Here is a 144,179-nt window from a genome sequence, read left to right as displayed (position 1 = left end):
CGGTCAACCTCTGCAGCAGGATGGTGTTCCATCTCATACATTCATCTCTACAACAAAGTTCCTCCTGGCAAAGAAGATCAAGGTGCTCAAGGACTGGCCAGCCCAGTCACCAGACATGAACATCATTGAACATGTTTGGGGTAGCATGAAAGAGGAAGCTTGGAAGTCAAAACCAAAGAATCTAGATGAACTCTGGGAGGCATGTAAGACTGCATTCTTTGCTATTCCTGATAACTTCATCAATAAATTGTATGAATCATTGTTGAACCGCATGGATGCAGTCCTTCAAGCTCATGGAAGTCACACAAAATATTAAATATGGCTCTAATAGCACCACAACTTCATTCACCAATGTTATGCAACATATCTTTGTATTAGAAGTTAATTATTTATTTGAATTTCACATTACTTTCTGTGGGCGACAAAACTTTTGTCTTGCCAAAATTTGACCTTTCTGTGTTCATTAAATGATCAATATTTCAGCTTTGCAGCAACTTTACTTTCATAACTTAAACCAAATTTGGGAGGGTTTCAGCTTTCAAAAGAGTAATTTATAAAACCAATGGATGAATATAAAGTCAGGTTATGAGCTTTTATATACATAACATGGATAAGCAACAGAATATTTGTCAGGGACTGTAGTATATGTGGAACTGTTACTGCGCTGCTGAAGATATGACATAAATTCATGAAAACTGAATTAAGGTGGCTTTATTCAATGCATTTCGAAGTGTCACCCCACTTCTTTATCAGGAAATCCACCAATATAACAAGTAACAACAAAAATGCGGTCTATAAATAGCAGCAAGTATTTTCAAAAAAGAGCGCCAAAGCAAACACATGACAGTGAGTCAGAGTTCAGAGGGTTAAAGGAAACGTTTAAGATGTTCATTGCCTGATATAAATAGACTTTTCTATTTTATTAGGTAAAAGAAGGCAAACTGAGAAGGACAATAAAAAAACAGGCTCAAATTAAACAAGAAAGCAGAAAAAAAGAAAAATGAAAAAAATGAACAAAAAAGGAAAAAAATAAAAATAGTCTGGAATTACTTAAGTGGACTAGAACCCACTAATAGTTGTAATATACGTTCAGGAAAGGCAATGACTTAGGCTACGTTCGCACACTGCGTCTTTTTGACGCTGCGTTTTTGTGCGTTTTTGGCCGCTAAAAACGCACAAAAACGCACCTGCGTCGAAAAAACGCATCGCGATTTGGTGCAATTTTGGCTGCGTTTTGCTGCGTTTTTGATCTCTGTGTTTTGCTGCGTTTTTCCAATGCATTGCATGGGGGGAAAACACAGAAAAACGCAGGAAAGAACTGACATGTCCATTTTTTTTTTTAACTCAAAAATGCAGGTAAAAAAAACAGATGTGTGCGGACAGCAAAAATGAAAACTCATAGACTTTGCTGGGGAAGCAAAGTCCTGCAGTTTTGAGGCCAAAAAAGCACCCGAAAAACGTGCAAAAACGCCGCGAAAAACGCACTGTGCGCACATAGCCTTACAATGTGTATCATACAGGAGACTTGAAAAAAGCTATGATGAATAAATCAACTAACGGTGTTGAAATCATATATTAAAACAAAAAAATAATAATAAGTTGTTATGAAAAAAGGTGTTAAAGTGACATTTTATTAAGAATCATTTAAGTTTGTGTTATTAAATATATATGAAAAAAATATAAGCGAAAAACAATATTTGTGTCATTGAATACACAGAAATTCATGTAAACCAAAGGGTTAGAATTTTTTTATATAAAAATATATACAGTACAGACCAAAAGTTTGGACACACCTTCTCATTCAAAGAGTTCTCTTTATTTTCATGACTCTGAAAATTGTAGATTCACATTAAAGGCATCAAAACTATGAATTAACACATGTGGAATAAAATATGTAACAAAAAAGTGTGAAACAACTGAAAATATGTCTTATATTCGAGGTTCTTCAAAGTAGCCATCTTTTGCTTTGATTACTGCTTTGCACACTCTTGGCATTCTCTTGATGAGCTTCAAGAGGTAGTCACCAGAAATGGTTTTCACTTCACAGGTGTGCCCTGTCAGGTTTAATAAGTGGGATTTCTTGCCTTATAAATGGGGTTGCGACCATCAGTTGTGTTGTGCAAAAGTCTGGTGGATACACAGCTGATAGTCCTACTGAATAGACTGTTAGAATTTGTATTATGGCAAGAAAAAAGCAGCTAAGTAAAGAAAAACGAGTGGGCATCATTATTGTAAGAAATGAAGGCCAGTCAGTCCGAAAAATTGGGAAAACTTTGAAAGTGTCCCCAAGTGCAGTGGCAAAAACCATCAAACGCTACAAAGAAACTGGCTCACATGAGGACCGCCCCAGGAAAGGAAGACCAAGAGTCACCTCTGCTGCGGAGGATAAGTTTATCCGAGTCACCAGTCTCAGAAATTGCAGGTTAACAGCAGCTCAGATTAGAAACCAGGTCAATGCCACACAGAGTTCTAGCAGCAGACACATCTCTAGAACAACTGTTAAGAGGAGACTTTGTGCAGCAGGCCTTCATGGTAAAATAGCTGCTAGGAAACCACTGCTAAGGACAGGCAACAAGCAGAAGACACTTGTTTAGGCTAAAGAACACAAGAAATGGACATTAGACCAGTGGAAATATGTGCTTTGATCTGATGAGTCCAAATTTGAGATCTTTGGATCCAACCACTGTGTCTTTGTGTGACGTAGAAAAGGTGAACGGATGGACTCTACATGCCTGGTTCCCACCGTGAAGCATGGAGGAGGAGGTGTGATGGTTTGGGGGTGCTTTGCTGGTGACACTCTTGGGGATTTATGCAAAATTGAAGGCATACTGAACCAGCATGGCTACCACAGCATCTTGTAGCGGCATGCTATTCCATCCGGTTTGCGTTTAGTTGGACCATCATTTATTTTTCAACAGGACAATGACCCCAAACACACCTCCAGGCTGTGTAAGGGCTATTTGACTAAGAAGGAGAGTGATGGGGTGCTACACCAGATGACCTGGCCTCCAAGTCACCAGACCTGAACCCAATCAAGATGGTTTGGGGTGAGCTGGACCGCAGAGTGAAGGCAAAAGGGCCAACAAGTGTTAAGCATCTCTGGGGCCTCCTTCAAGACTGTTGGAAGACCATTTCCGGTGACTACCTGTTGAAGCTTATCAAGAGAATGCCAAGAGTGTGCAAAGCAGTAATCAAAGCAAAAAGTGGCTACTTTGAAGAACCTAGAATATAAGACATCTTTTCAGTTGTTTCACACTTTTTTGTTACGTATTTAATTCCACATGTGTTAATTCATAGTTTTGATGCCTTCAATGGGAATCTACAATTTTCAGAGTCATGAAAATAAAGAAAACTCTTTAAATGAGAAGGTGTGTCCAAACGTTTGGTCTGTACTGTATATAAAATATATAAGAAAATATATAATAAAGTATCTATATTTGACAACAGAAAAAAAGAAAAAATTCTCTGCATGAGTGAAGTTGTGGGCGCGAATACAAAAAGTGGTAAAACAATGTGTTATTTATTGGATACTTATTTGGAGCCATATGAGGTACTCGATGATGCACACTTTGGGGGTGACCAGTTCCACTTCCCTTACCAGAGAAAGCGGACAATGGACTCAAATCCTGCACAGAAGCTTGAAGGGGATTAAACACTGAAAAAAGTGATGCGTGAACACATCAGCAACATACCACCAATGAAAATAAACTATAAATTTTGGTCTATGCATAAATCTAACCTGGTGTGTGGACAGGATAAATGTGGACAATTATGGCCTCAAAGTACAGGTTGTTATAATTAAGTAAAAAAAGTGTGAATGAAAAGAACTGACACATAAGTCAAAGCATTGGATAAAATTATAATGTTTTATTATGACAATTGGAGGGATAAAATGGAATCCATATACAAACAGAAAAACAAACAATTTAAAAATAAGTACGCCAATGCTATGAGGGACAGGTATAATGAATAATGCTGAGATATGGTGCACTCGTATGTACACACAGATCAATACAATTTGCATGCAGATTTCTGAGAACTGTAATTACAGTGGTCATAATTGTTTGTAATTAAACTATTATCAATAAAGTGCAAGCGCCAAAAGACAATTTGGGTATATTGTGCCACAAAAAAAGATGTTAAAGTAAAATGATATCAATATCAGCTTATGTGCATACCTTAGATATGTGTTCCTGGTAGCACAAGTGTATCAGTATATAGGGATGCTAATACTCATTTATAAAACTAGGTGGTCATACGGTAGGTATGGACTTCAAAAGAATGTAACATGTGTCCTATGGAATGGTGCAAAATGTTGGGTTCAATGTGTCAAATAGTGGAAGGGCTGTAAAATTAAGCCAGCACAGCAGCCTAAGTATATCATAGGATGTATGGTAAATACGATGATAGAAAAACATTTACATCATTCCAAGTGTGAATAAGAAGCTAGTCATTATATTCATTGTTAACTTACTGGTGTAATTGTCCACAGTATAGGATGGTGTCCACCCCGATGTGCGTGTCAGCTTGGCGCCTTCGTCAGGTGCTAAAAGGCTGAGAACCCCATTGTGGCTTGTGGTACCTCTCAGTAAACAAACAGCAGGTGTTTGTTTATCACTTCCAGTCTTGCTGATGTGTCTCCACCACCATTTTAAGTATCTGCTTAAGGGTACCATTGAATCGATCATATAAACCATCAGTCTGTGGGTGATATGAACTTGATACCACGTGATACACATTCATTTTCTTACAGAGGGCCTGCATTAAAAGAGACATGAACTGAGTCCCATGGTCAGCAAGCATCTCCCTGTGGAATCCCCCTACAGAAAATCCCTCCAAAACAACAACTTCCACCTTATCAGCCCTAATTGAGGACACAGCCTCTGCCTCTGGATACCAGGTAGAATAGTATACAACATTAGCGATTACATTTTTTCCAGAGTTGCTGGGGATGTCCAGTGGACCAATGATGTCCACAGCAATCCTCTGGAATGGCTCCTCTATCACTGGCAAAATTTTCAGGGGAGTTTGGATTCAGGTCCTGACTTCCCCATTCTTTGACATGTGATACAAGTGCGAGAGTAGTTGGCAAAGTCAGTCCCCATTTTTGGACAATAGAAGTTGTGGGACTGCTTCGTCTTGGTTTTTTTGACCCCGAAGTGTCCAGCCATAGGATATTATGAGCAATCTACAGCAACTCCTCCATAAACTGATAAAGCAAGACCAGCTGTCAATCTGTGAGAATGTTCGTGGGCGATCCCTCCTGTAGTTAACGCCCTGGCTATCCCCACAGAGCAAGAGGGTTCATCTCTAAGGTGGTCCAGGCTGGGTGTGTGTTCACGAAGGTATGTTGAAATGCGCATAGGGTTTTCTGGAACCTGGTGCCAGCACAGCAGCTTTCCAAACATGACCACAGGTAATCGTCATGTAGACATTTGTGCTCTTGTTGTCATATAAATATGTTAATGATTGCCTCAGGTCTCATCTCACCAGTAACAATCAATTACCTGTTTCGGGAATGTATTATTCAATTGCTGCTAATTAGACGGCTACATTCTTTAAGATAGGGTAATAGGCTACAAACTGTTTGCACTTTGCACTTTTGTAGTCTTTGCACACCTGCATTTTGAGTGCATTGTTTACATTCTAGCAATCTTTTTGTAGCTGCTTCTTGTACATAGTGGACTTTGGGTGTTTTATTTACATTTTATTAATATTATTTACAGCTGCTATTTGCATATTGTGCTTTATATACTTCCAATATATATATATATATATATATATATATATATATATATATATATCTCTGTATATATATACAGTTAGGTCCAGAAATATTTGGACAGTGACACAAGTTTTGTTATTTTAGCTGTTTACAAAAACATGTTCAGAAATACAATTATATATATAATATGGGCTGAAAGTGCACACTCCCAGCTGCAATATGAGAGTTTTCACATCCAAATCGGAGAAAGGGTTTAGAAATCATAGCTCTGTAATGCATAGCCTCCTCTTTTTCAAGGGACCAAAAGTAATTGGACAAGGGACTCTAAGGGCTGCAATTAACTCTGAAGGCATCTCCCTCGTTAACCTGTAATCAATGAAGTAGTTAAAAGGTCTGGGGTTGATTACAGGTGTGTGGTTTTGCATTTGGAAGCTGTTGCTGTGACCAGACAACATGCGGTCTAAGGAACTCTCAATTGAGGTGAAGCAGAACATCCTGAGGCTGAAAAAAAAGAAAAAATCCATCAGAGAGATAGCAGACATGCTTGGAGTAGCAAAATCAACAGTCGGGTACATTCTGAGAAAAAAGGAATTGACTGGTGAGCTTGGGAAATCAAAAAGGCCTGGGCGTCCACGGATGACAACAGTGGTGGATGATCGCCGCATACTTTCTTTGGTGAAGAAGAACCCGTTCACAACATCAACTGAAGTCCAGAACACTCTCAGTGAAGTAGGTGTATCTGTCTCTAAGTCAACAGTAAAGAGAAGACTCCATGAAAGTAAATACAAAGGGTTCACATCTAGATGCAAACCATTCATCAATTCCAAAAATAGACAGGCCAGAGTTAAATTTGCTGAAAAACACCTCATGAAGCCAGCTCAGTTCTGGAAAAGTATTCTATGGACAGATGAGACAAAGATCAACCTGTACCAGAATGATGGGAAGAAAAAAGTTTGGAGAAGAAAGGGAACGGCACATGATCCAAGGCACACCACATCCTCTGTAAAACATGGTGGAGGCAACGTGATGGCATGGGCATGCATGGCTTTCAATGGCACTGGGTCACTTGTGTTTATTGATGACATAACAGCAGACAAGAGTAGCCGGATGAATTCTGAAGTGTACCGGGATATACTTTCAGCCCAGATTCAGCCAAATGCCGCAAAGTTGATCGGACGGCGCTTCATAGTACAGATGGACAATGACCCCAAGCATACAGCCAAAACTACCCAGGAGTTCATGAGTGCAAAAAAGTGGAACATTCTGCAATGGCCAAGTCAATCACCAGATCTTAACCCAATTGAGCATGCATTTCACTTGCTCAAATCGAGACTTAAGACGGAAAGACCCACAAACAAGCAAGACCTGAAGGCTGCGGCTGTAAAGGCCTGGCAAAGCATTAAGAAGGAGGAAACCCAGCGTTTGGTGATGTCCATGGGTTCCAGACTTAAGGCAGTGATTGCCTCCAAAGGATTTGCAACAAAATATTGAAAATAAAAATATTTTGTTTGGGTTTGGTTTATTTGTCCAATTACTTTTGACCTCCTAAAATGTGGAGTGTTTGTAAAGAAATGTGTACAATTCCTACAATTTCTATCAGATATTTTTGTTCAAACCTTCAAATTAAACGTTACAATCTGCACTTGAATTCTGTTGTAGAGGTTTCATTTCAAATCCAATGTGGTGGCATGCAGAGCCCAACTCGCGAAAATTGTGTCACTGTCCAAATATTTCTGGACCTAACTGTATATGTGTATATATATACATATATTGCTTGTTCAGCGATTACATGCTGTCTGCACTGTGCACTTTGTCTTTTTCTATACAATAACCCCTAAGATGTTTTATTGACATCATTATAAATTATTCAATATTTATTATAGTGCTGGTCTACTATTCATATGTTAATTTATGTACATTCTCTTCTTGCTGTCCCAGTGGCCCTGCTAATGTGACGCCCTGGACCCCTGGGGTCACAGGTCATTACACACACACACACACCCTTCCCTGGACAGGGCACACCAGTGAAACTCAAAATCCTTGTTGCCACCCTCCAGAGCTGATGTTCACACCAGGTGGGGCGGAGCCAGGCGGTTGGCCCCGCCCACCAAGGAGTTCACAGCCTGGAGGCGGGAAAAACACAGCAGTCGAGTCCAGTTGTGGTCTGTAGTGAGTGAGAAGTTAAACTGTTGGTGTCTGGGTCAGAACCCAGGCACATTCAGCAAGGTCGGCAGACGGTGGTGGCCGTCTGCAGGAGTTGGCGAAGGTCAGCGGAACCGTAGGACCGGGGTCGGGCGGTGGCCTGCCGGTACCGAACCGGGGAGCCGATTGGAGCCAAGCACCAGGCAGGGTAATCAGACCCCGACTAGGCTTAAAGCCAACCTCTAGTCAAATTCTCTGATTGCGGTCTGGACCTCAGGGGTTCATTCCCAACCAAGTCCCGATTGAAGGCAACAGCCCAACCAGTACGGATAAGCGCCACCGCCAAGGGCCAGAGATCCATAGGGCCAGCGTCTGCGGGCAAAGGGGCTCCTCCGGCACATACACGTCGGGGAGCGGACTACCGGTGCCCAGGCATTGGAGTCAACATTCAAACACAGGTGCAGGGAAACGACAGCCACCATCAACCCATCCAGGGAAACACTGCAGCCGGCAGTGGGCCCCGTCCATCCAGCCGTTTGGTTTACCAGAGACTCTGTCCATCTGTATCTGAGTGAGAACACCAGTGCCATCCGGCACCGCGCTGCGCTGCACCGCGACCCTGCACCCTGCGAGCCCCATCCTACTGGAAAATAATTGGCCACCGGGCCCCGGGACCAACAGCCCCTACCCACATAGGGGTCAACATCTAGCTGCTCCCCGCCATCGCTCCCGGGAACCCCGTCACCAGCAGCGGTGGTGCCCACGATCAACACAGCCCACCATCACCACAACCCGTGGGTGGCGTCACGAACACTCTATCCATCCCAACAATCCTGCTCCCCTCCCTTTTCACTCGTGGGCGAGGAGCGCTGCTCGAGCCCCAGGTCCGGCCCGCTCGAGACACCGAGGAGAAGGCACCGGATCCGGGCGCGACCTCCCCAAGCAGCCCCCGCAACGGGGAAGCCGGCCCCCGCCCTCGACACTAACATGCTAATGAATGCGCAACATCAGAGGTATGATCGATCTCACCCCTCTCTGCTGCCATCGCGCCAGACGCTGGATTTTGGCTCAGTGCGCATGATCAGAAGTCTCGGACTTCCAGTCATGCGCACTATAAAGCCGGGTGTATGCGTCCTGACTTTAAACTATTGTAGTGCGCATGACCGGAGACGTTCTGATCATGCACACTGAGCCGAAAACCAGGGGTAGCAGCACAAGTGAGTGCAACCATGCTCTGACGCGGTGCATTCATTAGCATGTTAGCACGCCCACAGTGGCGTGCTTACATGCTAAGGAGGTTAACTTGCCGGAACTAAAGCCCTTGAGACTAGTCCCTACGCTCATTAGCATATTATAAAGAATCTTTAGAAATACTTTTTCAAAAGTTCTCTTTTCCTATACCACTAGATACAGGGACAGTTAGGCAGGGATTAGCAATATGCACCCAGAACTGCTCGTGGTTCTGGGTGCATATTACACCTGACAGGTTCCCTTTAATTTCAGTTGCATTGATATCTTGTGGATTGCTGATATAATTGAAAATGGCACTCGCCTAGTGATCTGGGACGGCAGATGGGCACAATCAAATTGCTCCTGTAAGATTTGATGTGGTATTAACATAGTTAAGTCTGTGTTATATGATATGGGTTCGTTCTAACTGTTCAGTGAATTTTAATCTCTCAGTTGTGCTTGTGGAGTAGAGGAATACACCTTGATGATAAAAAGGAAATAATTATATTCAGTATACATGAAAATGATGGGAGAGACAGCATATACAGAAGTGCAAAGTATACCGCTGAGCTGCCAAGGGTTTCACAGTGATTGGTTGCCATAGAAAACTGATAGAAACGAGTCTTTCACTTCCTTTTTCTGAAAATCCATGAGTGGCATAAGAGCAATAGCAAGAACATTTTTTACTTAGAAAACATGCCTGATGGAATGGGGATAACAGCCAGTACTGTGTATTGCCTTCACAGGTCACAATGCGAAGAATGCATAATAGTAACTAAGCAATGTAGTTTCTCCATGATTGTGTTCTCCCATACAAGGACACACACAATATCTGGGTATGGATTCATAAGGCTTTCTGGTAAAATAAAATTGTTCTGTTGTCTCAACTCTCATTTTGCACATGTGCAATTTTATATTATGAATATATTGTAATGACAACTGTTTAGTGGACACACATTTATATGATGATAGTAGATAAACATAAGATCGATTTTCCATTCCTTCCTCTTATGTTACAATCTAGTGTTTCATTTTCTACAAAGAATATAGCTCTCATACTATTTAACATCAATCATACTTTCATGGACTTCAAGGCGCAAGTGTATTGGTAATTAAATCTGGTTTCTATTAATCCTCTATGTAGAGACAACATTATACAGTGACTTAAGGCTGCTTTACACGCAGCGACATCGCTAGCGATGTCGCTGGTGACAGCATCCGCCCCCGTCGGTTGTGTGTAATGGGCAAATCGATGCCCCTGGCGCACAACATCGCTAGGACCCGTCACACGTACTTACTTGCCTAGCGACGTTGCTGTGGCCGGCAAACCGCCTCCTTTCTAAGGGGGTGGTTAGTTCGGCGTCACAGCGGTGTCACTAAGCGGCCGCCCAATAGAAGCGGAGGGGCGGAGATGAGCGGGCCGAACATCCCGCCCACCTCCTTCCTTCCTCGTTGTGGGCGGCCGCAGGTACGGTGATGTTCTTCGTTCCTGCGGTGTCATACATAGCGATGTGTGCTGCCGCAGGAACGACGAACAACCTGCGTCCTGCAACAACAATGATAATTGGGATTAGAATGACGTGTCAACGATCAACCATTAGGTGCGTCACAAATTCCGTAACCCCAACGACATCTCGTTAGCGATGTCGTTGCGTGTAAAGCCCGCTTTAACTAGAGGGCAGAACATACAAGAAATACATTTCTTGAAGAGATAAGTATAACTTTTGAAATTGAAATTCGTCAAATTTCCCAAAATGTTTGACTTGTGGCAAATAAATTTGCATGAATTGCATAAATAAAAAGCCTCCATTTGCCTAGAAATTATGGGTAGAATGTGACACCCTGGACTAGTCAGGTCATCCCAGGTAGTCCCATGCACACACACACCCCCTCCCTAGAAAGGTGACAGCAGCCAACCAAGAAACCCTTGTCACCACCCTCCAGGTTTGATGTCCACACCAGGGGGGCAGAGCCAGTTGGTTGGCTCCACCCATCGAGGAGTTCACAGGCCTGGAGGCGGGAAAAACACAAGTTCTAGTGCAGAGTAGAGAGTAGTCTTGATAGTGAAGGAGAGAGGTTGAGTTCAAGGGCAGACCTGTAACCAGGCCTGCCAATAGTCTACTCGTGTGGCTGGGTCAGAGCCCAGTCACCTCTGGCAAGGAGGCAGATGGTGGTTGCCGCCTGCAGGAGCTGGGATTACAGCCGGTGGAACCGTAGGGACCGGGGTCAGGCGGTGGCCCGCCGGTAACGAACCGGGGAACCGATTGGAAACCGGAGCACCAGGAGGGGTACTCAGACCCAGTGCGAAGCCCTGAACTGACAGGGCCGAGTAAAATCAACTGATTGAGGACTGGACTTAAGGGCCTATCCCACACAAGACCCGTTGGAAGACAACAGCCCAACCATACAGGGTAAAGCCACCACCAAGGCATAGAGACCCAAAGAGCCAGCGTCTGCGGGCAAACAAGGCTCTTCCGACAACTAGCAAGCCGGGGAGCGGACTAACATTGCTTAGGCATAGGAGTCAAACATTCATACAAAGAGGTGCAGGAGAAAGGTGGAAACCACCAATCTGTTCAGGGAGAAGCTGCAGCCGGCTGCGGGCCCCGTTCATCATCCCGTTTGGTTTACCAGAGACTCCCATGTATTGTGTCATAGTAAGTACACCAGTGCCTTCGGGCCGCGCACTGTGCTGCACCGCGCCAGCTTCAAGTACGCACCCGCTCCCACGCCTCAGCACCTTCCTCAGGCCCCCGAGGGACCACATGGGATGGGATCTGTATGGGGAAGGTCATCCGTTACAATTTAGCAATAATTTTTAGTAATAATTTTTAAAAACTAGAAAAACCATTTTATACAATATGACTGACAGTGACGGGAACAACTGGTGCTGGACAGGAGAGTGAAGGTATAGCAGGGTAAGAAGGAGAAAGAGATTATACTTTAAATTACTTGTATTTTTGGTTGAGGAAAGTGCGTGAAAATGGGTGTGGCTAACAAAGTGGGTGTGGTTACAGAATGGGTGTGGTTTTCAAATGGGCGGGATTTACAGAGAACCTGTTAATAAAAATTTGAATCTCTCCCCTGCTTGTATATAAGGCAAAATTAAAAAGAGTGAAAAAAACTACCTCTCCACAGCTTCATAGCCAAGCCATCTCTCACCATATTTCCCCATCGCCTATGACTACACTAGATGACATAGTAGTAAGAGAGATAAACTACACCCACCGGTAGTCACTGGTAAATGTATGTTTAACAGTTTACCTAATCTGGGCATGTGGTGTGTGTGACCTGGTCAGACACATCCTTATAAATTCATGAAGGAGGGACTCACAAAGCCTATGAGCACAATGCAAGACAATACCAGAAATTAGAAGGAAAAAGACTCTGATATGCTCTGGATTAGACATAAAGGAGGGCCTCATACACATTTTGTTAAAATTGTTAGGTAGTGGGATTCCTAGACTCATAACGCATGGGCTGCTATAAATTGAGGAAAGACAGCAATATACCCAGAAAGACACGAAGAGGATGGCTTCACCAAACATTTTTTTCCTATTCTTAAGGAGTGAGACTCCTAATTCTACACTACAGTTCAAAGGTTTGGGGTCACCCAGGCAATTTTGTCTTTTCCATGAAAAATCATACTTTTGTTTATCAAATGAGTTGCATAATGAATAGAAAATATGGTCCAGACATTAACGAGGTTAAAAATATTGATTTTTACTTGAAATAATAATTTTCTCCTTCAAACTTTGCTTTTGTCAAAGAATGCTCCCTTTGCACCAATTCCAGCTTTGCAGACCTTTGGCATTCTAGCTGTTTTTTTGCTGAGGTAATCTGGAGATATTTCACTCCATGCTTTCAGAAGTCCCTCCCACAAGTAGGATTGGCTTGATGGGCACATTTTGCATACCATACGGTCAAGCTGCTCCCACAACAGCTCAATAGGGTTGAGATCTGGTGACTGGGCTGGCCACTCCATTACAGATAGAATACCAGCTGCCTGCTTCTTCTAAATAGTCCAAGCATAATTTGGAGTTGTGCTTTGGGTCATTGTCCTGTTGTAGGATGAAATTGGCTCCAATCAAGTGCTGTCCACAGGGTATGGCATGGCATTGCAAAATGGAGTTATAGCCTTCCTTATTAAAAATCCCTTTTACCTTGTACACATCTCCCACTTTACCAACACCAAAGCAACCCCAGACCATCACATTACCTCCACCATGCTTGACAGATGGCATCAGGCACTCTTCCAGCATCTTTTCAGTTGTTCTATGTCTCACAAATGTTCTTCTGTGTGATCCAAACATCTCAGACTTTGATTTGTCTGTCTTTAACACTTTTTTCCAATCTTCCTCTGTCAAATGTATGCGTTCTTTTGCCCATATTAATCTTTTCCTTTTATTAGCCAGTCTCAGATATGGCTTTTTCTTTGCCACTCTGCCCTAAAGGCCAGAATCCTGGAGTCGCCTCTTCACTGTAGACGTTGACACTGGCATTTTGCAGGCACTATTAAATGAAACTGCCAGTTGAGGACCTGTGAGGCGTCGATTTCTCAAACTAGAGACTCTAATGTACATGTCTAGTTTCTCAGTTGTGCAGCGGGGCCTCCCACTTCTCTTTATACTCTGATAAGATCCTGTTTGTGCTGTCCTCTGAAGGGAGTAGTACACACCGTTGTAGGAAATCTTCAGTTTCTTGGCAATTTCTCAAATGGAATATCCTTCATTTCTAAGAACAAGAATAGACTGTCGAGTTTCACATGAAATTTGTCTTTTTCTGTCCATTTTGAGAGTTTAATGGAACCAACAAATGTAATGCTCCAGATTCTCAACTAGCTCAAAGGAAGGTAGTTTTATAGCTTCTCTAATCAGCAAAACTATTTTCAGCTGTGCTAACATACTTGTGCAAGGGTTTTCAAGGGATTTATAAACATCCATTAGCCTTCTAACACAGCTAGCAAACACAATGTACCATTATAACACTGGAGTGGTGGTTGTTGAAAAATAGAGATCACAAAGGACTTTGCGTGCTGAAAATAAGTTATAGTATCAAAATGACCCAAACCATTATTCTAATGTGAAAAACATACTTTATTAATACAAAATATATGTATAAGAGTCTAGGTCATCATAAATATACAAAACATGATATCAGGGTAAAAGAGGACATAGAAAACATGGCACAGTATCCCTAATTAATTGTCATATAAATAAAGGACCTATTACCAGATAGACCACATGGATGAGTAACAATATTGTTATATCCCTGGCTGCCTAACAAATGGTGGTCACTGGGACTAGATAGAGCAGTACCCAGTAAATATTTTCTACCAGTGTCAGTTTCACAGCCACTAAAATCCAGCCTAATATCAATAGAACTCACCCATGACTAGGAGGTTGGTCACAATAAATCTGTGTGGAAGTACCCCTACACGTCTCGCTGATGTTTCATAAGGGGGGAGGGTAATGTGTGCTGTCCGGAACCCGTATCAGTCTATTTTTCCTATATTTGAGGATGTGCTGTTATGACCAGCAGAGAGTCAGTTTAGTGATTCGCTATTTATGGTATTATTTGTTGGTAGGATTCATGCACATACTGAAAAAATTATAAGGAGGCCATCATACATGCCCTGGAGAAATTAGGATTGAGGGTAACCTGATGACCCTCAAAAGATTTTGAGCGATGGCTGCCTGATGACTTTCAAGAGACTTTGAGTGAGACCTGACTGATGACTCTCAAAAGGTATGGAGCGACGGCTGCCTGATGACTGTCAAGAGATTTGGAGCGAGGGACTGCCTGATGACCTTCAAAATATTTTGAGCAAGGGCCACCTGATGACCTTCAAAAAATCTTGAAGGAGAGTTGCTTAATGACCCATTTTGAGTGAGAGCTGCCTGAGGATCCTCAAAAGATTTTGAGTGAGGGCCGCCTGATGACCCTCTAAAAATTATGACCGAGGGCTACCTGATGACCCATTAAATATTTTGAGCAAAGGGGAAGAGGAGGAGGAGAAGGAGGAGTAAAAGAAAAAAAAAACATAAACCTTATACTGTTTTTTGAGTGAGAAGGGGTGCATTAATGTATAACAGAAAAAAAGGAACTTTAAATTGGCCTTAGATTTTGCTGTTGTGGGGTTGAAAAGTCTGGGCCAATCTAGGCCTTGTTCATTTTGATAAGTTAGCCTTTCAGCATTTTTAGCTGACAGGCGAATGATCCTATCAGTTATTTTTCCCCCGCTCAGACATGCTAGTGGCAAGCCAGGCCAGCACCAACAAGGCATAGAGGAACAGTCCATTTCACATGCCCAGAATGGATACCCTATAGTTGTATGGCACAGAGGAATCACAGAGGATGCTACTATGGTCGACTAGATAGTCCTTCACCATCATCAAAATTTGTTTCCATCTTGTCAGACTACCCTGTGCATCAGGGCCTGGGTGCTGGGAGGGTATAATGAAACTGTCCCAGACCTTTGATACTGTTCCTCTGCCTCTGTTCGAGCTGGTGAGTGTCTTCCTAATTTCTCCTGCTTGGTTGTTCAATTAACTATGATCTCTGACGCCAGAGTTGTCAGATGGGAATTTTTGTACTAATTGTTGCCCAAATGGCCTTCTAGTAATGCACCATTTTATTTACCCTCTCCACCGCAGCAAGAAGATATTGAAAATTAACTTTATAGCGTGGGTCGAGAGGGATGAGTAATCAGTGTTGGCCAAAATGCATAAAACATGAGGGCGATGGGAAAAGCTGCTGGACAAAAAGAGGTTTGATTCATACATCCTTCACAAAGTTTAATCTGCCCAACTTCTAAAGTAAGGTAATCTTCTCTGATGAGTCTAATTTTCAGCTTTTCCCAACACCTGGTCATCTAATGGCTAGATGGAGACCTGGAGAGGTGTACAAGCCACAGTGTCTTGCACCAACTGTGAAATTTGGTGGAGGATCGGGATGATCTGGGGATGCTTCAGCAAGGCTGGAATTGGGCAGCTTAAACTTTGCGAAGGACGTATGAATCAACCCGCATACAAGGATATCCTGGAAAAACAGTTGCTTCCTTCTGCTCAGGCAATGATCCCCAACTCTGAGGACTGGTTTTTCCAGTAGGACAATGTACCATGCAACACAGCTAGGTCAATCAATGTGTGGATTAAGGACTAACATATCAAAACCCTGTCATGGCCAGCCCAATCTCCAGGCCTGAACTCCATTGAAAACCTCTGGAATGTAATGAAGAGGAAGATGGATAGTCACAAGTCATCAAACAAAGAAGAACTGCTTCAATTTTTGCACCAGGAGTGGCATAATGCCACCCAAAAGCAGTGAGAAAGATTAGTGGAAACCATGCCAAGACGCATGAAAGCTGTGTTTAAAAATCATGCTTATTTCACAAAATACTGATTTCTGAACTCTTCCTGAGTTAAAACATTATTAGTATTGTTGTTTCTAAATGATTATGAACTTGTTTTCTTTGCATTATTTGAGGTCGATTTACAAGTGAACAACACAAATCCCTCTAAAAATCGTTTTTATTAATATTATTAAAATCCCCCAGGTGAATTAACCCGTAAACTCAAAAATTAATCAAATGAATAAATAAATAATAGGGAGATCATATAGACTAGGGGTAGCCAAACAAATGATATTTATAGACAGAGGTCATTATAGTGTGCTAGCAATTAATCAAAAAGTAAATACCTACACTACAGTGACCCTGATATGTCACTGTATCTGACCCCTGCCTATCAACGGAGGGTATGACACCCTAACAAAGCTGGGTGCCCCCATTCCTCATCGGCTATCCCTCACTGTTCCTGCAAATACCCTACCAATCAATAATTGATAATGTACCTAATAGTGTTACAACAATCAAAGTATTATTCATGGACAATGATAATCTACTGAAAAATCAGTATTAAAGACAAATGTCTTAAACAGTATTAATCAAACTGCCCTCCAAATTGATAATAGCCCATACATATTAGGTACACACTAATCAATTGCTATTGCCACAATGGGCCCATAGCATGTTAATGTAAATAATCTATATATATATATAATTGCCTTATTCTGTCTGTCTGTCTGTCTTGCTCCAAAATGACGTCATTACAGTGACAACCGTCGCATTGGCTGCTCGACTCGGCCATGCCCCCGGATGCATCGCCCGCTCGGCCACGCTCTTTCCCCCGAACCCAAACAGAGCCCTGACTCCCAGGTGACTGCTGCACTCCCAGTAGCCAACACCGGCAACTCTGTCGAGACATACCCTTGCGATGCTGGGATCATGACGGAGCTGGCGTACACTGGTAACCATGATACACATCGGGTAACTATGGGAAGCGCTTCCCATAGTTACCCAATGTGTATCATGGTTACTAGCTTACCCCGACTCCACAAATGTGCAGGGAGCCGGCGTACGCTGGTAACCATGGTACACAATCGGGTAACCATGGTTACCAGCGTACACACGCTCGGCCACGCTCCCCGCACACTGTGCCCGCTCGGCCACGCCCCCCACACATTGTGGCTGCTCGACCATGCCCCCCGCACACTTTGCCCGCTCGGCCACACCCCCCGCACACATTGGGCATCTATACACCTCCCCCCAGGACTACTCCATCTATTAGACACCTCCCCCCAGGACTACTCCACCTATTAGACATCTCCCCCCAGGACTACTCCTCCTATTAGACTCCTCCCCCCAGGACTACTCCTACTATTAGACTCCTCCCCCTCCATGACTACTCCTTTTAGACTCCTCCCCCAGGACTACTACTCCTATTAGACTCCTCCCCTCAGGACTCCTCCTCCTATTAGACTCCTCCTCCAGGACTCCTCCTCCTATTAGACTCCTCCTCTCCCAGGACTACTCCTACTATTATACTCCTCCCCCTCCAGGACTACTCCTATTATACTCCCCCCAGGACTACTCCCCCGATTAGACTCCTCTCCCCCCAGGACTACTCCTCCTTTTAGACTCCTACCCCCTAGGACTACTCCTCCTATTATCCTCCTCTCCCCCAGGACTACTCCTACTATTAGACTCCTCCCCCTCCAGGACTACTCCTATTATACTCCCCCCCAGGACTACTCCTATTAGACTCCTCTCCTCCCAGGACTACTCCTCCTATTAGGCTACTCCCCCCAGGACTACTCCTGCTATTAGACTCCTCCCTCCCCAGGACTACTCCTACTATTAGACTCCTCTCTCCCCAGGACTACTCCTCCTATTAGACTCCTCCCTCCCCAGGACTACTCCTCCTATTATCCTCCTCTCCCCCCAGGACTACTCCTCCTATTATACTCCTCCCCCTCAGGACTAGTCCTCCTATTAGAATCCTCCCCCCAGGACTACTCCTCCTATTAGACTCCTCCTCTCCCAGGACTACTCCTACTATTAGACTCCTCCCCCTCCAGGACTACTTCTATTATACTCCCCCCAGGACTACTCCCCCTATTAGACTCCTCTCCCCCCAGGACTACTCCTCCTATTATCCTCCTCTCCCCCAGGACTACTCCTACTATTAGACTCCTCTCCCCCCAGGACTACTCCTCCTATTATACTCCTCCCTCCCCAGGACTACTCCTCCTATTATCCTCCTCTCCCCCCAGGACTACTGCTCCTATTAGACTCCTCTCCCCCCAGGACTACTACTCCTATTATACTCCTCTCCCCCAGGACTACTCCCCCTATTATCCACCTCTCCCCACAGGACTACTCCTCCTATTATCCTCCTCTCCCCCAGGACTACTCCTCCTATTATCCTCCTCTCTCCCCAGGACTACTCCTCCTATTATCCTCCTCTCTCCCCAGGACTCTTCCTCCTATTATACTCCCCTCCCCCCAGGACTACTCCTTCTATTATACTCCTCTCCCCACAGGACTACTCCTTCTATTATACTCCTCTCTCCCCAGGACTACTCCTCCTATTATATTCCTCACCTCCAGGACTACTCCTCGAACACACACACACTGCACAAAACATACCTCCCCCCAAAACACACACCCACACAAACCGCGCAACACCTACAGCACCACACACACACAATGCTGCAGACACACAGCGCTCCACAAACAATGCAACACACAAACATTACCGGTCTCACACCCCCCCACACCCAGACAACACCCAGAACATTTACAGTACCCTACACAAACACTTGGCAATTACACAAAACAACCTCTATATATACTGAATAACAAAAATCATACATTAACTACACAAGAAATTCTAGAATACCCGATGCCTTAGAATCGGGCCACCTTCTAGTCAAATATAAGTTCTTCTCTCAAGCTGATGTGGTGCGCATGGCCTCGTCGCGTTTCCCCGACTGTTGTCGGATCATCAGGAGGCCCAGGGGACAAAGGAAGAAAGGAAGGTTCACTACCATCTATGTTTTTGGAGCCTTCCTTCCTTCCTTTGTCCCCTGGGCCTCCTGATGATCTGACAACAGGTGGGGAAACGTGTCGAGGCCATGCGCCCCACATCAGCTTGAGGGAAGTACTTATATTTGATTATTTACATTAACATGCTGTGGACCCATTGTGGCAATAGCAATGGATTAATGTGTACCTAATATGTATGGGCTATTATCAAATTTGGAGGGCAGTTTGATTACTACTGTTTAAGACATTTGTCTTTAATACTGATTTTTCAGTAGATTATCATTGTCCATGAATAATACTTTGATTGTTGTAATTCTATTAGGTACATTATCAATTATTGATTGGTAGGGTATTTGCAGAGAGAGTGAGGGATAGCCGACGAGGAATGGGGGCGCCCAGCTACATAAGGGTGTCATACTCTCCGTTGATAGGCAGGGCCTGCTTATTCTGAAAATTACACCAAGCATATGGGTTAAGACGTGGTACTGCAGAGTTTCCACAGAGATGTGGTACCCTGCAGTATCTATATGTGCAAATTAAGCATACACACTGTGAATTACACTCACCATACAGAACAAGAGACTTCGTACTTTGCAATGTGTTTAATTGCCTTAGCTCCCTACTAATATGCAGTAGTCTACAGTGGATTTCTCATGCTACATAAGCAAACTCCTGTCATCATCACTCTAGCAAAGGTTTGAAAGGGAAGCTACCCCTCCGCTTCTATTGGCCGCCTGCCGTGTGATGATGGTCGTTATTGATTTCTCATACCTTGAAGAACAACATGATGTTTAGGGGCCTCTGTATAAAAACAATCCCCAACTACAGTGTTTGCTAAAACATTTGTGCATGAATGGAATACTCTGTGTGGATTATCCCATGCAACTCTTTTAACTCATTGTTAAAGAGGATCTTTCACCAAATTTTTCATGTTGAACTGGATACGGATGTAATATTGGCTGTAGAACGGTATACATTTTTTTTATTTTTTGCCTCTCTATTGTGGATATATTAACAATCAATATAGCTCTGTCACATTACAAACGTTGTCATATAAGTCGTATGAGTTAATAAAAGATTCATTGCACTGGATGTGCTGCCTCACTATCCATATCTGTTGACTGTTGTCTCAAGTCCTTAGAGGTGTTATTCCTCTCTTTCAAATTTCCTTTTATTAATATTATATATTATTTTTTTTATATATATATATATATATATATAGTGAGGCAGTGACAGGGGTAATATTTGAAGACCGCTATGTGTCCCCCAGAATGTGTCTGGAAACCCTCTGAGTTTGCTATAGCTATTACGGGGAGTATAGCACAAAGGGTAACAGGGAGACAGATCCCTCCTCCCAGTCCAGGTTTTGTAGCAACCCTCATGTCCAGCATTTTAGTTTAAATCTGGCAGAGCACATCAGGGTGTGTCTCAGTTGAGAGCCAGGCTTGTGGAAGCTACACATGCTGTGTGAGCGGAGCTGGCTCTGTGTGGAGTGAACACAGGCCAAGAGTGTGAGCCTAGGAGAACCCTAAGGTAACAAGACTTTTTATACAAAGGATTTGTCTATATGCACCGGCTGTGATCCGGAAGAGACTTTGACTGTTGGAAATTGGATCTATTTATGCTGCAACAAAAAATAGACTGTTGGTGTGAATACGCTGCTGCCTCACGTTTTTCCCCAAGCAACGCTGCTACCTCACATTATGGTGGAGAATGTGGGCATGGCAGCCTGGTTGCTAAGGGCAATGGCCTAGGAGGTACTTCCCCAGAGAAGAAGAAAAAAATATATTTTTTTTTTTACTGACAGTTTGCGGTGGATCGGCGGGTCCACGAAGCTTGCAGGCATTGCAGCCTGGTTGCCAGGGGCAACAACCCAGTTTTCACATGCTTATGATCAAGCCTGCAAAGTTACAGTTTAACTCAGCAGCCACCATGGAGGATCTTGTAAAGCAGCTGGCCCAGTCTAGTGCTCGACTACAGCAGGCTTTTGCACAAACCAGTGCACACCAGCAACAGGCTAATGCTCACCAGCAACAGGCTAATGCTCACCAGCAACAGGCTAATGTTCAGCAGCAACAAGCTAATGCTCAGCAGCAGCAAACAAATGCCCAGCTGCAGCGGGCGTTAGTTCAGCAACAGGAGACAAACAGCTTGCTGACTCAGTAGCTTGCGGCTCTGCGAGATGCACTCCCAGCGGTAACTCCAGGTCATCCAGTCCCTCCTGCAGCTCAGGACAGAGTAAGGGCGGCAATTACGAAGATGAGTGGAGAGGACGACCCAGAAGCTTTTCTCTCCGTGTTTGAGAGGACCGCTGAGCGAGAGAAATTAACTATCGACCGTTGGACTGATGTCGTGGCCCCATTCTTGGTAGGTGAACCCCAAAAAGCCTACCTGGATCTCAGTACGGAGGATGCCAAGGACTACTGTGATGCCCTGGGCAAGCCAGGGGTCACAGGTCACAACACCACACGCACCCCACATTCCCTGCAGGTACATCAAGCTAACCCAAAAATCCTTGTTGCCTTCCTTCAGGGGCTGATGTCCACACCAGGGGGTGGGCCAGGCGGTTGGCTCCGCCCACCGAGGAGTTCACAGCCCTGGAGGTGGGAGAACCAGGCAGTTGAAGTCTAGCTGAGGGCGAGAGTAGAGTCCGGCTAGGGAAGTGAAAGTAGAAGGAAGTGGTAGAGGAGCTTAGGAGAGAAGCTGAAGTAAAGTGAAAAGAAACAGTTTTGTAAAGCCTGAAGTTGGTCCGGGTGTGTGCCCCGGACAGTGACAGCAAGGTCAGCAGACGGCGGTGATAGTCTGCAGGGGGACTGCTCGGAGGTTGCTGGAAGGACCGCGGACGGGTGGTGACCCGGCGGTACCGGAGCAGAATACGAAGAACAGTCAGCACCAGGGCAGGGGCCTTTCGGATCCCAGCAAGGCTAGGAGTCGCCATAACTTGCCAAATCCGTCAGTGAAGGGGACGTCTGTCTCCTAACAACCAAGTCCCGATTGAAGGCAACAGCCCGACCGTGAAGGGGAGACACCGCCACTGCCAGGGCACCAGTTTCCCAGGGCCAGCGTCTGCGGGCAAGAGTAGAGCTCCTTCGGCCCAGCTTGAAGCCGAGGAGTGGGTAACCGGTGGGAACCCATCGCTACCAAAAGGACTTTACATAGGTGCAGGGAAGAGACCGTCACCGCTAACTGCAGGGAACATCAGCATCGTGAACCGTCCGAGGGACCCGTCCAACCAGCCATTTGTTTACCGAGAACTGTGTCGTGTTTACTGGCTTTTTGAGTACCTCCGTGCCGTGCGGCACAGCGCTGTCCCTGCGCCCCTGCACCTCCACAGGCCCCAGACCCACCTGTCCACCATCCCAACCCCATCACCGGGCCCCGGGAGCACCACAACCCCTACCCACGGAGGGCACATCAACAACTGGCTGCTCCATACCATCACTGCCGGGCTCCCCATACAGAGCAGCGGTGGTGTTAACAAATCACCACAACCGTGGGTGGCGTCACAGACAATAAACTATCCCAAAACACCAATTCCCCTTTTCACTCACGTGTGAGGAGCGCCGCTCGAGTCCCCGGGATCCGGCCCATCGCTCGAGCCACCGAGCAGCGGCAGGCCGCAGCAGCCGCGGCAGCCGGACCCGAGCAGTGGGAGAGCGCGGCGTCCCCTCCTCCGCCCGCGACAACTTGGCGTCACGAACAGGATCTTACCGCTCTGCCGTTGGGTAGAGGTGCGCCTTGTGACCGCCGGAGGTATCCGGCCGAAAAATTTCAGAAGTCGCCATCTTTGGCGCGAAAAGTTCCCGCTCGAGCGTCTTCTCGAGTAGTAGAGGCGCGAAGGCCAAAACCCCGCCCCAATAGAGAAGGGGCCGGAAAGAGGCTAAGGGGGACGCGATGGCGGCTGGCCGCATGTAGCCGCGGCTATAGAAGCAGGGACGCCAGGACCCTGCGGCCATTGACTGGTTCCTGGAAGAGGCCGCTGCTAAAGATGCTGAGTCCGACCAGCAACACCGTGGTCCCCGCGCCTGGCATTGCAGCGCGGGTGGAAGTCCGGACCGTCCAGCTAAGCAGCCGTCTGTAGGTCCGCATGCAGCTCCTCCTGGAGGAGTGGGAGGCCGACATGGCGGAAGTGGCGGCGGCCATATGGAGACGCGAGGTGGAGGGAGTCTTGGAAGGGAGGGTAAGTGACTCACGCCCCTGTACCCCTAGTGGGTCGGTCATCACGGCTGAGGGACCCGGTCCATACCTGCTCGCCCTGCTACCTCCCCCGCTACCCGTGTTGGCTGCTGCTGCCCCGCCACTAGGACCGCTACCACCACCACCGGTAGCGGTACCCTGCCAATCTGCCCCGGCGGACCGACCTGCAGCCGAAGCCCGTGACCACCCTGATCCGCTTCCATGGAAGAAGCCGAAGGCTGAGCCCGTCAGCAAAGATGCACCGGAGGCACGGCGGGGATGCAGCTGCCAGGAGGCAGAGCAGGCCATGTCACAGCGGGGCCCCTCATTACTGAAGGTGCCGGTCGTAGCCGACACGGAGGGACTCTGGCTGGGTCCGTCCCCCGCACACGCTGAACCGGAGCAAACAGAAAGTGCTCCCGGCTGGGAGCGGCGGCAACAGCAGCTGCGCAGAGAGATCGATGCCCGAGAGGGGTGTAGAGCGGATGTGCATGCCCGCATGTATATGGAAGAAGATCGCCTGCAGCGAGCTACCAGTGGGGTCCAGAGTGGTGCACCATGTGAAGGTTGATCCATATAGAAGAAGAAATAGACCGCACCAATGCTGATATCTTTTTCCGGATCTTTATTCCATAACCAAGGTTAAAAGGTGCAAATAGAACAGCGGGTGGAGGAGACCTGGATGCGGCCCCTCACTATGGACGACGGCCGTTTCGCCTATAATTAGGCTTCCACGGGTCCACATGTGGGGTAAGATCAGCCCTCCCTAAATAGGATCATGCATCCAGGTGACCTTCCCACACATAAAACAAGTGAATGAAGTGTATAATACAATAAAAGGTACTATGTATACATATTTCACGTACCAAAAAATAAAAACACACATTGTGAGCAATACAAAATCGGACACTATTACAGAGGAATGAATTATTGTCATATTCACAAAAGACAAAAACATACATGGTTTTTCCATCTGCAATAAAAATTACAACTCGTTTTTTCTTTATCAGGGATATTTTGTTAACAATCCCCCCAATTCTCAATTATTTTACCATGCTCAGTTTTTGTGAACAAAAATCCATTACAAAAAGACTGAAAGATCATTGCGGTCATTCATTCCCAAAGCGCCTTGTGCCCCATATTTTATAATTAGTTTTGCCTCCGTTTGTAACAGCAATTTATGGTGATCCCCTCCTTGTGATGGGAGCGACACTCTTTCTAAACCGGCAAAACTCAGGACATCAGGGCAGCTATTATGTGATTCACGTACATGTGCTATCAATCTTGGGGATCCTTTTCCTGTCAGGACTGAATTATAGTGTTCTTTGAATCGGACATATAGGCATCTGATCGTTTTTCCTATATAAAATCTCCCACAGGAACATACTATTGCATAGACAACGAATTTTGTCTTGCATGATATAAATTGATTGACATAATGTGTATGTGCACCAATTTTTACGGACTTGCCAGTCAAGCGCAGATTGCAATATTTGCATTGGCCACATTTAAAGTTGCCATTTGGAGACTGTTTCTCCAACCATGTATTTTTACTGGTTAATCTATTTTTGACAAGCAAGTCCCTCAAATTGTGGCATCTCCTGTAGGAAACCAATGGCTTAGAGACTGTCATGTTTTTTAACTCCGGATCCCTTTCTAGGATGTGCCAGTTCTCATTAAGCGTTTTTCTTATGGTATCAAACATGGGTCCGAATTTGAAACTGAAGGTGAACCTATTGCTGGTGTTCTTTTCTTTCCTCTTTTTTATCTTTTTTACCCCTCCTAAATCGGCTGCTGGACAGAGACGGCCCTCATCATATGCAGTATTTTCAGTTTTTTTGGTTTTTTTATATGCTGCATCAATGACAGCATCAGGATAACCCCGTTGTGATAATCTGTTTTTTAATTCCAAAGCCTGTTCCTCAAAGGTCACACTGGTGCTGTTCGTTCTTTTTACCCTCAAAAACTGTGAGTATGGTAAGGCAGTTTTTGTGTGCTGCGGGTGGGCACTTTCATAATGTAAAACTGAATTAGAGGCTGTGGGCTTTCTATAAATTTTTGTTACGATTATTCCATCATTAATTCCAACCTCCACATCCAAGGAAGGTTGCACTAGGGCCCCACGAGTGAGAATGGACTGTTGAGCCGCAAAAGGCAGCGGAGTGCCGCTACACAGTCCCCGTTGGGACCGAAGAAAACAGGTGTGTTTCCAGTGTGTTTGTTTAAAAGTTTGAAAAATGAGAAATTGATTACCGAAGTTCACCTGATTTACATGTGATTTGGAAACCGGCCGTGGCCGGCACCGTTGTCCCCGTGGGGACCGTTTGAAAAGTTTGCATGAGGAACTGCTCATGGACAAGCCCGTGAACTTGCAGGGCAACCACAAACGTTAAGTGGCTTGTAAATATAAAATATGTTGTGCAGCTACCGTAACCGCCTCCGGAGAGGCAGGTTGGAGGGAGGGCCCGCAGTGAAGCAGGCTGGGGCCCAGCCACCACAGGGACCGGTGGCTACCCTCTGGAGGGGAAGGACAGATCCCGCTCGGGTAACTTGTGCTGGACTGGGGTCAAGGGGTGCTGCCTGGGTTTTAGGGGCAGCATCAGGGCCAGGTTACTTGGGTGGGAGAGAGCGGCAGCCGCAACCGTTTAATGTTACCGTTTGCAACATTAAAGAACTGAACCTCCCGATGTGGGATGATGCCATAAATTGTAAATATGTTACCGTTTTTCTATTTTCACAGAAAACAAAAAGGAAAATAAAACCGGTGTTGTTGGACGGGCAGCCCGAGGACGGCCTGCGTTTTGCTAAGGGGGAATGTGACGCCCTGGGCAAGCCAGGGGTCACAGGTCACAACACCACACGCACTCCACATTCCCTGCAGGTACATGAAGCTAACCCAAAAATCCTTGTTGCCTTCCTCCAGGGGCTGATGTCCACACCAGGGGGTGGGCCAGGCATTTGGCTCCGCCCACCGAGGAGTTCACAGCCCTGGAGGTGGGAGAACCAGGCAGTTGAAGTCTAGCTGAGGGCGAGAGTAGAGTCCGGCTAGGGAAGTGAAAGTAGAAGGAAGTGGTAGAGGAGCTTAGGAGAGAAGCTGAAGTAAAGTGAAAAGAAACAGTTTTGTAAAGCCTGAAGTTGGTCCGGGTGTGTGCCCTGGACAGTGACAGCAAGGTCAGCAGACGGCGGTGATAGTCTGCAGGGGGACTGCTCGGAGGTTGCTGGAAGGACCGCGGACGGGTGGTGACCCGGCGGTACCGGAGCAGTATACGAAGAACAGTCAGCACCAGGGCAGGGGCCTTTCGGATCCCGGCAAGGCTAGGAGTCGCCATAATTTGCCAAATCCGTCAGTGAAGGGGACGTCTGTCTCCTAACAACCAAGTCCCGATTGAAGGCAACAGCCCGACCGTGAAGGGGAGACACCGCCACCGCCAGGGCACCAGTTTCCCAGGGCCAGCGCCCGCGGGCAAGAGTAGAGCTCCTTCGGCCCAGCTTGAAGCCGAGGAGTGGGTAACCGGTGGGAACCCATCGCTACCAAAAGGACTTTACATACTGTAGGTGCAGGGAAGAGACCGTCACCGCTAACTGCAGGGAACATCAGCACCGTGAACGTCCGAGGGACCCGTCCAACCAGCCGTTTGTTTACCGAGAACTGTGTCGTGTTTACTGGCTGAGTGAGTACCTCCGTGCCGTGCGGCACAGCGCTATCCCTGCGCCCCTGCACCTCCACGGGCCCCAGACTCGCCTGTCCACCATCCCAATCCCATCACCGGGCCCCGGGAGCACCACAACCCCTACCCACGGAGGGCACATCAACAACTGGCTGCTCCATACCATCACTCCCGGGCTCCCCATACAGAGCAGCGGTGGTGTTAACAAATCACCACAACCGTGGGTGGCGTCACGGACAATAAACTATCCCAAAACACCAATTCCCCTTTTCACTCACGGGTGAGGAGCGCCGCTCGAGTCCCCGGGATCCGGCCCATCGCTCGAGCCACCGAGCAGCGGCAGGCCGCAGCAGCCGCGGCAGCCGGACCCGAGCAGTGGGAGAGCGCGGTGTCCCCTCCTCCGCCCGCAACACTACGGCACACTGAACGGTGAGATCCTTGCACGAATGGGGGTTAACACTTATCTATGGGCCCAGCGAGTGAATCAGTGGTCCTTTGTAGAGGGAAAACCTGCACGCTCACAGGCCCATGTCTTACTGGACCTTGTGAAAAAATGGCTCCAGCCGGAGACCTTGAACCTAGGACAGATGATTGAGCGGGTGGTGATTGAACAATTTGTGCGGACTTTGCCAGCCCCCATTCAATGGTGGGTGGGCCAGGGGGATCCCAGTACCCTAGACCAACTAGTGAATTTGGTGGAACGCCACACAGCTACCCAGGAGTTGGTCCGGGACTCTGCTTCACAGAGGGCACTCCGTAGGGATACGCCCCCTTCACAGTTGGTGAAAGATTCCCGTCCCTCCTCGGGTGCTGCCCCGTCTTTAGCCCTGGCAGAGAGTAAACCCCACACTAAGGTCAGCTGGAGTCCCGGTTCCCCAAAGTTGGACACCCGAAACAGGGACACCTCTGCTGTTATGTGCTGGCGGTGCCATCAGCTGGGGCATATGATGGCACAGTGCCCACTCACATCAGAACCCATGGACTGCCGGTACGCTCGCCAGGAATCAATGTATGCCCATACTGTTTGTGCCGTAAGCACTGTTACTATGGGGGAGGAGCCCCATCTCTGCAAAGTACGTGTTAATGGCTATACAGCAGAGGCTTTGTTGGACTCAGGAAGTGTAGTGACTCTTGTACATGCCTCCTTGGTCTCTGGGGAAAACCCCACGGGACATAAAGTAGGGTTACTTTGTATTCATGGAGACCTGCGTGAATACCCTATGGAAAGGGTCACCATTGCTACCTCATGTGGAGAGGTTCAACATGATGTGGGGGTGATGAAAAGACTTCCATATGATGTTATTTTGGGAAGAGACTTGCCCCTGTTCTGGACATTATGTGGGAGCCCTCCGAGGTGTATGATGGAACCAGGACCTGAGCCGGACGATCCCAACTCAGGGATACCTGCCGTAGGGGTCACCAGTGTAGGGACAGAGTGTAACCCTGCCAGGTTCCCCCTAGAGGTAATGGCAGGAGAGGTTGTGCCACCCGAGGCAATCCCGCAGTTGAACGTGTCTCCAGATAATTTTGGAACAGCTCAGCTCCGGGACCCCACATTGGCTCCTGGATGTGGAAATGTACAGGTAATTGATGGGGTACCCCAGCGGCCTGGTGCCAAGCTGGAAACTCCCTACATGGCTCTAATGCGAGAGTTGCTCTATTGGGTTGATAAAATCTGGGGGGAAATAGTGGAACAGTTGGTGGTCCCTCAACTGTACCGCCGTCAGGCCTTGGAATTGGCTCATAACCACCTAATGAGTGGGCACCTAGGTGAAGAGAAAACGCGGGAACGCATGTTTCAGCGGTTTTACTGGCCAGGGGTCGGCGCAGAAATTAAGAGGTTCTGTGAGTCCTGCCCCGTTTGTCAGTTGACCGCACCCACGCCCCGTTTCCGTAGTCCTCTGATACCTTTACCCATTATAGAGGTGCCTTTTGAGCGGATTGCTATGGATCTGATCGGACCCATTGTAAAATCAGCCCGTGGTCACCAGCACATCCTGGTAGTGATGGATTACGTGACGCGTTATCCGGAGGCCGTTCCACTGCGTCACACCTCGGCGAAGCTTATTGCTCGGGAGTTGTTTGCTATGTTGTGTCGCGTGGGGTTACCCAAAGAAATCCTGACCTATCAGGGCACTCCCTTTATGTCTAAAATTACGAAGGAACTGTGCAAACTCCTCCAGATCAAGCAGCTGCGCATGTCAGTGTACCATCCCCAGACCGATGGTCTAGTGGAACGTTTTAATAAAACTCTGAAGGCTATGTTGAAAAAGGTGGTCTCCAAAGAGGGGAAAGATTGGGACATGTTATTGCCCTATTTAATGTTCGCTATCCGCGAGGTCCCACAATCTTCCACCGGGTTTTCGCCATTTGAGTTACTGTATGGCAGGCATCCGCGGGGACTGATGGATATTGTTAAAGAAACTTGGGAACAGGAGCCCACCCCTTACAAAAGCACGGTGGAATACGTTATGGGTATGCAGGATCGTATCACGGCAGTAATGCCCATTGTTAAAGAGCATTTGCTGGATGCTCAGGCAGCCCAAAGTACTCAGTATAATAGAAAGGCCTCCGTCAGGTCTTTTAAACTGGGGGATCGTGTCTTAGTTCTAATACCTACCGCAGAAAGTAAGTTCTTAGCCAAATGGCAAGGTCCCTATGAGATCCGGGAGAAAGTAGGGGAAGTAAACTATAAGGTGTATCAACCAGGGAGAAGAAAACCAGAGCAAATATACCATGTAAACCTGCTAAAGGCGTGGAAAGACAGAGAATGTATGGTGACTGATGTAACGTTGGACCTAACCTCTTCAGGTGCCTTGACAACAACCAAGGAGGAGTCCCATGATGATGAATCGGGAGTAAGGATAGGGAATTCTCTCTCAAAACAGCAGAGACGGGAGTCTCGGAGGTTAGTGCAGCGGAATACGGATGTGTTCTCAAGCCTACCCGGCCGAACAACCGTAATCCACCATTATATTGTCACCGAGCCTCAAGTAAGGGTACGCCTGAGGCCATACCGGGTACCAGAGGCTCGTAGGCAAGCCATTGCGGAGGAGGTAAAAAAGATGCTCCAACTGTGGGTTTTTGAAAAATCCACGAGCGAATGGGCCAGTCCCATTGTGCTGATCCCGAAACCAGACGGTTCTTTAAGATTCTGTAATGACTTCCGAAAGTTAAATGAGGTTTCGAAATTTGATATGTATCCCATGCCCAGGGTCGATGAGCTGATAGAGAGACTGGGACGGGCCCAGTACTTCACGACTTTCGATCTCACTAAAGGTTACTGGCAGGTGCCGCTGACAGAGGCGGCAAAAGAAAAGACCGCTTTTGTCACGCCAGGGGGGCTCTATCACTATGTCGTCTTGCCATTTGGTTTACATGGGGCTCCGGCCACGTTTCAGAGGTTAATGGACATAGTGTTAGAACCCCATCAACTGTATGCCTCCGCATATTTGGATGACATCATCATCTATAGCAGTGACTGGAGCACCCACTTATCTCAGGTACAAGCGGTAGTGGATTCGCTCAGAGCTGCTGGTCTGACGGCGAATCCAAACAAATGTGCTATGGGTCTCAAAGAAGCCCATTACTTGGGGTATGTGATAGGCCAAGGGGTTATCAAGCCACAAGTAAACAAAATTGAAGCCATTCAAAACTGGCCTCGTCCCCTTACCACAAGACAGGTAAGAGCCTTTCTGGGTATAATGGGGTATTACCGACGATTCATACCCAATTTTTCTGGAAGGTCGGCGCCTTTGACCGCTCTCTTAAAAGGGAAGAAGTCGGTCATGGTCCACTGGAATACACAAGCAGAGGAAGCCTTTCAGGCGCTAAAGGTTGTCCTATGTGGTCAGCCTGTCCTTGTCAACCCTGACTTTCAAAAGGAGTTTATAGTACAGGCAGATGCCTCTGAGATGGGTCTGGGTGCAGTTCTGTCCCAGGAGGTAGATGGAGAAGAGCACCCGATCACCTATTTGAGTAGAAAACTCACCCCGGCAGAGAAGAACTATAGCATAGTGGAGAAGGAGTGCCTGGCCATCAAATGGGCTCTGGAATCCCTACGCTACTACCTGCTGGGGCGACACTTTCGCCTGGTGATAGACCACTCCCCTTTGGTCTGGATGAGGAATGCTAAGGAGAGAAATGCTAGAGTCACCAGGTGGTTTCTCTCCTTGCAGAACTTTCACTTTTCTGTGGAACACCGGGCTGGTAGGTTGCAGGGCAATGCCGATGCCCTGTCCAGAGGTCCCTGTATGTTGGCAAAAGTTCAACCCCGCCCATTTGAACTGAGTGGGGGGATATGTGAGGCAGTGACAGGGGTAATATTTGAAGACCGCTATGTGTCCCCCAGAATGTGTCTGGAAACCCTCTGAGTTTGCTATAGCTATTACGGGGAGTATAGCACAAAGGGTAACAGGGAGACAGATCCCTCCTCCCATTCCAGGTTTTCTAGCAATCCTCATGTCCAGCATTTTCGTTTAAAATCTAGCAGAGCACATCAGGGTGTGTCTCAGTTGAGAGCCAGGCTTGTGGAAGCTAACACATGCTGTGTGAGCAGAGCTGGCTCTGTGTGGAGTGAACACAGGCCAAGAGTGTGAGCCTAGGAGAACCCTAAGGTAACAAGACTTTTTATACAAAGGATTTGTCTATATGCACCGGCTGTGATCCGGAAGAGACTCTGACTGTGGGAAATTGGATCTATTTATGCTGCAACAATAAATAGACAATTGGTGTGAACACACTGCTGCCTCACTGCCTCACGTTTTTCCCCAAGCAACGCTGCTACCTCACTATATATATATATATATATATATATATATATATATATTGCCTTATTCTGTCTGTCTGTCTGTCTGTCTTGCTCCAAAATTGTGTCCTTACGGTGACACAAAGCTGATTGGCCGCTGGGCTCGCCATGGCCCCGCCCCCCCGCACGGATTGGCCGCTCACCCAGGCAACTTTCCCACGCCCCGCCCCCCTCACGCAATGCACGCTCGCTCTGGCCCCGCCCCCAGCACGCATTCCCCGAACCGACCGACACGAACCCACGACTCCCAGGTGAGTACTGTACCCCCGGGAGCCCACATCAGCGTACGCCGCCAACCCAGCCGACACATACCCTCGCATTGCTGGGGTTGCCGCTGTATGCTGGTGTGGGCTCCCGTGTGAGCGGGGGATGGGATACGCTGGTAACCATGGTAGCATAGTTACCAGTGCATCAAGGTCCTGCAGCGGCGGAACATACACACACGCACGCACACACACACACACACACACACATCAGATCACACTCACTCTCACACACACCTCCCACACACATCACATCGCATCCACACACTCACAACATCCTGGGATATCGCTTGCTTCTCGGCGGCGATACTGTGCAGTGAACTTTCAGGACCTGCCGGAGTATCACATGGCCAGAAGCATGTGGTATCTCCGGATGTTGTGAGTGTGAGCGCGTATGTGCAATATCGTTAATGTGTGTGTGCGTGAGTGTATGCGATCGGGTGTGTGTGAGTGTATGCGATCGGGTGTGTGTGAGTGTATGAGATCGGGTGTGTGTGAGTGTTTGCGATCGTGTGTGTGTGTGTGTGTGTGTGTGTGTATGTGATCGGATCTGTGTCAGCAGAGGAGCACGGCGTGCTGGAGGAGGCTGGGAGGAGAGAAGCTGATCCTAGGGAAGGCTGGGAGGGGGAGGCTGAGAGAAGAGAGGCTGATGCTGGGGGAGGCTGAGGCTGGGGTAGGCTGGGAGGAGAGAGGCTGATGCTGGGGACAGAAAAGGCTGACGCTGGGAGGAGAGAGGCTGATGCTGGGAGGAGAGAGGCTGATGCTGGGAGGAGAGAGGCTGATGCTGCGGGCAGAGAGGCTGATGCTGCGGGCAGAGAGGCTGATGCTGCGGGCAGAGAGGCTGATGCTGGTGCAGCATGGGGGATGGAGCACGATGGGGGGTGCGCAGCATGGGGGATGGACCACGTTTGGGAGTGAACAGCATGGGGGATGGAGCACGATGGGGAGTGCGCAGCATGGCGGATGGATCACGTTTGGGAGTGCGCAGCATGGCGGATGAGCACGTTTGGGAGTGCGTAGCATGGCGGATGGAGCACGTTTGGGAGTGCGCAGCATGGCGGATGGAGCACGTTTGGGAGTGCTCAGCATGGCGGATGGAGCACGTTTGGGAGTGCGCAGCATGGGGGATGCAGCACGATGGGGAGTGCGCAGCATGGCGGATGGAGCACGTTTGGGAGTGCGCAGCATGGCGGATGGAGCACGTTTGGGAGTGCGCAGCATGGCGGATGGAGCACGTTTGGGAGTGCGCAGTATGGCGGATGGAGCACGTTTGGGAGTGCGCAGCATGGCGGATGGAGCACGTTTGGGAGTGCGCAGCATGGCGGATGGAGCACGTTTGGGAGTGCGCAGCATGGGGGATGGAGCACGATGGGGAGTGCGCAGCATGGCGGATGGAGCACGTTTGGGAGTGCGCAGCATGGCGGATGGAGCACGTTTGGGAGTGCGCAGCATGGCGGATGGAGCACGTTTGGGAGTGCGCAGCATGGCGGATGGAGCACGTTTGGGAGTGCGCAGCATGGCAGATGGACCACGTTTGGGAGTGCGCAGCATGGCGGATGGAGCACGTTTGGCAGTGCGCAGCATGGCGGATGGAGCACGATGGGTAGTGCGCAGCATGGGGGATGGAGCACGATGGGGTGTGCGCAGCATGGGGGATGGAGCACGATGGGAGGTGCACACCTCCCCCCAACACATACACACACACACACACACACACACGCGCACTGCACAACACACATACACACTGGGAACCACAAACACCGCCCTACACAGACACCCACACACACAGACAACGCTGCACACACACAACACCCAACACACAAACACCGTGGCATACATCAATATACGCACATACCGCACAACACACACATTGCACAAAACATACCTCCCCCCAAAACACACCACACCCACACAAACCGCGCAACACACACACACACACACAACGCTACAGACACACAGCGCTCCACAAACAACGCAACACACGCAACACACATACAACACCGCTGTCACCCCCTGCCACACCCAGACAACACCCAGAACATGTACAGCGCCCTACACAAACACTTGGTATGTACACACAACAACATCTATATATATATAAAAACAAAAAAGTGAGCCGGAGTATGAGATGGTATACATGGAACTTGTGAGACCATGTTCACACTGGCCATGAGACAAAGAGAAACCAAGGAAAAAATTGTGAAAACATACCCTGCTGTAACTAAATAAAAGCATAGTGCATATAAACATAGGGTACTTAGTAAACACTGTTTTTGATCAAAAAAAGCATAAAGCTATCCCACCAAACGTCAAGGTGTACCCAGTTGGGATAGTACCTACACTCTCTAATATTAAAACCTTACCATGGGTCTAAAATAGGCCTCAATGTGGCTAAGGGCTGAGAGCGACCGGGTCCCAACAGGACACACACAGTCAGGGGGATTCACAGAATGAAATGTCCAGCTCGCTGTGAAGGGGGCCACTCCCTGTTTGTACTGAATACAAAAAAACTACATAAAAACAAAAAAGTGAGCCGGAGTATGAGATGGTATACATGGAACTTGTGAGACCATGTTCACACTGGCCATGAGACAAAGAGAAACCAAGGAAAAAATTGTGAAAACATACCCTGCTGTAACTAAATAAAAGCATAGTGCATATAAACATAGGGTACTTAGTAAACACTGTTTTTGATCAAAAAAAGCATAAAGCTATCCCACCAAACGTCAAGGTGTACCCAGTTGGGATAGTACCTACACTCTCTAATATTAAAACCTTACCATGGGTCTAAAATAGGCCTCAATGTGGCTAAGGGCTGAGAGCGACCGGGTCCCAACAGGACACACACAGTCAGGGGGATTCACAGAATGAAATGTCCAGCTCGCTGTGAAGGGGGCCACTCCCTGTTTGTACTGAATACAAAAAAACTACATAAAAACAAAAAAGTGAGCCGGAGTATGAGATGGTATACATGGAACTTGTGAGACCATGTTCACACTGGCCATGAGACAAAGAGAAACCAAGGAAAAAATTGTGAAAACATACCCTGCTGTAACTAAATAAAAGCATAGTGCATATAAACATAGGGTACTTAGTAAACACTGTTTTTGATCAAAAAAAGCATAAAGCTATCCCACCAAACGTCAAGGTGTACCCAGTTGGGATAGTACCTACACTCTCTAATATTAAAACCTTACCATGGGTCTAAAATAGGCCTCAATGTGGCTAAGGGCTGAGAGCGACCGGGTCCCAACAGGACACACACAGTCAGGGGGATTCACAGAATGAAATGTCCAGCTCGTTGTGAAGGGGGCCACTCCCTGTTTGTACTGAATACAAAAAAACTACATAAAAACAAAAAAGTGAGCCGGAGTATGAGATGGTATACATGGAACTTGTGAGACCATGTTCACACTGGCCATGAGACAAAGAGAAACCAAGGAAAAAATTGTGAAAACATACCCTGCTGTAACTAAATAAAAGCATAGTGCATATAAACATAGGGTACTTAGTAAACACTGTTTTTGATCAAAAAAAGCATAAAGCTATCCCACCAAACGTCAAGGTGTACCCAGTTGGGATAGTACCTACACTCTCTAATATTAAAACCTTACCATGGGTCTAAAATAGGCCTCAATGTGGCTAAGGGCTGAGAGCGACCGGGTCCCAACAGGACACACACAGTCAGGGGGATTCACAGAATGAAATGTCCAGCTCGCTGTGAAGGGGGCCACTCCCTGTTTGTACTGAATACAAAAAAACTACATAAAAACAAAAAAGTGAGCCGGAGTATGAGATGGTATACATGGAACTTGTGAGACCATGTTCACACTGGCCATGAGACAAAGAGAAACCAAGGAAAAAATTGTGAAAACATACCCTGCTGTAACTAAATAAAAGCATAGTGCATATAAACATAGGGTACTTAGTAAACACTGTTTTTGATCAAAAAAAGCATAAAGCTATCCCACCAAACGTCAAGGTGTACCCAGTTGGGATAGTACCTACACTCTCTAATATTAAAACCTTACCATGGGTCTAAAATAGGCCTCAATGTGGCTAAGGGCTGAGAGCGACCGGGTCCCAACAGGACACACACAGTCAGGGGGATTCACAGAATGAAATGTCCAGCTCGCTGTGAAGGGGGCCACTCCCTGTTTGTACTGAATACAAAAAAACTACATAAAAACAAAAAAGTGAGCCGGAGTATGAGATGGTATACATGGAACTTGTGAGACCATGTTCACACTGGCCATGAGACAAAGAGAAACCAAGGTAAAAATTGTGAAAACATACCCTGCTGTAACTAAATAAAAGCATAGTGCATATAAACATAGGGTACTTAGTAAACACTGTTTTTGATCAAAAAATGCATAAAGCTATCCCACCAAACGTCAAGGTGTACCCAGTTGGGATAGTACCTACACTCTCTAATATTAAAACCTTACCATGGGTCTAAAATAGGCCTCAATGTGGCTAAGGGCTGAGAGCGACCGGGTCCCAACAGGACACACACAGTCAGGGGGATTCACAGAATGAAATGTCCAGCTCGCTGTGAAGGGGGCCACTCCCTGTTTGTACTGAATGCAAAAAAACTACATAAAAACAAAAAAGTGAGCCGGAGAATGAGATGGTATACATGGAACTTGTGAGACCATGTTCACACTGGCCATGAGACAAAGAGAAACCAAGGAAAAAATTGTGAAAACATACCCTGCTGTAACTAAATAAAAGCATAGTGCATATAAACATAGGGTACTGTGAATCCCCCTGACTGTGTGTGTCCTGTTGGGACCCGGTCGCTCTCAGCCCTTAGCTACATTGAGGCCTATTTTAGACCCATGGTAAGGTTTTAATATTAGAGAGTGTAGGTACTATCCCAACTGGGTACACCTTGACGTTTGGTGGGATAGCTTTATGCTTTTTTTGATCAAAAACAGTGTTTACTAAGTACCCTATGTTTATATGCACTATGCTTTTATTTAGTTACAGCAGGGTATGTTTTCACAATTTTTTCCTTGGTTTCTCTTTGTTTCATGGCCAGTGTGAACATGGTCTCACAAGTTCCATGTATACCATCTCATACTCCGGCTCACTTTTTTGTTTTTATGTAGTTTTTTTGTATTCAGTACAAACAGGGAGTGGCCCCCTTCACAGCGAGCTGGACATTTCATTCTGTGAATCCCCCTGACTGTGTGTGTCCTGTTGGGACCCGGTCGCTCTCAGCCCTTAGCCACATTGAGGCCTATTTTAGACCCATGGTAAGGTTTTAATATTAGAGAGTGTAGGTACTATCCCAACTGGGTACACCTTGACGTTTGGTGGGATAGCTTTATGCTTTTTTTGATCAAAAACAGTGTTTACTAAGTACCCTATGTTTATATGCACTATGCTTTTATTTAGTTACAGCAGGGTATGTTTTCACAATTTTTTCCTTGGTTTCTCTTTGTCTCATGGCCAGTGTGAACATGGTCTCACAAGTTCCATGTATACCATCTCATACTCCGGCTCACTTTTTTGTTTTTATGTAGTTTTTTTGTATTCAGTACAAACAGGGAGTGGCCCCCTTCACAGCGAGCTGGACATTTCATTCTGTGAATCCCCCTGACTGTGTGTGTCCTGTTGGGACCCGGTCGCTCTCAGCCCTTAGCCACATTGAGGCCTATTTTAGACCCATGGTAAGGTTTTAATATTAGAGAGTGTAGGTACTATCCCAACTGGGTACACCTTGACGTTTGGTGGGATAGCTTTATGCTTTTTTTGATCAAAAACAGTGTTTACTAAGTACCCTATGTTTATATGCACTATGCTTTTATTTAGTTACAGCAGGTTATGTTTTCACAATTTTTTCCTTGGTTTCTCTTTGTCTCATGGCCAGTGTGAACATGGTCTCACAAGTTCCATGTATACCATCTCATACTCCGGCTCACTTTTTTGTTTTTATGTAGTTTTTTTGTATTCAGTACAAACAGGGAGTGGCCCCCTTCACAGCGAGCTGGACATTTCATTCTGTGAATCCCCCTGACTGTGTGTGTCCTGTTGGGACCCGGTCGCTCTCAGCCCTTAGCCACATTGAGGCCTATTTTAGACCCATGGTAAGGTTTTAATATTAGAGAGTGTAGGTACTATCCCAACTGGGTACACCTTGACGTTTGGTGGGATAGCTTTATGCTTTTTTTGATCAAAAACAGTGTTTACTAAGTACCCTATGTTTATATGCACTATGCTTTTATTTAGTTACAGCAGGGTATGTTTTCACAATTTTTTCCTTGGTTTCTCTTTGTCTCATGGCCAGTGTGAACATGGTCTCACAAGTTCCATGTATACCATCTCATACTCCGGCTCACTTTTTTGTTTTTATGTAGTTTTTTTGTATTCAGTACAAACAGGGAGTGGCCCCCTTCACAGCGAGCTGGACATTTCATTCTGTGAATCCCCCTGACTGTGTGTGTCCTGTTGGGACCTGGTCGCTCTCAGCCCTTAGCCACATTGAGGCCTATTTTAGACCCATGGTAAGGTTTTAATATTAGAGAGTGTAGGTACTATCCCAACTGGGTACACCTTGACGTTTGGTGGGATAGCTTTATGCTTTTTTTGATCAAAAACAGTGTTTACTAAGTACCCTATGTTTATATGCACTATGCTTTTATTTAGTTACAGCAGGGTATGTTTTCACAATTTTTTCCTTGGTTTCTCTTTGTCTCATGGCCAGTGTAAACATGGTCTCACAAGTTCCATGTACACCATCTCATACTCCGGCTCACTTTTTTGTTTTTATGTAGTTTTTTTGTATTCAGTACAAACAGGGAGTGGCCCCCTTCACAGCGAGCTGGACATTTCATTCTGTGAATCCCCCTGACTGTGTGTGTCCTGTTGGGACCCGGTCGCTCTCAGCCCTTAGCCACATTGAGGCCTATTTTAGACCCATGGTAAGGTTTTAATATTAGAGAGTGTAGGTACTATCCCAACTGGGTACACCTTGACGTTTGGTGGGATAGCTTTATGCTTTTTTTGATCAAAAACAGTGTTTAATAAGTACCCTATGTTTATATGCACTATGCTTTTATTTAGTTACAGCAGGGTATGTTTTCACAATTTTTTCCTTGGTTTCTCTTTGTCTCATGGCCAGTGTGAACATGGTCTCACAAGTTCCATGTATACCATCTCATACTCCGGCTCACTTTTTTGTTTTTATGTAGTTTTTTTGTATTCAGTACAAACAGGGAGTGGCCCCCTTCACAGCGAGCTGGACATTTCATTCTGTGAATCCCTCTGACTGTGTGTGTCCTGTTGGGACCCGGTCGCTCTCAGCCCTTAGCCACATTGAGGCCTATTTTAGACCCATGGTAAGGTTTTAATATTAGAGAGTGTAGGTACTATCCCAACTGGGTACACCTTGACGTTTGGTGGGATAGCTTTATGCTTTTTTTGATCAAAAACAGTGTTTACTAAGTACCCTATGTTTATATGCACTATGCTTTTATTTAGTTACAGCAGGGTATGTTTTCACAATTTTTTCCTTGGTTTATCTATATCTATATATATATATATATATATATATATATATATATACATATATATATATATATATATATATATAACAAAAATCATACATGAACTACACAATACGTAAATTCTAGAATACCCGATGCGTAGAATCGGGCCACCTTCTAGTGTGTATATGTATATATAAATATATATAAATATATATATATATATATATATATACACACCAAACCGGTGATAATGAACATACACCATTTCAAGACAGGACAGCAATATATTTGCAAGGTATCTTCCTGGCATATATTTTGAAGCAAACAGTAGTTTTAAGATTTGCTGTTCAAGCTCTTTTGATAAAGTGTAAAGAAATGGGCAACGATGAGGACCATAGATGCAGTGGATGGCTAAGGAAACTTAGTGAAGCAGATGAAAGAGACATCAAGCTTATGTCTCTTCAAAATTGGAAGACTGCTTGAAATTGCACACGTTGTCTTTGTCTCTATAGTGGTGTAAAAATAAATAAATAACGTTTTTGCAAAGTGTCCCCCATATTATGATACTCAACACAGATAAAGCATGTGGCTACAGGCTGTATCCCCCAGTCGTGTGCTAATAAGAGGAACCCTATGCGGCTTTTTTTTATAAATTATTTAAATATTAAACTAGAGTGTGGTCTCCCCCAATTTTCATACCCAGCCATGATAAAGACGACAGCTGTCAGTTAGCCCTATGAGATCCTCTCATTACTAATAGGTAAGGGAAAAAAAATAAACTCAAACACAAAAAAAATCCTTTATTTGAAATAAAATACACATACAACACCCTCTTTCACTGCATTTTTTTTGGCAAGGGATACAGATTTCTGTGCAGGAATATGTTGTATAAATGTCAGCACCAAATCTGCATCTCTTGGGAAAAAATGCTGTTTTCTGCCAGAAAATGCAGGTCTGGGAACTCAGTGACCTTACCTGAGGTGAGGTCACCGAGTTTAATGAGGTCACCTGAGGTCAGTTTATCTGCGGTCACAGGTGGGGTACTGTGGGAACCTCCAGCTATGTCTACAGATAAACTGAGTGATATTATCCCTCTTTGCTGCGGCTAAGTCAGTCTCTGCCTGAAGCTCACAGCATGCGGACATGTTCTGTGCCCATGCGCTGTAACTTCAGTATCTATGTAGCAAAGCTGTGATCGTTGTTGGACCTCATTTGGATTACATTGGCACTGGGTGTTTAGGGTAATAAATGGGTGAAAGAGGGTGTTTATTTATTTTATTTCAAATAAAGGATTTTTTCGGTGCCTGTATTTATTTCTTTTTACTTACAGGTTAGTAATGGGGGAATCTCATAGATACCTCCCACCACTAATCTAGGGCTTAGTGGCAGCTGTGAGCTGTAATTAACCCCTTATTATCACGATTGCCATCGCACCAGGGCAATCGGGATGAGCCGGGTAAAGTGCTGTGACTGTCTCATGTTATGGATGTGACAATTCTGGACGGCTACAGGCTGCTATTTCTAAGCTGGAGGCGCCTAGTAACCGTGGGCTTCCCAAGCCTGAAAATACCAGCACCCAGCTGTCGGCTTTATCATTGCTGGGTACCCCATTTGGGGGGTACCGCACCCTGTTTTTTAAAATTGATTATTTAAATAGTTAAAAAATCTGCATGGGGTTTCTCTTATTTTTATACACAACCAAAATAAACACACAGCTGGGGGCTGCAGCCTGTAGCCATATACTTTATCTGTGCTAGTTATCATAATATGGGGAGACTCTATGCCAATTATTTTACTTTTTTTATTTTTACATCACTATACATATGCACACAGCATCTGTGATTCTAAGCAGTCAGACATGCTGTTACACAGGGAGGGGTCACTGTCTGACTGCAACCAATCACAGACGCCAGAACTTCCCATGGGTGCATATGCAATGTAATGTAATGCAATGCAATGCAATGTAATGAGCAGCCCCGGAAGTAGTGTTATAGCTGTACGGGAGACTTGGTAAGTATAACGCGTCTGCTTTATTCCTATTTTCTTTCTTTTTCCTTTATTTTTTTTAATTACCTGGATGGCCAGATCCGGATAGTTACCTGGAGTTCCCTGAGAACTCCAGGCCTGTGATCGGTGCTCGGATACTTGGTATCCTGTATGGATCCGGACTTTTACAGTCTGGGTTCGCCCATCACTAGACATAATGATTTTTTCAAAGATACATCCACAGAAGGTCTTTAGTTAGTAATTGATGTAATGTGGATGTAAGTTTGGTTTGGTTAACCCATTAATTGCTGTGGCTTCTGATATGTTCTGTCTCTTTTGTTCATTTGCAGCTTGTTGTCTAGGTCTTTGCTGTTTCACATGCCTTCCAGCTTGTTGTGCTAATGCACAGGGTCTGAATGTCCAGCTTCACATGCAGATTCATGAATCAATTGAGCCTAACAAAGTTGTATACATTGCTTTTGAAATTATGAGAACAATTCAGAATTTTCCATATTACTGCATAAATTTGATGTAAAGAAAAAAATCACATCTGCAAGTGGCAAAAGTACAGTACATCACTCTTTTCTTTCAGTATCTGCTGTATTTGCTTTAGGATTAGCAAGTAATTTGAACGTGAAACTAAGGGGCACTTTGCACACTACAACATCGCAAGCTGATGCTTGCGATGCCGAGTGCGATAGTCCCCGCCCCCGTCGCAGCTGCGATATCTTGTGATTGCTGTCATAGCAAACATTATCGCTACAGCAGCTTCACATGCACTCACCTGCCCTGCGACGTCGCTCTGGCCGGCGACCAGCCTCCTTATTAAGGGGGCGGGTCGTGCGGCATCATAGCGACGTCACACCTTCAGGTGGCCAATAGAAGCGGAGGGGCGGAGATGAGCGGGACGTAAACATCCCGCCCACTTCCTTACTTCCGCATAGCTGGTGTGAGCCGCAGGACGCAGGTAGGAGATGTTCCTTGCTCCTACGGCTTCACACACAGCGATGTGTGATGTCGCTGGAATGAGGAACAACATCGTAACATCGGTCATTTCCAAATTATGGAAATGACCAACGCTACACCGATGATACAATTACGACTATTTTGCGCTCGTTAATCATATCAAAAAACCTTTACACACTACGATATCGCCTGTGACGCCGGATGTGCGTCACTTTCAATTTGACTCCACCGACATCGCAGCTGCGATGTCGTAGTGTGCAAAGTGCCCCTAAAATTTGGAGTTTTCAATCAATGGGATAAAGATCAGGTGTGAGCGGGTGACCTGCTTTATTTACATCATGTTTGTGGAAGTGAAGAAGAAGAGTTGTTCATTATCATCAGGCTGGGAAAGATTATAAAACCATCTCTAACAGTTTGGACTTCACCAAGCCACAGTCAGACAGATATGTACAAATTGAGGAAATTGAAGACCTATATTACTTTACAATCTACAAGAGTTGATGACCAACAAAGACCACTTCAAAAGCAAGGTGCATATGTGCCGCCCCCGCTGCTCGGATGCAGATCCGCGGTGGCTCGAGGGGTCTCCGGACCCGGGGTCGGGGTCGCGCGGCCACTCGGAATAAAGTGGGGATATTTACAGGGGATTGTATGGACAGTTCGTGACGCCACCCGTGGTGCGTGGTAAGATGGAGTGCCACCGCTGCAATAGGGAGTACCCGGTGGCGATGGTGTTGGCAGCCAGATATTTAACCCCCTCCACGGGTATGGGGGATGCCCCGACACTAGGTGTAGGTGACAGGGAGGGGCCGTTGGGACGGTCAGGGATCACTTAAGTACTCACTCAGTCCAATAACGCTGACACCGACAACCGTGGTAAACCAAAGTTCTTGGTATCGCTGCAGCAGGGAGGGAGCACGCCTGGATCCCGTGCCCGTTGGTGTTGCTTGTTAGCCTGTGGCCTTTTCCGTGGCTGGAAATGTAGAAAAAAAGTTCAGCTCACCTGTCACCTGAACCGCCGAGTCTCCAGGGTGCCTGGGATCCGCTGGTAAGTCCCGGCCAGCGTATAATGGACAATAGCAAAGAGAAAAAGGATCCAGCACGAATTCCTTCTTAAAAATAAAATCCGTTCTTTTATTGATGCACTTTAAAAATGTGTGAAGACCAAGGATAGAAACATACATCAAATCATAGGATCGCTTGACGCGTTTCGGACTTCTACTTAAAAACAACTGAGTCCTTACTCATAAGTGTCCTATGCTAGACATTAGGCTACTAATATAGACAAACTGACGACCTGAGAAAAAAAAATAGCCGGAAGTGTGCTAATTACCTGTGGAGCGGGTGTGATCCTCTATGCAAGTTAATTAGAAGCAGGGGAGGATGAAGGGAACGGCTGAAACCAGAGGAAAACAGCTCTAAAATCATATAGGACTACAGGGAATATGCTTCTGTGGAATAATCAGTAGACAAGTATGTTCCAACTTAATGCGTTATATCGGGAATAGAAAATAGAGTAAATTGAAAAAATGAAAAATAAAAAATAAATGAAATAAATAAAATTTATGGGAGCCAATGGTACTCAACCAAGTTTTTTTTGGGAGTATTGGTCATATACATGCTGGGTGCTACCCAATTCCCTATGGTCCTGGCTCTTTTGGCCACTATATTGACCCCCTGTGTTAGAATGGAATTAAGTATAGTGTCTTGTTGGAGGACGGGGATAAATCGAAGAACAGTCTCTTTTATGCGGAAACAATCTGTACTATAAGGGGTGGAGAATATAATATGTATATGAATTTTTCACATGCATTCCATCAGTTCTATGGAATTCCCTGTTAAATTTAGGGGACATTCAATACATCCATTTATTTCATTTTATTTATTTATTCATTTATTTTTTATTTTTTCTTTGCATATAATTTATAATAATTTTTACATAATTTCTACATAATTCATAGTGGACATTTTCATGATAATTGTTGTCATTATTATTTCTTCTTTTCTTTTCTTTTTTTATTTTTTTATTTATTTCATTTATTTTTTATTTTTTATTTTTCATTTTTTCAATTTACTCTATTTTCTATTCCCAATATAACGCATTAAGTTGGAACATACTTGTCTACTGATTATTCCACAGAGGCATATTCCCTGTAGTCCTATATGATTTTAGAGCTGTTTTCCTCTGGTTTCAGCCGTTACCTTCATCCTCCCCTGCTTCTAATTAACTTGCATAGAGGATCACACCCGCTCCATAGGTAATTAGCACACTTCCGGCTATTTTTTTTTTTTTTTCTCAGGTCGTCAGTTTGTCTATATTAGTAGCCTAATGTCTAGCATAGGACACTTATGAGTAAAGACTCAGTTGTTTTTAAGTATAAGTCCGAAACGCGTCAAGCGATCCTATGATTTGATGTATGTTTCTATCCTTGGTCTTCACACGTTTTTAAAGTGCATCAGTAAAAGGACGGATTTTATTTTTAAGAAGTAATTCGTGCTGGATCCTTTTTCTCTTTGCTATTGTCCATTTTCCGTGGCACCTTACTTCTAACTGGTCTCTTTAGCATAGAATTATCGGGTCCTGCTCACCAGTGTGGCTAACTGGATGAGCTTGCTCTCAGGGTTCACGCTTGGGATTTTCTGGACTATGTATTGGGAAAGTCCTATCCCCCTTGTTGCGCTAGTACCCCGATTTTGGAGCGGGTGGAGAACGGAGCTTGAAGGCTCCGTCCTCGTCGGGTAAATTGCCAGGACGCCTGAAGCTCCTTCCTGACCTAGGGTCCACGTACCCCGTCATGCCCTGGCCCCTGCCCTGTGATGGCACAAGGCCGCCAGCTGTCCTCCCCGACAGTCCGTGCCCCTTGTCACGATCCCCTGTGACCGGGGTCCAGCTCCTACCAGGCCCAGACCAACGTCTGCCACCTACTAGCTTCAAGGAGCCCAGGTCCTGAAATCCGCTCACTTTCACCTCCAACACCACACTGTTCTGCTCCTAACATTCCTGACCTCCCCTTAACCAACCCCCCAAGTGGGCGACCCTATTCCCTTCAGGTCAGCCACTGGTGTGTCTGATGGGTGTGGTCCAGAGTGTTCCTAGGATTTTGATTAGCTGTTCTTGGCAACACCAAAGGTCAGGGATCCGTAACCAAGGATGAGGTGGATATTGTACAGAAGGGCAGATTGCACAATACCCTGTGACGACCTGATAGGCCAGGGCGTCACACATAGATCTACAAGGTTACAAAGGAACACAAAGTCACACTACCTAATTTAAAAGTTCATAAGTCTACCATCAGGAGGACATTGAACTACAACAATGAGAATGGTACTTGCAAAAAGAAATCCACTGGTTTCCAAAAAGAATATTGCTGCTCATCTGCAGTTTACTAAAGATCAATTGGACAAGCCAAAAGGCTATTGGAACAATGTTTTGTGGAAGTATGAGAGCTTTTTGGTTTAGATGATATGAGGTATGTTTGTACAAAGAAAACACAATACATTATAGAGTAAAAACCGCATACCATCTGTGAGCATGCTTATGGTAGTATCATAGTTTGGCTCTGTTTTGCTGCATCTGGCATAGGACAGCTTGACACCATTAATGGAGCAATGATTTCTGATTTAGTTTAGCAAATTCTAAAGGAAAATGTCATGACATCTGTCCATGAGCTGAATCTGAAGAAAATATTGGCCATGCAGCAAGACAATGACCTAAAGCACACAAGTCATTCTACAAAAGAATGGTTAAACAAATACAGTTAAAGCTTTGGAGTGCAAAACTCAAAGTTTTGATCGTAATCCTAAAAAAGGTTGTCAAAGGACCTGAAGTGAACAGAGCTTGGGAGAAAACCATCAACATGAGTTGAAGCTGTTTTATATGGAGAACTGGGCTAAAATTCCTCCAAATCAATGTGCAGAGCTATTCAATAATCAATGGAAATGTATACATGCAGTTATTGATGCACAAGAGGTCATATGAAATACAGAAAGCATAGATTGACATACATTTGCCACTCATAGACATGTGATAGTACATCATTTAGCTCATTTAAAAATGACAATGTCTAATATTTTAGAACGTGTGTGAAACATTGATGCAGTTTTATGTTAAATTTATACAAAAATATAAAGCATTATTTATGCAATTTTTGTTTTTGCCGACATATGCACAGCTCCATAGATTGTAATTGATACATTTTCTACTTGTGAAAACCACTAATTACATACGTGAAAACTGAAAGTCCAAATGAGACCATAGAGTATCCATTATAGATTTAGGAAGGTAGTGTTCTCCTGGCATTGATTCATTGATCAGACTTCCATGAAGTATAATTTAACACCCGTGAAAACCACCACTGAAAAATGCAGAGCCTTTCACCAATACTTGGCACTGTGCATGGTGATCTTAGGCTTGTTTAATGCCACCCAATTGATACTCCTTTCAAAAACCCTATTATGCATAGTTAAGATTAGAGATTTTGTATAACACACAGTTCAGCACTCAAAGCTCCTTTCTGTCACTCTGCATTATCCACTACTTTATGCTTAAGCTTCTATTTCATTATAAAACCACCTAAAATTCACAGTGTTGAACTAGCAAGTCATGTGTCGCGGGCGGAGGAGGGGACGCCACGCTCTCCCACTGCTCGGGTCCGGCTGCCGCGGCTGCTGCGGCCTGCTGCTGCTCGGTGGCTCAAGCGATGGGCCGGATCCCGGGAACTCGAGCGGCGCTCCTCGCCCGTGAGTGAAAGGGGATTGGTTTTTGGAATAGTTTATTGTCCGCTGGCCCTGAGAAACTGGTGCCCTGGCGGTGGCGGTGTCTCTCTCTAACGGTTGGACTGTTGCCTTCAATCGGGACTTGGTTGTTGGGAGACCCAGAGGTCCCCTTCACTGACGGATTTGGCAAATTCACGGCGACTCCTAGCCTTGCCGGGATCCGAAAGGCCCCTGCCAATGGTGCTGACTGCTCTTCGTATACCGCTCCGGTACCGCCGGGCCACCACCCGTCCGCGGTCCTTCCGGCAACCTCCAAGCAGCCTCTCCTGCAGACAGTCACCGCCGTCTGCTGACCTTGCTGTTCTCAGTCCGGGGCACACACGCGGACCAACTTCAGGCTGTCTTAACTGTCACCTTTTCTGTCACTAATCTCACTTGCTCCTTCCACTTCCTCCTCCAAACTCTATCTCTATCTGTTCTCACTAAACTCTAACTTCATCTCACTTTGAACTCCTAAACTCATCTGCCTGGTTTTCCCGCCTCCAGGGCTGTGAACTCCTCGGTGGGCGGAGCCAACCACCTGGCCCACCCCCTGGTGTGGACATCAGCCCCTGGAGGAAGGCAACAAGGATTTTTGGTTAGCCTTGGTGTACCTAACTGGGGTGTAGGGTGTGGTGGTGTTATGACCTGTGACCCCTGGCTTGCCCAGGGCGTCACACATGCACTTCACAAATTTGACTTGGGATGTTTTTCCAGTGCTTGGGAGAGGAAAAGCTTCAGAATAACAATCCTTAAATGACTATTCATCACTTCTGTTGTGGAAGAAAATAGTAGCACGTGACAGAAATCTAGGTAAATTTAGCAGATAAATGGCTTGCTACGGCAATGCATCAGTCTGCATAAAGTCCACTAAATGTTATATCTATTGATAAAAACAGAAATTAAACCTGAAATCCACCTCTTATTTTTGAAGTACAGTTCATCTGACTGTACCATGGTGGTCACCATATCATTGACTTGGCATCCAGTTTGCACCTCCAGTTGGAACACATGAGACCCCTCTGTGGAACAGTAAGCTGCAGAAATAATAAATATAAGTAATTATGAGTTAACATGGAGCAGGAAAAAATGACACATAAGTAGCACAAAATGATGTTTAGAATGATGTTTAGTTTGAAAAAGAGAAGGCTGAGAGGAGACTTAATAGTGGTCTACAAATATTTGAAAGGTAGTCATAGTGCAGAGGGAACCACCCTATTCTCATTAGCACAAGGAAGTTCAAGAAGCAATGGGATGAAACCTAAAGGAAGGAGATTCAGATTAGACATTAGGAAAAACATTCTGACAGTGAGGGCAGTCAGAGAGTGGAAAAGGAGGTAGTGAGCTCTCCACCAATGGAAATCTTCAAGCGGAAACTGGATAAACATAAAGCTGGGGTTATTTAGGAAAGCCTGTACTTGCAGGGGGTTGGACCCGAAGGCCCTTGAGGTTCCATCCAACTCTACCATTCTATGATTCTATATTTAGGTAATTACTGATATAATGCATATTGGGAAATGATTGAGGATAGTGTAAAGAGGTATTTAAAGGAGCTGACAGCTTCTCTCTACCCACTATGCAGGAAGGGGCTCAAGAGTTATAGGGGCCAACTAACACTTCCAAACTAGCTTTCATCATAGCTAAGTTGTTTTAAAAAGGGTCCAAATACTTTTTTACTCAGGGGCAATATATTTGACTTGACATGTGATGTCAAAAGTGTGCGCTCCCATTGTGTACCTCTGATGTTTTGGTCTGATATCACGTGAGCAGGAACTAAATATGAAATATAAGTATGTGGGGTGGTGTGGGGTTTATGTTATTACTAGTGTTTAGCCCTAGTCTGGCCATAGTTGACTTGATATTGCTAATTCCCATCTATATATATAATTGTCTAATTCTGTCTGTAACGGAAATCCTGTGTCGCTGATTGGTCGTGCCTCCTCGGCATGTCCCGCCCACCTCTCTGCTCAGCTGCCTCCGGATTCGATGTGGGTGTTGCTGAGGGAGTGGTGCGGGCAGGCCTCTTAGATACCCAACTGCGGCCTTGGCAACGTGACACAGAAACTACATACATATTCTAGAATACCCGATGCGCTAGAATCGGGCCACCATCTAGTACTCTATATAACAAGGTACTGTTTGTTGGATTGTGACCGCTCTTGGTCCCCAGAGGCTGCCTGTTATTAGATGCAGGGTTGTTGCTTATCAGTTTTCCTATTACAGTGTACCAACTCTTTTCTTAACTCCAACATTTAATAGCCTTTTTTTGCCAGAAGAGCATTTAATTCATTCCTTATCATAGATTTCACCTTCTGATTGAGCCTGTAACTGTACCGCCTCTCTGAGCTCAGCTACCTGCAGTGTCAATGCCTGCATTTGTTTGGCGAGACCGGTAACAGGATCCATAGAGAAAAAATATGTGCTTGGCCAGATATAATGTCACAGGGGTGTACAGATGCAACATGGGCTCCTAGGCTGACCCTTACAATGGGGCCCCTGTGCTGTCCTTTATCTCGAAGGCAAACTTGATGGTAGCCAGGTTAGAGCCCTATCTCCTGTCCAAGCCCTGATACTACTTCCCAGCACCCAAGCAGTGGGCCGGAAACCCAGTTACCAAAACTCTACAAATAATTACAGACAAGGGTAAGCGAAAACTCGTGCACACTGCACTAAAACACAAAGGAGGGACAATATGTGAACTGGAGAGTAACACAAAAAGGGTAGGAAATAAATACACAGCTGGAAGACACACACAATGCTGAACCAAAACTTGAAAATCACAATACAAGAGGAACCAGGAAGCAAAGATCTATATCCAGCAAAACAGCCTCAGAATCCAGAACCTTATAAAGGCTGGAAATGGTGATCAGCAGCCTTAGTTTCCAGCAGCTGAACACAGGCCAGTTTAAATTAACGCGTGCTGTACTGGAGAGCATTGAAGCCAGAACCAGCCAACGCTCATGAAAGGCTGTCCAACTAAAGAATCCCAGGCAGTTTGTTGGACTCTGCAGTGTGAACAGATTCCAATTCCGCCATGACACCCAGTGAGTGCAACGCAGAACACAGCACAACACAAAGTTACTCTATCAGGCAGTTCCCATCTGCAATTTTTTTCTCAGCCCTAATTGGGCTGAGAAAACAATCGCAGCAATCTGCGAGTGTCAGCGAGTTTTGGATCACTTGCACCCAGGAGAAGGAGGAGATGAATCCCTCCCTCTCCTCCACAGCTGTGATCTGATTGCAAGATCGGATCACAGTTGCATGACAATTGCCTCATGCTTGCAGCAGAGTGGGAGACGAGGATGCTCTCGGATCAGATGCCATATGCTCAAGTGGCCTTAGCCTTACAGTATGTACATGTAATAGGGTGTCCAGTGCCCTACTGCACCCACTTTGATCTGGCGACTTGTGGTATTGCAATGTATATGTGTGTGTGTGTGTGTGTGTTTTCTTTTACTGCATTGTACTGTATTGTATGACATCACCTCCTGTGTAATACGGCCAGCTGCCACCAGATGTCACTGGTTCCAGGGTCCCTTAATGAAACGGAATGAATAGGGTGTGACAGGGCAGCAGTGGTTAAGTGAGGGGGTGGTTCACCAGCACAGGAAGAGATATAGGGAAAGGCAGCTTCCTGTTTCAGGCTGTTAGGGAAATGTGAGCAGAGAATGATGAAGTAGATGTACCAGAGTGGAACAGTGTAGTGTGGAGGAGAACAGGCAGAAGACTGTGCAGGAGGATAAAACCAGGTGACCAGAAATACAGCTGGCAGCAGGGAGGCTACAGTGAGGTAAGGAGAGGATTCAGACAGCCCCTCCTCCTCAAGTGGTCTATTTTGAATGGTGCGGACAGTCGGCGGAGTCGGTGGTGACTAACAGGACCACTAACACTGCAGGATAGAAGACTCTACGAGTTATTCTGGGAAAGTAGAGTAGCTATCAGAGGGAACAGCACAGCGCTTAACAGCAGCGCCAGCCCCTCATCCTCCATGATAGCCAGTGGGACTCTGTTAGCAGCCGTAACGGGAGACTGGAAATGTGTATATGAGAAATTGCCTGTTAAAGAATGTGGTATCAAGCCTGTAGATGATGCTGATGACAGATCTGCTGTAAAGAAACAGAGAATGACGGTGAAATATATTGATGTTAAATCTGCCTTTAAAGAATGGAAAGCAACTGTGAAACATGTACTCACTAAAGTTGTTAAAGTTGTATCCAGTGGTGGACTCGTTAAAGGGGCTAAACATGATGCCACTGAAAGTGAACGGGTCCTGAGAAGCCGGATGAAGTGCAGCTGCAGGCAGGTATCATCTCCACACTAATCCCTCCATGCACCACTTTGCCCCCTGTGTCTGTACTGTGCTGGGGTGGGTTGAGGACTGCAACCCTTGCCCACGACCAGTGGCGTACTGTCCATAGAGGCAGGCCACCCAGCTGCTACAGGGCCTGTGACCTGATAGGGCCCGCAGCGGCTGCCGCGGTGTGTGTAAACTTTCACTTTCCTCATCGCAGCACGGGCGGGCTTCCCCGGGACGGTCACCAAGCAGCTGGGAGCCCGCACTGTTTGAATATCTCCAGGCGGCCGCAGCACGGAGATGCAGACACTGCACACAGCGCAGCCTCTGCTGTAGAGGGGGGAGTGGCCGGCAGCGTCTTCTTCCAGTCAGAAAGCTGAGAGAGCTGCCAGGAGGAGAACAGCCAATCAGGAGAGGGAGCAGAGCTTGTTCAGTACAGCGCGGGAGATTGAAGATATGGAAAGCTAAACAGTGCAGAAGCAGCAGAGCAAGAAGAGAGGTAAGCAAACAAGAAGAATCAGAGAAGAAGCACCAGGCAGAAAAAGCGGAGGAACGGAACACAGCCAGGAGGAGCCACAGTAAGTGGAGGCAGAAGCCACTAACATCTCTCACTGCACAGGAGCAGGTGAGCATAATGTGCAGATGTCTGCCTGTAACACTACAGAAACTGCCCTGTGACATCCCTGTGTGTAATATCTCTATACTAAAAGGGAAACCATCAGTAAGCCATAAGTAAATGCAAGGTGCAGCGCTTTGTAACAGAGCATGAAGCAGAGCCAATATACGAGATGTGGCACTGCAGAGGGGTATCTATTCTGTCTCTTCCTGGTAGCCATGAATCCAACCGCTCTAATTATCAGTCCCTTAGATAACTGTATGATTTTACTCACTCTACTGGCTTCCACAGATAGTGTTAACTCAGCCCAACGATGACTTGTAGGAAGACAAGGAGAAACGCTGTAGTTTTCTTCTAGAATCTTGTATTAAGTACAAAGTAAAGGCAGGTGAAAAGGAATAATCTGTACAGAGTTGCAGACATGTCTCTTCAGTAATGATTCCTCTAGACTAAACTGAAGGAGAAGGGAGGAACTTTCTATACAGAAGCCAACTAAGGGAGGTACATAGGGACAAACTTCATACAGTCTAATCTACCTAGTAACAATAAGGAAGTTCCTGATAGGAGGAAAAATATGCAATGCAAGAATTATATACAACAGGTTGTTCCCATTCATGGGACACAACACTCCCCGTCTGAAATCATATGATTTCACAAGTCCTTCTACGACGTAAGGAGTCGATCCTGTCCCTCGATGTCATGAAACCTGTAACGAGAAAAGAGACAAACACAAAAAATGCAACCGTAATGCACTGAATTAAAGTCCATGCTTGGTTGATGACGCATTGTCCTTGCATAAAAATGTAAAAGTAGAAAAATGTAAAAAATGAATCCAAGTTCAACAAACCCATCTTCAGATTGGGGAAGCTGCAAACATGCCAACTCTTCCTCCAACCCAATAATCCAACAGTAAAGTTTTAATCCAAAGGAAAAGTTCAAGGTTCAATTGGACACGGACAGTTGTGTCTCCGTACAGCAGGGGTAAGGAAAGGTATGCTCCCCGCCGTGGCAGTGTACAATGACAAAGTTAGTTCATGTAACGTCCTCCTTTGGTAAAAGTAGCACGAGTTCGGTGACTGGACGAATCACACACATGTGCCAGCCGTGGCACGTTGAAAACTTGTAGTCGGTGAAACAGTGAGCAATGTGAATAAGACAAGCTACGGCTCGTACCTCAGATGACCAACTTGAGAAGCGCTCGAAGCGATGAGGTCTCAACTTCTGTTTTGATGTCACTGAAGTGTAGCGAGCGGAGACGACCGGTCTAATTTCCTTGTCGGATTCTGGTTCCACCAGCTCGTACATGTTGCCGACGTAGTTATCGCAGGTCTCCTCGTATAAGATACTTGGAGGTGTCAGCCACATGTCGCCGAGTTTGTACACTGCAGTGAGTCTCATTCCTCGGTCAGCTGGGTTTTGTTCGGTGGGAATGTGGTGCCGCTGTTCAGCATGATCTCCGTCGAGGATATTTTGCGTAATCTCGACAAAGCGTTTCTCCATCTCTGGTTGTCTTTTCAAGGTGCGTTTTAGAGAGGAGAACCTTGCGGTTGCTTGCTGGGAGTTGTTTGGCAACCTTCACCTTGGAGACCGAAAGGGTAATGGGGCTACCAAACTGTTAGTCATTTTTAGAGAACTCTTTATCCATAATCTTTATGAATTCTTTGTCTTCTCTCATCGCAGCCAACTTGTTGTCTTCGTTTGTAGACTCGAACGCTGTTGACCCGAAGTCGTCATCCCAGAGATGGTATGCGTCCGCGCAGTTGGGAGGCTGCTGTCGCCACCTGGTGTCGCTCAGCCTCTCTTTCACCCCATAGTGATGCGGACATGGTTGAAAGTGAGTGCCGCGACCATTTGGGAGGATGTGCGTCTTGTAGGAGGAGATCGCGTCGGGACTCTTCATTTTGCCTACGCAGATGTTTCCTATGATCACCCAGCCTAAGTCGTAGCCCTGAGCGAATGGCGCATCGTGTGGCCCGTTGATGTGTTGTGTAGTCGGAGGATGTCCCTTCCAATCAGAATCAGGATTTTTGCACTATGATCAAGAGGTGGGATCTTGCTAGCGATAGTTCTCAGGTGAGGGTGGTGAAGAGCTGCCTCTGGTGTTGGAATCTCTTCCCGGTTAGCCGGTATTTGGTTGCACTTGACGAGTATCGGTAGAGGTATCTCTACGGTATTTTCAAGAGATGTTACCACGAGACCACTGGCTCTTCTTCTGCAAAGCTTCTGAGATGCCGCTGAAAGTACCTAGTGTATAAGGGTAGGCATTTCCTTTTAAGCCGAACAAGTCGAAGAGTTCAGACCTGGCAAGTGACCTGTTACTCTGGTCGTCCAGGATGCTGTACACCTTCACGGCCCTTTCTGGGTGACCTTTGGGATATACCCTTACTAGGCATATTTTCGCACAAGACTTGTCCCAGAGATCTTCTCCGCAGACTGCGGTGCACGAGGAGGATACTATGAGGTGGTTTGCAGCTTGGCCTGTACTCTCCCCGCCATGACTTGTGGTAGGAGAAGGTGTAGGTGCAGGATCAGGCTGAGATGGGTGCAGCGCTTGTACGTGATCTGTGCTGTCATACTCCATGCATTTAATTGTAACCTTACAGTCCTTGGCAAGGTGTTCTGTAGAGGCACAACACCTGAAATATACCCCAAACCTTTTCAAGAGTTCCTTTCGTTCTTGAAGGGGTTTCTTCCTGAAGCCAATGCACTTCTTCAGGGGGTGTGGCAGTTTGTGAATAGGACCTTGGCGGTTTGGATTTTCCACCTTCCCGCCTTCATTGCCCTTGTCTGGTGCTGACGTTGGTGTAGGTGGTAGAACATCGGTCTTTTTGACTGATACTGGCCCCCTACATTTTCTGTCATTTTGATGAGTGCTCTCATACCTGGGAGCTGGTGAAGTGGAGTCGGTGGGTTCTCCACAGGTGAAGCTGGGGTCTGCCTTACGTTCCGTGATGCCATTGATGAACTCGCAGAAGTAGGAGAATGGAGGGAAGGAGACTTGGTGCTCTTTTTTTATAGTTTGTTCCTACTGTGGTCCACCTTTCCTGCACGTTGTAAGGTAATTTGGCGACTATAGGTTTCACCCCACTAGCGGTGTCCAGGTAGCTGAGGACAGGTAGGTGTGTGTCTGTTTTGGCCAGCTGGAGCTCGGACAGCAGATCGCTGAGTTCCTGGTACTTTGAAGCATCCTTGCCAGATATTTTGGGAAGGTCGTATAGTTGTTTCAGCAATGCATCTTCAATTGCTTCAGGACTGCCGAAGCCTTTCTCTAGTCTGTCCCATGCGGTTGCGAGACCAGTTGTTGGGTCGCTGATGTAGATGGATCTGAGTCTCTTGATTCTCTCAGTAGACCGTGGCCCTAGCCACCTGATTAGCAAGTCCAGCTCTTCAGCAGCTGTAATGCCGAGGTCACGCGCTGCGGTTTTGAAGGCACACATCCACCCTCTGTAGTTTTCGGGCTGGTCGTCAAACTTTGTGAGACCGGTGTTGGTAAGTTCTCGGCGGATCATGTACCTCGCAAAGTCGGACATGTCTGATCTTTCCGACGTTGGGGGCACATTTGCTGACTGCGTGGTGCTGGTTGCGTGATTCGTAGCTTCTTGGTTCGGGAACATGGGAAAGTATGGAGTGGCGTAGGCGTTTAGACCAGTGATCGGTTTGGTGTGTACAATATCTGTTGTATACGGGGCTGGAACTACATAGTTATTGGGAGTGTAGCGCCTTGCCGGCATGTTAGGTTGTATGTAGACATGGGCATATGGAGGTTGCTGATATGCGGGGTGTGGCTGTGCATTGGAATATGAAGCTGGTTCAGGCTTGAAAGTCTGAGGTGCATTGGACTGACCTGCAAGGCTGGAAGCTGTAGGTGGATCAGTGTCTTGAGGCTCTGGAGAAGTGTTAACACTGACGGGAATGTTGATGGTCGTTGGCAGTTCGTCGGCTTGGCTCAGCACGTAATCTCTTGTACGCTTAAGTGAGTCTTCTGTATCGAGATCACACAAACTGGCGCAGCCTTCTTGGCTCCCACCCAGAGCTTGCTCAAAGACTTTTAGCCTTGCCATGGCCGCCACATGTTCACATTCCTTCTGAAGGGCTTCAATTTCTGCTTCCTTGCGTGCAGATTCTGCTTTCATCTCTGCTTCTTTGCGTGCAGATTCTGCTTTCATCTCTGCTTCCTTGCGTGCAGATTCTGCTTTCATCTCCGCTTCCTTGCGTGGAGATTCTGCTTTCATCTCTGCTTCTCTCTGGGCGAAGATGGCGTGTACTTTTGTTGTTTCTGCTTCAGCGCGCGCCTTTATGAGCTGCTCGCTGAGGGTTGAGTACCTTGATGAGCCTGATTTGAGTGAGTGCCTTGAGCTCTTAATGGACTTGGATTTGTAAGATGCCGCTCCTGACATTTGCGCAATTTTTGCTTCAGTCTCGCTCACAATGTCACGCACGGTGCGGTCTCATTCAGCATTAAGCTGTTGAAAGTCCTGTAGTTCTTTTTGAGACTCAGACGTATTTGATCTCAGCAGGGTAGAGGAATATTTTTTACAAATCTCTTTGTAAGATCGGTATGTTGAGTACAGTTGTTCAAGGGCTCCCTCTGGTGGTAGCTCATGAGCACCAGGTGCAGATAAAACAGTCACTTGTTTTTGCACTCTTTGCCACAATAATGCTGTCTGGGTGTGCAGTTCACTTCTGGCTGTTTCTAGGTTCTCTTTAACCTTCCATGTTGGTTTGGTCAACCGCTTAGATCTTTCACTGTAATGTAAGTGTGAGTCCATGTCTTCCTCTTGTTACTTTAAAGCAGGTAGGGAAATTGTTCTTTTTGACTCCATCAGGAAGGGTGAATGTTGCTCTGCACTGGTTGTCAGGGAAACAATACAATGTTGCAATCTCTGCAGCCAGCAGTCTGTGTTTACAGGATGTATTTGCAGAGTCTCTGGCTGCAATTTACAATTAGCTTATGGGGGATTCTTGGTTTATAGCTGCACACAGTTCTGATAATAGATTAATACTTTACAGGGCACTTTGTCTGAAGCTGCTATAAAGTTTTATGCTGTGGCTTGTTATCAGCCCCTTGGGCTAATCCTTTCTCTGGATTGTATGCTGTATAGCACTCCTGGAAACAGGTTATTTACTGATATATGTATACTAAGCCCGGTCACAGCTAATCCTTTTCACTATTCTGTCTCTTCCTGGTAGCAATGAATCCAACCGCTCTAATTATCAGTCCCTTAGATAACTGTATGATTTTACTCACTCTACTGGCTTCCACAGATAGTGTTAACTCAGCCCAACGATGACTTGTAGGAAGACAAGGAGAAACGCTGTAGTTTTCTTCTAGAATCTTGTATTAAGTACAAAGTAAAGGCAGGTGAAAAGGAATAATCTGTACAGAGTTGCAGACATGTCTCTTCAGTAATGATTCCTCTAGACTAAACTGAAGGAGAAGGGAGGAGCTTTCTATACAGAAGCCAACTAAGGGAGGTACATAGGGACAAACTTCATACAGTCTAATCTACCTAGTAACAATAAGGAAGTTCCTGATAGGAGGAAAAATATGCAATGCAAGAATTATATACAACAGGTTGTTCCCATTCATGGGACACAACAGTATCAGAGTAGGAGGGACACCCCATGTATTGCTGCCATAGCTGTGTTCGGCTTCCCTCCTACTCTGATACCCCTCTGCAGTGCCACATCTGGTATATTGGCTCTGCTTCATGCTCTGTTGCACAGTGCTGGTATATTGGCTCTGCTTCATTCTCTGTTGCACAGTGCTGGTGTATTGGCTCTGCTTCATGCTCTGTTGCACAGTGCTGCTATATTGGCTCTGCTTCATGCTCTGTTTCACAGTGCTGGTATATTGGCTTTGCTTCATGCTCTGTTGCACAGTGCTGGTATATTGGCTCTGCTTCAATCTCCGTTGCACAGTGCTGGTATATTGGCTCTGCTTCATGCTCTGTTGCACAGTGCTGGTATATTGGTTCTGCTTCATGCTCTGTTGCACAGTGCTGGTATATTGGTTTTGCCTCATGCTCTGTTGCACAGTGCTGGTATATTGGCTCTGCTTCATTCTCTGTTGCACAGTGCTGGTATATTGGCTCTGCTTCATGCTCTGTTGCACAGTGCTGGTATATTGGCTCTGCTTCATGCACTGTTGCACAGTGCAGGTATATTGGCTCTGCTTCATGCTCTGTTGCACAGGGCTGGTATATTGGCTCTGCTTCATGCTCTGTTGCACAGTGCTGGTATATTGGCTCTGCTTCATGCTCTGTTGCACAGTGCTGTTTTATTGGTTTTGCTTCATTCTCTGTTGCACAGTGCTGGTATATTGGCTCTGCTTCATTCTCTGTTGCACATTGCTGGTATATTGGCTCTGCTTCATGCTCCGTTGCACAGTTCTGGTATATTGGCTCTGCTTCATGCTCTGTTGCACAGTGCAGGTATATTGGCTCTGCTTCATGCTCTGTTGCACAGTGCTGGTATATTGGCTCTGCTTCATTCTCTGTTGCACATTGCTGGTATATTGGCTCTGCTTCATGCTCCGTTGCACAGTTCTGGTATATTGGCTCTGCTTCATGCTCTGTTGCACAGTGCAGGTATATTGGCTCTGCTTCATGCTCTGTTGCACAGTGCTGGTATATTGGCTCTGCTTCATTCTCTGTTGCACAGTGCTGGTATATTGGCTCTGCTTCATGCTCTGTTGCACAGTGCTGGTATGTGGGCTCTGCTTCATGCTCTGTTGCACAGTGCTGGTATATTGGCTCTGCTTCATGCTCTGTTGCACAGTGCTGGTATGTGGGCTCTGCTTCATGCTCTGTTGCACAGTGCAGGTATATTGGCTCTGCTTCATGCTCTGTTGCACAGTGCTGGTATATTGGCTCTGCTTCATTCTCTGTTGCACAGTGCTGGTATATTGGCTCTGCTTCATGCTCTGTTGCACAGTGCTGGTATATTGGCTCTGCTTCATTCTCTGTTGCACAGTGCTGGTATATTGGCTCTGCTTCATTCTCTGTTGCACATTGCTGGTATATTGGCTCTGCTTCATGCTCCGTTGCACAGTTCTGGTATATTGGCTCTGCTTCATGCTCTGTTGCACAGTGCAGGTATATTGGCTCTGCTTCATGCTCTGTTGCACAGTGCTGGTATATTGGCTCTGCTTCATTCTCTGTTGCACAGTGCTGGTATATTGGCTCTGCTTCATGCTCTGTTGCACAGTGCTGGTATGTGGGCTCTGCTTCATGCTCTGTTGCACAGTGCTGGTATATTGGCTCTGCTTCATGCTCTGTTGCACAGTGCTGGTATGTGGGCTCTGCTTCATGCTCTGTTGCACAGTGCAGGTATATTGGCTCTGCTTCATGCTCTGTTGCACAGTGCTGGTATATCGGCTCTGCTTCATTCTCTGTTGCACAGTGCTGGTATATTGGCTCTGCTTCATGCTCTGTTGCACAGTGCTGGTATGTGGGCTCTGCTTCATGCTCTGTTGCACAGTGCAGGTATATTGGCTCTGCTTCATGCTCTGTTGCACAGTGCAGGTATATTGGCTCTGCTTCATGCTCTGTTGCAGAGCGCTGCACAGAACGTTTACTTTTGGCTTGCTGACGGTTTCCCTTTTACTCATACTCTTTTGCAGCACCTATATCAGGCTCATCAGACCTGCTTTATGCCTTGCCGCACAGAGCATTTATCCCAGTCCTCCACCCCTTTTCTCTTAGCCCGGCACATGTATGTTTCTGGTTTTTTTGGCATATTTTTACACTCGTTATCCCATATCTATATCTGTACAGGGATTGATAGTTCCTGGGTCAGTGGATCATCATACTGGGTATAGGATCCTATGTATTACTTATTTCATTTTTTGATTAGATCACATGGATGCCCTGACATGTTCGCAGTGAGCTATAATAGCCTGTAATGAAGCTATACATATGACTCTGTACTGGCTGTGTAGCACTACGCATATTTAATCTACAGTATGTATTGTTATTGTACATTATTGTTTATCGGCATATTATCAGAGTGGGTTATCATAAGTGTCTTATCTGATATATTGGGTCCGCTTCATGCGCTGTTGCAGAGAGCATTATTCAGGGCTATCTGATGGTCTTCTCTTCTATACTAATCCTTCTGCAGCCCATATCCGGTTTATTACAGAATAAGTTGAATTTAGTTATACGTCCTGTATGTGTCTGTGCTAGCTGTGTGGCACTGCACACATTTATTCCATGTATTGAATTGTTATGTGCACTAACTGTATATGGGTATTGCATTACAGTAGGTTATCACACTTTTGCAGAGCTTGTCATTTGGGATTTGTTCATGCTTTTAAAAGGGAACCTGTCATCAGATTTGGTGACTATAAGCTTCAGCCACCACCAGAGGTCTCTTATATACAGCATACTAACATACTGTATACAAGAGCCCAGGCCGCTGTGTAGAATGTAAAAAAACACTTTAATACACACTTAAGGGGTTGAGAGGTGCAGACCGGTCGGATGGGTGTCTCTGTTCTCCGGTACCAGTGCCTCTTCTTTCGGCCATCTTGTCCTCCTTCTTCTGAAGCCCGGGGTGCATGATGCGTTCTACGTCACCCACTCTAGCCGGTATTCAGGTCCCGCACAGGCGCACTACAATACTTTGATCTGCCATGTGTGTATTATCTCTGTACTGTGATATCACTGTGTATATCCCTGTACTGTGACATCACTGTGTGCATTAGCCCTGTACTGGGACATAACTGTGCATTAGCCCTGTACTGGGACATCACTGTGTATAATATCCCTGTACTGTGACATCACTGTGTGTATTAGCCCTGTACTGGGACATCACTGTGTATAATATCCCTGTACTGTGACATCACTGTGTGTATTAGCCCTGTACTGGGACATCACTGTGTGTATTAGCCCTGTACTGGGACATCACTGTGTGTATTAGCCCTGTACTGGGACATCACTGTGTGTATTAGCCCTGTACTGGGACATCACTGTGTGCATTAGCCATGTACTGTGACATCACTGTGTGCATTAGCCATGTACTGTGACATCATTGTGTGCATTATCCCTGTACTGAGCAGTGATTTATTATGGTTCTTAAGGCTATAAAGAAGGTCATAAATGTTCCCATTATATGGGGAAGACAGATGTGAAAATTTATATTGTGTTAGGGCCAGGTGGACGGGCAGACCCAGGAGGTGGATCCACTGGGCTGAACACCTCACCGAAGGCAAGGTGCCCGGTAGCCGGAGCACTAGGGGTAGCAGGACAGTCCGTTCAGAGGAATGGAGTGTAGAAGTCCCTGGGACCACGGATTCACTGAAGGTAGTCCGGGTGACGGAGCTCAGGTCCGGAGGCCGAGATGACGTCAGGCAGAGTCCGGAACCGACGGAGCGAGAAGACGGGTCACCACAGGGATCGGAGATGGTATGAACTGACGGGATGGCAGACCGTCACCGTTCGGGGTTCGGGTATTGTCAGGACCGGTTGGCGAGGCAGGAGCGGCTCTAGGAGAGAGATAGGTAAGTATACCACAAAACACAAGGAGACCTGACTCCTAGCTTAGCAAAACACGAAGAACAGGCCCCGCCCACTTGGAAAGGAACCCCCTATATACCCTGCACCTGAATCTTCAATATCCTGTTGGAGGACGCTGGCCCTTTAAGAGAGGGTCAATGACCGCGCGCGCGCCCTAATGCGCATGCGCGAGGCCCGGGTGCCAGAAGCCAGAGCAGGGAGCGGTGCACAGGAAGCAGGAGCGCTCAGCATCGCAGATGGGCGCCGGGACCGAGGATCGGGTTGCCTGGAGGACGCAGGTGAGTATGCATGGAGGCCGTGGAGCGGGGGGGACGCCTTGCAAAGGAGCCGGGGAGCGTGGCAGGGGAGCCGGGGAGCGCGGCAGGGGAGCCGGGGAGCGTGGCAGGGGAGCCGGGGAGCGCGGCAGGGGAGCCGGGGAGCGTGGAAGGGGAGCCGGGGAGCGTGACATATTGTGTGTGATGAGGGGCACGAAGGAGGACATCGCTACTTTAAGCCAAGTTCACACAATGCATATTTGGCGAGGGGTTTGCGGTGTGAACCCACTGGTCTTTGTGCTGTGGACTTTGCTCAGTAGCAGGATGGTGCTTATATTCGGACTCCGTGTGGTGATAATATTTGGTCATGGTGTGGCGGCATTATTTTGCAATGTATAGTAGTATTATTGGTTTTGAGATGGTGGGTGTTGTTCAGTAATGCAGCGGTGCTCTGCGAGCATCAGGCACTGTGGTGCTCTGCAGGCGTCCGGCCCTGCGGTTCTCAGCATCGCACACAGTAACAAAACAGGAGCACAGGCGCACAGCACTACCTAGACTGGTGCTCTGCAGACGGAGCCATGCCCGGTAATAGTCTACTTACTGGACTGGTAGATGTATAGCCTAACTAGGATAAAGATTAATTCACAAGTTGTGTATATGCGCCCCCCAATAACTTATATGCCCCACCCACTGGCCCCTAGTAACTTTTATGTTCCACCCAGTAACGTGTAAGCCACCCCCAGTAACGTATATGCTGTTTATTATGTTAATATTTTATTGTATTTTTTTTTTATTGGGGGGTGGGCCCATTCAGACTTTTGCTATGGGGGCCACATGATTTCTGTGTACGCCCCTGCCCACGACTGCCCCTCCCTGGCACTTTACATACACATGACATCTTTTTCAGGTTGATTTTGCCTAGAACCAGCCTACTAAATTGCTACCAAACAGACGCAAATATTAACATAATGCCCAACAATGTAAAAACAACATTTCCATGCACATGTTTAGTCCGTTGTTACATCTTTTACCAGCTTCAAGGTTCAGAAAGTAACATGTTTCTTCTTTGGGCGGAAACCACTTGTTAGTTATAATTATAGGAATACGGACACCACACAAACGAAGGCAAAACCACAAGCGAAGCTGCTTTAGAAAAAAGACCACTGGTTTTGCTTGAAGCGGCTTTGCGTAGGAAAAATCTCAGCATATGCCCTGATATATTAAGGAGTTTTGTGCACATACCCTTAGGGTATTATTACATGGTGTTTTTGATTGAGAATTTTGAAGAGTCTAATCTAAGGTGCCTGAGCTTACTCTTTTACGTACATACTGACATCATCACCTCCTATCCCCATCGCTCCTATCGGTCTCTTGTAGTTTTTAATGGAGCGAGCTGGAGATCACTCTTCAATGCAAGTCTATGAAAGCCTCGTTCTGGGTTATCATAGACTTGCATTGACAGTTTGTCACGTTACATCTGATTTCTGGCCAGTCAGAAGTTGCAGACACAAGATGGCACTGCTGGACTTTAGCAGTGATGATAAAAGGCGAAGAAGGCAGTAAGTGAGCATTAGAGTAGGGGCAGGGACCTTAGAAGCTTCACTCCAGAGCTAAAAAAACCCCTTTGTATAAACATAATCTTAGTTTTTAAAAATTCACTTTCTTATACCACCTTCTGATCTAGGCTTAGCAGTATTTTCATTAAAATAATCACTTCATAGAAAAAGTCTTAATGATAACTACAATGTATCTAAAAGCTGTAAAGTATATGTACTTTTATTCTTTCTTCTACAGTAATAATACAAATGTTTCTGTTTTTGCACAAATTTGCATTAAGTGGATCCAACTATTAAACCTGTATAATTACTGACAGATAATATCAAAACTGGATGAAAATGTCGGCGTCAGTGTACTATTTTTATTTACTATCTCAGGGTTGTCACTATTTCATTTCTTGAACACTATGACCAAATTATAGTTTGTCTTTAGCTTCACTTTTGGATTAGCTTTTCTAATCTATTGAAGTCGCAGAAAGACTAAGCAATGTTCTCCTGGTAGGTGAGGGTTCTGGAAGTTTAAGGGGTACTTTGCACGCTGCGACATCGCTAGCATCAGCTAGCGATGTTGAACGCGATAGTACCCGCCCCCGTCGCACATGCGATATCTTGTGATAGCTGCCGTTGTGGCGCCCCTGACCTGGTCAGGCACCACTGAGTACTGCACCCATGCTGGGGACAGTACAATACAGGTAATCCAGAAGGCTGACTGGGGTGTGGAACACAGGCGCATAGTGACCAGGTCTCACACATGTACCCATGAGAGGACCCCTGGGGATCCCAGGAGGGGGCAAGCCTTCACCTTCACTGGAATAGTGGAGGGGGTAGAGCCTCCATCTCCTCTCAAGGGGTGTGGTGGAGAGTCTGGTTGCTAGGTGGCGTAGGCAAGAACAGGAGAGGAGGAGCAGTGAGCCAGTTCAGTGTAGAGTCCAGGGAGCTCAAGTGAGGAGCAGATCCCTGGAGCTGTGCAATCTGACAGCGTCCGCGCAGTGGCTACAGACGGGGGAGAACGGTCAACTAGGAGTGCTACCTGAAAGCCAGCTTCAGCTAGGGAGTGCAACGGAGTGGGAAGTAAGGAGACTGCTAGAGAGCACCAGGCCCAACCGGGCGGCAGATCCCGAAGCAAGGATAGATCCACCTTTCCCTGCTAAACCTGCCGGTGTGGGGCTCTCAAAGCCCACACCACAACACCACAAAAGCCGCAGCCACGTAACCACAGTGAGGGCCCATAGGTCACAGGAGGCAAGCAGCTGGAGTGGCCTGGTCCGGGGAACAAGCATACGGCGACCGAAGGGGAGAGAGAGGCTGCAGCATCTTCCCTGGGTGACCCCCATAGGGACTAAAAGTCGGGGTCACCCCAAACCACCAAGGGCTAAGGAAGGCGAGTCAGTAGTCACCCTCATAAAGTCAGCCTGAAGGATACCTGGTTCCCACCTGGTTCATCCCAGCTACGCCCGGGCTACTCACCCTGCCATCAAATGTGAGTAAAGCCCTTGAAAGACATTCCTGCCTGTGTGGTTATTCTGCGACTTGTGGTACTACAAACCTACACAGGGCTCTGGGGCTTGCCTCACTCTCAGGAGGCTACTACATCCGACTGCACCCACCATCAGCCCCAGGCGTCCCCTAACCTGCAGTGGCGGTCCCCACTGACCGCAATACTGAGAGTGGCGTCACGATCAAACAAGAAGATTTCCTACCAGTGACGGAGATCCAGCAACGTGGAGTCCCTGAAGGTAATGCACCGACACTGACACTACACCTGTGGGGCTTCACATCTGGCGTCACGAACAGGATAAGGACTAGACCTGTTCAGACAGGTGACCATGTGCCTGGGCGGTCCGCTTGAAAAATTGGAAGCGCCGCCATATTGCCACCATGAAAAGCGCGCTGAAAAACCACAGCAGCCCGCGCTGGAAGAAGTTACCGCCCACGAAGAGGTGTGGCTACCCAGAGATCCCCTGCAGAGTCCTGACCTCGCTGATGGAGAAAGCGGAAGCGTCCAGAGACGGCGGAGCAGAGAAGAAGCCAGTAGCGTGCTAGAAGAAATGGAGTCCAGACACGGATACCCAGAGCCAGGCTCTGCTGCCTGGTGGTGCCGGGAGCTTGCTATCTTCTGCGACCAGCTGGAGGCCAGGATTGTGCGACGGCTCAGAGAAGAACGCACGGAGCTTCTGGAGATGGCGGCGGCGGTTCGGACCTACGAGGAGGGAGCCGCGCGACGCCTGCCAGACCGAGCGGCGACGACTCAGACCCCGATGGTGCCACCGATGGGTGAGTCCAGAGATGCCCCGGCCAGCGCAAGTGCCCCGACCCCTGCTGCCACGCCCGCGGTCCCAGAAGAGGCGCCCGGCGCGGCGCCACCGAACCAGGCCGCAGCCACGCTAGATGCGGCCCGCCAAATCCAGGCCGCCGCAGCCATGCCCCGCCTGGCCCGCAAAGGTCCGACCACCACTGCGATACTGATCCGTGCCGCAGGTGTGACGCTGACCCAGGCTGCCACCCTGCTGAGCCCAGTCCGCCAAGACCCCACCGCAGCAGCGACGCTCGTCCGCGCCGCAAGTGAGATGCTGAACCAGGCCGCAGCCCCGCCAGGTGCGGCCCGTCAAGCCCCGATCACATCAGCGACGCCCAGCTCAGCCTGCACAGAGCCCTCTGCAACAGCGACGCTGATCCAGGCCGCCGCCATGCCAGGCGCGGCCCGCCAAGACCAGGCCGCCGCCATGCCAGGCGCGGCCCGCCAAGACCAGGCCGCCGCAGCGATGCCCTGCCCGGCCCGCCAAGACCAGGCCGCCGCCATACAGGGCGCGGCCCGCCAAGAGATTGCCTCATCATTTTCCCCGGCCTGCAAGGCCAGAGCAGATACCGCTCCCCGGTCTGAGGAAGTCCCTACTAGGAAATCCCTGATAGGTGAAGACTCCGCATACTGGCAGCTGAAGGCTGACCTGGAGGCCAAGTTCCCACAGGAGATGGTGGACAGATACATGCTCCCTCCGCACACCCCTAAGGCAACCCCTGCAGCAACCACGCTGAAGAGTCCACCGCCTGGGCCAGCTGAGGAACACTCATCCCCAGCGCTGCCACAACCAGAGTGCAGCGAAGAACTAAGGGGGAGAGGAGGCCAGGAAGCTGAGGAGCTGACTCCGGAGCCACCAGCAGTGGATCTATACTCAGAGCCGGAGATGTTGCCCTATTCCCGTTGGGATGAGGAAGACCTAACCCCGTCTGCTGACGAAGATCAGCCCAAAGACCTCACCTGGGAGCCTGCAAGCATGAACCCAGCCCGCAAGACACGGCGCAGCAGAGCAAAGTATCCTCCAACACCACAGTCTCCAGAGCAGAGAGAAGTCACAGCCAGAGACCTGCAAGAAAAACGAGCCCTGAGAAGATCCAAAGCCCAGGTCAGAGGACCCCTTTGCAGAGGAGTTGTGGAGGACTTCAATTTGAAAAGCGGATACGGCTTTATTGTAGCAAGAGGAATAAAAGAGGGCATATTTGTGAATCGGAGAGATGTTCAAGCCCACCTGCCCAGAGGACATTCAGGCAGAAATTTGAAAATTGGAGACGCAGTACAGTTCACCTTGCATCAAGGAGAAAGGGGCTACTATGCCTTAGACGTAGCACCATGTCCCAAAGAAGAAAGAAAAGACAGAGATAAAGAAACAGATGCAGAAAAGGAAACAGATGAAGATCTAGAAAGAAAAGACAAAGAGCCTACAGATGAAACTACCTCAGAGGATGACAAGGAGCAAGAAAACAGCAGGTGCCGTAGCCCAATAGGCCAAAGCCCTGGTACCGAGGAGTAAAAGTAAAGAAAGAAGTACCGAAAGTTTGACCAGTTTGACAAGTTGAAAAGTTTGCAACGTTATTGTTTAAGCATGTGCCCACAAAAACTATTGTGAGAAATAAACTTTAAGGCTATGAACTTGCTATAGCCACAAACTCTCGCAGTGTAAATAGTTACACCAGTGGCACCGCCACCAGAGCCAGCCTGTTTAGGGGCTTGGCTCGTCTGCAACCAGGAGGAGTCCGTCCGTATATAGGGCCTTGGCTCACTTGCGACCAGAGAGCACGCCTGTTTATGGGGCCTTGGCTCACCACCACAAAGAGGGTACCTGGTCAGCACCAACTGTGGAGGCCGCCTCTACATCCTGCCAGAAGGGGCTGAAGGCGTGGATCCACCAGGCCAGGTAGACCCTGAAACCACCAGCCCATGAAAGCCGCCTCTACATCCTGCCAGAAGTGGCTGAAGTCGCGGCCAACGGGAGAGGAAGATTGGAGGAAAGGTCTGAGGAAACGGATGGCCCAGACCTGGTTACCAACAGGACCGGTGACCTGCCTCCTGAGAGGGTTTTGGGTGGGTTAACGGACTTGTGGGTGGAGGGTGGTGATGTCTGATACCTGGTGGTTTTAAAAATGTTTTACATGTTTTAATGTTTTATGCATTTTAAAATGTTGTCTTGCAGCCCGAGGACGTGCTGGTGATAACTAAGGGGGAATGTGGCGCCCCTGACCTGGTCAGGCACCACTGAGTACTGCACCCATGCTGGGGACAGTACAATACAGGTAATCCAGAAGGCTGACTGGGGTGTGGAACACAGGCGCATAGTGACCAGGTCTCACACATGTACCCATGAGAGGACCCCTGGGGATCCCAGGAGGGGGCAAGCCTTCACCTTCACTGGAATAGTGGAGGGGGTAGAGCCTCCATCTCCTCTCAACGGGTGTGGTGGAGAGTCTGGTTGCTAGGTGGCGTAGGCAAGAACAGGAGAGGAGGAGCAGTGAGCCAGTTCAGTGTAGAGTCCAGGGAGCTCAAGTGAGGAGCAGATCCCTGGAGCTGTGCAATCTGACAGCGTCCGCGCAGTGGCTACAGACGGGGGAGAACGGTCAACTAGGAGTGCTACCTGAAAGCCAGCTTCAGCTAGGGAGTGCAACGGAGTGGGAAGTAAGGAGACTGCTAGAGAGCACCAGGCCCAACCGGGCGGCAGATCCCGAAGCAAGGATAGATCCACCTTTCCCTGCTAAACCTGCCGGTGTGGGGCTCTCAAAGCCCACACCACAACACCACAAAAGCCGCAGCCACGTAACCACAGTGAGGGCCCATAGGTCACAGGAGGCAAGCAGCTGGAGTGGCCTGGTCCGGGGAACAAGCATACGGCGACCGAAGGGGAGAGAGAGGCTGCAGCATCTTCCCTGGGTGACCCCCATAGGGACTAAAAGTCGGGGTCACCCCAAACCACCAAGGGCTAAGGAAGGCGAGTCAGTAGTCACCCTCATAAAGTCAGCCTGAAGGATACCTGGTTCCCACCTGGTTCATCCCAGCTACGCCCGGGCTACTCACCCTGCCATCAAATGTGAGTAAAGCCCTTGAAAGACATTCCTGCCTGTGTGGTTATTCTGCGACTTGTGGTACTACAAACCTACACAGGGCTCTGGGGCTTGCCTCACTCTCAGGAGGCTACTACATCCGACTGCACCCACCATCAGCCCCAGGCGTCCCCTAACCTGCAGTGGCGGTCCCCACTGACCGCAATACTGAGAGTGGCGTCACGATCAAACAAGAAGATTTCCTACCAGTGACGGAGATCCAGCAACGTGGAGTCCCTGAAGGTAATGCACCGACACTGACACTACACCTGTGGGGCTTCACACCGTAGCGAACATTATCGCTATGGCAGCTTCACACGCACTTACCTGCTCTGCGACGTCGCTCTGGCCGGCGACCCGCCTCCTTTCTAAGGGGGCAGGTCGTGCGGCATCACAGCGACGTCACACGGCAGGCATCCAATAGAAGCGGAGGGGCGGAGGTGAGCGGGACGTAAACATCCCGCCAACCTCCTTCCTTCCGCATAGCCGGTGGAGGCAGGTAAGGAGATGTTCCTCGCTCATGCGGCTTCACACACAGTGAATGTGTGCTTCCGCAGGAACGAGGAACAACATCGTATCTCCTATTGGTGCGACATTATGAAAATGACCGACACTACACAGATCACCGATTTTTGACGCTTTTGAGATCGTTTATCGGCGCATCTAGGCTTTACACGTTGCGACATCATTACCGGTGCCGGATGTGCCTCACTTTCGATTTGACCCCAACGATATCGCAGTAGCGATGTCGCAATGTGCAAAGTACCCCTAACTCACATCTATTAAAGGGAATCAATCACTAGATTTATAGTACAAACCTCATACAACAATTAATAGATCTATCAGACCTGATTATATTGTTTATTTTTGTCTGTTGATGGAGCTGTATGAGGATGTTTCTGTTTTACATTATGTGATTGATTCTTATTGCATTTTTTGTGGACGGTGCAGCCAAAAACTACAATTTTGAAGTTTTGAGTTTTCTTTGGTTTTCTGGTGTCTACTGTACAAGTTAGATCATTTCATATTTAATATTTATTTAATATTTATATTTAATATATTTATTAACTGGGATGATTTGTATTTTCATGTTTTTTTTTACCCTTTATAAAAACGTTTCCCTTTTCGTAAGACTTCTTAGGAGATTTGAACCTACAATCATCAAATTGCTTATTCTATATAGTGCAATACATCAGGGATTGAAAGCAGCACTTAAGGGGTTAACAGATTGGAGTTTAGTCTTTCAGAGCTTACCTTATCTGCAAAGTATGGTGCGGAACCCACTGAATGCTTTTGAACTTAAGGCCTGATTGTTCACTCCATTCTTGATGACAAAATATGCTGGAGTTAGATGCTCTCAATTCATGATAGGGGTGTCAGACAAGGGGTGTGCACATCTCTGTGCTCCTCACTACAAATTCTACCTAATTTCCAACTGGACTGTGGCATACCGGCAGGGTCGGAGCGGGGTGTCTGGGGCCCGCCAGGGGAATTGACTCTAGGGGCCCAACCTACAGCTACATGCAAATACCTATTAGCCGTTATCCCCGTTATAGTGGAGCACTGACGGTAAAGCACAGGCGGCTCCTGCACATCTCCTGTGCACCATAACTGATGTACAATTACAGTAGTTTGCAGTAGAGGGTCTTTTGTGACAAGTTATCACCAATCCATAGGTTAGGTAGGTGATCACTTATTGATCGGCGGTACCAAACCAGTGGAAACCGCACCGATCGAAAGAATGAGGAACTTTTATCTCTGACAGAACACTTTTATATCCGCATTATACAATGCAGCGGCAGGTGGGATGTGTGACCGCAGCTCCATTAATCTTCTGTGGAGCTGTCAGATAATAACAAGCACAGCGCTCACAGCCACTGAGGGAATGAATGGATCAGGGGTCGAGTCGGACATGAGCTCCAGTGTAATGGCGATAAAAGTTGCACAATTTACAGATCAGTGCAGGTTCCAGTAATCAGACCCCCACTGATGAATAAGTTATCACTAATCCTTAGGCCACGTTTACACATTCAGTATTTGGTCAAGCTTGTTACCTCAGTATTTGTAGCCAAAATCAGGAGTGGGTGAAAAATGCAACAGTGGTGCCCGTGTGTCTATTATACTTTTCCTCTGACTTTACCACTCCTGGTTTTGGCTTCAAATACTGAGGTTAATAACTCATCAAATACTCAACGTGTGCACGTGGTCTTAGAAAAGGTGATTACTTGTTTTCACTGGAGGACCTCTGTAAGTGCATATTTGCTGCAGTGTAATAATCACAGGACAGCAAGGGGTTAATCGTTCAAATATTTAAACTGTTGGAAATAAAGATTCTTCCCTATATTGCTATCAAAGAGAAAAAGTGACCTCCATACACAACACAATCCACTATACCAAGACCAATAATACTACATACAAGAAAGAAATACTGCCACACTGTGACCAGACAACTTATTACCACCATATAGTGACTGACTACAGCCACATACAAGAGAGAAATACCACCACACCGTGACCAGACAACATATTACCACCACATAGTAACAGAATACAACCACATACAAGAGAGTAATACCGCCACACAATAATTAGACCACATAGTAACTAAATATTACTACATACAAGGGAGAAATACCACGACACTATGACCAGACTACATAATGACCAAATAATACTACATACAAGAGACAAATACCACCAAACCATGCAAAGACCATAAATTACTACTACACAGTGACGAATCTAATATATAAAGCTCAGTGTATGTGTGTATGTGTGTGTGTATGTGTGTATGCCGGCTAAAGGAATCCACACCGTCGCATGTACAATCACAAAATTTTGCACAGACACTCCATGTGACTCAGGAAACGTCATAGACTATGTTTGGGTGGGAAAATTTAACCCCGTCCTTTCCAGTTACTCTACAAAAATCCTGCAGCCATTAAACTGAATGGAGCTGGGAGCTCCAGGCTATAAATAGCAACTGTCAGTGGTTGCTAACAAAATAAACTGTTAGGGGTACTTTGCACACTGCGACATCGCAAGCCGATGCTGCGATGCCGAGCGCGATAGTCCCCGCCCTCGTCGCAGCTGCGATATCCTTGTGATAGCTGCTGTAGCGAACATTATCGCTACGGCAGCTTTACATGGACTCGCCTGTCCTGGAACGTCGCTCTGGCCAGCGACCCGCCTCCTTATTAAGGGGGCGGGTCGTGCGGCGTCAGAGCGATGTCACACGGCAGGCGGCCAATAGGAGCGGAGGGGCGGAGATGAGCGGGATGTAAACATCCTGCCCACCTCCTTCCTTCCGCATATCCTACAGAAGCCGCGGTGACGCCGGTAGGAGATGTTCCTCGCTCCTGCGACTTCACACACAGCGATGTGTGCTGCCGCAGTAGCGAGGAACAACATCGGACCGTCGCGTCAGCGTAATTATGGATTACGCCGACGCTGCACCGATCATACGATTACGACGCTTTTTCGCTTGTTAATCGTATCATCTAGGCTTTACACACTACGATGTCGCCTGCGATGCCGGATGTGCATCACTTTCAATTTGACCCCACCGACATCGCACATGCGATGTCGTAGTGTGCAAAGCCCGCCTTAGTGTACGAAGCTTATGTGTGAGGTAAAAAGATGTCGGTGGTGAGACGGATAGAGAAAGACAGAGACACACGGGGAAAGAGACAGATGGGGAAAGAGACAGACGGGCAAAGAGACAGACGCCCAAAGAGACAGCGTGGAAAAGAGACAGCGCGGGAAAGAGACAGCGCGGGAAAGAGACAGCGCGGGAAAGAGACAGCCCTGGAGAGAGACAGCCGGGCAAGGAGAAAGCCGGGCAAAGAGACAGCCCTGGAAAGAGACAGTCCTAGAAAGAGACAGTCCTGGATAGAGACAGTCCTGGATAGAGACAGACCTGGAAAGAGACAGCCCTGGAAAGAGACAGCCCTGGAAAGAGACAGACGGGCAAAGAGACAGACGGGCAAAGAGACCGTCCAGGAAAGAGACAGACCGGGAAAGAGACAGAGCGGGAAAGAGACAGAGCGGGAAAGAGACAGAGCGGGAAAGAGACAGAGCGGGAAAGAGACAGAGCGAGAAAAAGACAGACCGGGAAGAGACAGTCCTAGAAAGAGACAGTCCTAGAAAGAGACAGACGTGCAAAGAGACACAGACTGGCAAAAAGACAGACTGGCAAAGAGACAGATGGGTAAAGAAACAGTCCAGGAAAAAGACAGACCGGGAAAGAGACAGACCGGGAAAGAGACAGAGCGGGAAAGAGACAGAGCGGGAAAGAGACAGAGCGGGAAAGAGACAGAGCGGGAAAGAGACAGAGCGGGAAAGAGACAGCCGGGCAAAGAGACAGCCCTGGAAAAAGACAGACCTAGAAAGAGACAGACGGTCAAAGAGACAGACGGTCAAAGAGACAGACGGGCAAAGAGACAGCCGGGCAATGAGACAGACCTGGAAAGAGACAGCCCTGGAAAGAGACAGCCCTGGAAAGAGACAGACGGGCAAAGAGACAGACGGGCAAAGAGACAGACGGGCAAAGAGACAGACGGGCAAAGAGACAGACTGGCAAAGAGACCGTCCGGGAAAGACAGCCCTGGAAAGAGACAGCCCTGGAAAGAGACAGCCCTAGAAAGAGACAGACCTAGAAAGAGACAGCCCGGCAAAGAGACAGACGGGCAAAGAGACCGTCCAGGAAAGAGACAGACCGGGAAAGAGACAGACCTGGAAAGAGACAGACCTAGAAAGAGACAGACCTAGAAAGAGACAGACGGGCAAAGAGACCATCCAGGAAAGAGACAGAGCGGGAAAGATACAGAGCGGGAAAGATACAGAGCGGGAAAGAGACAGAGCGGGAAAGAGACAGACGGGCAAAGAGACACAGACTGGCAAAGGGACACAGACGGGCAAAGAGACAGACGGGCAAAGAGACCGTCCAGGAAAGAGATAGCTCCCGTAGCGAACATTATCGCTACGGCATCTTCACATGGGCTTCACATGGACTCGCCTGTCCTGGAATGTCGCTCTGGCCGGTGACCTGCCTCCTTATTAAGGGGGGGGGGTCGTGCGGCGTCACACGGCAGGCGGCCAATAGGAGCGGAGGGGCGGAGATGTAAACATCCCGGCCACCTCCTTCCTTCCGCATATCCTACAGAAGCCGCGGTGACGCCGGTAGGAGATGTTCCTCGCTCCTGCGACTTCACACACAGCGATGTGTGCTGCCGCAGTAGCGAGGAACAAAATCGGACCGTCGCTTCAGCGTAATTATGGATTACGCCGACGCTGCACCGATGATGCGATTACGACGCTTTTGCGCTCGTTAATCGTATCATCTAGGCTTTACACACTACGATGTCGCCTGCGATGCCGGATGTGCATCACTTTCAATTTGACGCCACCAACATCGCACATGCGATGTCGTAGTGTGCAAAGCCCGCCTTAGTATACGAAGCTTATGTGTGAGGTAAAAAGATGTCGGTGGTAAGACGGATAGAGAAAGACAGAGACACACGGGCAAAGAGACAGATGCCCAAAGAGACAGAGCGGGAAAGAGACAGAGCGGGAAAGAGACAGAGCGGGAAAGAGACAGCGCGGGAAAGAGACAGCGCGGGAAAGAGACAGCGCGGGAAAGAGACAGCGCGGGAAAGAGACAGACCTGGCAAAGAGACAGACCGGGCAAAGAGACAGACCGGGCAAAGAGACAGAGCGGGAAAGAGACAGACGGGCAAAGAGACAGACGGGCAAAGAGACAGACGGGCAAAGAGACAGACGGGCAAAGAGACAGACGGGCAAAGAGACAGACGGGCAAAGAGACAGACGGGCAAAGAGACAGTGAGAGAGACAGACAGATACAGAGATTGAGACAGATAGACTGATGCAAATACAGACAGAGAGATAGAAACAGCCAGAGAAGGAAAGAGACAGACAGTGAGACAGACAGACAGCGACACACAGACAGAGACTGGGAGAGAGACAGACAGACAGACAGTTACTATCCCGGGCAACGCCCGGGTACTACAGCTAGTACTACAATAAATGATCATGAATAAAAACCACAATACTAATAACACTAATATTGCCCTCCGTGTCATTATACACAGGAGCTCCATATGTTTTGTCAGTGTACAGGTTATACAGTGATCACCGATGCCTTTATAAACAGGAGATCTGTATACAATGTATATTGTGGGTACAGGTAACACACTGACTTACCAGTGACGTCTCTAGCTGAGGTTATTCATCTTCGTTTTTCCCCATCATCCGCCACTGACCGCCATCACTTCTTCCTGCCATGATGCGACTCTGCAGAAAAAAACACACAGTCACCTATAGCCGATCACTCCCAGATTACATTCCACACTTTTTCCCCAATTTCTACACTACATCAGACTTTTGTTCCCCCATGGAAGACAAATTTTTCTCAAAATTAACTTATATTACAGCAGTAATAATCTCCCCTAATTTTCCCCTACAGTAATTATCTCCACTTGCCACCATAAACCAATAATGTATGTCCCTCATCCTGGCCCCTTTTTATTTAATAATATCTGTGGGAACAAGTGGAATCCGACGGGGTTGTTAATTGTTTCCTGCACAAAATATCTCCCTACACACTGCTCCTCTCCAAAATAGGGCCACAAAGTGCCCCTTTCCATAATGTACCCCCAAAACTTGCCCTTTCTATAATATGTCTCCGCATAAAATCCCCCCACTCCTCATTATACTACACTGCCTTTCAAAATCCCCTTCCTAATTGCCTCATAATGATCCTCATTTCCCCATAAAGTCCTCCACTGCCCCTAATGTCACTTGTAAAGTAAGGCTAGGTTCACACTTCCGTTAAATTGTATCAGTCACAATCCGCTGCTCTGGTAAACAACGGAATCTGTTTAGCGGATTCCGTTGTTCGCATAGACTTGTATGAGCGGTGGATTGTGACTGATGATGCTGCGTTGCACCCTCCGCCCGACTGAATAGTCGTGGAACGACTGACCGCTGGGCGGGAGGAACGCAGCATGTAACGTTTTTTGAGCAGTGCAATCCTTCGGATTTCGCTGCGCATGCTCTCTAGCTCCCTGCACACGTCAACAGCTTTGCTTGGTTACCCGATATTTACCCTGGTTATGGTGCAAAGAGCCAGCGCTAAGCGGTGTACGCCCGTAACCAAGGTAAATATCGGGTGCTTTGCTTTACCCGATATTTAGTCTGGTTAGGTGTGCAGGGAGCCGACACTTCCCCGCTCGGCCCCGCCCCCTCCCGCACTCCGCACATGTACACACACTCACAACACTCACTCACACACTCACCTGGCCCCAGCCATGCAGACCACAGCACTGCCACTGACATCCTCAGCGCCTGGCTCCGCCCCCCCACTCGGCTCCGCCCCCTCCCGCACTCCGCATGTGTACACTCACTCACACACACACACTCACTCACAACACTCACTCACACTCTCACCTGTCCCCAGCCATGCAGACCGCAGCACTGCCACTGACATCCTCAGTGCCTGGCTCTGCCCCCCGCTCGGCTCCGCCCCCTCTTGCACTCCGCATGTGTACACTCACTCACACACACACACACTCACAACACTCACTCACACTCTCACCTGTCCCCAGCCATGCAGACCGCAGCAATGCCACTGACATCCTCAGCGCCTGGCTCCGCCCCCCCACTCGTCTCCGCCCCCGCTCGGCTCCGCCCCCTCCCACACGCAATGGAGTCCGACAATGAAATTCTTTTCTTTGTCATCCGTTGTCACCCGTTGTACAACGCATCAGTCACATGCGTCAAGCGACGCATGTGACTGATACAAAACAACGGAAGTGTGAACTTAGCCTAATACCGCTCCTCTCCCACCAAGGCCCCCTCATCTCAAGTTACTGTATATACTCGACTATAAGCCGACCCCAGTATAAACCGAGGCCTCTAATTTAACCACAAAAAACTGAAACTTAGTGGCTCGAGTATAAGCCTAGGGTGGGAAATGCAGCAGCTACTGGTAAATTTCAAAAATAAAAATAGACCCCAATAAAATGTAATGCCCCCATCCTTGTGCCATGTAGCAATGGGTCACCCCATCCCTGTGCAATGTAGCAACGGGCCACCCATCCTTGTGCAGTGTAGCAACAGCCCCCCATCCTTGTGCAGTGTAGCAATGGGCCCTCCCATCCTTGTGCAGTGTAGCAACAGGCCCTCCATCCTTGTGCAGTGTAGCAACAGGTACCCCATCCTTGTGCAGTGTAGCAATGGGCCCCCCATCTTTGTGCAGTGTAGTAATGGCCCCCCATCCTTGTGCAGTGTAGCAAAGGCCCCTCCATCCTTGTGCAGTATAGCAACGGGCCCCCCATCTTTGTGCAATGTAGCAATGGACCCCCCTCATTGTGCAATGTAGCAACAGGCCCCCCATCCTTGTGTTGTGTAGCAACGAGTCCTCCATACTTGTGCAGTGTAGCAATGGGTACCCCCATCCTTGTGCAGTGTAGCATTGGGCCCTCATCCTTGTGCAGTGTAGCAATGGGCCCCCATCCTTGTGCAGTGTAGCAACGGGCCCCCTCATCCTTGTACCGTGCGTGTAGCAATGGGCCCCCCATCCTTTAGTAATGTCCTCATTCCAGTCCCCTTCTTGTCCCCAATTGTGCAGTTGTTTACACACACACAAAAGTTATTCTCCCCTGTCCTCCGTTCCTGTGGTGTCCTTACCTTACTAGTTCGCATGCTCATAGACCCCTTCATCATCTCATCTGGTGCATGGAACCACCGCCGCAGGATGCCAAGATGGCTTTACTGCAGTTAAATGCTTTGCTGCACCGTAAAGCATTTAACTGCAGTAAAGCCATGAAGTCAGCCTGCAGCGACGGCTCCGTGCAGCGGACGGGATTACTGAGGAGTCTGTGTTTTGCAGTCTGCAAGAAGCAGCTGGAGACACCGCGGGAACGAGGAGGAGAGGTGAAAATATATATTTTTTTTCCTTTGGCTCCTCCTGAGCGCTTACCTCTTCTCTGCAGCTCTGCGCGACCTCTACTCTGCGGCTCCAGTGGCAGTGTGATGATGGCCGCTGCGGGGCTGAGGAGCTCCTCCACCTCAGACCTGTCGCTGGCTGCACTGTTCAAAAATATGCACATACATTTGAATAGCGGCGCGGTCTCCAGGACCTGTACACCGGATGTGTACAGGCCTGACACTTTCACAGTGATGTCACCACAGGTTCTTCTGCACCCGCGGAAACTGAAGCGATAGTACAGAACTTGTACTATCGCTGCAGTTTGTGATTGAAAAGCTGGAGGCCCTGAGAGCTTGGGGGCTCTGAGAGCGTAGGGGCCCTGCCCAGTCTGCCCGCACATAATGCCGACCCTGAGAAACAGGCGGCCTCGCAGTCCTGTACACAGCCCCGTACTATATAAGGCACAGGGACCCACTGAGGGCCTGGGGCCTACCAGGGGATTCCCCGCTACCCCGGCAGGCCAGTCCGACCCCTCATATCGGCAATGGCGGCCACTATGAGCCGGGAGTCGTGCCAGCATCATAACACAATCAACCGTAACTGTATTACATATACCATTACAGTTGAAAGCAATGATGAAAAAGGAGCGCTCCGTGTCCACTCCCTCATTCTTCACTCTTCTGCTGAGTCTGAGATCTGAGAGCTCAGCGCAGCAGCCACAATGACGTCATGTCATCACACTCGCTGTGCCGAGCAGTGAAGACACACCTTCAAAACGCTCCCTTCTGAGACAGGAGCAGCAGGGAACCAAGGAGACGTTAATATTTATTTTCTTTTAAAGCAGGGAGTACACAATGGCCAGTATACTAAATGGATGACTATGGGTTGTACATTATACTATATGGAGGACTTTGGGAAGTGCATTATACTATATTGAGGACTATGGGCTGTGCATTATACAAGAGTATATGGAAGATTATAGATTGTGCATTATAATTGGAAGTAGTGCATTATAATATGTAAAGGACTATGGGGGTTCATTATATATGAAGGACTATGAAGGGTGCATTATATTATATGGAGGATTATTGGGGGTTCATTATACTATATTATATTTATGGGGGACTATCGTTTGTGCGTTATACTATATGGAGGACTACAGGCTGTGAATTATACTATCTGGATTACTATTGGGGGTGCATTATACTATAAATAAAATAAATATAATATATGGTACATACATACGTCACTAGAATATCCATATATACAGTTTACATCAACAAAAATAAAAAACCTGCTAATGTATATAAATGTGAGCATACTGAAATAATACATTACCGGCATAGTGGGGCAACTTATTATAAATAAGGAATACACAAATACAGAAATGGAAGGGGCACTTCAAAGGCACACACGTGTCACAAATACATGATGCAAATAGTTTTGCCATATATAATGGAATAAATATAAATATAAAATACAGGATCATACATCATGTATAGGACACATATGCGCCACAAAAAGTGCCCTGTCATAAAATTCATGTTTAAAATAAAACCAAAACCACAATATAATCCCACAAAACAAAAAAATGTATAATAATATAATTGCCTTATTCTGTCTGTCTGTCTGTCTGTCTGTCTGTCATGCTCCGAAATTGTGTCCTTACGGGGACACAAAGCTGATTGGCCGCTGGGCTCGCCATGGCCCCGCCCCCCCCCACGGATTGGCCTCTCGCCCCGGCTCTCTGCAGGCCCCGCCCCCCTCACGCAATCCACGCTCGCTCTGGCCCAACTGACACGGAGCCCCGATTCCCAGGTGAGTACACACACACATCAGATCACACTCACTCTCACACTCACTCTCACACACACTCTCACACACACCTCACACATCACAACATGCTGGGATATCGCTTGCTTCTACACCGGCTCCGTCAGGATCCCAGCAGCGCCACACATAACCTTGCGATGCTGGGATCTTCACGGAGGCCGTGAAAGCTGGTAACCATTATACACATCGGGTAACTAAGGTCCCTTAGTTACCCGATGTGTATCATAGTTACCAGTGTACACCGGCTCACACTCACTCTCACACACACCTCACACACACATCACATCGCATCCACACATCAAGGTCCTGCAGCTGCGGAAAATACAGACACATAACAGCACACACACACACACATACACACACAAATCAGATCACACTCACACACACCTCACACATCACATCGCATCCACATACTCACAACATCCTGGGATATCGCTTGCTTCTCGGCCTCGATACTGTGCTGTTGTGATCTTCCAGGACCTGCCGGAGGATCACATGGCCAGAAGCATGTGATATCCCTGGATGTTGTGAGTATAAGCGCGTATGTGCGATATCATCAGTGTCTGTGTGTGTGAGTGTATGCGATCGGGTGTGTGTGAGTGGATGCGATCGGGTGTGTGTGAGTGGATGCGATCGGGTGTGTGTGAGTGGATGCGATCGGGTGTGTGTGAGTGGATGCGATCGGGTGTGTGTGAGTGGATGCGATCGGGTGTGTGTGAGTGGATGCGATCGGGTGTGTGAGTGTCGGCAGAGGAGCACGGCGTGCTGGAGGAGGCTGGGAGCAGAGAGGCTGATCATGGGGAAGGCTGGGAGGAGAGAGGCTGATGCTGGGGGAGGCTGGGAGGGGGAGGCTGGGACGAGGGAGGCTGATGCTGGTGGAGGCTGATGCTTGGGGAGGCTGATGCTGGGGGAGGCTGGAAGGAGAGAGGCTAATGCTGGTGGAGGCTGATGCTTGGGGAGGCTGATGCTGGGGGAGACTGGGAGGGGAAGGCTGATGCTGAGGGAGGCTGGGAGGAAGGAGGCTGGGAGGAGAGAGGCTGATCCTGGGGAAGGCTGGGAACGGGAGGCTGATGCTGAGGGAGGCTGATGCTGAGGGAGGCTGGGAGGGGAAAGCTGATGCTGGGGAAGGCTGGGAGGACGGAGGCTGGGAGGAGAGAGGCTGATCCTGGGGAAGGCTGGGAACGGGAGGCTGATGCTGGGGAAGGCTGATGCTGAGGGAGGCTGGGAGGGGAAAGCTGATGCTGGGGAAGGCTGGGAGGACGGAGGCTGGGAGGAGAGAGGCTGATCCTGGGAAAGGCTGGGAGAGGGAGGCTGATGCTGGAGGAGGCTGGAAGGAGAGAGGCTAATGCTGGTGGAGGCTGATGCTTGGGGAGGCTGATGCTGGGGGAGACTGGGAGGGGAAGGCTGATGCTGAGGGAGGCTGGGAGGAAGGAGGCTGGGAGGAGAGAGGCTGATCCTGGGGAAGGCTGGGAATGGGAGGCTGATGCTGAGGGAGGCTGATGCTGAGGGAGGCTGGGAGGGGAAAGCTGATGCTGGGGAAGGCTGGGAGGAAGGAGGCTGGGAGGAGAGAAGCTGATCCTGGGGAAGGCTGGGAACGGGAGGCTGATGCTGGGGAAGGCTGATGCTGAGGGAGGCTGGGAGGGGAAAGCTGATGCTGGGGAAGGCTGGGAGGACGGAGGCTGGGAGGAGAGAGGCTGATCCTGGGGAAGGCTGGGAGAGGGAGGCTGATGCTGGAGGAGGCTGGAAGGAGAGAGGCTGATGCTGGCGGAGGCTGATGCTGGGGAGGCTGGGAGAGGGAGGCTGATGCTGAGGGAGGCTGGGAGGAGGGAGGCTGGGAGAGGTAGGCTGAGAGAAGAGAGGCTGATGCACACACACACACACACACACACACACACGCGCACTGCACAACACACCACACACACACACACACACACACACACACACACACACTAGGAACCACAAACAACTGCCCTACACAGACACCCACACACACAGACAACGCTGCACACACACAACACCCAACACACAAACACCGCGGCACACACAAATATACGCACATACCGCACAACACACACATTGCACAAAACATACCTCCCCCCAAAACACACCACACACACACAAACCGCGCAACACACACACAACGCTACAGACACACAGCGCTCCACAAACAACGCAACACACGCAACACACATACAACACCGCTCTCACCCCCCGTCACACCCAGACAACACCCAGAACATGTACAGCGCCCTACACAAACACTTGGTAACTACAGACAACAACATCTCTCTCTCTCTATATATATATATATATATAACAAAAATCATACATGAACTACACAATACGTAAATTCTAGAATACCCGATACGTAGAATCGGGCCACCTTCTAGTGTATAATAATGATCTAATTCATACAATATCACACATGTATACAGCAATATATCAAGAAAAAGAATTTTTCTATAAAGGAAATAAATTCATTAAAAGATGTATATTCCAATAAATGTTCAATGACGGTGATTTCAATTTGTTCCACTCTATAACCCCAAATAATAAATACCCCATAGAATCATCCTTCAGGTACAATAATTATGAAGCTGCAGGAAACAAGGCCTATATAGAATAAAGAAAAATAATGAAAAATTAAAAATACTACGGTGAAAATTAAAAACCAGTAATATCCCCATGACCCTATAAAAAGGGACAAAATTCATGTTCTCATTCAGACCATATGGATATAGTGTCAAGATGCCAAATCCAACTGTGCCAGTCATTCACTGACACCCCCTGTTAGGGCCAGGTGGATGGGCAGACCCGGGAGGTGGATCCACTGGGCCGAACTCCCCGTTGAGGGAAAGGGGTCCGGTAGCCGGAGCACTATAGGTAGCAGGACAGTCCGCGCACAAGAGCACAATGGAGAAGTCCCTGGGACCACGGGGTCACTGATGGTAGTCCGGGTGACGGAGCTCAGGTTCGGAAGCCGGGATGATGTCAGGCGGGGTCCGGAACCGTTGGAGCGAGATGACGGGTCACCGCAGGGAACAGAGATGGTATGGACTGTCAGGATGGCAGATAGGCAGCGTTCGGGGTTCGGGATTCGGCAGGACCGGATGGCAATGCAGGATCGGCTCTAGAAGAGAGAGAGGTAAGTATCTCACAGGAACACAAGGAGACCTGACTCCTAGCTTGGGAAACACGAAGAACAGGCCCCGCCCCCTTGGACATTAAACCCCTTTATACCCTGTACCTGTGTGCTTCATTTCCTGTCAGTGGACACTGGCCCTTTAAGAAAGGGTCAGTGACCGCGCGCGCGCCCTAATGCGCATGCGCACGGCCCGGGTGCCAGAAGCCAGGGCAGGAAGCTGAGAGGAGGAAGCAGCAGAGCCGGGCTGGGGCTGGGAAGCCGACGGGCGCCGGGAGCGGGGACCAGAAGGCCTGGGAAGCGCGGGCAATAGAGGCTGGAGAGCGGGGAGCGTGTCAGGTGAGCCGGGGAGCGGAGCAGAGGACCCGGGGAGCGTGACAGTACCCCCCCCCACGCCCCCCTCCCTGCAACCGGGACAGGAAGGCACGGATCAGAGGAGTGCCCACATTCTCCCTGGGCTCCCAGGACCTATCCTCAGGACCATACCCTGCCCAGTCCACCAGAAAGAACTGTCGACCCCGTACGGTCTTCATGGCCACGATATCCCTTACCGCATAGATGTCGTCATCGGCAATAGGAGGAGGAGCCGGACTGGCAGCAGCGGAGAAGGGACCAAGGACAACCGGCTTGAGCAGAGAGACGTGGAAGGAGTTGGGTATCCTCATCGTGGCCGGGAGCTGCAGTTTGTAGGAGACCTCATTGATCTTGCTGAGGACTTTAAACGGCCCGATGTAGCGAGGTCCCAGCTTGTAGGATGGTAACTTCAATCGGACGTACTTGGAAGCAAGCCAGACGAGATCTCCAGGGGAGAAACACGGAGGATCCAGACGTCTCTTGTCTGCATGTCTCTTCATCCGCAGGGATGCACGTGCAAGGGATGCCTTAACTGAGTCCCAAATGGTTGTGAAGTCACAGACTGCAGCATCAGCAGCAGGGATATCCGAGGAAGAGGATACAGGCAATGGGACAGAAGGCTGAAGTCCGTAGGCGACATGGAAGGGAGAACTGGAGGAGGACTCACTGACGTGGTGATTATGGGAGAATTCAGCCCAAGGAAGAAGCGTGGACCAATCGTCATGATGGGCGTTGACGTAGTGACGTAAGAAAGAGGTCAATATCTGATTGACCCGTTCCACTTGGCCGTTAGACTGAGGATGGTAGTCAGAAGAAAAGTCCAGAGTCACTCCCAGATGTTTACAGAGAGCCCTCCAGAAGCGGGAGGTGAACTGAGTTCCTCTGTCAGACACAATGTGTGATGGAAAGCCATGCAAGCGGAAGATGTGATGTATATAGGCATCGGCGAGTTCCTGGGCAGAGGGCAGTCCAGCCATAGGGACGAAATGGGCCATTTTAGAGAACCGATCCACCACGACCCATATGACTGTGTGTCCGGAGGACAATGGCAAGTCCGTAATAAAGTCCATCGCAATGTGTTGCCAGGGAACTGAGGGTATAGGCAGAGGCAAAAGACGGCCATATGGCAGGTGTTTGGGCGTCTTGTTCCTGGCACAAGAGGAGCAGGCAGAGACAAAAGAGGCGACGTCCGTGCGAAGGGATGGCCACCAGTAATGACGTACAATCGCACTCCAAGTTCTCTTCTGACCAGCATGACCGGCTGTTTTCGAGGCATGGCCCCAGTGTAACACTTTTTGCCTGTCAGTCTCAGAGACATAGGTCTTCCCGGGCGGTATCTGGGCCAGGGTGACAGGAGCCACCGGAATAATCTTACTTGGACAGATGATGGGTTGGGATGTCTCCTCCTCCTGCTCCATGGGCATGAAAGACCTAGACAAGGCATCAGCGCGTACATTCTTGTTCGCGGGTCGGAAATGGAGCTGGAAATCGAACCGGGCAAAGAACAAGGACCACCTGGCTTGCCGTGGGTTCAGTCGCTGAGCAGACCGCAGGTATTCCAGGTTCTTGTGGTCCGTGTAAATAATAACGGGGTACACTGCTCCTTCCAGAAGATAGCGCCATTCCTCCAGAGCCAGTTTGACTGCCAATAGCTCTCGGTCACCGATGGTGTAATTGCGTTCAGGCGCTGAGAAGCTCTTGGAGAAAAAACAACAAGTCACCATCTTCCCGGAGGAGGACTTCTGCATGAGCACTGCTCCGGCTCCCGAGGAGGAGGCATCCACCTCCAAGGTGAACTGGCGGTTTAACTCCGGACGGTGGAGTACAGGAGAGGAGGCAAAGGCCCGCTTTAAAGAGCCAAACGCGGCGTCGGCCGCAGGTGACCAGTCCTTTGGATTAGCCCCCTTCTTGGTCAAGGCGGAGAGAGGAGCAGTCAGAGCAGAGAAGTGAGGGATGAACTGGCGGTAATAGTTGGCGAATCCCAGAAAGCGTTGGATTGCCTTCAGTCCAGAAGGAGGAGGCCAGTTGAGAATGGAAGAGACCTTCTTTGGATCCATCTGCAGTCCGGTATCGGTGATGAGGTAACCCAGGAAGGGGAGAGAAGACTGTTCGAAGACACACTTCTCGTACTTGGCGTACAGACGATTCTCTCTCAGTCTTTGTAGAACCAGTTGCACGTTCTCTCGGTGGGTCTGGAGGTCCGGAGAGAAGACAAGGATGTCATCCAGATATACCACCACACAGACGTAGAGAAGGTCCCGGAACACGTCGTTCACTAATTCTTGGAAGACTGCTGGTGCGTTACACAGGCCGAAGGGCATCACGCAGTATTCATAGTGCCCATCGCGAGTGTTGAACGCGGTCTTCCATTCGTCCCCCGAGCGGATACGGACCAGGTTGTAGGCACCCCGAAGATCCAATTTGGTGAACACACGAGCTCCTCTGAGCCGATCAAACAATTCGGGGATGAGTGGCAGGGGGTACTTGTTTTTTACGGTGATTTGGTTCAATCCCCGGTAGTCTATGCATGGGCGTAAGTCGCCCTCTTTCTTCTTGACGAAGAAGAAGCCTGCTCCAGCAGGAGAGGAGGATCTCCGAATGAATCCCCTTGCCAGGCTCTCTGTGATGTAAGTAGACATGGCCCTTGTTTCGGCTGGAGACAGTGGATATATCCGTCCTCGAGGTGGTGTAGTTCCCGGGAGCAGGTCAATGGCACAATCGTAAGGACGATGTGGCGGAAGCACCTCTGACTCCTTCTTATCAAAGACGTCCGCGAAGGACCAATAGGCTGAGGGCAGTCCCGGTAGGGACTCTGGAACCGGAGGTCGCCGGATGGGTTGTATGGTCTTCAGACAGTTCTCATGGCAAAAAGAGCCCCATCGGGTGATTTCACCAGTGCCCCAGCTGACTGAAGGTTCGTGTGTCCGTAACCAAGGAAGGCCCAGCAGGATTTGATGTGACATGTGTGGGAGGACGTAGAGAGCGATGTTCTCGGTGTGCAGAGCACCGATACGCAGTTCGACCGGCCTGGTGATCCAGGAGATGGTGTCAGAGAGGGGTCTCCCATCCACAGAGGCTATCATGAGGGGTTTGTCGAGTGGAGTAACAGGCACCTGGTACTTGTCCACCGTGGCCTGCTGGATGAAATTGCCTGCTGCCCCAGAATCGAGGTACGCCTCAGCCGTGAACCGCGTCTCTCCCGTTGTCACTTGCACAGTCCATGTAACCGGGTCTGAGAGAGTCCCAGCACCTAGGGTGGCCTCTCCTACCAACCCTAGGCTTTGGAGTTTCCCGGCCTCTCTGGACAGGAGCGTAGCAGGTGTGTGCCCTCTCCGCAGTAGAAGCAGAGACCCTTGGCGAGCCGCTCTGCTCGACGTTGTTCAGACTGTCGCACACGGTCGATCTGCATGGGCTCATGGACGGAGACACCAGATGCCGTTGACTGGAGTACGGGGGGCTTCTGCGGAGGAGAGGAATGCCGTACCGGACGTCTCTCACGGGACACCTCTTTGGACCGCTCCTGAAAGTGAATGTCCACTCGAGTCGCTAGGGTAATCAGGGCGTCCAGGGTGGACGGTACGTCACGACCAGCCAGCTCATCTTTGATTCGGCCCGAGAGTCCTTCCCAGAAGGCGGCGGTTAGAGCCTCGTTATTCCACCCGAGTTCCGAAGCCAAGGTGCGGAAACGGATGGCGTATTGACCCACCGTCAGAGTTCCCTGACGTAACCGGAGAAGAGATGAGGCAGACGCGGAGGCGCGTCCGGGCTCGTCAAAGGTGCCACGAAAGGCCTGCAGGAACTCCTGGAGGTTCTTGGTCATAGGGTCCTCCTTCTCCCACAAGGGGTTCATCCACGCTAGTGCCTCGCCCTCTAGGTGAGACATTATGAAGGCGACCTTGGCTTGGTCGGAGGCAAATAAATGCGGCAGCTGCGTGAAATGGAGGGAGCATTGGTTTATAAACCCCCTGCAGGTCTTGGGATCTCCGGCGTACCGGGGTGGTGAGGCCAAACGAAGTCTGGAAGCATCCGAGGAGGCTGCCACGGGAGCTGGGGCCGTGGATTGACTAGTGGAGGCCCGAGGCGCTGAAGATGTGACCGATGCTTGTAGCGTGTTCAAGCGGGCGTCCACGGAAGTCATAAAGTTCAGCATGCGGGTCTGGACTTCACGCTGGCGTTGAAATTTCTCATGCAAGGCCGCTAGTGCTTCGGCGGGATCCATGGCCTGTTCTTACTGTTAGGGCCAGGTGGATGGGCAGACCCGGGAGGTGGATCCACTGGGCCGAACTCCCCGATGAGGGAAAGGGGTCCGGTGCCGGAGCACTATAGGTAGCAGGACAGTCCGCGCACAAGAGCACAATGGAGAAGTCGCTGGGACCACGGGGTCACTGATGGTAGTCCGGGTGACGGAGCTCAGGTTCGGAAGCCGGGATGATGTCAGGCGGGATCCGGAACCATTGGAGCGAGATGACGGGTCACCGCAGGGAACAGAGATGGTACGGACTGTCAGGATGGCAGATAGGCAGCGTTCGGGGTTCGGGATTCGGCAGGACCGGATGGCAATGCAGGATCGGCTCTAGAAGAGAGAGAGGTAAGTATCTCACAGGAACACAAGGAGACCTGACTCCTAGCTTGGGAAACACGAAGAACAGGCCCCGCCCCCTTGGACATTAAACCCCTTTATACCCTGTACCTGTGTGCTTCATTTCCTGTCAGTGGACACTGGCCCTTTAAGAAAGGGTCAGTGACCGCACGCGCGCCCTAATGCGCATGCGCGCGGCCCGGGTGCCAGAAGCCAGGGCAGGAAGCTGAGAGGAGGAAGCAGCAGAGCCGGGCTGGGGCTGGGAAGCCGACGGGCGCCGGGAGCGGGGACCAGAAGGCCTGGGAAGCGCGGGCAATGGAGGCTGGAGAGCGGGGAGTGTGGCAGGTGAGCCGGGGAGCGGAGCAGAGGACCCGGGGAGCGTGACACCCCCCCTAATGTTAATATCTAATATATCAATTCCCCTAATCATAAACTCCTTCCCGTTGGAGTCATGATAAAGCTTAAAATGTTTGGAATCGTTTTAAGAGTGGATGTGTCAGTGTGGTCGCGCACAGCTTCAATACCCAAAATGTGCTCTCTTTTATTCTCACTTTCAGTTGTCGAGTAGTGAGCCCAACATAATTATTTGCACAGGGACAAGTCCCATAATATATATTACAGCTTTGGACTCACAGGTAATTCTTTTTTTGATCTTATAACTCTTCTTACCACTCAAATCGACAAAAGAGTCACATCTTAGCACATTTGGGCAAGCCACGCATCTCCCACACAGAACACATCCACTCCTGGGGACTGAGGCATTCAGGAAGGTACTGGAAGGATTGCCCTCATAATAACTATGGACAAAATGATCCCTCAAGTTCTTGCCTCTCCGTGCTGTTATCTGAGGTGCTTTGTAGAATCTTAGACAAAACGGAATCCGCCTGCAAAATCGGCCAGGATTTTTGCAAACATTTCCGGATGGCTTCATATTCAGAACAATAGTTGGTAATAAACCGGACTTGTTGATCTACTTCACATTTTTTAGGGGAATATAACTGCTCATTTCTAGATGAATACTTAGCACGATGGTAAGCATGTTTTACCATGCGTTTACTATAACCCCTATCGATAAGTTGCACAGTCAGCTCAGACGCCTGCTTTTCAAAATCATTATCAGTGGAACAGACTCTGCGAAGACGAAGAAAGTGTCCTACTGAGACATTTTGTTGGAGGTAGGTGAAAATGACAGAGAACACCAAAAGTCACAATATTTTTAATACAGCTTTGAGTTGTACCACAAATATACAATTTTTGAAAACTTTTTATGCCATAAAGGTTTTGATGAATCATGAATAATGTGTGTGATTTATGGCACGTCTGGAAGGTAGCCATAAAATGAACATCTTAATATCAGGATTTTATAGCCATTCTTGCATGGATTTACAAACTATGTAGTTCAGCCTCAATGAGTCTAATAGACCCGTGTAACCCCTTCTCTCAAAAGGACATTGTATTTATCTTTTGGAAGGGGTTTGCATTTGTACAGGGGGTTCAAGAGCACAAATCATTTGTGCATCTGTCTCTAACAACAATGGCTGGCGCCGAGTTTCAGCTATGGATGTTAACCATGTAACCATGTGAATGTTGCTATTAATTTCTGACAGCAACATCTAAGTGGAATACACCCTAGTGTCTGTGTGCTCTGGCTCCTATCAGCTCCCTGTGATGAAAATGCAAAGATCTGATAGGTTACTTGGATAGCCACAGGCTGAGCTCCATAGTTGACCAAGATTTTTACTATTTCCTACAATACTGTGGTGTATAGTATAAGCCAGTGATGGCGAACCTATGGCACGCGTGCCAGCCGGGGCACGCAGAGCCCTTTCTGCTGGCACTGTCGCCTGATCCTGATGCTTTGAACTGCTGGTGTGGTCACGCTGGCAGTTCAAAGTTGTGTTGCAGCGGAGGGACACTCCTCCTCTCCTAGGCCGGAGGTCTGTTGCTTAGGAGATGGCGGAGGGTTAGGAAGTGGCGCTGACGTAATGACATCTTCTGGTCGCGCGGGAACTGAGGATCCAGCGGCGCGCAGCGGTGGAGCAGGTGCTGGAAGGTGAGTTGTGTGGGTTTTTTTTGTTTTTTAACTTGTGTGCGGCTGTGTCAAGGTGAGGGGAGGCAGTGCCAGCACGGGGGAGACATGGCAACATGGGGAGACAGTGCCAGCACGGAGGACACAGTGCCAGCACGGGGGAGACAGTGCCAGCATGGGGGGAACATAGCCACATGGGGAAACAGTGCCAGCATGGGGGAGACAGTGCCAGCACGGGGGAGACAGTGCCAGCACGGCAGAGACATGGCAACATGGGGAAACAGTGTCAGCACGGGTGAGACAGTGCCAGCATGGGGGAAACATGACCACATGGGGAAACAGTGCCAGCACGGGTGAGACAGTGCCAGCACGGGGGAAACATGGCCACATGGGGAAACAGTGCCAGCACGAGGAAGACAGTGCCAGCACGGGGGAAACATGGCCACATGGGGAAACAGTGCCAGCATGGGGGAGACAGTGCCAGAATGGGGGAGACATGGCAACATGGGGAAACAGTGCCAGCACGGGGTAGACAGTGCCAGCACGGGGGAGACATGGCAACATGGGAAAACAGTGCCAGCACGGGGGAGGCAGTGCCAGCACGGGGAAGACATGGCAACCTGGGGAAACAGTGCCAGCACGGGGTTGACAGAGCCAGCAAGGGGGAAACATGGCAACATGGGGAAACAGTGCCAGCACGGGGAGACAGTGCCAGCACGGGGGAGACAGTGCCAGCATGGGGGAGACATGGCAACATGGGGAAACAGTGCCAGCAAGGGGGAGACACTGCTAGCACGGGGGAAACATGGCCACATGGGGAAACAGTGCCAGCATGGGGGAAACATGGCAACATGGGGAAACAGTGCCAGCACGGGGGAGACAGTGCCAGCACGGGGGAGACATGGCAACCTGGGGAAACATGGCCAGAACTGAGGAGACATACATGCCAGCATATGGAAACATACATGCCAGCATGGGGAAACATGCATGCTAGGATGGGGAAAACATGCATGCCAGGATAGGTGAAACATACATGCCAGGATGGGGGAAACATACATGCCAGGATGGGGAAAACATACATGCCAGGATGGGGAAAACATGCATGCCAGGATAGGGAAAACAGCCTAAAAATAGCAACCTGCAGCCTCCAAGAATTGTCACATCCATTAGATGAGACAATCCCGACAGTTTACCCTGATGCGGCAACATCTGGGGTTAATAACAGCTTACAGGTGCCACTAAGTACTAGATTAGTAATTCGAGGCATTTATGAGACCCCCCCATTACTAATCTATAAGTGAAAAGAAATAAACACAAACACTGAAAAAATCCTTAATTTGAAATAAAACACAACCCCCCCTTTCACCCATTTATTAAACCCAAACACGTAGTTCCAATGTAATCCACATGAGGTCCCACGACGATTCCAGATCTGCTACATATTGAATACATATTGATATCACAGCATGTGGGCACAGAACATGTCAGCATGCTATGGCTTCAGGCAGAGACTGACTCAGCCACAGAGATGAGTGGTAACGTCAATGAGTTTACTTGCGATTACAGCTGAAGGTTCCCATAGTACCCCACATGTGTCCGCAAATAAACTGACCTCAGGGAACCTCATTGAACTCAGTGACCTCCCCTCAGGTGAAGTCACTGATTTCTCAGACCTTTAATGAGGCATAGTGGCAGCTGTGAGCTGTCATTAACCCCTGATATTAACCCGATTGTCACTGCTCCAAGGCAATCGGGATGAGCCAGGTAAACTGCAGGGATTGTCATATCTAATGAATGCAACAATCTTGGGAGGTGGAAGGCTGCTATTATTAGACTGGGGAGGCCCAATAACCATGGGCCTCCACAGCCTGAGAATACCTGGCCCTAGCTGACAGCTTTATTATGGCTAGATATCAAAATTGGGGGGACCCCATGCCGTTTTTTAAATTATTTATTTAAATATTATTTTCATACACAGCCAAGATAAGCACATGGATGGGGGCTGCAGCCTGTAGTTGTATGCTTTTATCTGTGCTGGGTATCATAATATGGAGGGACTCTACGCCAATTTTTTAATATATTTATTTACTTTTACAACACTATAGACATGCACACAGCATGTCCGATTCCAAGCAGTCAGATACACTGTCAAGAGGGTGGGGGTGCTGTTTGACTGTTACGTCCCCACTGGAGTCCACTCATGTGACTTCTGCTTCAGTTACCAGGCACTGTCGTATTCCCACCATGGACAGTGCTGATGATAGGGGAGGAGTTGGTGCCAGTAGCTCTGGTGGGCGCAGGCTCCACACACCCACTTAGCTGGGTTTCCCTGGACCTGCAGAACCTCTGGCTGACTGTTGTGGCGCATGTCTTCCAGCTCAAGTTACCACCTTTCAGCTACAGCCAATGGGAAGACACCACACCCGTGTATTTCCCCCTCCTGTCTGCTGATCCCTGCCAAATATAGTTTTGAAGTTCTGCTTATCTCTGCTTCACACCCTGCTCCTTAACTTCTGATCCCTGTGTCTGACCTCTAGCCATTCACTGACTACTCTCCTGCCTGCCATGTTCTGTACTTCGATGCCATCTCCGGTTTGACCTCAGCCTGAATTCCTAACCACCCTCTTGCCTGCCGATGTTGTCCTCTTCTGTACCTCCTGGGTTGGACCCCGACTGATAACTACTCTTTCCTGGATTGCAGCCTTCGATAGGCAGCGATCTCCTGTGTAATTCCAAATCCCTGTACAGGGATTAAAGGGTTTCAGGGTTCTTGGGATCCTGCTGAGTGGGCGGCTAGTCTTTAGTCTGTCCGTGACAGCCATCCTGAGTCTGTGGTCCCGGGCAGACGTTACACTGACTGCAACCAATCACAGATGCCAGGAGTCCTGGTGGGCAGGGTAAGCAGTGCATATGCATGAGAGTAATGACCGGCCCCGGAAGTAGTGTTTCAGCCATGCAGGAGATAGGTAAGTATAGCTCACCTACTTCCTATCTAAAACTAGCCCTCACATGTCAATGCTGATGAAAAAATTAAAAAGTTATGGCTTTTGGAAGAAGGGGAGAAAATAAAACAAAAGCGTAAAAATTAATAATTTCCTGACCTAATAATTTCCTGACCATTGAAAGATTAATGATGTATGCAATTTGTAGTGTGAAATCTAGTGGTGATGGAAGTATTTGACATTCTGGTAATATGCTATATATCTTTATTATAGGAATACCTTTAAATGTAAATTCTCATCGATATACTGGTTCCAACACACTGAGAGAAACATTTTATTAGCAGCTCCACCTTTCACTATGGGGAATTTTCTCTATTCTTTTGTAAAGTAAAAAAAGGAAAATTAACATTTATTTTAATATAGAACTATATTAATTTATTAATTTAATAGTGCAATCCCATCATATGCAGTCACATATTCTCGATGACAGTTGCCAGAGGGCCAGGAAACCTTTAAAAACTGACACCACCTTTACAGAATGCAAAAGTACACATCATCATAATAGTAGAACACATATCCATAATAGTTGCCTGATCCTAAGAAGTTCATAATTATCATGACATTTGGCTATTGTTTATTTGTTTAAAGTGTTATACAAGAATGTGAGGAATTCCACTGATCATTGTTTGAGAGGGGATAAGGTTCAGTGGTTGCCATGATAAAAGAAACCTAGCCTAAATGACTAATCGAAACTAGATTTATTAACATTTGAGCGTGGGAAAGTGAAGATTAACTGCCTTCAAAGCAATAAGCAATCCTTCCGGGAACGATGACTTTGAATTCCTGTGGTTAGGACAATATATACTCTAAAAATGAAAACTGGTAGCTGCAGGTGAATCCTTTCCGCTACTGTGTTTGTTACAATGTTCTTGATCCCTAAATCAATAAACTACGCTGAGATTTTCTCTAACATCATTAAAGTACTGGTTTTGCACCAATTTAGATCAATGGTTTCCCAGCATTTACAGATGTCATTTTAAAAATCATTTCTATTGATCTTCTAATCTCTGAAGTTTAGTTCTAGCCTTAATATAGAGCAAAAAAACACAGCAAAATACCTACTGTTGCTTATACTGCCTATAAAGGTCCAGTCACACTAAACAACTTACCAGCGATCCCAACAACCGGATAGGGATCGCTGGTAAGTTGCTAGTAGGTTGATGGTGAGATGTCACACTGCGACGCTCCAGCGATCCCACCAGCAACCTGACCTGGCAGGGATCGCTGGAGCGTCGCTACACGAGTTGCTGGTGAGCTCACCAGCAACCAGTGACCAGCCCCCAGCGCCGCATGGAAGATGCTGCGCTTGGTAACTAAGGTCAATATCGGGTAACCAACCCGATATTTACCTTGGTTACCAGCGCACGCAGCTACACATGCAGAGAACAGGGAGCAGCGCACACCGCTTAGCGCTGGCTCCCTGCTCTACTAGTTACAGCACACATCGGGTTAATTAACCCGATGTGTCCTGCAGCTACATGTGCACAGAGCAGGAGCCGGCACTGACAGTGAGAGCGGCGGAGGCTGGTAACGAAGGTAAATATCGGGTAACCAAGGACAGTGCTTCTTGGTTACCCGATGTTTACTGTGGTTTCCAGCCTCCGCAGAAGCCGGCTCCTGCTGACTGCACATTTAGTTGTTGCTGTCTCGCTGTCACACACAACGATCTGTGCTTCACAGCGGGAGAGCAACAACTAAAAAATGGCCCAGGACATTCAGCAACAACCAACGACCTCACAGCAGGGGCCAGGTTGTTGCTGGATGTCACACACAGCAACATCACTAGCAACATCGCTGTTATGTCACAAAAGTTGTTCGTTAGCAGCGATGTTGCTAGCGATGTTGCTTAGTGTAACGGGGCCTTTAGACACATACAGTATATACAAGTAGGTCCACAAATATTTGGACAGTGACCTATTCTTTGGGATTCCAACGCTGCATGTCGCTATTTTTTATTTACAATGAAATAACTGAGATGCAATTGAAGTGGAGACTTTCAGGTTTAATTAAAGGGGTTGAACAAAAATATCCTGTGAAACCTTTTGGAATTTCAACCATTTTACTGACAGCCAGACTGGTTTGTCATGTCTCCATAAGGAGAATAGTCCCCACATAGCTTCTCATAAGCCAGATCAGACACCCAAACTTTGCACTGATAAGGGCCAATCACCCCGAAACACCATGTCTGCAAATTGGGATTCTGATCTGGCAATAAATCCTAATGCGGGCGTCACACGAGACGATCTATCGTGCGATATGTCGTCGGGGTCACGGTTTTCGTGACGCACATCTGGCATCGTTTACGACGTCGTACTGTGTGACATCTACGAGCGACGCAGAACGTTCGCAAATCGTGTATCGTTGACACGTCGCTCATTTTTAAAAAATACTTTTTCTTTGCGCCGGTTGTTTGTCGTACCCGGGGCAACACACATCGCTCCGTGTGACAACCCGGGAACGATTAACACAGCTTACCTGCGTCCCGCGGCTCCCGCCGGCTATGCGGAAGGAAGGAGGTGGGCGGGATGTTTACGTCCCGCTCATCTCCGTCCCTCCGCTTCTATTGGCCGGCCGCTGTATGACGTCGCTGTGACGCCAAACGTCCCACCACCTTCAGGAAGTGGATGTTTGCCGCCCACAGCGACATCGCTCAGCAGGTAAGTACGTGTGACGGCGGTTTAACGACTTTGTGCGCCATGGGCAACTAATTGCCCTTGACGCACAAACAACGGGGGAGGGTACGATCGTGCGTGCGATCACACGATAGATCGTATCGTGTGACGCCCGCATAAGTCTTATGAAAAGGCTTGTTTAAAAAGCCACTTATGACTTTTAGGATTGCTACTTCCAATAGGTGGCGCTAGCGTTTGTCTCCTTCCAGGAGGGACAATTTGAACCATTTTTCTATAAAGCCTCCTCATTTCAGGAGCGCAAAAGTAATTGGACAATTTAACTTTACCATAAATAAAATGTTTATCTTAAATAATTTACAATCAGAAATCTCTTACACTAGTATAGTGTCCAAATTAGCTGAACATAATCCCAATTGTCTGTATCAAAATATCCTCAAACATCTTTAGGAATACTGACAAGGCTGACAGACAGCATAAGAAATAAAAATCAAAAATGTCATTAAATATACACAATGTATGTGTATGTATATGTATATATATATATATATATATATATATATATATATATATATATATATACAGTTAGGTCCAGAAATATTTGGACAGTGACACAAGTTTTGTTATTTTAGCTGTTTACAAAAACATGTTCAGAAATACAATTATATATATAGATATGGGCTGAAAGTGCACACTCCCAGCTGCAATATGAGAGTTTTCACATCCAAATCGGAGAAAGGGTTTAGGAATCATAGCTCTGTAATGCATAGCCTCCTCTTTTTCAAGGGACCAAAAGTAATTGGACAAGGGACTCTAAGGGCTGCAATTAACTCTGAAGGCGTCTCCCTCGTTAACCTGTAATCAATGAAGTAGTTAAAAGGTCTGGGGTTGATTACAGGTGTGTGGTTTTGCATTTGGAAGCTGTTGCTGTGACCAGACAACATGCGATCTAAGGAACTCTCAATTGAGGTGAAGCAGAACATCCTGAGGCTGAAAAAAAAGAAAAAATCCATCAGAGAGATAGCAGACATGCTTGGAGTAGCAAAATCAACAGTCGGGTACATTCTGAGAAAAAAGGAATTGACTGGTGAGCTTGGGAACTCAAAAAGGCCTGGGCATCCACGGATGACAACAGTGGTGGATGATCGCCGCATACTTTCTTTGGTGAAGAAGAACCCGTTCACAACATCAACTGAAGTCCAGAACACTCTCAGTGAAGTAGGTGTAGCTGTCTCTAAGTCAACAGTAAAGAGAAGACTCCATGAAAGTAAAAACAAAGGGTTCACATCTAGATGCAAACCATTCATCAATTCCAAAAATAGACAGGCCAGAGTTAAATTTGCTGAAAAACACCTCATGAAGCCAGCTCAGTTCTGGAAAAGTATTCTATGGACAGATGAGACAAAGATCAACCTGTACCAGAATGATGGGAAGAAAAAAGTTTGGAGAAGAAAGGGAACGGCATATGATGCAAGGCACACCACATCCTCTGTAAAACATGGTGGAGGCAACGTGATGTCATGGGCATGCATGGCTTTCAATGGCACTGGGTCACTTGTGTTTATTGATGACATAACAGCAGACAAGAGTAGCCGGATGAATTCTGAAGTGTACCGGGATATACTTTCAGCCCAGATTCAGCCAAATGCCGCAAAGTTGATCGGACGGCGCTTCATAGTACAGATGGACAATGACCCCAAGCATACAGCCAAAGCTACCCAGGAGTTCATGAGTGCAAAAAAGTGGAACATTCTGCAATGGCCAAGTCAATCACCAGATCTTAACCCAATTGAGCATGCATTTCACTTGCTCAAATCCAGACTTTAGACGGAAAGACCCACAAACAAGCAAGACCTGAAGGCTGCGGCTGTAAAGGCCTGGCAAAGCATTAAGAAGGAGGAAACCCAGCGTTTGGTGATGTCCATGGGTTCCAGACTTAAGGCAGTGATTGCCTCCAAAGGATTCGCAACAAAATATTGAAAATAAAAATATTTTGTTTGGGTTTGGTTTATTTGTCCAATTACTTTTGACCTCCTAAAATGTGGAGTGTTTGTAAAGAAATGTGTACAATTCCTACAATTTCTATCAGATAATTTTGTTCAAACCTTCAAATTAAACGTTACAATCTGCACTTGAATTCTGTTGTAGAGGTTTCATTTCAAATCCAATGTGGTGGCATGCAGAGCCCAACTCGCGAAAATTGTGTCACTGTCCAAATATTTCTGGACCTAACTGTATATATATATATATATATATTAAAATATTACAAATATATACAGTGTGTGTATATATGTATATATATATATATATATATATATATATATATATATATATATAATATTACAGTGCCTACAAGTAGTATTCAACCCCCTGCAGATTTAGCAGGTTTACACATTCGGAATTAACTTGGCATTGTGACATTTGGACTGTAGATCAGCCTGGAAGTGTAAAATGCAGTGCAGCAAAAAAGAATGTTATTTCTTTTTTTATTTTTTTTTTAAATTGTGAAAAGTTTATTCAGAGGGTCATTTATTATTCAACTCCTCAAACCACAAGAATTCTGTTTGGTTCCCCTAAAGTATTAAGAAGTATTTCAGGCACAAAGAACAATGAGCTTCACATGTTTGGATTAATTATCTCTTTTTCCAGCCTTTTCTGACTAATTAAGACCCTCCCCAAACTTGTGAACAACACTCATACTTGGTCAACATGGGAAAGACAAAGGAGCATTCCAAGGCCATCAGAGACAAGATCGTGGAGGGTCACAAGGCTGGCAAGGGGTACAAAACCCTTTCCAAGGAGTTGGGCCTACCTGTCTCCACTGTTGGGAGCATCATCCGGAAGTGGAAGGCTTATGGAACTACTATTTATATTTTATTTATATACTGTTAGCCTTCCACAGCCTGGACAGCCTTTGAAAGTTTCCACCCGTGCCGAGGCCAGGCTTGTCCAAAGAGTCAAGGCTAACCCAAGGACAACAAGGAAGGAGCTCCGGGAAGATCTCATGGCAGTGGGGACATTGGTTTCAGTCAATACCTTAAGTAACGTACTCCACCGCAATGGTCTCCGTTCCAGACGAGCCCGTAAGGTACCTTTACTTTCAAAGCGTCATGTCAAGGCTCGTTTACAGTTTGCTCATGATCCCTTGCAGGACTCTGAGACAGACTGGTTCAAGGTTCTCTGGTCTGATGAGACCAAGATCGAGATCTTTGGTGCCAACCACACACGTGACGTTTGGAGACTGGATGGCACTGCATATGACCCCAAGAATACCATCCCTACAGTCAAGCATGGTGGTGGCAGCATCATGCTGTGGGGCTGTTTCTCAGCCAAGGGGCCTGGCCATCTGGTCCGCATCCATGGGAAGATGGATAGCACGGCCTACCTGGAGATTTTGGCCAAGAACCTCCGCTCCTCCATCAAGGATCTTAAGATGGGTCGTCATTTCATCTTCCAACAAGACAACGACCCAAAGCACACAGCCAAGAAAACCAAAGACTAGTTCAAGAGGGAAAAAATCAAGGTGTTGCAGTGGCCTAGTCAGTCTCCTGACCTTAACCCAATTGAAAACTTGTGGAAGGAGCTCAAGATTAAAGTCCACATGAGACACCCAAAGAACCTAGATAACTTGGAGAAGATCTGCATGGAGGAGTGGGCCAAGATAACTCCAGAGACCTGTGCCGGCCTGATCAGGTCTTATAAAAGACGATTATTAGCTGTAATTGCAAACAAGGGTTATTCCACAAAATATTAAACCTAGGGGTTGAATAATAATTGACCCACACTTTTATGTTGAAAATTTAACTGAGCAACATAACTTGTTGGTTTGTAAGATTTATGCATCTGTTAATAAATCCTGCTCTTGTTTGAAGTTTGCAGGCTCTAACTTATTTGCATCTTATCAAACCTGCTAAATCTGCAGGGGGTTGAATACTATTTGTAGGCACTGTATGTATATGTATATATATATATATATATATATATATATATATATATAATATGAATAAAATTCTTTTCACTTAAAATATATTTAAAAAAAGCTAGGAATCAAACCCAATGAAGGGGACAGTGCACAGGCAGGGTACAAATAAAAAAGAAAAGAAAATAGCAAATAATAGCAGCAATACTATTGGTATGTGGTATTAAAAATTATTTTCTGCTGAGAGAAATTATGATGTTGGGAATTGTGAATTGCTTTTGAAGAATGGAGACATTTTTGGAGGAAGCTATTCATCAAATTACGGTTGTGACAGATCACAAAAATGTAGCTTATATTGAATCTGCTGAACAGTTGACTTCAAGGCAGGTGAGATGGTCCTTTTTAAGATTCAATTTTTCTATCACGTTTAGGCCAGGGTCTAAGAACTTGAGGGCTGATGCTTTGTCACTCTGCCTTAATTCTGTTTCTCATCCAGAAACATCCAGAACCTCCATCCTCCATTTATTCTCACCGTATTGTGGTTTCTATGGTATCCTCACTATTGGAAGCAGAGATCCGTAAAGCCCAGTCGTTAGCTCCTTACACTACTTCAGGATCTAAATTGTTTATTTGTGTGTACCTGGGAGTATGTCTGTTATATGAATTTCATTACTCTATTTTGAGTTGTCACTTGGGGGGTCACAGCCACCCAAATGCTATTCCTTGACTACGCTGGTGGTCATCCATGCATAGCAATGTTAAAGATTTTGTATCCACTTGTGAAACTTGCTCTCTCAATAAAGTCTGTCAAAGCCGGACTGCTGGGAATTTGCTTCATTGCAAATGCCAACAAGACTAGACTCATTTCTCCATGGATTTCATTACTGATGTGCATTTGTTTGGTAGAAAAACTGTGATTTTGGTCATAATCGACTAATTCAGTAAACAAGCCCACTTTGTCCAGTTATCAGGGTTACCTAATGCCAAGATGCTTTCCAGGTTGTTTAGCAATCATGTAGTAAGATTGTACTGAATCCTTCTGAATATTGTATATGATATGGCAGTAATGGTGAACCTATGGCACGTGTGCCAGACAGGGCACACACAGCCCTCTCTGTCGGCACACCGCTGTCACCTCATCCAGCCGCTTTCAACTGCTGGAGAAATCGCACTAGGAGTTCAAAGTTGTGTTGGAGAGGAGGAGACATTTCTCCTCGCTCTGACACTCCTCTCCTAGGCTGCAGGCCTGTTGCCTAGGGCACACTAAGAGCATCATTAAGCCCAGTGCCGTCATATAACGTTTTTGGTTTTTTTTTAAATTGTGTGCGGCTGTACAAGAATGAGGGTAAATGCTAGGATGGGGGAACATACCAGGATGGAGAACATACCAGGATGGAGAACATACCAGGATGGGGCACATACCAGGATAGGGTACATTTACCAGGATAGGGTACTTTTACCAGGATGGAGTACATATAAGGATGGGGTAAATTTATCAGGATGTGGAACATTTACCAGGATATTTACCAGGATGGGATACATTTACCAGGATATTTACTAGGATGGGGTACATTTACTAGGATGGGGTACACACCAGGATGCGGAAAATTTACCAGGATGGGGAACATTTACCAGGTAGGGTACATTTACCAGAATGGGGAACATACAAAGATGTGGTACATACAAAGATGGGGGACATTTATCAGGATGGGGGATATATTTACCAGGAAATGGCCCTCAAGGGGGACATAAGCACAGGATGGGGGACATTACTACATAATGAAGGTGGAGTAGAGCAACTCGTATATGTCTTTATGGGATTTAGAGATGTTCACACTTTGAAATGTAGGTGTGTATTTCAGTGTGGAATCTGATTGCATTCCATGCTGAAATGTATCTAATATTCTGCAATTTTTCCATAAAGATCAATCTAACTGCTGTGTCTGGAGTAGAGTTGAGCGCGGTTCGCGGTTCGAGGTTCTCCAGTTCGCGGCTCGAGTGATTTTGGGGGCTGTTCTAGATAGAACTAGAACTCGAGCTTTTTGCTAAAGCTCGATAGTTCTAGATACGTTCAAGAACGGTTCTAGCAGCAAAAAGACCAGCTAATTCCTAGCTGGCTTTCCGCTGTAATAGTGTAAGTCACTCTGTGACTCACACTATTATGAAATTTCAGTGTATAGTGTGCGGGAACAGCGAATTCAGATCACTGCTGTATGGATAATGGCGATCGCCATTTTTTTTTTTTTCCTTGTCTTCCTTCCCTAAGCGCGCGTGTGTAGTGGGGCGGGCCAGCATGTCAGCCAATCCCAGAAACACACACAGCTAAGTGGACTTTTAGCCAGAGAAGCAACGGCATGTGTGATAGGATGTCCATGTCACATGTCCCTGCATTATAAAAACGAGTATCTGCCCGTCCGGACGCCATTATCTCTTCTGCGTCTGAGTGTCAGTCACCGCCGGCGTAGCTCCTGTCTCCGATACTGCTGTGTACGCTCTATACACAGCGTTATACAGAATAGGGATAGAAGTTTCTTTCAGCCCTTGTAAGGGCTAATACCGGCAGGGTCAGAGCCATAGGTGACAGTCAGGGTAGTGAAAACAGATTTTAACAGCTACACAAGATGACAGCGTCTGTGTAGCTAAGGTCAGGGATTTCCTCGCTGCATTTCCCCATTAGGAGGAATAGAAAGGCAGGCTTCCTTTCCTCTACCCAGAGACCCACAACCCTGCCACTGTACCCTCCTGCCCTTTGCACACTCAAACTCATTGTTACTAAGCCATTATACTAGCAAACACTGAGTGAACTTAGTGGCATCCTAAACGTGGCTGTTGGACTTCTGTATTGTCCCACAAGTGCGAAGATATTTGCAGCACGTCTGCCTGCATTGCACACTCAAACTCATTGTTACTAAGCCATTATACTAGCAAACACTGAGTGAACTTAGTGGCATCCTAAACGTGGCTGTTGGACTTCTGTATTGTCCCACAAGTGCAAAGATATTTGCAGCACGTCTGCCTGCATTGCACACTCAAACTCATTGTTACTAAGCCATTATACTAGCAAACACTGCTGCCAGTTTAAGGTCCGTAGTTGCATTGTCAGGGATAATTATTGTTGTTTATTCTGCTGTTAATAAAGCTAGACCACCGCTGATATCTACACCACCTCTCAATTTTTACTACCACATTTTAAGTGCACAATCTTGTCGCTATCAAAATGAGTGGCAAAATGACAGATGCTGGTGGAAAGGGGAAGAGGCGTGTGGGAAAAGGAAAAAAAGGGTTTGTCCGTGGGGAAGGTGGCAAAGCTCCATTAACATCTGCTGAAGATAGACCATCTTCCAGCAAAAGTAAGATGTCTACTACTTACCGTGGACAATCCGATGTGCTCCCTTTTTTTACGGACACGAACAGCTGGAACAAAGGTAGATGATGGCCAAAAAAGGAAAATGCTTGAATGGATCTCAAGTGGTCCAACAAGTGCCCTCTCCGCCACCTCAACTACGGCATCCAAAAAACACCAGTCCTCTGAGTTGTCATCCCAATCAAACTTGCTTTCTCCCAGCTCTGAAGTCTCCATCCGCCCTGCACAGTATGGTGGTCCTGAGATGGCTGAGTCTGCAGAGCTGTTCAGTCACACTATAGCCTGGGAATCAGAGGTCTGCTCCCAAGCTACAGTGAGTACAGACCAGGAAATGGTCTGCAGTGATGCCCAGAACCTTTGTGACTCTGATTCAGGCCGTGAGGACCAAGTTTCTGAGCATAATGTTGACCCTTTTTCACCAACTGTAACACCTGTGGTTATAGACAATGAGGAACATACTGATGACGATGAGACGCAGATACCAGATTGGGATGACAACCTAAATATTCGGTCAGGGCAAGAAGAGGCTCGGTCTGAGGGTGAGGGGAGTGCAAACACAACAATTGATGAGGAAGTTCTAGATCCCACCTACTGTCAACCCACAGTCAGGCACTCGAGGAGGTCAACAGAGGCGGTGGAGGAGGATGCAACTGACGACGAAGTTACTTTGCGCCTTCCTAGACAGAGTAGGAGTACTGGTAGCACGTCTACAACTGCATCCTCAGCCACCACTGTGCCTCTGAGCACTAGTCGGAGTGGATCAGCAGGTCGCATGCCCTCTAAGCCTTGCCTAGCCTGGTCCTTTTTTGACATAGCAAAAGATCGCCCAAATTATGTGATCTGTAAAATTTGTCATGATTCTGTTAGTAGAGGTCAAAACCTCAGCAGTTTGACAACTTCTATCATGAATCGTCACATGAATAAATATCATATGTCCCGGTGGGAAGCTCACCGTGCTGCAATGCGGCCTAGCGGAGCGAACCATCCACTGCCTGCCCCTTCTAGTGCATCCGCGCGCTCTTCATCTTCTAGGACTGTGGGGACAGCTGTCACACCTGGTTTTCCACGCACAACTTCCACCACTGTAACCGCAACAGGCAGTTTGCTTGGTAGGTCGTCAGTTGGTTTGGAAGGGGAAACAAGTACGTGTGTACAGCTCTCTCAGACATCGATAGCACCAACGTTGGATGAAGGCGACATCATGTCTACGCCTGCACTTTCCTCACAAAGCTGCATTTTTCCAGAGACACCCTACTCAACACCGTCTACACACAGCAGCCAGATCTCTGTCCCTCAGATGTGGACAAATAAAAGGCCATTTCCTGCAACCCATGACAAAGCTAAGAGGTTGACTTTATCCCTCTGTAAGCTCTTGGCTACCGAAATGCTGCCTTTCCGCCTGGTGGACACACAGGATTTTAGAGACCTTATGTCTGTCGCTGTGCCCCAGTACCAGATGCCTAGTCGCCACTACTTCTCTAAGAAAGGTGTGCCCGCGCTACACCAGCATGTCGCACACAACATCACCGCTTCCTTGAGAAACTCTGTGTGTCAACGGGTGCATTTCACCACCGATACTTGGACCAGTAAGCATGGACAGGGACGTTACATGTCGCTGACTGGGCACTGGGTAACTATGGTGATAGATGGTGAGGGGTCTGCTGCACAAGTCTTGCCGTCCCCACGACTTGTGTGTCAATCCTCTGTCTGTCCAAGTTCCGCCACTGCTTCTGCCTCCTCCACCTCATCTGGGTCCTCCACCTCCGCCCCAAGCCTGCCTGGTCAGGCCACCAGCGTTCGCACTGCGCAGAAGGAATCATGCACCCCTCATTACTATGCTGGCAGCAGAGCGCAACGGCATCAGGCGGTCTTTAGCTTGACATGTCTTGGAAATAGGAGTCACACAGCTGAGGAGTTGTCGGCAGCTCTGGAGACTGAGTTTAATAAATGGTTGTCTCCACTCAACCTGCAGCCTGGTAAGGCCGTGTGCGACAATGCTGCAAACCTGGGTGCGGCACTTCGCCTGGGCAAGGTGACACACGTGCCTTGTATGGCTCACGTGTTGAACCTTGTTGTCCAGCAATTTTTAACACACTATCCCGGCCTAGATGGCCTTCTGAACAGGGCACGAAAACTGTCTGCTCACTTCCGCCATTCAACCGCTGCAGCTGAGCGATTTGCATCGCTCCAGAAGTCTTTCGGCCTGCCGGTTCATCGCCTGAAATGCGATGTGCCGACACGCTGGAATTCGACTCTCCACATGTTACAGCGACTGTGGCAGCACCGCCGAGCCCTGGTGCAATACGTCATGACGTATAGCCTGGGCTAACGAGATGCAGAGATGGGGCAGATCACCCTGATGGAGTGGTCTCAGATCAAGGACCTATGCACCCTTCTGCACAGTTTCGACATGGCGACGAATATGTTTAGCGCTGACAATGCCATTATCAGCATGACAATTCCAGTCATTTACATGCTGGAGCACACGCTAAACACTATTCGGAGTCAGGGGGTGAGACAACAGGAAGGGGAGGAACTACAGGAGGATTCATATGCGCAAGACACAACAACATCACCAAGGTCCAGACGTTCATCATCACCAACGCGGCAGGCATGGGACCATGGGGGACAGGGATCAACAAGGGCGCATGGTAGCAGGCGAAATGTTGAGGAAGGTGCAGGAGAACATGAAGAAATGGAGGACGAACTGTCCATGGACATGGAATACTCAGCGGATGAGGGAAACCTTGGTCAAATTTCAGTTGAAAGAGGTTGGGGGGAGATGTCAGAGGAAGAAAGAACGGTTAGCACCTCTATGCCACAAACACAGCGTGGACTTGGTCCGCATGGCTGCGCAAGACACATGAGCGCCTTCTTGCTGCACTACCTCCAACATGACCCTCGTATTGTCAAAATTAGAAGTGATGATGACTACTGGCTTGCCACACTATTAGATCCCCGGTACAAGTCCAAATTTTGTGACATAATTCCAGCCATAGAAAGGGACGCACGTATGCAGGAGTGTCAGCAGAAGCTGTTACTCGATCTTAGCTCGGCTTTTCCACCAAACAACCATGCAGGTGCAGGAAGTGAATCTCCCAGTTGTAACTTGACATGGGACGGTCTCGTCATCTTCAACAGTCTACCCGTACCAGTAGCACCGTATCTGGTGCTGGTAACAGCAATTTTATGGAATCTTTTCATAATTTTTTTAGACCGTCCTTTGCAAGGTCACCAGAGACAATAAGTCTGACACATAGTCAACGGCTAGAGAGGATGATACAGGAGTATCTCCAAATGAACATCGATGCCATGACTTTGCAAATGGAGCCTTGCTGATTTTGGGCTTCAAATCTTGAAAAATGGCCAGAGCTCTCCAGTTACGCCTTGGAGATTTTGTCGTGTCCAGCTGCCAGCGTTGTCTCTGAATGTTTCTTCAGTGCTGCTGGGTGTGTGCTGACAGATAAGCGCACGCGTCTGTCCAGTGACAATGTGGACAGACTAACGTTCATCAAAATGAACAAGTCATGGATCCACAAGGAATTTACTACCCCTGTGTCATCCTGGGGAGAGTAAATGCTTGTGGATTTGGAATGTGCTTGATGCAAATCAAAACATCCTGTTTGCAACTAGGGCACAAGTGCTGCCACTGATGGGGTGTCTGTGTGGCCCAATTTTTGGAAAAAAGGGAGACTCCGCTTGGAGTAACCCTTGCTTACATTGTTTTAAAAATGATCCAAGATGAACAAGTCATGGTTCAGCAAAGACTTTGCTACCTACCCCGGTGTCATCCTGGGGACGGTTAAGGATGGCGTATTTTTGAATGTGCTTGATGCAAATCTAGCTGTGAAGTGTACAACTGGGGCCCAACTGCTGCCACTGGAGGGGTGGGTGTGTGTGGGGCCCAATTTTTGGAAAAAAGGGAGACTCCGCTTGGAGTAACCCTTGCTTGTTGTGTTTTATAAAAGGAGCCAAGATGAACAGAGCTGGGATCAGGAAAGACGTAGCTACCTACCCCGGTGTCATGCTGGGGACAGTTAATTATGGCGTATTTTTGAATGTGCTTGATGCAAATCTAGCTGTGAAGTGTACAACTGGGGCACAAGTGCTGCCACTGAAGGGGTGGGTGTGTGTGGGGCCCAATTTTTGGAAAAAAGGGAGACTCCGCTTGGACTAACCCTTGATTGCTGTGTTTTTTTAAAAGGAGCAAAGATGAACAAGTCATGGTTCAGCAAAGACTTAGCTACCTACCCCGGTGTCATCCTGGGGATGGTTAAGGATGGCGTATTTTTGAATGTGCTTGATGCAAATCTAGCTGTGAAGTGTACAACTGGGGCACAACTGCACAACACACTGGGTGTGTGTGTGGCCCAATTTTTGGAAAAAAGGGAGACTCCGCTTGGACTAACCCTTGATTGCTGTGTTTTTTTAAAAGGAGCCAAGATGAACAAGTCATGGTTCAGCAAAGACTTAGCTACCTACCCCGGTGTCATCCTGGGGATGGTTAAGGATGGCGTATTTTTGAATGTGCTTGATGCAAATCTAGCTGTGAAGTGTACAACTGGGGCACAACTGCTGCCACTGATGGGGTGTCTGTGTGGCCCAATTTTTGGAAAAAAGGGAGACTCCGCTTGGAGTCACCTTGCGGTGTTTTACATGATTTTAGAAGGGCGTGCCATGCCTATATCTGTGTCTCCTCCTCTTTTTCCTTGTCCAGCTCTTTTGTTTTCGCATGAGTATATGTCCTTGTCACTTTCCCATGTGTTTGTGTTGTGTTGTGAGTTTTTTGTCACCTTTTGGACACCTTTGAGGGTGTTTTCTAGGTGTTTTTATGTGTTTATGAATGCCTGCCATTGTTTCCTATGCGGTTCGAGTTCGGTTCGTTTCGACGAACCAAACTCGAGCTGAACCACGACCGGTTCGCTCATCTCTAGTCTGGAGCGGGCAGTGGGAGTGGCTCAGCTTTAGGCCCCCTTCACACGTCCATGAAAAATACGCACGTGTGTTACGGGCCGTTTTTCGGGTCCGTGTCCCGTTTTTGTGTCCGTTTTTATGGTCCGTGTGGCATCTGTGTGAATTGCGTATGCTAGTCGTGTTTGTGTGTAGAACGTCCGTGTGCGTGTGGAATTAACGTATATGTGTACGTGGAATGTCCGTGTGGAATGTCCGTGTGTGTGATGCACAATGTCGTTTATAAATGTCGGCTGACAGCAGACAGAGTTGCGCGATGAGAATGAACTCGGGTGAACTTCACCCGACTTCATCCTCATACCGCGGCTCTGTCTGTGTCGAGTACTGATTAGCGGTCACCTGTGAAGGAATAAAAAACACACACATATACCCTGGTTCACCAATTTAATCAGCCCGAAAAAGCCCTCCATGTCCGGCGTCATCCAGGATGGTCCAGCGTCGCATCCAGCTCTGCTGCATGGAGGTGACAGGAGCTGCAGACGACACCGCCGCTCCCGACAGCTCCACGCGGCAAATGAAGACAGCCGCGCGATCAGCTGAGCTGTCACTGAGGTTACCCCCTGTTACTGGATCCAGTGACAGCTGGTAACCTCAGTGACAGCTCAGCTGATCACGCTTCTCACCTCAGTTGCTGCGTGGAGGTGACCGGAGCGGCGGTGTCTTCTGCAGCTCCTGTCACCTCCATGGAGCAGAGCTGGATGCGACGCTGGACCATCCTGGATGACGCCGGACATGGAGGGCTTTTTCGGGCCTATTAAATTGTTGAACCAGGGTATATGTGTGTGTTTTTTATTTCTAATAAAGGATTTTTTTCTGGTGTGTGTGTTTATTTACTGTAATTTACAGACTAATCATGAAAGGAATCTCGGGGAGACGCCTGACATGATTAATCTAGGATTTAGTGGCAGCTATGGGCTGCCATTAACTCCTTATTACCCCGATTTGCCAAAGCACCAGGGCAAATCGGGAAGAGCCGGGTACAGTTCCAGAACTGTCGCATATAATGTATGCAGCAATTCTGGGCAGCTGCTGACTGATATTGTTAGGGTGGGGGGCTCCCCATAACGTGGAGCTCCCCATCCTGAGAATACCAGCCTTCAGCCGTATGGCTTTATCTGGCTGGCATTAAAATTGGGGGGGGACCGCACGCCGGTTTTTTTTAATTATTTATTTATTTTACTGCACAGTATAGACACGCCCACAGGCTGCTGTGATTGGGTGCAGTGAGGCACCTGTCACTCAGTGTGGGGGCGTGTCTCACTGCAACCAATCATAGGCGCCGGTGGGCGAGGAAAACTGGGAATAGGAGATTGTTTAATGAGCGGCCGGCTTTTTCAAAATAGTAAAAGCCGCCGCAGCAGTGTGAACGCCGTGCAGCGCCGCGCCGGTGATCGGGGAACGGTAAGTATGAGAGAGGGGGGGAAACAGACCGACAGACTGTGAGAGAGGGACAGAGAGACCGACAGAGAGACCGACCGACGGACTCAGGGAGATTGACAGACATACACAGAAATAGAAAGAATAGCCGACATCACTAGAAATAAAAACACCAAACGGACACGGACTATAGGTAGATGCATACGTGTTTACTAACGTGTGTGCACATACCCATAGACTTTCATTGTGTCCACGTGTGCGTGCTCCGTGCAGATAACGGACATGCATCCGTGCAAAACGCAAACACATACGGATCACGGACACGCACACACGGACATAATGAAATAACGCACGTGTGACCACAATTATAGATTAACATTGGTGCACGTTTGTCCGTGTCTCCGGTATATACGGAAATGGACCAAACACGCACGTGTATCACAGACATGTGAAGGGGGCCTTAGGCTGGTTTCAGACATCCGTGTTTAATCAGGTACCAGTCACACGCATGGTTATTTTCATACGTGTGTCATACGTGTGTTACACATGTGTCATGCGTGTGTCACACGTGTGTCATCCGTGTTTGCATACGTGTGACACGTACCGGGTAAAACACGTGTCTCTGTAATGAAAAGATGTTCTATATTTACCTGGATCCAGCGATGCTGTCTCTGGCTCTGCTGCTTCCCGCTCCTGACCCCCGCTCATTATTTTAATTGATTATTCACTGCCTAAGGATCTGGAAGCCGGAACATCGCGGGGATAGGCTGGGTACAACACAGCCGAGGACCGCATCGATGGGGACATCACCGGGGACATCGCCGGGGACAGGTGAGTATACAGCAGTTTGTGCAGTGACATCCAGGGACTCATCAGGGTTGCCAATGAACTCTGATGAACCCCTGGAAGTCACCATCGTGACACTCGCTGTAACGCAGTAGTCGCAGGGGTGTCATCAGGAGGTCATCAGAGTTTATTGGGAAATCCGATGATCTCTTGGACGTCCCTGCACACACACTGCTGGCAGGATACTCACCTGTCACTAGCGATGTCCCCAGCGATGCTGTCCCCGGCGATGCTGTCCTCGGCGGTGCTGTCTCCAGCGCTGTCACCGCAATGCCCCTGCTCTAAGCTGCTCACTATGGTTAATAATCAATGAAAATAATGAGCGGGTGTCAGGAGCGGGAGGCAGCAGAGCCGGAGACAGAATCGCTGGATACAGGTAACTATAGAAAATCTTTTTATTTAAAAACCCGTGTTTTCTCCGGTACGTGTCACACTGATGTCACACGGATCACATCAGTGTGTGGTCTGTGTGACATCCGTGCTGCTGGAGAAAAACGGGCACGTCTCCGTGTGAAATAGCAGGGCCACACGTTCCGTGTGAAAACATGGCCAAGTGAGAGTGCACAATAGGGTAACATGGGTGCGTGTGACATCCGTGTTAAAAACGGACGTCACACGTACCTTAAACACGGACATCTGAAACCAGCCTTAATGTGTGGTAAGCACGCTTGAGCTTGATGCCCTCCTGCTGAAGAGAAGAGAAGACTGCAAAGGTAAGTTTAAAATCAATTAATAGTTTACATATTATAATGGATAAATTGCCATGTTGGCACTTCGCAAAAAAATTTGGGGTTTGGGTTGCAGTTTGATGAAAGACTTGCCATCACTGTTATAGGGGATGCAATATGTCTCCAAATTTTGTTGAATGTTTTCTAAAAAGTTGGTGATTGATTTGTCATTTTCCCCTGCTTATCACCCTGAAACCGATGGTCAGACTGAAAGACAAATCAGTAGCTGGAGCAAATTTTAAGATGTTTCATTGCTCCTCAGCAGGAGGACTGGTCATCATATTTACTTCTTGCTGAGTTTGCCTTTAACAGTCTGGTCAATCAGTTCACTGGACAGTTCCAGAACACTGACAGTCTTAAGGGTGCTTTACATGCTGCGACATCGCTAGCGATAGCTAGCGATGTCGTGCGCGATAGCACCCGCCCCCGTCGTTCGTGCAACATTTGGTGATCGCAGCCGTAGCAAATATTAGATGCACATACCTTTTTAGGTATGACCGCCAAACAATCCCTCCTTCAAGGGGGAGGTGCGTTCGGCGTCATAGCGACGTCACTGCGGCATCACTAGGCGGCCGCCCAATAGCAGAGGAGGGGAGGAGATGAGCGGCCGGAACATGCCGCCCACCTCCTTCCTTCCTCATTGCCGGTGGACGGCAAGTAAGGAGATGTTCGTCGTTCCTGCGGTGTCACGTAGCGATGTGTGGTGCCACAGCAACGACGAACAACCTCGCTACTGACCAGACAGTGATTTTTGGTAAATGAACGATGTGTTACAGACCAACGATTTTTAACTCTTTTGCGATCGTTTAAGGTCGCTCCTAGGTGTCACATGCTGCGATGTCGCTAACGATGCTGGATGTGCGTCACAAACACCGTGACCCCGACGATATATCGTTAGCAATGTCGCAGCGTGTAAATGGCCCTTTAGTCTTCTGCCCAAGTTGTCCTAGTTGGCCTCTTGTATCTGTGTTCTGGGAATTGACCGTTGACTTTGTTCGACCATCCTCTTGACTTGTCTCTCTGCTCTGATCCACCAACCTCCAACTATTCTGACTCTTGGCCATGAACTGACTGACTACGCCTTTGCCTATCTCTATAATCTTGATGTCATCTCCTGGTACCTGACCCTGCAAAGTTTGACTATCCGGCCTCACGACTTTCCTGTGTAGTGACTATTGTGCCGTCCCCGCATCAGCAGCCGGGTTGCTCGTGTGACGGGGTGTACATCAGAGCAAAGAGAGACAACAGGCTGAGGATGATCCAACAGGTTTACTAACAGGAATACAGGAACAGCACACGATTAGTCCACATAAAACAGATTCGGGGGCCCTTCCCGACAATCCTCGGACCGGATAACAAAGCAATCGTCCTTACAGTAGTCCAAAGAGTTCCACACAATCCCACGGGCCGCCACACAGGCCTAGCTCCGTCCGTGTCCACAGCCACCCAGGCTGGGGCTCTTGCTCTCTTCAAGTTTCAGCTCACTCTGAAGTTACAAAAAGGGAAATGCATTGTCTGTGCTGCTTGACCAGCCCACCATGTTTGTTCAGGGGGTATTGGTCACACATCCTATCATCAATGGTTTGGTCCATCACAGGGCTCCAATATGTCTGCCAGCCACAGTAGATGAAGGGATCCCCTGCTGTAAAGAACAATGACTATTCCTTCACTGGCCAATGCAATTACAGATTAGATACACAACTCTGGAAAGAAGAGGACAGGCTATTTACATAATCACATTAGATGCCAAGACTACAATTGTATGAGAGAGACACATTGAGACCAGTAGCTCCCCCAAGAAAATACATGAATTACAACTAATACAAGCAGGGAAATATACATATCATGACATAGTATCACAGCATATACAGTGAGAGGGTAAATTACATCTTCACAATCCCTCCCCCTCCCAACTTGTGTACGTACTAGGGACCTCTACAGGTCACTGGTTAAGTACACACAGGCAGAGCGTTACTTACATGTGGCTTCATGCAGCCACGAATTGGCATCGTAGCTCTCCCACATCATTGCCCAGGAGAACAGCTGCAGGCAGACCACCCATCACCCCAACCACACATCGCCTGACCCCAAAACCAAAGTTCAGATCCACAGTGGCTGTGGGAATAGTCCTCCATTGTCCACCAGCCAGTTCAATAACAATCCCAGGTCCTCTATGGATTGCCTCAGGCCGAACCACTCGGGGATCAGCCAGTGTGAGGAAAGCACCCGAGTCACAAAATCCAACAAGTCTCTGTCCATCCAGCACAACCTCCTGCAAGTGCTTACCTCGATGAGCAGAAGTCGTCATAACTGCGGGTCGCACCCCGTAAACTCCTGGTGGTGCAACATGGGGGGCTGAGTCACTAGGCCAGTCCTCACATAACGGTGCCACATCTTCCTCCATGGCACTGGGCTGTAAATAATTAACAATCCGATTGGGTGCAGGATCAGTCCTCATTTGAACAGCTGGGCAGGAGACTTGCCGATGCCCTGGCTGTCCACATTGATAGCATCTGAGCTGGGTCTCCCTCCATCCAAGGCGTCCTCTTGGGTAAGGGGTAGGGGAACTTGGAGGCCGGCTCCCACCTGAAGGTGCTGTAGGGGTTTGAGGATGATTCCTCCATGGCCTGGCTGGGCATGAGGCCTGCAAATGCCCGGGATGCCTACAAACATAACACCTGCGCTCTGTTACTTCCTCTCCCCGGCGTATTCCAGAAAGTGCAGTAGAAGCAACTGGAGGCACATTAACACGGGTATCAACATGTGGTGGCTTAGAGGAACGGGGAACAATGGGGACAGAATAACTGGGGGCATCCGGTGTTGTGGAGCTGTTAGGCGTCTCTCCATCCTCCAACAGAACCCTCCACTGAGGCTTGATGGTGAGAGCCTCATCAGCGAGAGCAGCAGCTTCCTCCACTGTCACTGGTTTTCTCTCACGCACCCATTCCCGGATCTCAGCGGGGCACTGGGCAAAGAATTGTTCTTTTAGGATGACCTGCAGGAAGGTCTCCCAAGATAAGGCCTCCTCTGCCTCCAGCCAGCGATTACATATTTGTTTGAGTCTATGAGCATATATCTTAAAAGACACTTCCCCATCACAGGCTAAAGCACGGAACTGAGTCCTGTAAGTGTCTGGGGTCACAGCATAATGTTCTAGAATAGTCTGTTTAATATCCGCATACTCACAGTTCCACCGAGGGTCCATAGCTCTATAGGCTTCAGCAGCTCCCCCCTCTAGGAGCCCAACCAGATGCCGGACACGCTCCCTGTCCGGGACTTCCATTAATCGACACTGATGCTCAAAGTCCTGGAAGAAGCCCTCAATGTCGCCTGCAGCCTCATTAAACGGCTTAAAGTCTTTGCGGGACACCCTGGGAAGTTCCCTCATGATGGGTGCTGGGGTTACAGTCTGTCTGGAACCTCTCACGGCTTCCACAGCGAGCTCCTTATCCAGCAGTGCCATCTCCTCCATCCTGCGCTCCTTCTCTTTAGCTCCACGCATGGCCTCCCTCTTATCTTCTATGGTGGCCTCATCTCCAAGCAGTGCCATCTCCTCCTTGTACCACACAACCCATTGACTTTTTTTGGGTATTCACCTCCGGCTGCCGTCTTTCTTCCGTTTGCTGTGAGGATCCTTCCTCCACGTCATTTTGCGAACAGACTCCTTCTAGCGCCTCAATCAGCTGCTCCTTGGAGAGTCCTTTGAAACGAACTCCTACTTCACGGGCCTTTGATTGCAGGCTCCCCAAAGTCCAGGTCTTGTACTCTGCAGTGCTGGTTCCTGATTTTGAGCCATTGTCCTCCATTCCTTCTGCTCTGATCCCAGCGCTGCCAACCAGTTTGTGACGGGGTGTACATCAGAGCAAAGAGAGACAACAGGCTGAGGATGATCCAACAGGTTTACTAACAGGAATACAGGAACAGCACACGATTAGTCCACATAAAACAGATTCGGGGGCCCTTCCCGACAATCCTCGGACCGGATAACAAAGCAATCGTCCTTACAGTAGTCCAAAGAGTTCCACACAATCCCACGGGCCGCCACACAGGCCTAGCTCCGTCCGTGTCCACAGCCACCCAGGCTGGGGCTCCTGCTCTCTTCAAGTTTCAGCTCACTCTGAAGTTACAAAAAGGGAAATGCATTGTCTGTGCTGCTTGACCAGCCCACCATGTTTGTTCAGGGGGTAGGGGTCACACATCCTATCATCAATGGTTTGGTCCATCACAGGGCTCCAATATGTCTGCCAGCCACAGTAGATGAAGGGATCCCCTGCTGTAAAGAACAATGACTATTCCTTCACTGGCCAATGCAATTACAGATTAGATACACAACTCTGGAAAGAAGAGGACAGGCTATTTACATAATCACATTAGATGCCAAGACTACAATTGTATGAGAGAGACACATTGAGACCAGTAGCTCCCCCAAGAAAATACATGAATTACAACTAATACAACCAGGGAAATATACATATCATGACATAGTATCACAGCATATACAGTGAGAGGGTAAATTACATCTTCACAGCTCGGATCTGGATCCGCGGTGGCTCGAGGGACGTCTGGACCCGGGGGTCATGTGGCCACTCAAATTGAAGGGGGACTATGTACAGGGGATGGTGTGGAAAGTTTGTGATGCTACCCATGGTGTCTGGTAAGGGGAAGTACCACCGCTGCGGCTGGGAGTACCCGGTAGCGCTGGTGTGGGCAGCCAGGTGTTTAACCCCTCCACGCGTAGGGGGAATGCCCCGGGACTCGGTGATGGTGTCGGGGAGGTGCCGTCGGGCCGGTAAGGGTTAATTGCGTACTCACTCGGTCCAATAACGCTGACGCTGACAACCGTGGTAAACCAAAGTTCTTGATGCCACTGCAGCAGGGAGGGAGCACGCCTGGATCCCGTGCCCATTGGTGTTGCTTGTTAGCCTGTGACCTTGACCTTGGCACCTCTTTCTACAGTTGGTCCCTTTTCAGCTTGAAACTAAAACGGGTCCCGCTCACCCGTATGGCTAATGGAGTGAGCTTGCTCTCAGGGTTCACACTTGGGATTTTCTGGACTAGGCAGTGGGAAAGTCCTATCCCCCTCGTTGCGCTAGTTCCCTGATTTTGGAGCAAGTGGAGAAGGGATCTTGAAGGCTCTGTCCTCATCGGGTGAATTACCAGGACGCCTGAAGCTACTTCCTGGCCTGGGGTCCACGTACCCGGTCATGCCCTGGCCCCTGCCCAGTGATAGCACAAGGCCGCCGGCTGTCCTCCTTGATAGTCCATGCCCCTTGTCAAGATCCCCTGCGACCAGGCTCCAGCTCCTACCAGGCCCAGACCAACGTCTGCCACCTAATAAACGAGGAGCCCAGCTCCTGACCTCTCCACTTGAGAGTCACTGTGTCGCGGGCGGGGAGGAGGGTGTCAGCACTGCGCTCACCCCACTGCTCGGGTCCGGCTGCTGCTGCTCAGTGGTGGCTCGAGCGGTGTGCCGGATCCCGGGGGTCTCGAGCGGCGCTCCTCGCCCGTGAGTGAAAGGGGGTTGTTGGGTGTGGGGATGGTTTATTGTCCGTGACGCCACCCACGGTTGTGGTGATTTGTAGCACCACCGCTGCTCAATATGGGGATCCCGGAAGTGGTGATGCGGAGCAGCCAGTTGTTGTGTTGCCCCTCCGTGGGTAGGGGTTGGTGATCCTGGGGCCCAGTGATGGTGTGGAAGGTGCAGGGCCTGGTGGGCGCAGGGACGCGGGGGCAGCGCTGTGCCTTGCGGCACTGTGGTACTCACTCAGCCTGAGACGTTGACACAGTTTTACGGTAAACCACACGGCTGGAAAGACGGTTCCCACGGACGGCTGCATTTGCTCTCCCAGCAGGTAACGGTGATGTCCCTCTGACCTGCACCTAGTGTTTCTGTGTTGGTAGCGATGGGTTCCCACCGGTAACCCGCTCTACGGCTTGGATATGGGCCGGAGGAGCCCTGCTTTGCCCGCAGACGCTGGCCCCGAGGAACTGGTGCCCTGGCGGTGGCGGTGTTCCTCTTTAATGGTTGGACTTTTGCCTTCAGTCGGGACTTGGTTGTTGGGGGATCGACGTCCCCTTCACTGACGGATTTGGCAAATTATGGCGACTCCTAGCCTTGCCGGGGTCCGAGAGGCCCCTGCCCTGGTGCTGACTGTCTTTCGTATACTGCTCCAGACCGCCAGGCCACTACCCGTCCGCGGTCCTTCCAACAACCTCCGAGCAGTCCCCCTCCAGACGATCACCGCTGTTGCTGACCTTGCTGACACTATCCTGCACTTAGCCGGACCAACTTCAGGTCTTTCTACGCTCACTTTTACTCCTTTCTTCTTTGCTCTACTACCACTTCACTTTCACTTAGCTCCTCTACCACTTCCTTCTACTTTGAACTTCCACTTCTATCTCTCACTTGACTCAAGCTCTTCCCTGAGCTGACTGCTTGGTTCCTCCTGCCTCCAGGGCTGTGTACTCCTCGGTGGGCGGAGCCAACCGCCTGGCCCACCCCCTGGTGTGAACATCAGCCACTGGAGGAAGGCAACAAGGATTTTGGTAGCTTTGGTGTTCCTAACTGGGATGTAGGGTGTGGTGGTGTGATGACCTGTGACCCCTGGCTTGCCCAGGGCATCACATTCCCCCTTATCAAAATGCAGACCGTCCGCGGGCTGCCCGTCCAACACCGGTTTTATTTTCTGTAAAATGTAAGAAGTAAACATATAAATCATAACATCATCCCACAATGGGAGGCACATTTCTTAAACGTTACTAAACGGTTTTACGGGTACGGTTTCCGCTCTCTCCCACCCAAGCAACCTGGCCCTGATGCTGCCCCTAAAACCCAGGCAGCACCCCTTGACCCACAGTCCAGCACAAGTTACCCGAGCGGGATCTGTCCTTCCCCTCCAGAGGGAAGCCACCGGTTCCTTTGGTGGCTGGGCCCCAGCCTGCTCTGCTGAGGGCCCTCCCTCCAACCTGCCTCTCCGGAGGCGGCAACTGCGGAAAACGGTACGGTAAAACATATTTACAAGCCACTTAACGTTTGTGGTTGCCCTGCAAGTTCACGGGCTTGTCCATGGATAGTTCCCATGCTAGCTTTTTAAACGGTCCCCACGGGGACAACGGTGCCGGCTCCGGCCGGTTCAATCACTGTCAATCAGGTTAAACTTCGGTTATTATCTTGCTTATCATTTTCAACACTTTCAAACTTTTTCAAACTTTCAAACACTTTTAAACATGAACGCACACAGACTTCCTGACCCCCCTTTTTTTTTTTTTTAAAGGACAGTCTCCCTGTACTTAAGTGGGGGTCTAGCTAGGTTGGGACGGGTGGACCTTCGGGGTCCGGTGTCAATGGGGCTATGGAGTGGGGCAGAGGGAACAACCGGTTCCTCCTCCCTTCAATTGTGTGGGGCAGGCGGAGGCATAGGGGAGCTGGGTACAGGTTCATCCCTGGGCACTGGCACTGGTTCTGGCTCACGGTCGACCGCTTCCACCACTTCTTCATCCACAGGTTGTGGGAACAGTATCACTGGAAGAATCACCGCACCGTTCTGTGTAGGCCAGTCTGCTGGGAAGTCACCCATCACAGTGTGGATCACCTCTTTTGCCTTCTCTGCTGGTGGAGGAACTGGTACGTCAGCCGTTGCCCTCAATGTTGGTGGGCACCTTTTCAGATGGTCCCGGGAAACCGTGGCCAAAGTGCCCCCTTGGTCACGACTGATCCGGTAGGCCTTCCCATCTTCCCACCCTGTGGGTTGTATGACGTATGGGGTTGGTTCCCATTGATCATCCAGCTTGTGGGTCTTCCTCTTCCGCTTTAACACCACATCTCCTGGCTGGAAAGGGCCCGCAGACGCTTTCTGGTTGAATCGCTGCTCTTGCTGTTCTCGACTTCAACTTAGGTTCTTCTCCACATACTCCTGAATCTGCCGGTATTGTGCTCTCCGCCGAATTTCCCATTCAGCTGTCGAAGGGAGTGCTTCCGGGGACTCCAACCCTATTTCCAGGTCCACCGGCAGGCGGCTGGGACGAGCCCTCATTAGGTATGCTGGGGTGCACTTTGTCGAGCTGGACGGTATATTGTTATACATATCGACCAAGTCGGGTAGCTTCTCCGGCCACAGGTTCCGCTCTTCCAGCGGTAACGTCTTGAGAAGTCCCAGGACCAAGTGGTTCATCTTCTCACACATGCCGTTGGTCTGGGCATGGTAAGGGGTGGTCCAGATTTTCTTACAGCCGTACAACTGGCAAAACTCGTGGAACACCTCCGCTTCAAAAGCCGGGCCTTGGTCAGTAAGCACTTTTTCTGGATATCCATGTGGGCGGCAGAAATAAGCCTGGAACGCTCGAGCAGCAGTTGGACCAGTTAGGTCCTTGACGGGGACAACCACCATGAATCTTGAATAGTGGTCTACGATGGTCAATGCGTAGGCGTACCCACTTCGGCTGGGGGTGAGCTTGACATGGTCTAGGGCGACCAGTTCCAGCGGCTGATGTGTGATGATTGGGTGCAGCGGTGCCCTCTGGCTGGTCTCGTCCTTCCTCCTCAGCGTGCAAGGGCCACACTCCCGGCACCAGGCTTCTACCGACTCCCGCATCCCACTCCAGTAGAACCGCTCTCTCAACAGCATCTCCAGCTTTTTCCACCCGAAGTGCCCAGCACCATCATGGTATGCCCGTAAAACAGTAGCCACATCAGCTTGGGGAATAACCAACTGGCAGATTTTCTCATGAGTCTTCGGGTTGATCAGCTCACGGTACAGCTTCCCTTGGTGTAGATACAGCCGCTTCCGTTCTTTCCACAAGCGCTGGGCTTCAGCCGGGGCGGCAGGGTCTATCCCAACAGCACCTTGTTCCACCAGGGTCTTGATGAGGCGGACAGCCGGCGCCTGGTTTTGAGCTTCCTGCCACTCTTGACTGGGCCGTGGGTCCAAGTCCACCCATTGTTGGTGTACCTGTATCCTCTCGGTTGAGGGCTGGTGAAATGCAGGCAACTCGATCTCCTCGAGGTCATCATCCTCGCACCCTTCTTCTGACAAATGGGGCATTCGGGAGAGTGCATCAGCATTAATGTTGACACGACCAGCACGGTACTTGATGGTGAAGTCATAGTTGGCTAGCCGGGCCACCCACCGCTGCTCCAACGCGCCCAACTTGGCCGTATCCAGGTGAGTCAACAGATTGTTGTCTTGTTGTCCGTGAAAGCGGTGAATTTGGCTGCGGCCAAGTAGTGACGGAATCTCTCTGTGATAGCCCATACCAATGCCAGAAGCTCGAGCTTGAAGGAGCTGTAGTTCTCCGGATTCCTTTCAGTTAGCCGAAGCTTCCGGCTAGCATAAGCAATCACTTTCTCTTTCCCATCCTGGACCTGGGACAGGACTGCTCCTAGCCCCACATTGCTGGCGTCTGTGTAGAGGATGAACGGGCAGTCATAGTCGGGATACGCCAGGACCTCTTCTCCGGTCAAGGCCGCTTTCAGCTGTCAGAAGGATTCCTCATGCTTTTCTTCCCACACCAGTGGGGCTCCGATGGGTCTACCACCTTTGGTCTGTCCCACGAGGAGATCTTGCATGGGAGCAGCCATCTTCGTGTACCCTTTGATAAAGCGCCGGTAATACCCCACCAGACCCAGAAACTGCCTTACTTCCCTCACGGTGGTTGGTCTTGGCCAGCCCTGGATGGCAGTGATCTTCTCAGGGTCAGGGGCAACACCTTCTGCACTCACCACGTGCCCCAGGTACTGCACTCTGGGTTTCAGCAGGTGGCACTTAGAGGGCTTCAACTTCATCCCATATTTGGCAAGGGACGCAAACACTTCGGCCAAGTGCTCCAGATGGGCTTTATACGTCTGGGAGTAAACAATCACATCATCCAAGCACAATAGGACGGTCTCGAAGTTTAGGTGTCCCAGACAGCACTCCATCAGTCGTTGGAAGGTTCCTGGGGCATTGCACGGCCCAAACGGCATACTATTAAATTCACAGAGCCCCATCGGGGTGGTGAAGGCGGTTTTCTCTCGATCTTCCGGGGCCACGGCCACTTGCCAGTACCCACTGGTGAGGTCATGGGTAGAGAAGTAATTTGCAGTTCTCAGCGCGGCCAAAGACTCTTCAATCCGGGGCAGTGGATAGGCATCTTTATGGGTTATCTGATTAATCTTCCGGTAGTCCACACACATCTGCATGGTACCATCCTTCTTCTTGACCAGTACCAACGGAGCGGCCCAGGGACTACAGCTGTCCCGAATAACCCCTGCCTCCTTCATATTCCTCAACATATCTTTGGCACACTGATAATGTGCAGGGGGAATAGGCCTGTATCTCTCTTTGATAGGGGGGTGTTCCCCGGTGGGTATATGGTGTTGAACCCCCTTGATCTGCCCAAAGTCTAGTGGGTGTTTGCTGAAAACCTGTTCGTACTCCCGCACCACCCTGTATACCCCTGCTTTGTGATGTGTAGGGGTATCATCAGTGCCCACGTGTAGCTGTTGGTGCCACTCATTTACCTCACCTTGCAGCGGGGAAGTGCTGGTAGTAGGTGGGGGGACTGAGGGACTGGCTTCGTGGATGGTGTGGGGATCTAGGGTGAGTAGCTTGGCAATGGTGGCATACTGGGGAAGCCTGACTTCTTCCTCCCCACAGTTCAGCACCCTCACGGGCACTCTCCCCTTCTTCACGTCTACCACCCCTCGGGCGGCCATTACCGTGGGCCAGTGCTCAGAGGGTATGGGCTCCATCATGGCAGGGTAGTCACGCCCCTGAGGCCCTACCGCTGCTCTACACCAAATCATCATCTCACTCCTAGGGGGCACAAGCAACGGGGCCACATCCATCACTCTCACTCCACCACTCTCTCCTCCTGTTGAGTTTACATGCTGGCGGTACATCAAGGCTCGGATCTCTCGCTGCACAGCCCTCTGTCGGCTCCCCGCCGCTGTGGCGGCCAGCTTCTGCAGTAGGACCAACACATCACTCATACAGTGCTCCATCACATTGGTTCATAGCACTATCTTCGGGTTATGATCACTGGGTTCATTCATGATCACAATCATACCCTGGTGTTGCAGTTCAGCTTGCCCTACCGTCATAGCCACCTGTTTATACCCCACTTGGGTCAATGGGAGTCCATTGGCAGCAATTAGCGTTATACTAGTATCTGGGGGTGCCAGCTCGTCTATCCCCCGATACCGCTGGTACAACGTATATGGTATGGTAGTTACCTGGGATCCAGTGTCCAAGAGAGCCATCACCGGTATGCCGTCCACAACCACGGGAATAATGGGTCCGGCCCCAATATACCGGTCCCGCCAGTCCGAGGGGCCACGGGGTTCTACTCCTGAGGGTTGGCCCGGGGCCCCAGGGGTTGCTCGTTTAACGGGCACTCTCGGATGTAATGCCCAGGCTTACGGCACTTGTAGCAGATGGGAGGCCTGCTCCGCGGGTTGTTATTACTTCTCCGCTGCATCCAAGGGACATCTTCAGGACTGTCGGCAAGCTGTATCGGTGCTGAAGGCTGAGATCTGGTCAACGGTTGGAGTGCAGCAAGAATCTTGGCGAGGTCTCCGTCCATGCGACGGACCTGGGCTGCCAGTTCCTCCATAGTGCTGCTTGGGGCTGCAGGTGTTGGAGAGGTTGGTAGAGCAGGGGCCACCACCACGGGAGCTGTCTCGATGGGCCACGGGGCTGGCTCCAGGGCTTCTGAGGCTGGGGGCTGCTGTAGTGCTTTAATGGCCCGTTCCTTTAACACAGCAAAGTGCACATCAGGGTGTTCCAGGGCCCACAGCCGGAGTTGTTTACGATCCTCAGGATCCCCTGCGCAAATTGCTCTACTAACATCTTGTTGCTATCCACCTCATTAATAGGATTCACCCGCTTCAGCGTGCGGAGGGCGGTTTGCAGACGTAAGGCATAGTCCCGAATGCTATCCCCAGCCCGTTGCCGGCACTGGTAAAACTGCATCCTCAGCTCAGCTTCAGTCCGGGTCTCGAAGGCAGTCTGTAGCTTCTCAAAGATGGTGGCTACAGAGAGCCGGTCCCCCTCGGCCCAGGTCTCCGCTTCCTGCTCGGCTGCACCGGTTAACTGGCCTAGCACTATCGCTGCACGTTGCTTATCAGTCAGGGGGTACAGCTCTAGCAACGGGTTAAGCTTTTTCCGGAAGGCCTGTAAGGCATCCGGTTTCCCGTCATACTGCGGTAGCCAGGCAGCTCCGGGCGCATAGGGCAAGGAGAATGGCATGACCTGAGCGAGCGCGGGGGCCGCGGCACCTCCCGCCATTGCGGCCGGGACCTGGGCAGGCCCATTCCCATCTGCGGGTGCCACTGCGGCTGCGACCACCGCTCCTCCAGCGGCTCCGTCGGGCGCAGACATCTTGTTTCCATCCCCCTTAGCTTCTTTCCGGCCACTCCTCTATTGGGGCGGAGTTTTGGCCTTCGCGCCTCTGCTACTCGAGAAGACGCTCGAGCGGGAACTTTTCGCGCCAAAGATGGCGACTTCTGGAAATTTTCAGCCGGATGCCTCCGGCGGTCACAAGGCGCACCTCTACCCAACGGCAGAGCGGTAAGATCCTGTTCGTGATGCCAAGTTGTCGCGGGCGGGGAGGAGGGTGTCAGCACTGCGCTCACCCCACTGCTCGGGTCTGGCTGCTGCTGCTCAGTGGTGGCTCGAGCGGTGTGCCGGATCCCGGGGGTCTCGAGCGGCGCTTCTCGCCCTTGAGTGAAAGGGGGTTGTTGGGTGTGGGGATGGTTTATTGTCCGTGACGCCACCCACGGTTGTGGTGATTTGTAGCACCACCGCTGCTCAATATGGGGATCCCGGGAGTGGTGATGCGGAGCAGCCAGTTGTTGTGTTGCCCCTCCGTGGGTAGGGGTTGGTGATCACGGGGCCCAGTGATGGTGTGGAAGGTGCAGGGCCTGGTGGGCGCAGGGACGCGGGGGCAGCGCTGTGCCTTGCGGCACTGTGGTACTCACTCAGCCTGAGACGTTGACACAGTTTTACGGTAAACCACACGGCTGGAAAGACTGTTCCCACGGACGTCTGCACTTGCTCTCCCAGCAGGTAACGGTGTTGTCCCTCTGACCTGCACCTAGTGTTTCTGTGTTGGTAGCGATGGGTTCCCACCGGTAATCCGCTCCCCGGCTTGGATATGGGCCGGAGGAGCCCTGCTTTGCCCGCAGACGCTGGCCCCGAGGAACTGGTGCCCTGGCGGTGGCGGTGTTCCTCCTTAATGGTTGGACTTTTGCCTTCAGTCGGGACTTGGTTGTTGGGGGATCGACGTCCCCTTCACTGACAGATTTGGCAAAATATGGCGACTCCTAGCCTTGCCGGGGTCCGAGAGGCCCCTGCCCTGGTGCTGACTGTCCTTCGTATACTGCTCCAGACCGCCGGGCCACTACCCGTCTGCGGTCCTTCCAGCAACCTCCGAGCAGTCCCCCTCCAGACGATCACCGCTGTTGCTGACCTTGCTGACACTGTCCTGCACTTAGCTGGACCAACTTCAGGTCTTTCTACGCTCACTTTTAATCCTTTCTTCTTTGCTCTACTACCACTTCACTTTCACTTAGCTCCTCTACCACTTCCTTCTACTTTGAACTTCCACTTCTATCTCTCACTTGACTCAAGCTCTTCCCTGAGCTGACTGCTTGGTTCCTCATGCCTCCAGGGCTGTGTACTCCTCGGTGGGCGGAGCCAACCGCCTGGCCCACTCCCTGGTGTGAAAATCAGCCCCTGGAGGAAGGCAACAAGGATTTTGGTAGCTTTTGTGTTCCTAACTGGGATGTAGGGTGTGGTGGTGTGATGACCTGTGACCCCTGTCTTGCCCAGGGCGTCACAACTGCACAAATACTGTCTGCTAACACTCCTGACCTCCCCTAACCAACCCCCCAAGTGGCTGTCCCTATTCCCTTCAGGCTGTCCACTGGTGTGTCTGGTGGGTGTGGTGCAGACTGTTCCTAGGGTTTTTGATTAGCTTGGTCTTAGTAACACCAAAGGTCAGGGACCTGTAACCAAGGAGGAGGTGGATATCATGCAGAAAGACAGATTGCACAATACCCTGTGATGACCTGATAGGCCAGGGCTTCACACTAACTTCACACTTATCTCTACTGATAACCATAAATCGATACTTTGTTCTTGAATTTGCTACCAAATACCACATAGTACAAATGATTCTGAGCTCCTTTGATATAGTAAGTGTAATTAATTCACACTACAGGTTATGCTCAAGCATTGGAGATATTTTTTCTTGCTCTATATTTGAGTTAGGAACCTTTTTTATGTTGTCAGAAGTGTTTATTCATAGAATGACTGAGAGAATGAAAAGACACTTGATAGCATGACCAATATAAAAAACATGAAACCCGGCAGCTCAGATATTGTATAGTGATTAACAACCTGAACAATTTAGGCCCAGCTCTTATTGTGTTAGAATTATTTGAAGCATTGCTTGACTATTCACCAACATGAGTTATAACATGTATAGATTTACGCGTAACAACAAGAATACAATGATTCATACAGCAACCTCTCATCATACAATGAATGAGTCACTGCCTTGGTCATTGTGGCACAAATATTTCTTTAGGTAATAATTCCTTTCATTTTTTTTTAGGTAGGGTTATATGACATTAATAGTGTAAGAGAATCATGCTTAAATACAGCATGCCTGTCCAAAAGAAAATTACAGAAAACTAAATAGATTTTTTTAAAGGTCATGTCCAGCACTAATGTATTGATGACCTATTCTTCGGATAGGTCATCTTTGTGAGGTTGGTGGAGGCCTGACACCTGGACCACCACCGATTAGCTAATATCTACAATGGCGGTGTCCATATGTAAGGTGTGTTGCTGAGCACTTCAGTTTATCTCTAATTCACTTAAATGCTGAAACAGATTTCAGCTGATCGTGGGGTTCTTTGGTGTCATATAGATAGTTAATAAAAAGTCTAGTCCCGGACAACTCAGCTATCGGCTGGCACTTAACACCTTCACATTCGTTTGATTTTCTAATTTTGATCTTTCGTTTTTTCCTCAACTATTTTAAGATTCATAACTCTTTATTTTTTCGGCCCCAAATTCATATAAGGGTTTGTTTTTGTCTGTAAGAATTTCATTTTTGAATGACCTTATTAATTTTATCATGTGTTGCGCTGTAACGTAGGGAAAAGATTACAAGTGCATTCAAATTTTTTTGTTTTAAAAAAGTGCAATTCCACAATAGTTCTTTTTGTTTTTATTTACCATGTTCACTATATGGTAAAACTTATGAGGAGATATAAAACCAATAAATACTCCTGCGCTAACCCCTCCTCCCGGTATAATAAATGGACCAATATTTAATAACAACAGTCTATATCGGACTGAGAAGAAGATATTTCAATAAAGTAATGAGGTGCACACCTGTCAAGGGTGCACTGTGTCGTACATAGAGACGAGAGAACCTTTCAACATTCGGTTTGCTCAGGGCTGGTATTTTCAGGCAATGGAAACACAGTGTTATTGCCCCCCCAATCTAATAATAGCAGCCTGCAGCCACCCAGGATTGCTGCATCAATTAGATGGAACAGTCTCGGCACTTTACCCGACTCTTCCCAATTGCCCTGGTACAGTGATAATCAGAGTAATAAGTTGTTAATGTCAGCTCACAGCCTTAGATTAGTAATGGGAGGTGTCTATGAAACCCAGCCCATTAATAATCTGTAAGTGAATGTAAATAAACACAAACACCGAAATATTCTTTATTTTAAATAAAATACAAAAAAATTCCTCCTTCACCACTTTATTAGCACCAAAAGACCCAGGTCCAACATAATCCACATGAGGACCCACGATGATTCCAACTCTGCTACATTTGAAGGCACAGCACGCAGCCATAGAACATGACCATATGCTGTAACTTCAAGCAGAGACTGAGCTGCAGTGATCAGTGTTGATGTCACACAGGTTAGTTGCGGCTATAGCTGGAGGATCCTGTAGTCCTCCACCTGTGACCGCAGGTAACCTGATCTCAGGGGACTTCAATGAACTCTCGCTGAGTTCAGAGATCTGCATCACCTTGCAAAAAACTGTGGGGGGTTTTGTGCCAAGAGATGCAGATTTGGAGCTGAAATTTCTACATCATATTCCTGCACCCAATTTACACTTCCTGGCAAACAAAAAACACATCACTACCACATGTGTAAACATTTTAGCACCTAATTTGCATCTCTTGGCACTAAAATGCACAAAAACAGTTTTGATGCCATTTCAGTGAAAATTTGGTGCTGAAATCTGGTACAGACATGACTGTGATAGTGCTGGCAGCGGGCTTTCTGCAAACAAACACTTACATTGCTGACTTTTGAGCAAAGTGTTCTGTAAGCCGAGCCTGAACTGACCGGCAAAGGCTCATACTGAATCTGAAATTGGCAAACGCAAACCGAACAGGTTCACTCATCTCTAGTTATATAGGATCATAAAATACCTAAGTGCTTACACAAAAGTCCTATAGTATACTATACAATGTACAGCAACTGAAGGGACCAGTTGTATAATTCAAAGGAGCTTAACTCAGACTGATACATCAATAAGTCTGCTGGTTTGCAAGTTTAACATGCAGGAGCCAAACACACTCACCTAAATCCATAGACTCCGTAGTTTAGATGGTTAGCATGCAATAAAAGTTCTTAAGTTGAATCAAGGAATGATATAAACGAGCAAGTAGATCAATGTCACAAGATCAGAAATCAGTGTTCAGGTGTGCGATGCAGCAACCAGGATGGCATACCTGATGATAAAAGTAAAGCCCTGATCCGCGGACAACGTTTGATGTCATGCTTCCAATTAATACGGAAGCCTGCAAAGTTCACATTTTCTTACGCGTTTCAGAACTCTCGTGGTTAAAAAAAATTGGATATTTGGAAGAAACTTTTTTTATTGCTTTTGTTGCTATTTTCTGTAACTTCTTTCGTTTTCATTTTCGGGATATGAGGCTGTGAGGGCTTACTTTTTGTGCCCTAAGCTGATGTTTTTACTGATTCCATTTGTATTGATTGCATTTTTTTGCAATGTTGCAGTGGCAAAAAAAATAAAATAAATAATTCTAGCATTTTGATTTTTTTCACTATGCCATTTACCAATTCGATTAATTTATTTTATATTTTGATAGCCTGGACTTTTATGAATGCAGCAATATGATTTTTTTCATTATTTTATTTTTAATGGGACACAAGGGGGGTGATTTGAACTTTTGTGGTTTTTAAATTTTTTTCAGATTATTTTTTTTCTAAATTTCCCCACTTTTTATTATATTTAATAGTCGCCTTAGGAGACTTGAAGCTGCGATTGTCCGATTGCTTGTGCAATATAGAGCAGTGCATCAACACTACTCTTTATGGCGCAAATCACAATCTCCTATGAATGGCGGCTTGCAACCAGCGTTCCCAGGAGGTTCATAATGACAGACAGAGGGGTCATTAGTTGACCCCTGGCTGTCATGACAACCTATCATCTCCCTGCAATCACTTGTTAAATTCTGCTGTCAGAGATCCACAGCTGGCTAACAGCCATGAGCAGATCTCCATTCCACCCGCAGCTGTTAGAGGCACATGATGGCTGATTAAATCAACCATCATGTGCAGGGAATAATGAGGGCTTGGTGTGCAAGCTCGCATCAAAGGCAGGGACATGACCCTTGACATAGCAGTATGTCAAAGGTTGTGAAGGAGTTAAGCTGGGTTTACACACTGCAACATCTCAAACGACATCGCTGTAACGTCACCGGTTTTGTGACGCAATAGCGATGTTGTTTGCGATGTTGCAGTGTGTGAAATACATCAGCGACCTGGCCCCTGCTGTGAAGTTGCTGATCGCTACAAATCGTTCAGGACCATTCCTAGGTCCTTTGTTTCCCGCTGTGCAGCATGCATCGCTACAAAGTTTCAGTGTGTGAAAGACTTTGCAGCGACTTTGTTAGCAACTTCCCTTTCAAAAAGCTGCTTATCAACGTCCCCAACAACCAGCTAGGTCGCTCTGCAGGTCCGGATCGCTGTTGTGTTGTTGGCCAGGTTTGCCTGTTTGACAGCTCACCAGAGACTTAGGGAGGTCGCTGTTACGTCACAAAACCGGTGACGTTACAGCGATGTCCTTTGCGATGTTGCAGTGTGTAAACCCAGCTTTAAAGGGAATCTTTCAGCAGGTTTTTGCTATGTAATCTGAAGACAGCAGGAGATAGGGGCTGAAACACAGATTCCAGTGATCTATCATTTATTAAGTTGTTCTTTACTTATAGATAGGTTTTATCACTAGAACATCATCATTGCTCTGACTAGCTACCTCAAGCCAAGTTGTCCAAATACACCCCCTCCTGTGATAAGCAGTTCACTGTCAAAACATAATGTGTACAGAAAGCTGTGGTGGGGGCAGGGTTAGATTTCTTAGCTCTTCTACATGCTACATCTAAGAACTTTTATTGTGTCACAACTGTTGTACTCAGTAAACTAAGCTATACTTTATTGGAATCATTGAAAACGGGGTCTCTTTCCTACATTATGTTGCTCTGACATAAGTGAATAAAGAAAGGGTGCTACAGTAAAATCAAGAGGGACCCAGCAATGTGCCAATGAATACATCATGGTAAGTATATTACAGACTATCAAGCAAACAATGAGGTAAACCATTATCAGGTGCGCACTATAAAAGGTGAGAATATTACAGACTATAAGTAGTCAATGAGGTAGAATATTGGAAAACTATATAAAGTGCAGTAAGTATATACCGGTTTCATAAATAATCACTGAGGTAGAATAATGTGCAAAGAATATATGTTATAAAACATGTTATGATATTTACAAACACAATATGGCACTGGTAGTAACAAAGTGAGTAAATCAGTATTAAGCACACATTCTAAAGTGCACAAAAAAACTGTAAATAGTTTATTAAATCATGACTACCTCAATGATGTAGATAAATTGTAGTTGACATTAGTCCTTCCACCCCGACGCTTGTTTCACCCTGTGTCTTCAGAAGGCGTGTCAGGGTGGAGGAGTCTGGGAATTAAATGTGGACCAGGGTCCAATGTGAAAGCGAGGAAAGGATGGTGTGATGGTGTGATGGTGTGAAAGCTGACTTTCGGCTGCGTGACAGTGGAATGCATCATGCATGTCCCTCATGGAAAATGAGGGAACACATGTCAATTGTCTGCGTGCGCCCAGAGGAAGTCAGATTCCCGTCTGAGCAGCGCAAGCACGCTCTCATTTCGGATATGGATGCCAACTACAAACGATCTACATCATTGAGGTACTCATGATTTAATAGACTATTTAGTTTTTTCTGCACTTTAGAATGCATGCTTTATACTATTTACCTCATCTACATGTACTTCACTTTGGTAATACCAGTGCCATCTTGTGTTTGCATTTATCATAACATATAGTGGAGATATTGCAGTCAGTATTGGGACATACTTTGGGTTACATTGCTTTTTTATCTTTCATAATTTTGTTTATTATCTGTTCATAGATTCCCTAATACTTTTTGTAATATGACTCAAGATATTAATTTCCTGTACTTTATATTTTTTGCACATTATTCTACCTCAGTAATTATTTATGAAATCGGTATATACTTACTGCACTTTACATAGTTTTACATTATTCTACCTCATTGAGTACTATTCTGTAACATACTTACCTTTTATGCTGTGCACCTGATACTGGTTCACATTGGTTTACCTCATTGTTTTATAGTCTGTAATATAATTATCACAGTATATTATTTGGCACATTGCTGGGCTCCTCTTGTTCTTACTGTAATACCTTCTCCTTATTCACTTTTTAATCATTGTATTTTAATATATATTCAATAAAAAAAAATAATTTTTGTACTCCTTTTGTAAACTTTCTGTTGTGGGGATCTTATTTGATTTCCTTGTTTATATATTAATCCCTTCATGACCTTGGACATACTTATACGTCCTACAAAGGGAATAGTTTCCGACTTAGGGCATGTATTGCTATCGCACGGGCAAAGGCACTGTGTCCGGCGCGATTGCCACCGAGGACTCAGCTTTCACCGGCCCTGGTTGTTAAACTCTCTAAATGCCGCAATTGATATCAATCACAGCACTTAGGGGATTGGGGGACGGAAGATTGGGAGAAGTTGAGTGAGTATGCCTGCAGCATGATAACTGAAGCTTCTCACAATGCAGCTCTGGCAGCTACACTGTATTGCAATGATTGAGCATTGCAATACAGTGTAGCTGTGATCAGACCAGATAAAGGTAATGTCCCAAAAGGGACTAAGTAAAACATTTAAAAAAAAGTAAAAAATAAAGTCAAAATATTTTTTTAAAAAGATCACAAAATAAAGATAAAAAAAATCTAATAAATACTTATATTTGTTTAAATAAACCCAAAAAGTACATATATTGGACAATGTTGCATCAGTAACAACCTGAGCTAGTTAGCACCTTCAGTGAACACCATAAACAAAAGAAAGAGTAGCAAAAACTGTCTTTTTATCATACAGCTGACAAAAAGAGGAATAAAATGTGATCATAAAGTCATACATAAATAATAAAGTTGAAAACGTCATCTTGTCCCACAAAAAACAAGCCTTCTGCCTTACAAAAAGCGGAATAAAAAGCGATAAAAAAATATTATGTGCCAAAAAGGTACCAATCGTAACTCCAACTCATCTGGTAAAAAACAAGCCCTCACATGACTATGTTTGCAGAAAAATATAAAAAAACATAGCCTTCAAAATTCAGTGATGCAAAAAACTTTTTACTTAGCATGATAGTAGCCAAACCTGTAATAATCATACTAACCTGAGGAATAAATCTGCTTTATCACTTATACCGCACAGAGAACGGTGTAAAAAATAAATAAAGCCAATTCTCTAACTGCTGTTGATTTGTTTATTTTGTCTCCCAAAGATTGCAGTATGGCACGGCTCCTCACTTTGAACTTCTGTGTGATCTGTGATGCATCGGTGTCCATCTTTTTATGGGTCTTTTTAGACGTGCAGTCATCAACACTATTGTTTAACTTTCAAAGATGGACACTGTTGAACAGAGATCAAAAATAGTTTGGAGTAACTCTGCTGCCTCATTAGCGAATAGTAGAGATGAGCGATGTTCGATTCGAACCGTTCGCAAATTTCAAATTCGAGTTGTTTTGGGCGTTGTTCGAGTCACTCAACGAACTTGAACGGTTTGCTTCAAGTTCGGCAGTTCGAGTTACCGTTCGATAACGGTTCGATCACCAAAAGCGTGGCTTTTCACAGCAAGGCTATGTGCGCACATTGTGTATTTCCATGCGTCCTGCGTCCCCAGCACAATCCCTCTCTCTTTCCTACTCACTGATTACTGGCGCGGCGCTGCACGGCTATCACAAAGCTCTGGCGGCTTTTCCTCTTTTGAAAATGGCTACCGCTCAATATTCAATCTGGTATTCCCTGCTTTCCGGGCCCACCACCCTCACAATATCAGCCAGCAGCTGCCTGGAATTGCCGCATCCATTAGATGCGACAGTCCCGAGACTCTACTCGGCTCAACCCGAAATGGCCTTGTTGTGGTGGCATTTGGGGTAATAAGGTTAGGTTAATCATGACAGGCGTCTCCCCGAGATATCTTCCACGATTAATGTGTAAGTGAAAGTAAATAAACACACACAACGAAAAATCCTTTATTTGGAATAAAAGACAAAAAAAACCCTCATTTACCTCTTTATTAATCCCCAAAAAACAATCCAGGTCCGAAGTAATCCACACGATGCTTTCAGCTTTGATACATGAAGCTGACAGGGAGCGCTGTAGAACACGAGCGCTCTGTGTCAGCTCCACGCAGCAACTAAAGTGAGCCGCGCTATCACCGGACTCTTCACCCAATGGGTAGAGCTGCTGCCTATGGAGAATTGCTTCACAAGTTCGAGTCCTGGCTATCCCAGTAAAGAATTTTATTTATTTATAATTTTAAATTATAATTATTATTTATTTATAATTATAATTTAATTTAATTATGCACTGAGGGGAGGAGCCGGACATGAGCTGTGAGCCGTGGGACACACCTCTAAAATCGGAGCAGTTCACGGAATGAGGCTGCATTGCTCTCTCCTCTCTCTTCTCTCTCTCTTCTCTCTCTCCTCTCATTCTCTCTTCTCTCCTCTTCTCTCCTCTCTCTCTTCTCTCTCTCCTCTCATTCTCTCTTCTCTCCTCTTCTCTCCTCTTCTCTCTCTTCTTTCTCCTCTCTCTCTTCTCTATCTCTCTTCTCTCTCTCTCTCTCTCCCTCTCTCTTCTCTCTCATTTTCTCTTTCTTTCTCTCCCTCTTTCTCTCTCTCTCTTTTTCTCTCTTTTTCTCTTTCTCTCTTTCTCTCTCTTTTTCTCTCTTTCTCTCTCACTTTCTCTCTTTCTCTCTCTTTCTCTCTCTTTTTCACTTCTGGATTCTCTACTGCAATACAGAGGTCAAAATTACCAAATCTTCCTATGCTTTTCATTAGAGGCAGTGGCTCAATGGGTAGAGCTACTGCCTAAGGAGAATAAGTTCATGAGTTCGAGTCCCGGTAAGGAATTTAATTTCTTTTTAATTTTAAATTATAATTATTATTTATTTATAAGTATAATTTAATTTAATTATGCACTGAGGGGAGGAGCCGGACATCAGCTGTGAGCCGCGGGACACACCTCAAAAATCGGAGCAGTTCACAGAATGAGGCTGCATTGCTCTCTTCTCTCTCCTCTCTCTTTTCTCTCCTCTCTCTCCTCTCTCTTCTCTCTCTTCTCTCTCTTCTCTCTCTTCTCTCTCTTCTCTCTTCTCTCTCCTCTCTCTCTCCTCTCTCTCTTCTCTCCTTATCTCCTCCTCTCTCTCTCTTCTCTCTCTCTCTCCCTCTCTCTTCTCTCTGCTCTCTTCTCCCTCTCTCTTCTCTCTGCTCTCTTCTCTCTCCCACTTCTCTCTGTCTCTCCTCTCTCTTATCTCTCTCTTCTCTCTCTCCTCTCTTCTCTCTCTCTCTTGTCTCACTCTCTCCCTCTCTCTTCTCTTTTCTCTTTCTCTCTTTTCTCTCTCTCTTTTCTCTCTCTTTTCTCTCTCTTTTAGTTATGCACTGAGGGGAGGAGCCGGACATCAGCTGGGAGCCACGGGACACACCTCTAAAATCAAAGCAGTTCACGGAAAGAGGCTGCATTGCTCTCTCCTCTCTTTCCTCTCTCTTTTCTCTCTCCTCTCTCTCTTCTCTCTCTCTTCTCTCTCTTCTCTCTTCGCTCTCTCTCTTCTCTCTCTTTCACTTTTTTCTCTTTTCTCTCTCTCTCTTTTCTCTCTTTTCTCCCCCTATCTTTTCTCTCTCTTTTCTCTCTCTTTTCTCTCTCTTTTCTCTCTCTCAGACCTGGCGATGATCAGCTGATGTGGTCACCTGACGGAATCAGCTGACACTAAGTCGAGCGGTGAGGCCGGCTTTTTACTGCCTGGTCGGCTAAACTATCAGCTGCTGCTGTCGGACAGGAGTCTGCATAGAACTGTGTAGTTTTGTTTTTTTTTTGCACTGATGCATCAGCTGATTGTATAAAAGCCGTTTATACAATCAGCTGCTGTGTCATGTGATTCAGGCCCTTGAACCTGACACATCATCTGATTGCTTTACCTTCCAGCAAATCGATCAGATGATATTGGATCCTGATTGGACGGCGCGGGACCCTTGACCCAGGATTACTGCAGAGGGGGGTTCTTTATTTCAATAAAGATGGAGTCACTAATTGTGTTGTGTTTTATTTTTAATAAAAATATTTTTCTGTGTGTTGTGTTTTCTTTTTTATCTGTACTAGAAATCTATGGTGGCCATGTCTAATACTGGCGTGACACCATGAATTTCGGGCTGAGGGCCAGTTGATAATATACAGATAGACCTAACCCAATTATTACACAGCGAGCCACCCATCACCAGGGCAGCTGGAAGAGTTGGATACAGCGCCAGAAGATGGCGCTTCTATGAAAGCGCCATTTTTTGGGGCTGCTGCGGACTGCAATTCGCAGCAGGGGTGCCCAGAGAGCTTGGGCACCCTGTGCTGCGGATTCCAATCACCAGCTGCCTAGTTGTACCTGGCTGGACACAAAAATTGGGCGAAGCCCACGTCATTTTTTTTTAATTATTTCATGAAATTCATGAAATAATTAAAAAAAAAAAGGGGCTTCCCTATATGTTTAGTTCCCAGCCAGGTACAAATAGGCAGCTGGGGGTGGGGGCAGCCCGTAGCTGCCTGCTGTACCTTGGTAGCATACAAAAACATGGCGAAGCCCACATAATTTTTTTTTTCAGGGGGGGGCAAAAAACTCCTGTATACAGTGATGGATGGAGTATGCTGAGCTTTGTAGTTCTGCAGCTGCTATCGGCTGTCTGTCTGTATGGAGGAGAGCAGACAGCAGCTGCAGAACTACAAGGCTCAGAATCCTCCATCCAGGACTGTATGCTGGAGAGAGAGGCAGGGGGAGCAGAACTGCAAGGCTGAGCATACTTCATCCACTAGTGTATGCAGGAGAGCAGACAGCAGCTGCAGAACTACAAGGCTCAGCATGCTGCATCCAGGATTGTATGCTGGAGGGACAGACGGGGGAGCAGAACTACAAGGCTCAGCATGCTCCATTCACTAGTGTATGCAGGAGAGCAGACAGCAGCTGCAGAACTACAAGGCTCAGCATACTCCATCCAGGACTGTATGCAGGAGTTTTTTGCCCACCAAATAATGACATAGGCTTTGCCATATTTTTGTATGCTAGCCAGGTACAGCAGGTACAGCAGGCAGGTTTGGCTGCCCCCAACCCCCAGTTGCCTATTGTACCTGGCTGGGAACTAAAAATATAGGGAAGCCCTTTTTTTAATTATTTCATGAATATCTTGAAATTATTAAAAAAAAAAACAAACGACATGAGCTTCGCCCCATTTTTGTGTCCAGCCAGGTACAATTAGGCAGCTGGGGATTGGAATCCGCAGCACAGGTTGGCCCGAGCTTTCTGGGCCCCTCTGCTGTGAATTGCAGTCCGCAGCCGCCCCAGAAAATGGCGCTTTCATTGAAGTGCCATCATCTGGCGCTGTATCCAACTCTTCCAGCTGCCCTGGTGATGGGTGGCTCGCTGGGTAATAATGGGTTAATACTAGCTTTGTTTTACGAGCTAGTATTAAGCCAGAGATTCTTAATGTCAGGCAACTTTGACCTGGCCATTAAGAATGTCCAATAAAGGGTTTAAAAAAAAAAAAAAAACACCACACAGAGAAAAAATACTTTAATAGAAATAAATGCATAGACACACTTAGAGACTCCATGTTTATTACTCCCTCTCAGCCCTCCACGATCTTGGTCTTCTTTCTCCTTCAACCCATGCAGCTCTGCTACATCAGACAGCACTGCATGGGAGGAAGACGCTGCTGCTCCCGTGCAGTCTAATCACTCAGTGAGTGAGCAGAGGCTGTGGGTTGTAAGCAGTGATGGCACCGCTGCCATCATTGCTATAGTAATCTGACAGGCAGGTTACTATAGCAACGGTGATCTCCGATCACCTGATTCCTGGTGCCGCTATTCACCGGCTGTGGCATCCAGTCCTTGCATGTGGGCTGACTCTGTAAAGAGCGCTGACATGCAGGAACGAGGAGCCAAGCATGTGCCCAAGCATCTCGCCGGTACACGGAGATGCTCAAACGAGCATCGCGTACTGGAGAGATGCACTGACAGGACCTAGCATGACGTCTAGCCATGTGACCAGTCTGTAGCCAATGAGATAATAGACACGTGACTGGTCACATGCTATGACGACGTCACGGAAGGTCCTATCATCAGTGCTGGTTACCAGGAGGGCGCAGCAATGATCAGAAGGAAAAGCGGCGGGAGACAGAGTGCAGGACGTATTGCGGGGACCTGTAAGTATAATGGCAATGTTTATTAACTGTATGTGTATATGTATAATGTGTTTGTATGTGTTTGTATTTGCCTGTCATTGTTTTCAAAGGGGTTCGAAGGTGATCGTCGAACGTTCGCCGAACTAACCCACCGTTCGATGAACTGAACCGAACTCGAACACTAGGGGGGTGGCTCAACACTAGTGAATAGATCCGTTGGGGGTATCACCTGAATCACGTATTTCAGGGATTTAGATTTAAAGTGTTTAGTATACAGCCCAGAATAAATGTAGACAGATCCAAAATGTTCTGTACCCCAAATTGCCACCAATTAGCTTTCAACTCAACCCACAAAAATACAAGTCCTCACTCAGGTCCGTCATCTGTGAATTGAAATATAGTGGACTTCCACGTTACTGGTAGCACAAAGGCTCTGGAAAAACGCTATGGCTGCCTCTTCAAAAAAGGAAATTCAGCAGACTCTGAGCTCCAAAATCCAAATGCCCCCCTCCCAGCTGAGCCACACAATGTATCTAAACCACACTTGGCATCCACATGTTTGGCATTGGTGTAGGGAGGAGACATGGCATCAGCAAACCATTCCAACTAAATCTGAACTCAAATATGGCACTCCTTCCCTTCTTCACTTTGTACTGTGCCTCAAGAGTAGATTTTGACCACATATTGGCGTATTCTGGAGAAATTGCACAACAAATTCTATGATTATTTCATGTTACCTAGTGAATTTGAAAAATTTGAGTTAAAGCAACTTTTTTGTTGTTAAAAATTTTGATTTTCATTTTCACGGCTCAAATTTCTAAATATCTATGAAGCACCTGGGGTTTTCAAAGTGCTCACCAAACATCTGAATAAATTCCTTGAGGGTAGACCCAAAATGTTTCCAAAATGTGGTCACTTGTCACTAGTTTTCAACCACATATGGGGTATTAGCATACTCAGGAGAAATTGCACAACAAATTTTATAAAAGCATTTTCCCTAGTTACCCCTGTGAGTTTGAAAAATTTGGGGTTAAGGCAATATTTTTTTTACATAGTTACTTAGGTTGAAAAAAGACCTAGGTCCATCTAGTTCAACCTTCCTCCACCAGTTCTACATTTAGTCACTAAGTCATTTATAACCAACAATGTTTTGTGTACTGAGGAAATCATCCAGCCCTTTTTTAAAAGCTGTTATAGTATCTGCCATTACTACCTCTTGTGGTAGTGTATTCCACAGTCTGACCGCTCTAACTGTAAAGAACCCTTTCCTATTTAGGTGTCGGAATCGCTTTTCTTCCACTCGCAGTGAGTGCCCCCTGGTCCTTAGTACTGTCTTTGGAAGAAATAAGTCATGTGCCAGTCCTTTATATTGACCACACATGTATTTATACATATAAATGAGATCTCCTCTGAGACGTCTTTTTTCTAAGCTAAACATATCTAACTTTTTCAACCTGTCATCATATGGGAGGCCTTCCATTCCTTGTAATAGTCTAGTTGCCCGCCTTTGAACTGACTCTAACTTCTGAATGTCCTTTTTAAAATGTGGAGCCCAAAACTGGATCCCGTATTCCAGATGTGGCCTTACAAGTGATTTATAGAGGAGTAACAATACGTTGGGATCACGGGATCTAATCTCTCTTTTTATACACCCTAAAATCTTGTTTGCTTTAGCAGCTGCTGCTTGACATTGAGTGCTGCTGCTCAGCTTATTTGTAATGAGAATACCCAAGTCCTTCTCCTGTTCTGTAGTCCAGAGTTTACTTCCATTTAATGTATACGCAGCTATAGGATTACTCCGTCCTAGGTGCATTACTTTACATTTATCAACATTAAATCTCATTTGCCAAGTATCTGCCCATTCTGACATCTTATCCAGATCTTTTTGTAATATTGTACTATCCAGGTCAGTTTTTAATATCCTACATAGTTTGGTGTCATCGGCAAAGACTGACACTGTACTATCAATCCCATCCACAAGGTCATTAATAAAGAGAGTAAAAAGAATCGGTCCAAGCACAGATCCCTGCGGCACCCCACTGCTGACTATAGCCCATTTAGAGAATGTACCATTTATGACTACTCTTTGTTTCCTATCTTTTAGCCAATTCCTTACCCAGTTGCATATTGTGTCCCCTAGTCCTTGCTTCTGGAGCTTTAGTATAAGGCTATTATGTGGTACAGTATCAAATGCCTTTGCAAAGTCCAAATAAATCACATCAGCTGCATTACCAATATCCAGGTTTGAACTTACCCCCTCATAGAACCCCAACAGGTTGGTTAGACACGACTTATCTTTCATGAATCCATGCTGTTTGTCAGTTATCATATTATTTTCTGCAATATATTTTTGCATGTCATCCCTTAAAATGCCCTCAAAAACTTTGCATACTACTGATGTCAGGCTTACTGGACGGTAGTTGCCTGGATCTACCCTCTTACCTTTCTTAAATATCGGTACCACATCAGCAATCCTCCAATCCTGAGGCACCAACCCTGTTACAAGTGAGTCTAAAAAGATGAGATACAGCGGTCTGTCGATTACGGAGCTCAATTCCCTCAATATTCGTGGATGAATGCCATCTGGCCCTGGGGATTTGTCAATGTTTAATTTACTCAGACGTAGGCGTACTTTATCTTGTGTTAAATTAATTATATCGGGTGGTGGACTTTGATTTTTCACTTGTTGAATGATCCCTGGTACAGTCAGTTCCTTGGTGAATACAGATGAGAAATGCCTAGTTAATATCTCAGTCTTTTGTTTGTCCTCTATAACTAACTTGTTATTATATTTTAAGGGGCCGATACTTCCCTTTGTTTTCCTTTTGGCATTAATGTATTTATAAAAGATTTTGGGATTTATTTTAATGTCATTGGCGATTTTTGTTTCAGTAGCTAATTTTGCTTGTTTGATTTCTTTTTTACATTTCCTATTGATATCTTTATACTCCTGCAATGCTATTTCTGTATTCTCAGCCTTTAAGATTTTAAATGCCCTTTGTTTTTTTTTTATTATACTTTGTACAATCTTATTTATCCATAGTGGTTTCTTTTTATTCCTGGACATTTTATTACCAGAGGGTATACGTTTTTTACAGGACTCTAGTAGTATATCCTTAAACTTACCCCATTTATGTTCGGTATCCCCAGTTACCATGACTTTGTCCCAATCTACACATTTAAGCTATTCCCTTAATTTGTTGAAATCAGCTTTCCTAAAATTCCAGGTTTTAGCATTCCCCCTTTGAAATGTTCTATTGAATATTATGTTGAAGCTTACCATATTATGATCGCTGGTGCCCAAGTGCTCCCGGACCTGTAGATCTGAAATTGTATCCGGTCTATTTGACAGGACCAGATCTAGCAAATTATCTCCCCTGGTCGGTTCATCTACCATCTGAGAGAGCAAATGGTCTTGAATGGTAGATAAGAACTTACAGCTTTTAGCAGAACCAGAAGATTCTATGTCCCACTGAATGTCTGGATAGTTGAAATCCCCCATAATAAGAACCCGATTATTATTATTAGCTGCCTTTTCAATTTGTTCCAGCATTTCACCCTCTATTTGTTCATGTAGTTACATTTTTTTCCATTTTCATAGCTCAACATTATAAAGTTCTATGAAGCACCTGGGGGTTCAAAGTGGTCATAAAATATCTAGATAAATTCCTTGAGGAGTCTATTTTCCAAATGGTGTAACTTGTGGGGGAGCTCCACTGTTTAGGCACCTCAGGAGCCTTGCTAATGTGACATGGCACCCAAAACTATTCCAACTAAATCTGAACTCAAGTATGGGGCATCTTCCATTCTTCACTTTGTTCTGTGCCTCAAACGTAGTTTTCTACCACATATGGGGTTTTGGTGTACTCAGGAGAAATTGCACAACAAATTGTATGGTCCATAATCTCATTTTACCCTAGTGAATTTGAAAAATTAGAGTTAAATCAACATTTTTGTAGTTAAAAATATAGTTTTTCATTTTCAGGGCTGAAAGAAATAAAATTCTTCTGGGAGTTCAATGTGCTCACCAAACATCTGGATAAATTCCTTGAGGAGTATAGTTTCCAAACTATGGTCACTTGTGGGGGACCTCTACTGTTTAGTCACCTAGGGGCTTTGGCAATGTGACATGGCACATATAAATCATTCCAACTAAATCTGAACTCAAATATGGTATTCCTTCTCGTCTTCACTTTGCACAGTACCTCAAAAGTAGTTTTTGACCACATATAAGATATTGGCATGCTGAGGAGAATTACTGAGGAGAATTTGCAGAAAAAAATTGTACAGTGCGTTTTCTCCTGTTACCCATGTGAATTTGAAAACTTTGGGGTTAAACCAACATTTTTCTGGTTAATTTTTTTTTTTTCATTTTCATGGGTGAACATTATAAAATTCTGTGAATTTCCTGTGGATTCAAAGCAGTCATTAAACATATAGATAAAGCCCTTGAGGGGTTTAGCTTCCAAAATGGGGTAACCTGTGGGGGAGCTCCGCTGTTTAGGCACCTCAGGGGCATTGCAAATGTGACATGGCACTCAGAAATCAACTGAATCTGAACTCAAATATGGCAGTCCTTCTCTTCCTAACTTTGTACTGTGCCTCAAAAGTAGCTTTCAACCACATATGGGATTTTGGTGTACTCAGGAATAATTGGACAACACATTTTATGTGGCATTTTCTCCTGTTACCCTTGTGAATTTGTTAAATAAATATTTTTGTGGTTAAAATTGTATTCTTGAGTGTGATTTTGAGTACTTTTAGTGATGGGGGTTTTAGAATGGTGTCACTTTGGCTATTTTCTGTAACCTAGGCCTCTCAATGTCACTTCAAATGTGATGTGATCCCTAAAAAAATGGTTTTGCAAATTTTGTTGGAAAAATCAGAAATTGCTGAATAATAAATGATCTTTGGATTGTTCACTCATCTCTCGCTCTTTTGATTATGTGATATTAAAGAAGGACCCTGTGAAAGCTCTCAGATAAGGTAACCAAAACTTGATGACAGATTCCCTTTAAGCCTGGAGTCACACTTGCGAAAGACTCACGCGAGTCTCGCATCGCATCACCTGGCACAGCCTGCTGCCCTCCAGACAGGAGCATCTCAGCTGCATAGAAATACATGCAGCCAACCCACTCCTGTCAGAAGAGTGTGCGGCCGTGCCGGGTGATGCGATGCGAGACTTGCATGAGTCTCTCGCAAGTGTGACTCTGGCCTTAAGTGCTCATACACATAAGCTTGGCCAATTGCTCTTAGTTGCCCCATACTTGGATCAGCTGCGTGTTCATGCGCACAGAAGATGGTTGACTTGTTTCATTAAAATTTGATTAACGTTAGCCTAATCTGTGTGTGAGAGCCTTGCCAAGCTAGTTTATGGTTTATTCCCTGAATATTGTTCTACAGGTACGTAATCAGACCAAATAAAATGTATACATACTTTTGCAATAGTCTAAAAAAACATGATATGCATGATACAAGAGATGGGAGATAAGCAAGGTCATATAGGTCCTTAAGTACCCATAAGATATTTCAGTTCATGATTTATTACCAAGGAAGAACTATACAGTAAATGGAGTCAGATAAGTGTCAGTAACAGAGATGCAGTGTAACAGTGGAGACAAAGCAGAGGAGGAACCTTAAAATCAAAGTGAATTAAGAGTTAAATGTGCTGCCGTTCATTGTGACAGACAAGCCTAGCTAGGTTATTGCACATTATAACTGTCAGTGCATTTCCTTTTTTTTAATAAAGCATCATTTTTTTCTTAATAGGCCAATAATATGTTGTCTGTGCAGAAAAAGAGTGACTTGTGGTAAATAATTGACAACGCAATGCACTTAAACTTGAGTTTTATAATTGACTAAAGGGCCATGGGCTTTCTTTAGCCACGGGTTGGTGAACAATGCCTTTTTGTCTCATGGGCCCCTGGTCAATGCTGAACAGCTCAGGGATGTACATATACAGTAAGGGTTCCTTTTACATAAATAGTAGATGATCTGCATTCTGTTAACACTAAATTGTCAAAACTGATGGTCTGCTTATAGAGATCCGTACTCCTTAGTTAACTCACTTGTGACGCTTTCATCAGAGGGATCAGAAATTTTGAGATATTAGAATATTGATATCCTTTCAGATGTAGTGTGGCCCATATTCTCTGTACAGCTCCGCAGGCTGCACCAATGGCATGTCTGCCCCTGCATAAATTAAAGGATCATCTCAGATGCCTGCTTTTCCGAATACTATATAGCATGTAAACAATGCTTAAAGGGGTTTTACAGGATCAGGGATTATGTGCTAAAACCTTTATATTCATAATTGATATTGTTTTTTATATGTACTTATTGCAATGATTCTCCAGTATTCTGTGGCTGCAGAAACTCAGCCTGAAAAATCCTGTGACATTCCAATTCACACTGTGCCCTTTATTTCTGGACAGTCCTGGGATCGGCATATCAAAACTCATGTGCACAATCTCCATTACAGTAGGAGTTCCAGGGAAGCTTAGGGCTGGTGCTGAAATAAATCATCTTAGGGGAGCGTTACCAGTGGCGGTCCACCACAGCATTGTGCTGCTCCTGTCAGGCTACACAGAGCAAGACCAGTCAGCCTGCATGTAAGGCCAGGGTCACACTGGAATACAGTATCCGAAGTGAGAGCATCAAATGCACTATGCCAGTGACACTTGGCTCAAACTCTGCTGCGAGCGTGAGCCGAACGTCATTTAACTATTATCAAATTATTTTTCATGTGAGAATCGGACAACAGGTGCAGAGAAAAAGGAGAGACTAATTTCTCCATTCTCTGTCACTGCGTATCTCAGACTACACTCGGCTAACATCTGAGTACAGTCTAATGTTTCACACACACCCAAAGACTTGTATCGGTGCATGTGATCCGAGATACTCTGCCAATCGCAGCATAGAGCAATTTTTTTTCTCATGCCTTCAACATTGTAGGCAATAGCCAAAGCCTATGAGCCACAGGCGCTGTTGATGTCACTGGAAGTATTTTGCATACTTGAAACTGCAGTGACTCTGACACCACAAGGAGATTATACTGGTACATGGAGATACATTTTACATAACTGTGTATTTCTTTGTCACTGGGTTCTAGAAGGAGAATACAAGAGATTTTTTTTCTTCTTTTAAAATAACTAAAAAGTAATAATAAAAATCTCAATAGGGACATTTTTAATGCTGTTTTTTTTTTAAAAAGTAATACATTTCACAAATCAGCAAATAACATATATTTCTTTGGTGTCCCTGTGATCGTATCGACCTGAAAAACAGAGCAATCTGCGGTAAATAGCGCAAAAACATGGCGTGATTTTTTTTCTCTATTAAAACCATACAACATGTAATAAAACTATAATGCTGAAGCCATGTTCATATATAGTATAACT

This window comes from Anomaloglossus baeobatrachus, chromosome 2, assembly GCF_048569485.1.
Source record: "Anomaloglossus baeobatrachus isolate aAnoBae1 chromosome 2, aAnoBae1.hap1, whole genome shotgun sequence".
Lineage (NCBI taxonomy): Eukaryota > Metazoa > Chordata > Amphibia > Anura > Aromobatidae > Anomaloglossus > Anomaloglossus baeobatrachus.
The sequence above is the reverse complement of the archived record's forward strand: the minus strand, read 5'-3'. Positions refer to the sequence as shown.